We start from the raw sequence: 144,179 nt of genomic DNA, 5'->3' as shown, positions 1-144,179 counted from the left end.
AGACCCTGTCCGAATTCTTGTATTGGATAAATGCTGCTGATACCAACTTAAAATTCACAGCGCATATCAGTGTAGATAGGGTGGAATTCCTGGATATTGTTATCTTAAACGATCAAAATCGATTGAGAGTTGATCTGTTTGTAAAGCCTACGGCAAGAAATACCCTTCTACATTATAATAGTTTTCACCCTCGCAACCAAAAGGACAGCATCCCCTTTTCCCAATTCTTGCGTGTTAGACGCAACTGCTCTACTCTTGCAGATTTTGACAAACAAGCGAATGTGATGCGATCAAAATTTATAGAAAGAGGATACCCTCACCAAAATTTATAGAAAGAGGATACCCTCATCAAAATTTATAGAAAGAGGATACCCTCACCGGCTGGTGAGAGATTCCTTTAAAAGAGCTCGATACTATGATCGAGACTGCCTACTGAAAGTAAATCCACCAAAGGAGAACAAACAGATAGTTTGCGTCACTAAACACTCGACAGTTAATGCCAAAATAAAACAGATAATTAACTCAAGTTGGCATATTCTCAACAGCAACTGTTCTAATGACCAAAAACTGCCCAAACCCCTGTTTGCGCACCGTCGCAATAGGAATATCAAAGACTGTATTGTACACGCAAGGTTTTGTAATCCAGTAAACCAACAGAGATTCGTAAAGAAATCTATTCTTACAAGCCAACCTATCAAAGGTACAATACCGTGTTCCACCTGTAAATCTTGCAATAATATAATTGCTGGAGAACAGTTTAGCCACAATGGACACACCACTAAAGCCAAAGAACTGTGGAATTGTAAAACTACTAACGTAGTATATTTCATTCAATGTCCCTGCTCTCTTGGGTACATAGGAGAAACGTCTAGATCGATCCAAGTGCGCCTAACAGAGCATCGGTCAGCAATAAACACGAAGAAAATGATGGCCCCAATGGTAAAACACTTTGTGGAACATAATCATAGTCCAGAAGAATTCAAATGGCGAATACTGGAAAAAATTCACATATCAGACACTAAAGGTGGCCAGCAAAAAAGAAAAAACGTGAAGTTTTTTGGATATTTGTGTTTGATACTTTTAAAAATGATTTGAATAGTGATATACCTTGGGAGAACGCTATTTATTAATACATCTAAGCCTCCTTTGTTGGACAATTCAGACCATATCTGTATATTGAGGTTCTTGAGAATAGAAAGATATATTGAAACTGATTAGTCTGTTTTTATTTTTATCGCCTCTAGTTCTAAATTCGTGAAGTTAATTTTGATTTGAGAAATAAAATTCACACTCATACATTGACCTTAACTAAATCTCTGGAGTACTAGTAGTACTATTAATTATGAGAAGCCCTTTTTAAATAGTATAAATTACGATTTTAACGGTGAGTCTATAATCCATAGCCCGAATATCCGGGTCTGATAGAGCTATTCACATCGTTGTGTATACAATCGGGTGTATTTCTCTTACGCTGACCTGCGTAAATAGTCTGTAGTAGTCGAGCTCTTGTTGGCTTCACAGAATCATCACCACGAGAACGTTGGCGTGTGTGCTACTCCTGGTCTGCGCGGATTTTATCCATACAATCGGTAAGCGCCCGTATACACTAATTAATTGGACGTTTAACTTACCATAAGCTACAAATGCCTTAAAATTACAAATGTCTCTTATTAAAACGTTGCTTCTGTCATTTACCCCTAGCGTGAATGCAGACTGCTAACCTCATATTCAGAGGATTGTCTACATCACGACGTTTTTAGAAAATCCTTTTTTTAAACAGGTACGTAGCGATATAATTTTGGCTGCACCCCTGTCCTTTTAAAGAAGTACCTCACAAACTAAACAAGGTGGATTATGTCTTTTTCTTTCATAGAACACAGTTTTTTTTTCATTCCTTCGCGACCAGGAGGTTTAATACTTTAAAATTGTACTAGGGTAAATTTTCAATATTATGCATCTGCCTATATATTCTGTTTAAACTCTTCAGCTGAAAGATGTTTATTGGACTCTGTTAGACTTTGTCCCTCTATAATCTATACCTTGTAGACCCATGCAAGTTTCGTTTTTTCCATCCTGCCATAATCTACATCGTGATTACCGGCTGCAAATCTTCTACATTACAGGAAGGTAATGATGCATCCCTTAGTAGATATTTATAAGAATTTACCATCAGTTACCATATGTTTTATGGAATTATTAGCTTTTTCCAAACGTATATGATAACCAACTATACCTAAAATCGAAGTTGTTTTATAAGTCGAATGACCGCCTATACTCCCTTTGAAAAACGTATTAGATAAGAGAACTATCAAAAAGCGATCGAATGTTGTGACCTAAGATTGGATTATAAAGAGTAAAAGAATAAGATCTTAGGGACGTTTCCAGAATACAACGCCGTTAAGCACAGATTCTTGCAATATACCGTCATAGCATAGAGTTTCTGTCCTAACATACTAAATAATGAACAGTATTCGATCTGTTTTAATTTGTAACAAATATGATCTTTATTCTTAGAAACGACTTTGAAGGTAGTACTTCCCACTAAAAAAAAGCTATATCACTGCACTTCCAAATCGAAATATATTCTGTATATCTGGAATTGTAAGTTCTTGAACTACCCTATTTATATAATTAATCTAGTTTTCGTGATTTATGTGAAAAATTTCCCTAAAGAATGAAATTAACTGTGCTAATTTTTCCCCCCCTTTTTCTAGTGAAAAATCGTCTTTATTTTACAGACAACAACCTCATCTTTCATCTATAATTAACTGCTATTGCAGTAAGTAGATCAAACAACAACCAGTATATAGAAATTGGTTAAAATGTGTCTTTATAAATAATATACAGACATAAAAGCTAGTCTATTAATATGAAAGCTCGATAGGTGACTTCATTATATCCCATATTTTATTCCGTGTCCAAATTAGTCTGTTCCTCACCCATATCAATATACATGAGCATTCTTTAAAAATGTTATGAAACACAATGAGCAATGTAATAAGTATGTTGAATGTGAAAACAATCTTCATGTAAGAATTACATGCTACATGTTTAACTAAGTGACATAAGGAGATGCTTGTTGAAACCTAGCTGACCTCAATTAGTGACTGATTCTTTATAAAATAGTAATATGTTATAAATTATTTAATGAATTGTCAAAATAGTTTGCTTATGTTGTTTTTCAACATTTTTTGTTATTAGACATTTCGTGGCTACTCCAGAAGAAGGCGCTGGTCGCCGAAACGCGCGTCGAGAAACACTTTATGCCACTTTATCTTAAAAAACTTTTTTATTTGTACTTTTTAACTCTATTGTGATATTATGTAATGTTGATTAATTGATCTCTGTAGTTGATTTATTATATTTGAGAATCAATTTTTTAAGTGTGTTTTATCTTTCATGTTAATAAAATCTAAGTCACTATTTTTATGCTTCATAGTAATTTTCTCCCCTTTGTCTCTTTTTTTATGAGCACAACAATTTTTGAATTGCCTAGGTTGTTACATTTAATGAGTTGTTTATCCCTGACCAAGGAATTACTATATTCATGTTTTCAGGGGGTCCTTGCTAACTACAAATCATATGGCGAAGAAATCATATCAATGCTTTTACAGTATTATTTCATAATACTCCTTTTACTGTACGCACTTTACTTTATGATAAGTATTGCAATTATGGCAATTCATTTCTCTTGCATGAGAAAGAAGACTGCTCAATAAATAACACCTTTTATTGAAAACGCTTGTCTCTCTATTTCCCTGCACTCTGGTGAAACTAAGTATGCACGATTGACTGAGTGAAATAGCTGTCTATTGTTTTCACACGACTCTAGAGATACACTCTTTATTCTGAGGGAGCAAAGTTGTCATGTTTGTGCGATTGTCAGAAGCTAATCCCTTCTTGTCTAAATCAGGAGAGTTAACTCTTTCCTGAACATTCGAGAAAGTTTCTAGTGACCTCTGAGCTAGCTGGCAAAACTAATTAAGTCTAATATAGTCAGTAGAGACCTAGTCGACCTCAGTCCTACGTCTACTCTGCTGTTTATATTATTCCAATGCACAGAGCCTATTGGGAATATAGGAACTACACTACATGGCGCCCAACGTTTGATAAGGCGATAATCTAACGCAAGACATTAGAGTAACTCAGTCGTGCTTTTTCACACAGAACCCTTTTTCCGTGAAAACTCCAAAAGACGTCTGGAGTGGGTAAAAGGTTAAAATCCGCCGGAACTTAGTAGGAAGAGATTCCTATGTATTAGTTTTTGGTTTAGTCAACGTTGAAGGATACAGTGTTCCAAAATATTGTGCACCTAATCTTTGTTTCCTTGAAACTTGATCTGCAACAAAAACCTTTCTGTCAGTAAAATGGTGGAAAGTGACGATGAGGTGGAGAGAGCTAGAATAGCAGCTCAACTCCTAGCGGATGACACAAGTCTCCAACAGAATGACCCGGATGCTATTATCATTCCGGTAAATGTAAGAAGAACTATAACTCCTAAACTTATAAAAAACGGACTGACATCACAAGGTGGTACAGTCATATTCGTGGTAGAGGCCCATGAATATCGGCAGACAGAGGTATTCTATTCATGGATATACTTTCCAGAAGCAAACGCTGAATTCCACTATTACAAAATAGAGGAACCTCCGGATGAATACATTCCTTTCGAGGATGTTGAAATCCCACTAAATTATCAAGAGCACCTGCTCTGGTTTAAAGGCGCCCTAAAACATCAAAATCACATCACCAGGCACGATCCACTAGGTAGACCAGGAGCCACGTGGCCGGTTCTAGCCAGCTACACACCACATCCCGACATTGATAAAATGTCAGACCGGAAACTTTTAGTTCAGCTAAAATTACTAATTAAAATACATAGACAATTGGTCCAATATGTCATGCGGACTTCAACAGTCCAACCAACAATTAACATTCCACAGCTGACCCCTCATCAGGGGAACACAAACAAAATTACACCACAGAACATACAATCATGTCTTGGTAAAATACCCGCAAAACGGGAACAAATTCCATTCTGGTTAGCACAAACAGTCACCCACATAGAGGCAGTATTTCCAAAATACTACTCCTACTGAGAAACACAGAATTCTGACTATCTGTCTTCCAATGGGGATCGCACCACATGTGGAAGACTGTGACACTTGGGGCACGGTCTTTGCTTCCATCTACACAAAAGCACATGGTGTTCCGTCCATGGCGGTTATACCAGACGTACTAAGACAGATTCAAAATGAATACGGTCCAGAACCTGCTTTAACTCTGGGTATGAAATTACTGAAAGACTTCAAGCAGGTCTCGGCTATATTATTAGCCAACATAAAAGGAGAAGCAGCATCTGTGGCGATCCGCCAGAAATTGAAAGAATTAGATATAGCAGAACAACCTTTTGAACTTGCCAGAATCATAGAAAAATCCTATGAAGAACTAGGAAGAGATAGTTTGGGTGGGAAACCAGTAAAACCCCAACTAACTGAAAATACTGAAAAAACGTTTATTAAAAATAATCTGAATACTCCAAAAAGAAGTTGGGATGGTAATAAACAATCCACTCCCAGAGAAAAACGATTCCAGTCCAGAGGAAGGTCTCCTCAATGGAGAGAAAGATCTCCAGACTGAGGAGGCAAGTCTCCCCAAAGGGAGCCCTCTGAGAAAAGATACAACCTTAGAAATAGGGATAATTTGAAGAAACCTGATAGATATCAAGATATTGATACACGTCCCTCTCGATCTTTTCAGACTTCCTCACAGAAATCGGAAAGAAGAGGACGGTCAGAACACAAGGAAGAGCACGTCAAGTCCAAAGACAAAGAACCTGCTCATCAAAGTAAAAAATTACAATTTCCAAGAAAGAAGGTAGCCAGTATTAAAATAATTAAACATGCCGAGGATACTGAGGACACAACTGAAAAACGGAGAGTGGGCTCAGACAATGCTAGACAGCGCAGCAGAAGTGACAATAGCTCGCAAGATCCTTATGAATCTTCTGGAGACAGTGGACACGAATGAATACATTCAAGTGGAAACTGCAGACACCAGAGTTAGCAAACCCCATAAATTATATGAAATGACATTACGTATGAGGGGGACAAGACTAGGAAAGTAAGGGGTCTCTTTTGGGATAACCTTTCGAAAGGCTATGACATTCTGTTAGCTGAGAAAGACTGGCCACCAGAGTTTGTCAGGGAGTGCCCTCATGGCGAAGAAATGATTATGCCTGCCTTCTCAAATCATATTCCGATTCATAAAAAATATACACTTGCAAGAAAATGGGCAGTGGCCCAAGCTCCTGCATTATACAAAAATCATGTAGGATGGGATGAGGACTCTCCTCACAAAATCCAGTTAAAAAATCAGCCCACTGCACAAAGGCAGTACCCAGTTAAACAAGAAGCTAAAAAACAAGTCAGGGAGATTTTAGATCAACTTGAATACCAGGGGGTGATTGAAACATGCACCTCACAAATGAACAATCCTTTGTTTCCTGTCTCCAAGCCAGACGATTCATATCGTCTAGTTTTGGACTACAGACACTTAAACTCCTGTTGCAAAACATTTGCAGTACAAAACTCACACAGTGCAGCACTAATGAATAGCATAGTGCGCAAAAAATACAAAACAACATTAGACATCTCTAATGGATTCTTTTGTCAAAACATAGCACCTGAAAGCAGGTATTTGACTGCTTTCTCAATAATGGGGTCGCAAAAACACTTCTGTTGACTCCCACAGGGATTCAAGATTAGCCCAGGATTATTCTCAGCAAGAGTAACAGAGTTACTACAAATATATGATGATGAGGCATTATCTTATGTTGATGACATCTATCTAACAGATGATGACCTGGAGACACACTTGAAAAGAGTGAACACCATAATACTTGGGTTTGCAGCTGAGGGTTACAAATTCAACTTTAAAAAGTCACGAATTGCCCATCTAACTGCCCTATTTTTAGGATATGAATTATCAAGTGAAGGCAAAAGCATAGCAGACAACTTCTTAGAGAAGTGTGCTGTACTCCAAGCACCTAAAACGCTGAAGAACTTACAATCAATACTAGGTTTCCTGAATTTCGGAAGAACATACATTCTAAATTATGCAGAGAGGGTTAAACCTCTCTATGAATTAATAAAACCTGATTTCAAACCAATAAATTGGACTCAGAAACACACAGAAATTTTAAGATCATTGCAAACAGACATGTTAGCTAAAACAAAATTGCAAACACGCGAAAACGTACGCAACCTTGTAATCCGAGTCATCCCAGGAAGATGCGGATTCACGTACCTAACCTCTAATGAGGGAGAAACGGTACCAATAGCTTACAAATCACACTTGTACACACAAGCTGAAATGAAATTCAGTTCTACTGAAAAAATTCTAATAGCGGTTCACACTGCTGTAGCAAAAGAAAGAGCCCAAGCCCAAGGCAGAAGAATAACTGTTTTAACAGCAGAATCAGCCCTTGAGGCATTAACAAGCCCACGCAATTTGACTGCTGGGGCATTAGATCCAAAATGGATACAATGGGAAAATTCTCTTGCTGCAGAAGATGTGAAATACTATTTTAAACCGAAAATGAAAAAACTAGAAGATCTAGAATATGAAGAAGAATATCCTCTGCCAATTGAAATTCTGCCTCTCGAACAGTACACATGTGTAATCTACATGGACAGATTTGCACAACTCTACGATGTAGAGAAAAAATCCTACAACGCAGCGTGCGCGATTGTTAAAGGTCGCTGGCGCTTTGGTAAATTTAGACCAATAATAACCAAAACTGAATCACTCAGAAACTGTTCAGCTCAGCGAGCTGAAATAAGATCTTTAAAGATGGCGCTTGAAAATGCCGATCGTGAATTCCCGACACTAATAGTGTGCGATTCGCATTTCTACGTCAGGTCTTACAACAATGACTTGCAGAACTGGGTTCAAAACGATTATAAAGATGACACAGGTGCCACAATAAAGCATAAAAAGCTTTGGGAACAAGTAGTTCTTTTGCAGAAAGAACTACGAAAGACTCACGTGATACATACACTGAGTCATCAACGTGATGGCGTTCACGTTGCAGGGAATTCATTGGCTAACAGAGCCACAGCGGAAGCGGTTCAATCGGCTTCCGTAGCCACAAAAAAGCATACTAAAAAATACATAGACGGAGAAACAATGCTCGCGGTAAAAACCTCATTAAAAGGCGACTATGCAGCATTACCTCTCGGCTATCCACTCAATTATACATACATAATAGATGCAAACTCCGTTCCTTTTGCTCAAATCCCTGGAGTGGGGGATAGAGTTATTCCAAACACGAACAGGAGAGTCTTCTTGATTGAAGCGGCACACATGGGATTGGGTCTAATGCACCAAGAGATCAATGAATCTCTAAAAGAATTACAATCAGAATACTGGTGGCCGGGGATGTGCTTGCAACATTACAAATATGCAAAGGATTGTCCAAACTGAAGCAGAGATCGCAGTCGTGAACCGGACCAGACTAGTGCCAGGACCCCTTTATTAGAAAGCATTAGGCTATCTATACGCAGAAATGCGTCCCCATAATATTTAAGACTAGATTCACTTAAAATGTAAACACCAGCGCTCGGCTGACGCCAGAACTGTTATAAAAGATTTGCGAGTCTTTATCAGCACATACGCAATTGGAATGCTACATTCTGACCAGGGTCCTGCGTTTAGCTCTCGGGCTTACAAGGAGGCCATGGCCAGCATGGGCATTGCATTGCGGTACTCTTCTCCATTCCATCCTGAGGGTAATGCGGTAGTGGAATGAAAAAAGCGGGACATAAAGCAATCTATAACGGCGAGGGTATTAGGTTCGGGTGATGGGTGGGTCAAACATTTAACAAGTGTCCAACGTAGTCTTAATAATCTGCCAAGAAATTCTCTAAAAGGTCTCACTCCGTACGAACTATTGTTCGGTACTAGAATGCACATTCAGGATCTAGATAGTCACAATTCAGTGGTAGAAGAAAAATCCTTTGATATCAAAGACCGTTTGGCTGTTTTACAGGACTTAAATGAAACAAGAAGAAGTCTGAGTAATAAAAAGTTAAAGCAACAGCCAACAGCCACTGAAGAAAAACCACCTGTCCCAGCAAGACCTGTCTGGATTCCAAAGATTGGGGATCTGGTCAGAGAGAAGATCGCGGTGAAGAAGGAATTTAGGCCTTCTTACAGAAAAGCAGTACCTGTCTTAGCTGTCAGCGGAACAAGATCAGTTTTACTACCGCCCCTTGCTGGTAAAAAGGAGAACTGAGTTGTATCCATCGACCTGGTAAAACCACAATCGTGTGGCCAATAATAAGTAGTAGGCCCAGTGGACTCCCAAGAAATAGCAGAATACCAAAATTTGCTACAATCCAAGAGGTTCAAACTGAGAGACTAATCACATTTGATAAACCTGCAGTGAATAAAAAAGAACTATGCAACGAAGCCATGGTACTTGTGCCTCTTGAAACCCAAATTGCAACAGTTCGTCAAGAAACACCTGTCTACAATGATGTAGCATCGGACTATACTAAGGTCTCCAAGAAAGATCCAAAGACTAAAGAAAATCCGGAAGCAATTCCAACAATTGACAGAACTGCATCTGGCTACTTCATCAATTTCGATGACTTTTCTGATGATCCAAGTGAACATGAAGAAACGCCAGCAACAAAAACTTTCAAAGACAAAGTAACTGAACTCTTTCATCAACTAAAAGAAACCTATCTGATCTCACCATGGATTGAATTTTGGATTGTGTTAGGTGTACTTTTCCTCCTACGTTGGCTCATCATGGTTCTTTGTTTGGGAAAATTCATTGAAGGAAAATACAGTACAATGGACACAGCAAGTCAGAACATCAACTTGGTCCTTAAGCCTCACAAGTCATCTCACATCGAGAAAAGAGAACTGTCATCAGTGAACATCACAGCCAATCCAATACCTGGTGGGGTAGCATGGGACAAAACGGATTATGAAATTTATGGCCCGATTGAGCTCTTGAAATATCCACACCAGTTCAAGGTTTCATTAAGTGACTTTGTAAAAACAAGTACTTTCTCTGATGATTGGGACTTTGAAAACATTAATAATATGATGTCAGATTTAGTAATGTCAGCTAAATTCACAGAACATGATTATTTGCAGGGTTCAGCAAAATATGAAGAAATGTACGACTATAATCATTTTGGTCATCACTATTTGCATAAATCTGCACAGCCTAGAAATGTTTTTAATTATAACCAATGGGAACCTTGTGCAACACCGCCTAAAGGCAGCTCAAAAACATTTTATGAGAAATTCCCATACTTCTCAGGGTTTAACACAAGTGATGCAGAAACGTTTTATTTTAAAATGTTAAATAAGACAGGAATGAAAACAATGTTGACAAATACTAAAATGATTTATTCTGAAACATTTTATGAAAAAATGACTACATTTGGTTTTGAATTCTGGAAAAACAACATTGAAACAAAAACCATCTGGGGTACAAAAGAATGGCAGGTCCAAGGTTTAGAAGCATTATTTAGAGCCTGCATGATCCCAGAACAATTAATATTCCTGAATGACACCATTCAGCAAACAACCTGTCGTGGTCTAGCCAAGATAAAAGACTTAAATAAACCGTCTATTCCGAAGCCAATACCTGATAGTAATAGCACTACAGAAGTGGAGATAGACGTATCCCATATTTTACACCAAAACAGAACACATCCTGATTGGAAAAAATGGTTGATCTGGCCCACAGACACAAATAACTGTCAAGATAGATTCCTGAACAAAATACAGGGGTTAAAATTGAACAGGCCAGACCCAAGATACTCCCAGAGACAACATCCAGGGATAGTTACAACATACAGTGTAGGGAAACTATGCCTTGAGTGGCTACAGAAATCCACACTGGCTGAAATTAAGCAACACTTGACTTTACTTAAAGACGGTGCTGACTTGCGTTATTTCATACTGGGACCACGCAAACAGCGTCAAAAACGTTTCATAGCAGCCGGTATATACGCTGCATACAACGAGGCTTGGAAAGTAACACAAATTGAAACAGCAGAAAAATACGAGAAATTGATCGTATTAATTTGGAAAAATCACTTTCTGTTGTGGACAATGGGTTAACGACTCTGTCCTCCAGAATATATTCACTGAACAGTATTGTATCATCTGCTATTGATATAATAGAGCAGGACTTACTAATGTTACAACATGGTCAGTCCCAATTACGTTCTATTGTACAGCTTGGCTGGATGTTGCAAAATCTGCGTTCAGGCTACGTGCCATGGCGTTTAATCAACACAACGTCATTATTCTCTATCTTTAACCTTACTGATAAACAAATCAGTTTGGCAAAAAAAGGAGCAGACTATACGATTCTGAGCATTGAAAAACTTGAGAGATTACCATTGACAATGTCAGAAAGACCTGTCATTGAATGGATAATACACAGAATAATTACAATTCCGATAACAACTTTCCAGTTTAAATATTGCCAAGAGTATATACCAGCGGGCCAGTATGAAAGGTTGGGTAAAGGATACATCAAGTCAACATGGAAATTACCTTATACACACAAATGTTATAGTGAAAGGAAAAAGGAGGTATTTCTTAGTGGTAACAATTGTAAAAAATCACTAAGCGGTACACTTCTGTGTCAAGGTATTAACTTGCATGGGGCTTGTGAAGGGTCTTTAAATAACCTTTCATGTCACCTGCACGGCACTCCTGCAACACAGATAGTGCCATTCTTTAGACAGCTTTCCAACGGCAGCTACGTTCTAATAAGTGACGACAGCTGTTGTGGCATGGTGCCAGGAAAAGCCTATCTCGTGAGCGTTAGTTCCATGGTCACTTGCTGTAGGCAAGTATTGTATCCAAACAGCAATTCAGACATGGAGGCGGCAATATGGCCTTATTTGAATATCTCTTTTATTCGAATTGATACTTTAAGCAGAATGAAGTCTATTATTCTACAGACAACTGTGCCTTTGACCTCGTCCAAAGAAACGTAGGATCTGCAAGTTGCAAGGACAGCGGCAGAGATACATTCCCTATTATCAACAAATTGCCCCGTGCATTTCGTAGAAATGTTAAGTCAAATCTTAAACATGTCTGATACCAGTGGCATCGCACATGTATTTAAGACAATTTTTTCGGGACTGTTAGCACCCTTTGAAACAGTTCTGGGCATTATCCCGAATTTTGTGCATCCCATTTTTGGCGGTCTGCCTCTTCTATTGGGACTTGTAGCAGGAATTTTATTTTTGATTCTTCTGCTCCGATATGGCAAGCCAAGCCACAGACAAGACTCCAGCAACGATGGGAGAAATGATCCTAGCTATACGCTACCGGGACCGCATCACTGAAGTCCTCGGATTTGCCCGGCTAAGAGATCTAAGTACAACTTGTTTTCTTTCATTCAGACCAATCTGGCAGAATTGCATCTTACCTGTGCTTCGATGTCTGCTATGCGGAGAAGAATGCGTGTTGGACATCTGTCTTACACTACCATCAGCAGTACCAATGGATATCGATACTTTGCTAGGTCCTGTAACGACTCATGCATCGTGTTGTCCCCAGCGGCTACCTATTCTGATGACGGCATTCGTTGAGACTTCACCACTACGAGTAGGTGGCGGTGAAGTACGAGAGGAAAGCAGCACCAAACAGGTACAACCTTCTGTGAGCATTGCTGATCCAGACATCGATGATAGCAATCATTCTCACATGTGCACAATTTCAACCTTTTCAAACTTGGTCGAACTTTCACCTGATGTCATAGACCAGTTTTTTGCAAGTCTGTCTGAAATGATGTTCTCCCCTGAACAACGAGAATAACTTTTAAAACAACAAGCACACAGCGTTCCCTGAACTCTGAATTTGGCCTTCAGTTTTTGATAAACACAGCTACTGAAAACATTTGGAACTATTTTTTTCCCCTGAAAGCGAAATTATTTTTTTTTCACTTCCAAAATATTTACCCTTTTTCTGGCACATGGTAATCTGCTTAAAGTAGAACTATTTTAGAGAACAGAGCTTCTAATTTAGGAACTCTAGAGACAATATTTTACCTCAGCCTCTAGCACATGTACAGCATTTGTATAAATATGTGATGAAATGGTTTCGACCTTCTTTTCTGTACTTAGAGCCATTTCATGTGTAATTTTCGCAATTCATTCAGCTGATATAAATGTGCATTTAACTGAATGATACCACTGCTTGAAAAGCTTACAGTACCAATACTAATTTTCGTGTATTTGCCATATACCATTTCAAATGCGAATTATGTATTTTGGGGTGGGTTGGAAAAACACACATGCATTGTTATATGTTTAATATTGCTTAGTTTTAGTAATGATGGACATTAATTCGTGGAGTGGGTGTTGTGTTTCTATCTAGGACCCTAATTCGATATTCCCGATCTATGCCCTTATGTGGTTATAATAAATAATATCCTTATGAATTTGAATTTAAAAAGCTTGTATAGCGCAACGTACACCATACGGTTTCTTGGCGCTTTTGGAGGCATGAAGAACAGAGGAAAAAAGGGACAGTTAGTGTGGGAAGGCCTGAACAAACAGGAAAGTTTTCAGGCCCTTGCGGAAGAGGGAGTATTGTTTAGTCGCTCGTAGATGGTCAGGGAGGGAATTCCAAAAGATGGGGGCCAAAACTGAAAAATTGGAACCTCCCCATTTTTTTCTGTTATAGCGAGGAACCTGTAGAAGGGATTGAGAGGATGATCGGAGCTGTCTAGTGGGGACATCATCTTTTAGCAGGGAAGAAATGAAGGCAGGGGCCGTTCCCTGCCGTGCCTGGAAAGCCATGCAGCCAGTCTTGAAGAGAGACCGTTGCAGAACAGGCAACCAGTGCAGCGCCTTCAGCAATGGTGTAGAATGATGGAAACGGGGGAGGCCATACACCAGCCGAGCTGCCTGGTTCTGCACAAGCTGGAGTTTACGTAGGCTATATGCCGGGATGCCGTTGTATAGGGCATTGGCATAATCTAGCCGGGAGATCACCAGGGCAGACATGATGAGTTTGAGTGCCAGAGGGGAGAAAAACCGGGAAACAGTGCGAATAGTGCGGAGCATCAGAAAGCAAGAAGAAACAACAGAACTGATTTGTGATTGGAGGGTAAGCTGATTGTTAATTTTAATACCAAGGGTCTTGACCGTGGAAGAAGGGACAGGAGGGGAACCAAGAGTGGAGGGCCAGAAAGAAGAGTTCCAGGGACTGGAAGAGCCACCAGTGAGCACCAACTCGGTTTTATCTGGGTTCAGCTTCAGATGGTTGTGGCTCATCCAGTCCCTGATGAAGATCATAATAGCTTGAAAATTGGAAATAGCGTGAGGGGAAGAGGAGAGGTTGAAGACAAGCTGGAGGTCATCCGCATAATTATATACAGTGACCTCCAGCTGCTGAAGTGCAAAGATAAGAGGATAGATATAGAGATTGAACAATAAAGGGGAAAGAGAGGAACCCTGGGGGACACCACAAGTGATCTTAAGTGGAGCTGCCGTGAACTCCCCCAGCCGGACCGCCTGGGTGCGATCCCGCAGGAAGGACGAGAGCCAAACTAGTGCTGAGCCCCCGATTCCCGCCGCTCTGATACGTGAAAGCAAGATGGAATGATCCACCGTATCAAAAGCGGCGGAGAGATCGAGGAGCACCAGGGCTTGATGTTTGTTTTGGTCCAAGCCCTCCCTGAGGTTGTTCAGGACCGACACCACGACGGACTCAGTAGAGTGCTTGGGACGGAAACCCGCTTGGCAGGGCGCCAAGCCTCCCGTAACCTCTACATGGGCACTGAGAACCGAGGCAACATGGCGCTCAAGCACCTTGCCCAAGTATGGCAACAAGGAGATGGGCCGATAGTTGATTAAGATAGCTGGATCGGCACCTGGTTTCTTCAAGATGGGCACAATGGTGGCCGCTTTAAGGGCTGGAGTCACAACCCCTTGTGAGAGGGAACTGTTAAGGAAGGTGATCGGGGGCTGTATGCAAACGGAGTAAATTTGTTGGAGGATACGGGCCGGACAGATATCAACTGGGGAACCTGACTTGACTTTAAGGAGTGTTTCCCGGAACACTTCTTCCGTGAAGGGAGGGATTGAGGTTAGACAAGGCGGAAGGATCGGCGGGAGAGGGTCAACGTAAGTGGCAGAAGGAGGAGGGATGTTGTTCTTGATATTAGAAATTTTATCAAGGAAATAAAAATTCAAAGAATCACAGAGGGATTGAGTGGGAGGGGGTTTAGACATGCTCCTTTCTGAAAAAGCGAACTCGTGAACAATAGAAAAAATTTCTCGCGATTGATTTTCTGCTGTTAGAATTTTAGCTGAGAAATAGGCGGTTTAAGCTCCTAAAATAGCTTTTTTGTACTCCTGCCGTAGTGTGAGGTAACAGGTTTTCAGTAGGGGGCAATATTCCCTTCTTCATAATCTCTCAGCGCGCCGGAGAGACAATTTTTTTTTCCTTTAAGTCTTTGTCAAACCACCGATTCGCCTCCTTAGATCTTTTGATTGATATCCGGCGTAGGGGGGCTGATAGATTGCAGCCTCCCGCAAGCCAGGTGTCAATCCCAGTAGCTTGTGATGACGATGGTAAGCCAGCTAAATCGGGTGCAGAGACTAGGAGGGAGGATGATAATGAGGTCAGATCGACACGGTTCCAATTCCGTGCCCAGATGTTTTTTTCCAGCGGGATCTTGACTGATAGGTTAAGGTGAAGAGAGAAAAAAATAAAGGCATGGTCAGACCATGGACAAGGGGACACTGATATGGAAGAAATGGAATAGTTAAGAGACCAGACTTGGTCTAACACGTGTCCACCAATATGTGTGGGGACTTGGATGCGGGGGATAAAGTTTAATGAATGAAGCAATTCAGTAAATTGCTTTGAAGCAGGGCATTCTGACGGATCGTTGGGCCAGTAGTTGAAGTCACCCAATATAAGGACAGAAGCATGATTGACCGCTAGCGTGGCCAATAGATCCTGAAATGCTGATGTAAACTGGAGAGTATTCCGGGGTGGTCGATAAGTAAGTAAACAGATAAGTGGGGGGAAAAGGTGACAGAGCGAGCCACGAGGTACTCAACAGAGTCGATAGGAGTGGAAGGGAGGAGTTGAAAGTTGTACTCTGATCTGGCAATGAGTGCCACGCCGCCTCCTTTTTTCCCTGCAGGACGATCGACCCGAAGGGCCGCGTAGGCAGGGGGGAGAGCCGCTAAGAGAGATGGCAAAGAGGACTCGCAAAACCACGTCTCAGTTAGACACAGTATATCTGGCTTCTGGGAGTCGAGCAAGATAAACAGATCTTGGTGGTGTTTCACAGCCTGTTGAAAATGGCAATGTATATGCACATAAGCGGCGTTCATTTGTGTTCACTGTACCCCTTGTTGTAAGCAGAACGGATATCGCGAATCACTGACTGTGTTATCCCGCCAGCATAGACCCATGCACACACGTACACAACAGCCATTTTAGGCACCATGGCCTCTCTGCCCGTTTGTTAAACCCCCGGCACCCCTCCCCGCGCGCACTGTTCATGCATCGGCCATAAAACCCTCTCCCTCTGCGTGACCCTGCTCTAGAAGTAACACTCCTGCTTGACCCACACCCCCCCATTTCCTCCCAAGAATACCCTTCCCCTCTGCTGACGAGCCCCCCCCCCCCCAGCTGCACTTGGCCTTTCGACCCGGTCCCAAGTCCTAAGACCAAGCCTCGTGGATGTACACCCCCCCCCCTTTTCCTGCCCAGCATAACAAAACCGTGATACACCAGCCGAAGTGCCCGATCTTATCGCCTGCCCAACCTTTGATCTGATCATCCCCTCCTGCCCTCGTGTCCTGTAGGAATGTCCGGCTGAGAGATCACAATCTCTTGTTACATTCAGGAGGGGAGGATGACATCTGAGCGACTGGTATGGGAATAGGCCTGAAGCTGGGATTCCAAGCATGTTTTTTCCTACTTCAAAGCGTCTTTACTGCAATAAGGAATGTTTGTGCATCATAAACATGTGTATAAAAGACGAAGCCTCAGAGAAACTTGTTAGAGCACCTCCTGAAGACACTATGCGAGTGTCCGAAACGACAGGCTCTCCTCATGAGAAATAAAACTCTGTTCTTGTTTTCCTGCTTCCAGCGCCCGCCTCTTTATTTGGTAATTGTTCAAGATGGGAACTAAGAGGCGTCTTGCGCCAGCAGCCTGGGCATCAGGTGCGTTATGGGCTGACTTTTCCACAAGCCGACCTAGTGTTCAATAAAATGAAGGACAGGGAAGAAGGGGAAGTAGGAGGGGATGGACGGGACACCAAAGTAGGAGGGCTGAGACCGAGGGCAGAGATGTTACTGCTAATGGAAAGCGGAAGCGGGCAATTACCTTGCAGATGTTTCAGACTCTCCGAGGAGTAGGCGATAAGAGGGGCAGAGTGACGAGCCCCTAGCCCCGGTCGGCCGCGGACGGGCGCAGACGGGCTTAACTCAGGCGCAACTCCGGCGCGCCTACGACGCGCCCGCTGCGCTCGTCCGCTGCGCTGACACATGTGGGCCGTTGAAATAGGATGGTGGCGAGGGGGGTGTGGCGAGGCTCTAGCTCGCTAACCAACCCGTTCTAAGATGGCGCCCGCGGCCGCTGGGGAGCCCGTTAGGCGATGAGCCCACAGCAGGCGGCTTGGCCTCTACACGAGTGGCGATCCACTCAGAAGGTGAGGGTCCCCGCTAGTAATCAGCGGAATGGAAGTGGGGTATTTAAAAGAATGAGGTCACTGCTCGTAGTCAGCAGGGCTTATGTCAGGTTATAAAGACATAAGAATCATATCCATATTTAATCATAGCCCATGCAGTCCAAATTAGGCAAGGCTACTTCCCTAGACTCCTAGAAAGTACAACGCGTTCTTTAAACAAACCAAACCTCCAGCAACCTGGGAATTTCCCATGCCGTTGTTTTGATTTGTCCTAGAACTCCTGCGAGCACTGAAAGAACGGCCAGTTCTTAGTGACATCTTTTATTGACGTCTTATGTCCAACCTTACGTCAAACCCGGCACCTTTCAGGTATAAATATACCAATGTTGCCTTAAGCAAACACACGGCGGTTTGGAGCAGAGCGGCTATCTACTTGCCCGAGAGCCCAGCTGATGTGAGAGCCCACGGAAGCCGCTCCTCCCCTTTGATGCACTGAGAGACGCTGTCTTTTCTCCTGCCGAGAAAATCCAGCTCCGGTGTTTCCAGATACCCTTGCGGGTTGCTGGGATATCGAGTCCTGAGAGAGAGATACAAGACCTCCTGCATTCTATTACCCAGGTACGGAGCTGACTAAACTCTTGAGAGAATTCTTGATTCAGATTCTTTGGCAAAAACCAACTTAACTTAAAACTTCTACTTACTTACTCCTTCCCACGTATTAGGCTTAGGTCAGGTACACCGGGGTAGGCGTAGATTAGAAGCACCAGTTGAGTACGTTAGTTAATGTTTTTATGTGTGTATATATTTTATCCATTTTAAAGTATCATATGGCTAAGAAACCATATCAATGCTTTTACAGTATTATTTCATAATACTCCTTTTACTGTACGCACTTTACTTTATGATAAGTATTGCAATTGTGGCAATTCATTTCTCTTGCATGAGAAAGAAGACTGCTCAATAAATAACACCTTTTATTGAAAACGCCCGTCTCTCTATTTCTCTGCACTCTAGTGAAACTAAGTATGCACGATTGACTGAGTGAAATAGCTGTCTATTGTTTTCACACAACTCTAGAGATACACTCTTTATTCTGAGGGAGCAAAGTTGTCATGTTTATGCGGTTGTCAGAAGCTAATCCCTTCTTGTCTAAATCAGGAGAGTTAACTTTTTCCTGAACATTTGAGAAAGTTTCTAGTGACCTCTGAGCTAGCTGGCAAAACTAAATTAAGTCTAATATAGTCAGTAGAGACCTAGTCGACCTCAGTCCTACGTCTACACTGCTGTTTATATTATTCCAATGCGCAGAGCCTATTGGGAATATAGGAACTACACTACACCACTCAGCATCTCCTTGATCTTTGAAGCCAGCTGGAGCTTATTACTGGAGAAAGCCATGAGAGCCCCACTAAAGAAAGCCCAGGCTGCCAAAAATTATGGGGGGGAGGGGCACAACCGCTAAATGTCAGCACTTACTCAATGACATTCTACCACATGGTGGCACAGTCCGTTAAATTTTGAGATCAGTACAACAACAGTGTTTAATACATCAGCATACATTAAAAATTAATAACATGTGCCCCTGACTCCATAAGTATAGCTTTGAGGGGTCTGGAATAGTCTGAATTATCACACTGGTAGGGGTGCGATGGTTAGTAGTTGTGTTGGTACTATCATTTCAATAGGTGGTGCAGGCTGCAGTAGCCTACAGAGAAGAGCTCTGGGGCTTAACTTTTTATAAATTAGCACCTAAGGTTGCCTTCTGCTCTCTGAAACACTAGGAAAGTTACAAAGGTGGACACCGCTGCAGTTATTTTAAGGATATTGCCAGACAATTACATTTCACAAAATAAGCAATAACAAGTTTATGTGGGAAACTAATTTGCACTCCTCGCAATAAAATGTCACTGAAAGAGTCAAACGTAATGGGTTAGGATGTCATGGAAACGTCACACATATGTACATTTGAAATATGGCAGCTATTGCCAAAGCTAGCGCTTTAACTGGAAGTGTGAGTACTCCATACAGGGCCTGATTATGATCGATATATTTTGAGCCATGGTAAACCCCAGCTTGCGGACAGGTTGGAATTACAAGCTTAAAGGTATTTAGCGCATTTAATAATTATTGGATGCATTAAACACCTCAAGCTTTGTGAAATTTCGGCAGGTTAATTTAACAGGGGAAATGTGTATGATATTTACCGTACCAGGCGGATTTTGTTGCGTTAAACACCAAAATCTGCATTTTATTGCCCCATAACTTGTAATAGGTGCTATTTATCGCACCCAAAAAATCACATAGCCTGTGGTATCATCATTTATCAGGTGCGCTAAATGGTAGCTATACTTGAAATCAGGTGCATAGGGCCTAATTACGAACATAGGTTCAATTTATCACACCTGGTAAATAACGATACTACGGTGTTTGTTATTTATCGCGTGCAATAAATAGCACCTATTATAGGTTTCTGGGGAATAACATGTGGATTTTGGAGTTTTACCGCACTAAAATCCACATGCTAAGGTAATTACCATATGGGTTTACCTTGTTAAATTTCTTCATGTTTGACCAGACGAACTTTAAGGTAGGTTGAGGTATTTAGCACATCCGATACGTCCGAGATGCATTCATTGACACTTAATTTGGAATTCTGTGCACAAACAGGTTGGAAAAGACGGCTGACTTGGAATCAGGCCCTTAGGGCCAGATGTACATAGATGTCTGTTTGCGATTTCCTAATAGTGAATTTTTGCGATTCGCTTTTAGGAAATCTCAAACAGCTATGTACAACAGCGTGTATAATACTGTTTGCGATTCCCAGTGAGTCACAATTGACCTACCTTATTAATATTCATGAGGCAGGTCGCATTTTGCGACCCACAGGGAATCGGTAAAAACACAGGGATGGTGGCGTGCTGGGGACAGCAGACCACCATGTCTGTGTTTGCTTTTAAATAAAGAAACGTATTTTTTTAATGCAGTCTGTTCTCCTTAAAGAAAAAATGGATGTGTTTCAAAAAGAAAAAATTTAAGTTTTCTTTTCATTTTTAGGTCTCGGCTCTAGACGGCGAGCGTGTGCTGGCTCAAAAAGAGACCTGTTGCATGTCCTTTGTGGGCTTCAGCCCGCCTACAGCTTGCCATTTGCTGGCTCCCATGTTGCTCTATTATTTGTTCTCCCCATTTGCTCATGGCTTACATGCCTCATGCCTTTTTCCATCTTGAGCCCTTCCCTAGAGCAGTGACCTATCAATGCTAAATATACGCAGGGGCTATTTTAAGGTATTGTTTGGGGCTACATTTTTAATACTTTAAAAGTGCTTCTACTGTTTTATTTGCCGTTCTTTGTTTCCTGCTTGTGCCCCCTCATTATTTATTTCTCTTTTCCTCTCGTAATTCCTCTACGTTGCACTCACACCCCCCCTTCTTTCACTCTCAGAAAGAATGGTGATGGATTAAACCCAGATCAGTTGACTGGGGGTGAGTGTTTGATTTGCTCAAATGCTCCGTCCATCATCCCCTTTGATATCGCTTTGTTCGCCCTAAGTTGGCAGGGTATGCCCAGACGTGGGTCCCTTGCTCACTCTACCACTGGATTCAAGAAAGCCTGGCTGATGAGGATTATGAATCCGAAACCGGTCCCAGGATGCTTGTTTCCGGTCCAGGGAAGACATGGCTTGGCAGTTCGGGCTGGACTGTTCCCATGAGGCACAGGGTCAGACTGATTTGCATATGGCCATGTCTGAACTGGGGTGGCTGAGTGAGCTAAAGAATGGTGATGGATTAAGCCCAGATCAGTTGACTGGGGGCGAGTGTTTGATTTACTCAAATGCTCCGTCCATGATCCCCTTTGGTATCGAAGATGTCTACCAGGGCACTGCATGTTTAAAGGGCAGGAAGCAAAGGATTTCTGTGGACACTGTGTCCCATATGGCACACTCTGCCCACCTTTGCAGAAGTTGTCATGAGCGCTTAAACAACAAAATGCGATGTAAAGGGTAGCACCTATTTACCACTGTAAAGGTTGTGCACCCAATACTAAAGTGCCGCACAAACTGGAGTAAATGTGACCCCCTTGAACTGTTGGGTCCCAAACTTTGCCTTCGTACAGCAGGCTTTTCAGTGTTATCTGCACTGAGCTCATAAGCCTCCCCAACATGCCCTGCAGGGAGCTCCTAAGAATGCACTGTAATGTGTTTGTAAATGTAGTGCCCTGGTGCGCGCTGGTGAATGTGTTCTACAGAGTGATCGTAAGTGTACTCTGCAGCATACTCTGTAGTAAGCCTGCAGTGTGCTTGTGAGTGTGCTCTGCAATGAGCCTGCAGTGTGCTTAAAAGTGTGATTTTGATTGTGCTGTGCATTGTGCTCTGCAGTGAGCCTGCAGTGTGGGTGTACGTGTGCTCTGCAGTGAGCTTGTAAGTGTGCTCTGCATTGTGCTCTGCAGTGAGCCTGTAGTGTGCTTTTCATTGTGCTCTGCAGTGAGCCTGTAGTGTGCTTTTCATTGTGCCTTGCAGTGAGCCTGCAGCCTGCTTCCCATTATTTCACTGTCTGTTGTTGCATCTTGTCAGTTGTTGTTGAGCTTACTGTTTTCAATGCCTCCAGACAACACCTGGCCATTGCTTTACCTTGATTGACATTGATAATGTCTAAGGCTACATGTGCACTTCACAGATCCATGATCAATAATCTAATGCTGGCCAAAGGACAGCAAGTCCAAGGAACAAGAAAATTCACAAATGTTTACTTTTTGGGTTAATTAAAGCACTGCTCAAAGGAGTCCACGTCAGCCAAATAAAAGGAAAAAAACCTGCACCGGCAGACAGGTATAAACTGGAAGCTAATCAAAGATTGTGTCTGTCTTTTCGTCTTGTCGTTAACGGTCTGACGTTATAGGACTTGTGTGTATACTCTAGTTTTACAGACTGATTTCCTCTGGGCAAAGAAGAGACTTGTCATGCTTGGGGTATGATGTTAAGCTGTTGTGCAACCTATTACAGGCTTCTCCAACAAGTAGCTTGTGAGCTACTGGTAGCTCTCCAGCTACCTACAAGTACCTTTTCTGTGTGCAGCCCAGAGTACAAAATTAGAAGATTTTTCTAGGTTGAATTAATATAGGTATATCAAAATCTAATGCATATAGCAGGTACTGGGCACACGTGTAAGATAAACAGTACAGTTACTGAAGAATTCATACAAGATTGTAAGGTCGACACCGGTCGTGTAAAAATCACGTTGTTTTTATGTAGGTTTCTTTCTTTTTCATAAACATACAACGCCAGCCGACACGTGTTTCGTCAACAGGAGGGAACCTGTGACTCTTCAGGGCTGTAAATTATACATCAAGACATTTAGAATACAGCAAACAAAAGTAATACTGGACGTTTACTAAACAAAAAAAGAAGGAAGGAAAGATAAATACAAATGGACACAAACCAGTTCACATATCACTGGTAAGTTGACGATCCCTAGCAGCCATTCCATATTGTCAATGGCAATCGAGGTGTGTAACGTGACTATTAGTGAAACAAGCGATGGGACTGACCGACCGAAATTGAGGTGGAGGGGAAATGTTATGAGTCGCAACACATTGTTCGAGAACACAAAATGTTGGTCATACTTGGTCGAGTAGGAGAGTCTGTGACCGTGGTGTGTGATAGTGATCATATGCCAAATAAAAATTGAATGCATTTGAGATCAAAATGTGCATATTTTCCAAACTCATAAGTTGATGATTTGAGAAAACTTATAGACTTTATGAAATGTATTTAAAGATGATATTTGACTGCTATATCATGCAGCATGAAGGAGACTTATGACGCATATTATTACTTTAGCACAGCGTGTATTACTACAGCTATGGCTTTTATGAATCACCCATGTAGATGCATTGCAAATGTATTAAGCCTTTACATTGCAGCAGCAACTCTGTCTGTGGCACTGAGGTGATCACTGCTGGTAATCTTGCATAGGTTGGACACTAATGTAAACTTGCCTGATAAGCTATATGCTCACTGTTACAATAGTAACAAGAGTAGCTAGGGATGATATTTATTGAACATGAGTAGGTCTTGTTACAGAAAAGGTTGGAGACCCCTGATCTATCATTTTAAGCGTATTATGTGACAGTCAATGCTCGGCCAAAGCCTTGCTGTCAGACAACAAACAGCTCACAGAGCAGAGACAGGCGGCAAGTACCCATGAAAATGAAACGTTGGCAAAGCCAATTGGCCTCCCCTATGGCTGCTGTACAACACGGCTCAAACATTGAAAATGCCAATACCTCCCATAGGCGAAACCTATTCGCTCTTTGTCCTTTAAGTCACCCTGAGTCACGTAATTTTCACCTCTATGTTTCTCATATTTCAATGTTTGTTTCATTAACATCGTTTTTCATTTCAAACTTTAAAAAAGACAAATCACTTCTTTCAGTGTAATTCAGCAAAATTGTTTCAATTGACCAATCTCTTACTCCTAAGAGATGCCTCCCTGTTACTTTCTTTTTGCAGTTCAATGTTTTACCCCATGCATGTTTCTTTTTAACATTTATTCTTATTTAAGACACAGCACTGCCACAGGTAACATCACTTAAGGGCCCAAATACGGCTTTGCCAATGCTTGTTTAAGCGTAGGTCCTGCTCTTAAAAAACGTTTTTGCATACATTCAGAAGGGGGGAGGGGTCTCTTGGGGACACCTTCCTGTTTGCAAATGGGTTACCACCTACTTGAAGTAGGAGGTAAAATTGGAATGTTTTGCAACCACATTTTGGTTGCAAAACATTCATAAATAGAACGGTGAGTCGCTATTAGGAAGGTACACCCTTAACACGCCCCTTCCTAATAATGAATTGCTAAACGATTATGTGATTATATAATAGGTTACCGAATCACAAAAAAGGGTTTAGTACATGAGAAAATGCTTTTTTGGGGTCACACACGTTTGCTAAGTACATCTGGCACTAAGGGCCAGACGTAGGTAAATCGTATTTACCGATTCTTAAATACCGAATTTTACCGATTCGGTATTTATGAATCAGTAAATATGAAGGGATGAGATGTAGGTAATTTTTGAACTTGAAATACCGAATCGGAAACATTCGGTATTTACCGATTCGGTAAATACCAAATCGGTATTCCCTATTGATTCCTATGGGCTGTGAAGCCCATAGGAATCAATGGGAAATACCGAATCGGTATTTACCGAATCGGTAAATACCGAATGTTGCAAGAGTGCAGAGGGTGTCACTTTGACACCCTCTAGCACCCCGAATTCAGGCACGTGTGACATGTGGCACACAGACATGCCCTAGGGGCAGGTCTGTGTGTCACATGGCATAGGTGTGCATGCACACATGTGCATGCACAAGTGGATTCGGTATTTTACCACCCAATTGGATTGGGTGGTAAAATACCGAATCTGTAAGGCCTTTGGGACTCAGAAGAGTCCCACCTACATTTGGATTTACCGAATCGGTAAAATTACCGATTCGGTATTTTACAGAATCTAAATTTACCGAATCGGTAAATTTACCGATTCTGTAAAATAAAGCCCCCCTACATACCGAAAACCCATTTACCGGTCGGTCGGTAGTGGTTTTCCAGATCATTTGTCGGTTCTTTGAAATTGCCAGTCCATTAAGAGGTGTGAAAACACCCCTCAGCAGGCATTTTTTCGGGAGGGGGGCTTGGGGGCAGGGTGATGTTCAAAAGTACTCCGTTGGTACTTTGGGCATGAGGCCCCACCCCCTTCAAGGCCCCGCCCCCTCACACAGTAAGCTACTTCTTCAAGTGGGCAGATATGCCATTAGGAGTCCAAAACATAGGCCTTGACATTCTGTGCAATTCTGCTATGCAATCACTTCCAACGATCTTACCTCCCAATGCCTATCCAGTCTTGCAGTCAAAAATGAAAATGTTGCTCCACTTCAAGGAAAAAAGAAAAGGCCTATTCCTTCCGCACCATGGTTCAATAAATCCATTTATGAATAAAGGAAGAACTTGAGGTACCTGGAGAAACAATGAAGACAATCTTTATCCACCAAGATTAGACTGTCCTGGAAAAAACTTAGAGATTAGACTGTCCTGGAAAAAACGTAGGCGCAAACTAACACAGGGTGGCATGAGTTTACCTGACTTCCAGCTTTACTGTTGGGCCTATCAACTAAAAAATGCTTTGATGTTATTACACACCCCGGATAATTCTCTGATTGGTATTATGTTCAAAGCCATGCTGGAGGGGTAGGAGACTTCGGTTTTATGTATAAATTTGGCTTTCCCAAATTCTACAAAAAGGTTAGTCTGAAAACGCTGGGGATGGCGGACAAGCTGTGGTCGGATTGTCGAGTCTGTTTGGGGCTTTCTTACTACAGCGAATGGGCTCCGGTGTGGGACTCTCCTGGAATGCCGGAGTGCCTTTTAGCCGCCCTAGCTTACCCACTAAAAGCTGCAGGAGCCCTAGTATGGGGGAATCTGGTAGTGGACAGCAAATGTCTCCCCTGGGAGTTCTGGAATCGGATGTATGACGTTACAACGCAGGCTATTACAACGCCTGCCTTTACAACGCGGTTTTTACATCGCAAACCTTTACAACGCATAGCGCTTAGAGGTGCTGGATAGTGGTAAGTATAATTTTCTATTCCAACTCCAGTCCCCGTGGACACTAGGGAAGGTGTTGGATAGAAAATTAAACTTATTTCCTATCCTAGAGCGCCCCCCAGCGCAATGCGTTGTAATGGTTTGCGTTGTAATGACCGCGTTGTAATGGTAGTGCGTTGTAATAGTTTCGTTGTAAAGGTTGTTCACCCTGGAATCAAACCACAGCTGGATCTCTGTCCAGATTTAATTACTACCAGCATACGTCATGGTGTAAATCTCAAAGATGGTCGTGTTGCTTGGATGATGACATGGAGAATGATTTGCAAAATCAACTCCCAAGGAAATAAGAAGTTGCCCTATGGTATACCTATCTTCTGGCTGCAGCAGAAAGAAGAATGGATAAGCCGTACCGGGTCTGGGAGAACTACTTGCCGGGCGAAGAATGGAAGGAGTTATGGCAAGTATCTATTGACATGCTTTATTCAGTGATTAAATCTGCTGCACTCAGAAGAAATCATTTATTCACACTTTATAGGATATACTGGACTCCTCTTAAGTCTCTAAACTGAAGGGGGGAGGTGCAGCAAACTGCTGGAGGTGAGGTTTTCAGTATACGAATGATGTCCATATATTCAAGTCCTGCCCCAGAATACACTAATTTTGGTTGGATGTCGGTAAGACCATCTCCAGGGTTCTGGGTGTAGAAATGGAGGTAAGCCCAACTCTTATTTTTTTGTGTGGTGGCTATGCCGGGTGGGATACGACCTCAGTCTGGGCCTCAATGCAAATTGTTGTTTTACTTGATGTTTTTGGCAAGGAGGGAGATTTGCCTGTTGTGGCGACAGGAAACGCCTCCTAGTTGGAATGCTTGGTGGAATTCTGTTAAATATTATCGAGTCATAGACCAGAGGGTTAATGTTTCTAGGGACTGGACTGATGTTGGCCTGTTCTGCAATTGGTTGGATGACCCTCCCTCCCTGAGTAGAGTGTAGATTTTAGATTACCATCTGTTAGATCTGGATCTAGGACATCTTCCAATGATTAATACCTCTGGGTCAGCTCAAGTGGAGTATAATCGGGCATTCCCCGTTTAGAACATATCAGCTCAGACTAAGTATCCATCAAAAGTTATCTGCGCCAGTGGCGGGACAGGTCGAGAGGGGGAAGTCGCTACGGAGGTCATATGAGGAAAAAATAAATAAATAAATCTCTATCCACCACTAATCTCCATAATCTACGTTCAGCAAGATGGAACAACCACAAACATATCTTCTGTGAAAAAGCGTCGCACTTCAGAAACCCTCCTCGACTCAGGCAAAAACAGACCCAAAAAACTATTAGACCTCATCAAAAATACAAATATCTCTCCCTCAACCATAGAGTTTGACGATCCTCCAAAGAAAGCAGCAGAATTTGCTATATACTTTGATGAAAAAGTGAAATCGCTGGTGGGTCAGGTCATTCACCCTACCCCCCTAGAGGAGCACAAATCCTTAGTCACATGGCAGAACTTTGACCTCATCACAGAAGATGCCCTCCTCAAATGCATTCTTGAAACAAAACCCTCTAACCGTTCTTTCGACCCCATCCCTGGTGACATCACCATTGACTTTTACACGCACACTCTTTCCTATTGGACCAGTCTGGTTAACCTCTTCCTCAACCAAGGCTTCTTTCCTGTTGCCTTAAAAACAGGACAGCTCACTCTATTTCTTAAAAAACCCTCCACTGATGCAAATGACCTCAACAACTTCCGCCCTATCACCAACCTCCCTTTTCTTGCGAAAATCACAGAAAGAGGTGTAGCAAAACAACTTTCCCTACATATCAAGGATAACAATCTTCTAGGCAAATTCCAATCTGGCTTCATGCAAGACTACAGCACTGAAACAGCCCTGCTGCAAGTGATCGACGATGCCGTGCGTGCACTTGACTCTGGGGAGTCTTGTTTCTTGATTCTCCTTGACCTTTCTGCAGCCTTTGACACTGTTAATCACAACACTCTTCTGAACACTTTAAAACAAAGAACGGGCTTGGAAGGCACAGTGCTCAAATGGTTTGCTTCATTCCTCTTGGGTAGATTTCAATTGATCAAAATAGCTAACAGCCTTTCAACTTCATCGGCGGTAGGTCAAGGCTTCCCTCAAGGATCTATCCTCACACCCACTTTATTCAATCTTTACTTGAAACTGTTGGGAAATCTCCTAGGTAAATCTGGGATCTATTACCACCTCTATGCTGATGACACCCAAATCTACCTTAAGGTGTCTTCCGCACACGACATCTCAATCCTCAACAGTACTCTCAACTCTATCCAAAATTGGGTGTCAACTCATCAGCACATTCTGAATCCTTCCAAAACTAAATTCCTCCTTCTCTCTACCTCACTCTCTTCTCCTCCTATTCAATCTTGGATGGACAAGCTGAATTTACTTGATAACAAACCTATCATTGTTGACAGCGTTAAATTCCTTAGTGTCATAGTAGACAAAAGGTTCAATCCACACTCCCACATCAATTCCATCACCAAGAATGCACATTACCAACTTTGCCTTCCCAGGGGATTCAGCGTTTCTTTCCGGAGCAAGACCTAAAAGCCTTGGTCCAATCTCTGGTTCTCTCTAGATTGGACTATTGCAATTCTCTCCTTGCTGGTCTCCCCAAATCATTTCCAATCTTTATTTCGACCATTAGGTCATAAAAGATATACATACAATAAAATCACATGGATTCTGTCAATTTTAGTAAAACATCAATACATGATTTTAAGATCAACACCCACAATAAAAACAGTTATTTTTAAAAATTGAAGCGGTTCTAGAGTCTACCCAGCATTTTTTAAAAGACAGTTACGCGTATGCCAAACATTCGTAAAGAATTTGGAAAGTGCAAAGACGGTAGGGCCAGAAACATCGGATTTTAAAATCCTGTACATAGGTGAGTATTCCCTGCCACCCAGATTCTTAATCAAGGGAAGCAGCCAATACTTTCTGGCTGCCTTGTAGGCTGGGCAGAAGAAGACCACATGCAGATCATTTTCCTCTTTATCAACGCAAAGAGGACAGTACTTGGTGGAAGGAACTTGTGACCAAGTGCTTGAAAAGGACCGGAAAGGCAATGTGCCGTATCTCCACTGGAGAAATAACTTTCTGGTAAGTATCGGATATATGGGATCGAAAGCCTTCTCAAATCTGTAGAGATCCTTGGTTTGCAGGAATATGGAAGAAAGAGACCCCTCTATCTGGGTAGCTAAGGCCCTTGTCCTTTTATGTTCGTGGTACAGAATCGCCAGGGATCTTTTAGAGATTCCTGGTGCTGCATTTGCTGGTTCAGTCCACAATTCAGGGAGCCCCAGATCAGTGCAAGTTGACTGGATGTTTTGGACCCAGGGGATACTGAGCGCCTTGGGGTGCTTTAATAGTTCGGCCAATTCCGCCCTATAGTCGGCGAGATCATCGCCACTCCATAGCCTACGCCAGAAGGCAATGGGTCTTAAACTTATCTCGTCGGCAAGTGGCCGTATCCCTAGATCGAGCCTCAGAGGAAGGAGTGGGGTGCTAGGGGGAAGTGCGGTTATTTGTCTTATAAACCTATTTTCCGTAGAAGACAGGTTCCGACATGGGATGTGACCCCACAGTTCAGCCCCGTACAAAATCGCCCCCCTGGCCTGGGCCTTATATATCTGGATTAAGGCCCCCAGTGGGCGGTAAGTCGAACTGGTCATCATCCGGGATATACCCCCGGTAATTTGAACTAATTTAAGGTTAGCCCTGCTCTGATGGGTCACCCAGGTCATATTTTCGTTGAGCGTCACGCCGAGATATTCAAACGTGGATACTCTTTCCAGCCGCACTGCTCCCAATTGGGGATTCGGGCGCTGTTTGGGGCTCGGATTCAATACCATATATTTGGTTTTTGTGGCGTTGATTTCCAGCCCTCTATCCTGACAGAAGGCCACAAAGGCATTGAGTATCCTTTGGATGCCCATGGGTGTTTTAGAAATCAACAGTGTGTCGTCCGCAAACATTATTGCGGGCACACTGTTGCCATTTAATTTGGGGGCATCTGTATTATCGATAGTATTAAGATGGGCGATTACCCCGTTGACGAAGAGGCAAAACAGGGTCGGCGCCAGCACACAGCCCTGTCTTACCCCTCTGCCAACGGGGAATCTATCAGTCAGTTCCCCCAACCTTCCACACCTCACCTGGGCATAATTATTATGGTGCAGCCTCTGCAAGGTCAATAAAATATCTGGTGGTACGCCCATCCCTGCCAAGATGATCCAAAGTTTTCCCCTGGGCACGAGGTCGAAGGCGGCCCGTAGGTCCACGAAAATCGTGTACAGACTACCGCCCTCGAACCTCACTGTCCTCCAATAGATCAGATTCAATCTGAAGACCTGATCCACAGTCGATACCCCTTTCCTAAATCCTGCCTGATAGGGACTCAGGGCGCCCACCTCTTCTATCCATTCCTGAAGCCTATTCAGGAGAACCCTGCCGAACAACTTCTGTGCTACATCTATCAGGCTAATGGGTCTGTAGTTGGCTGGGAGGAGGGGGGATCCCTTTTTAAAGATCGGGACCACCTCCGCCCCCAGCCAAGTACTAGGGATTTCCATCCCACCGAGAATACCGTTGAAAAGAGCGACGAGGTAAGGCGCCCAAACGGTGGGCTCCTGCTTGAACAGATCTCCAGGTAGCCCATCCAGTCCAGGCGCCTTCCCCGAAGCCAGGCCTGAAATAGCAGCAGTGACCTCACTCAATGTTATTAGGTCCGCCTGAGGGCCCAGCCTCTCAGGTTCAATTAACGCAGGAAGTTCTCCGGACTCAGCACTATATAGGGACTGGAAATGGTCCTGCCACACTCCAGGAGCTATGTTAGGCTCCACTGCCGAACGTAGACTCCCTGATCCCCCATTCACAATCCTCCAAAACAGGCGTTGATCTTGTATTGCTAAGGCCTTTGTGAGCTCTTCCCACTGGTCTTCCTCCCATTCTATTTTGGCCTGAGCGAGAAGCTTCTTGTACGCTTGCCTGCATTGCTTAAGGCGTTCCCCTCCTGTACCCTCCTTAATTACTCCAAGGAGTTCTGTTTTGGCCCGTCTACAGGCTGCATTGTACCATTGTGTTTTACCTTGGCACCTCGCCCTTGGCTTTCGTAAGTTACGAGTGAAGTGGGGTGCCGCAACTTTTATGAGCTCCTCGTGGGCATCAAACAGTTTGCTCCTTATATCTATTTTATTTGCCACACTGTCAAGATCCCCAACAGTTTCCAGGATAGGAGTAATCTCTGCATAAAACAGTGGGAGTTTGTCCTTGTTTGTGACCATTTGCTCCCACCTGATTCTTTTCCTACTGTTATCTAGGAGGAGCGTGGGGCGATTCTCTTCCTCATAGGACACTGGGGCCTGAGGTGCTGGGTGGACAAGGTCTAGCTCGAGGGCATTATGATCACTATCCATCCTGTCTATTACCCTGAAATCCTGTATTGTTGGCCACCTCGCTAATTGGACCAAGACATAGTCCAAATGAGACTCTCTTCCCCGGCGGTTGTAAGTGATTTTGCCTGGTCTGTCGGACTTGATTCGCCCATTACATGCTCTGAGTCCGAACCTTAACGTCAGGGCAGTAATTTGCAGTGCCAGTGGGGTCCAAGCTTTCGGAGATGGCACGTCAACCCATGGTACTGCCCACCTGTCTTCTTCCTCTGATAAGAACCCTTCCTGGATGCCGGGGAGTGGCTCATAGTGAGAGTTAAAGTCCCCAGCCACCACATAATATGAATCATCCGACAGGCCAGATAAAAAGTTCGAGAGTTCATTAAAAGTCGGTGATTCTTTTGCCCTTCCCATCGGCCTGGAATAGATGTTAACCAGCAGGAGGTTAGCTTTGTTTGGCCATGTTAATAAGACCCCAAGGATATCATCAGAATTAGATGGGAGCCGTGTAGCCACACAGCCCAGGTGAGCAGCAACCCACGTCGTGAGGCCCCCTGATGGGCGGCCTTTGCCTTCCCACCTAGCAGAGATGTAAAATGATGAGTAACCTTGGTGTCCATAGTCCTCTCTGGCCCAGGTTTCCTGGAACATACATATGTCACCAGTCTCTATGTACTTTGCCCAGGCCGGGTCTTCCAATTTGTTAGATAATCCCGCGATGTTCCAGGAGATTATCTTCAAATGTTCTGAGGTGGCAGATGCCATACCATGAGGGTTGGAAGAGATGAGTCCAGGCTCCACTTCAGTATCGGGGCCTGTAGCGAGGGCAGCAAAAGCTGCATGTGGCACCGGGGATTTCGGCGCACCGTTGCCCACAGGAAAAGGAACCATAGTTGTCCCCTCAACAACAGCTACCCCATCAGTGGCTAGGTGAGAAGATTCGGTTCTGCCGTGGTCTGAAGCAGCCGGGTAATTCAGTGGGCCAGAATTTGGACAGGGGGACAAAATGGGTAGTTCCAGGAGGCCACGGGGGCCCGAGACCCGAGGCACTGTCTTACAGACAGTAAGTCAATCGACCCCATCCAAATCGTTCAGACAGTTAAAGCGATTAAAATCGCAAAAAGGTGTGTCCGGCGGTTGGAAGTACGGGCGTTGTACAAAGCCTTTGTGTTTGCGTCTGTATTCCACCCTTGTCCAGTCATCGTGTATTGGAACCTGGTGGCTGGGAATAGGTGGAAAGAAAAAAGATACTGGGAGGGTCTGTATGGTGGAATCGAGGGAACGATTCATGCCTCCACAGATGTGTCGGACCGTACCCGGATCCTTAAAGGTTACCATGATGCAGTCCCCCACTATGGTTTTCCTGGTCTTCCCTAGCCATGGCACCCTTCTCACGATAATGATTTCGTTATTAAAGTGGGATGGCAGGGGTCGATTCCAGTTAAGCCATTTGATTACCTTTTTCTTAAGAGACTGATAGTCCTCATTTTCCCCAGATCTTAAATGGGGGGCACCAGCTAAGACCACCATTAATCTATTAGCTTCGGGCGGGAGGTCTGGCCTCCGTGGTCTTGGAATTGGGCCAACGGGCGTGGGTGGAGGGGCATTAACCTGATCTTGATGTGTTCCAGAGGACTCTGTTTGAGAGCTATGGGGGGCTAGATCCAGTGGGTGGATAGGTCTATTGCTTTGGTTATTATGTCGTGCCTGAAGTTGGATGGCCATAAGAGGTTGCAGAGGGGGGGCAGGTTGCGGGTTTCTGGGGGGGGGCTTTATTGGCATTAGTTGCAGCTTCTGCTTTGGATGGATCCCCAACAGAGGAGTGGGTTCCCACTAGCTGTGTCTGCTTACTTACTAGAGTGTTCAGAGTGGTAAGAGAAGTTTCTAGCAGGGTGAGCCTAATCTCGACTTTTTTTAAGCTGTCGGTAATAGGCTGCAAAAGGGAGCGGAGTAGGAATTCGATGCTCCCCTTGGCAGAGAGTGGAAGGTTTAGGTTTGACGCAATAACCTCTGGTTCTTTAGTATTGGCAGTTATACTGGGGTTTGGGGGCTTAGGAGGAGGAATGGTAGGCACTATCTCCGTAGGTTTCCCCGGTAGGACGGAATTAGTGCGTTTCTTGCCAAAGTCAAGATGTGATATTTTAGATTTCCCCCACCCCCCCATTGATTTCCGAGCACGTTTACTAGGTGGGGGCCTATGTAACTCCACCACTACATTTAATTTGGACTTGCTCTTATTAGCCAATTGCATAGGTGGGGTTTGGGTTAACTGATTAACAATAGTGTGGGAAAACTCTTGAGGGGCTGACTCTGTGTTTTTTCCACCCGCTAGCCCTGGGGTCGAAGGAACTTCCCTTAATAAGACGGGAAAGTCCTCGAGTGTCGAATTAATTAAACTGCTAGGTGGCGTACCTTCCTCTTGAGTGATGGGGTAAGGGAAGATATCGGTCGAGAGCCTGGTTTTCATAGATTCTATGGAGCGCCTGCGCTCCACCCTACGTTTCTCAAGCGAGCTTTCCTTGTCCACCTCTCCTTTAGTAGCTTTAAAATAGTTATCCAAAGTCCCAGAGCAGGAAGCGCCATCCCTTGAGGGAGTTTCCCGTGATGGGGGCGAAGGCATTACCTGAAAAGTCCAGTAAGTGGGATCAAGAGAGTGGGCCCGGCCCAGCCTCCTTCGGCCTCTGACGGCCAAAGACGGTCCCGCCCTTGTCCCGGGCTTCTCCCGGCGTCCTCCCGCGTGCTCCCGCGACGCGTGAGTCGTGTTCTATCTTATTCACTATCAGTGTCTGTCATTGGTTGGTGGACAGGGGGGTGTGGCCAGCGGGGAGAGCAGCCCAGGTGTATGGAATGGGCGCGCAGGGGCTCCTGGAGACTGGAGTCCCTGCCTATGCTCGCAGCCCCGCCGGCTCTCTTCCTGCCCGCTCCTCCGCCGACAGTCTCACTGCAGCAAACAGCAGCCTGGGTTTCTAGGCGCTGCGGGACCCGCGAAGCGGGTCCGGCGAGGTCAGAGAGTCCTTCAGGGGTTAGGAGTAGAAGCAGAATCCCTCAGTGCGGTCGCACGCCCAGCCAGCAGCACGGGAATCCAATTAGGCAGTTCAGGTGATCCACGGGTCTGATGGAGCAAGGAGGTTTTCAAAGGACAGAGCGGGGGGTGTGGCCAGCGGGGAGAGCAGCCCAGGTGTATGGAATGGGCGCGCAGGGGCTCCTGGAGACTGGAGTCCCTGCCTATGCTCGCAGCCCCGCCGGCTCTCTTCCTGCCCGCTCCTCCGCCGACAGTCTCACTGCAGCAAACAGCAGCCTGGGTTTCTAGGCGCTGCGGGACCCGCGAAGCGGGTCCGGCGAGGTCAGAGAGTCCTTCAGGGGTTAGGAGTAGAAGCAGAATCCCTCAGTGCGGTCGCACGCCCAGCCAGCAGCACGGGAATCCAATTAGGCAGTTCAGGTGATCCACGGGTCTGATGGAGCAAGGAGGTTTTCAAAGGACAGAGCGGGGGGTGTGGCCAGCGGGGAGAGCAGCCCAGGTGTATGGAATGGGCGCGCAGGGGCTCCTGGAGACTGGAGTCCCTGCCTATGCTCGCAGCCCCGCCGGCTCTCTTCCTGCCCGCTCCTCCGCCGACAGTCTCACTGCAGCAAACAGCAGCCTGGGTTTCTAGGCGCGGTCCGGCGAGGTCAGAGAGTCCTTCAGGGGTTAGGAGTAGAAGCAGAATCCCTCAGTGCGGTCGCACGCCCAGCCAGCAGCACGGGAATCCAATTAGGCAGTTCAGGTGATCCACGGGTCTGATGGAGCAAGGAGGTTTTCAAAGGACAGAGCGGGGGGTGTGGCCAGCGGGGAGAGCAGCCCAGGTGTATGGAATGGGCGCGCAGGGGCTCCTGGAGACTGGAGTCCCTGCCTATGCTCGCAGCCCCGCCGGCTCTCTTCCTGCCCGCTCCTCCGCCGACAGTCTCACTGCAGCAAACAGCAGCCTGGGTTTCTAGGCGCTGCGGGACCCGCGAAGCGGGTCCGGCGAGGTCAGAGAGTCCTTCAGGGGTTAGGAGTAGAAGCAGAATCCCTCAGTGCGGTCGCACGCCCAGCCAGCAGCACGGGAATCCAATTAGGCAGTTCAGGTGATCCCTAGGTAAATCTGGGATCTATTACCACCTCTATGCTGATGACACCCAAATCTACCTTAAGGTGTCTTCCGCACACGACATCTCAATCCTCAACAGTACTCTCAACTCTATCCAAAATTGGGTGTCAACTCATCAGCACATTCTGAATCCTTCCAAAACTAAATTCCTCCTTCTCTCTACCTCACTCTCTTCTCCTCCTATTCAATCTTGGATGGACAAGCTGAATTTACTTGATAACAAACCTATCATTGTTGACAGCGTTAAATTCCTTAGTGTCATAGTAGACAAAAGGTTCAATCCACACTCCCACATCAATTCCATCACCAAGAATGCACATTACCAACTTTGCCTTCCCAGGGGATTCAGCGTTTCTTTCCGGAGCAAGACCTAAAAGCCTTGGTCCAATCTCTGGTTCTCTCTAGATTGGACTATTGCAATTCTCTCCTTGCTGGTCTCCCCAAATCCCGCCTTTCCCCTCTTAAATCCATACTCCATTCAGCGGCTCGTTTCGTTTAGGGAGCCAAAAAAATGATCACATCACACCCATACTGTTTTCTCTTCGATGGCTTCCCATCAAAACAAGGTCAATCTACAAGACTGCCTGTATCACCCACAAGCCATGCACACTTCCTCCCCTCGATAGCGAATAATCTTAAAATTTCAGGCGGCTCTTGACCTTCACGCAATGCTGAAAACTTACTGCTCAAGCCCCCTACTTTCAAAAAGGAAAGATCTATGGTTCAATCCTTCTCAGGCAATGCGGCTACAATCTGGAACTCGCTTCCTCCATTACTCTGAACCTCCACATCTACCCGGACTTTCAAAACAGATCTCAAATCTCTTATCTTCCAAAGACACCTCCAGGATTAATTCATCCATTTTCATATCCCTCAAGGCCGCTTGGCATTCAACTGTGCCCAATGTTGTAAATATGTATTCTTTAACTATACTAACCTAATCTTTTGCCACCTCTTATTTTATTTTACTTTTTTACCTATCCTGATTGTATTTGTAACGTGTAATTTTGTAAATCTCCTAATGTAATGCACTTGGTTCTATTGTAAAGCGCTCTAACACCTTTGGGTAAAGTCATATGCATTAAATAAAATAAAAAACTACAACTCCCTGCAAACATGGGCATACCCGGATAAGGAAATGCATTTACCGGAAGTACCAGCTGTTACTGAAGGGAAAGAAAACACATGAATGAACGAGCAAGGGAAAAGTGACAGCTGAGCGGGACGGCACGCGCCGGTGGCGTGCCAAGCCGGTGATTGGCCCCGGGGCTCGCGGGAGCGGGGGTCAGCTGGCCCCAGAGCCTCGCGGCAGCATGGGGAGTCCAGCGATTGGCCGCAGGGCACGCGGCGGCTGGCCGTGCGTGACCCGCGCCGCTCTGGGCGCGTGCGATGGAGGCTGCCGCGGTCTGGAGGGGGCGGCGCAGCCGTAGGTGGAGGAGGACCGGGCAGGGGCACTGAGCAGGAGGCCGCCGCCGGGCTCCCAGCGGGCCTCGGGGCTCAGACAGCGGGCTGGAGCCCGACAGGATGCCCCGCAGGAAGCAGCTGAACCCGCAGCCCGTCAAACGTGAGTGGGAGGAGGGCCGGGCCCTGAGAGTGGGAATCACCCCCGGGGAGGGCATGGAGGTGGGGCTTGGAGGAGTCTCCTCACGTGGAAGGGTCACCAGGGAGCATGTCTGCCAAATTTAGAACTTTATTTTACACATAGGTTGTTGCATTGTATTATATTTGCATTTTATAGCGCTTACTACTGCCGAGGAGGCGCTTTGAAGTGGGTAGAGGGTTGAATCCAAGCAAGTTTCTTATGTATGAAACCTTGCTCCATCAGCACACTCCTCCCTAACCCAGGGTTGGTTATTATTGCTGCAACATGAGAGCATGTGCTATAGTTTTTAGATGGATCGGAATAGATTTTTTTAGCATAGTGGTGAGTTTGTTTATGAAGGGCTATTATCGGTGTTTTCCAGGGTGCAGCCAGCAAACTGCTTCAAGGGTTATGAGGGCGAATTGTTCCACGTTTAGCTCATTCATTAAAACCAATTCGCATGGAATAGAGTGTACAATTCTCACGTGCTAATACAACTTTTGCTGTGTTCATTGATGGCCCACTAGGGGTGGTAGAAGCATTGTGTTACTGCATAATAGAGGACCCCCTCTAAAGGTTACACTTTCAGGCCAGGGAGAAGAGGGGAAATAACCAAAAAACACTAAACATGCTCCCTCGTGGCCTATCTATCCATTGTATTAGAGATTCATCTCTCCTGGGCTATGTAATACATGGAATCACAAGTGACACTTGACATTTTAATTCAAATTTCTTTTATTATTTAATTTCTTTATATACTTTATAAAATTTCATTTTTACTTTCTTTTTTCATTCTGTATATTTTTTATATAGAAAAAGACCAATTATTCAAGTTTGTACAAAATAATTTCCATAATTACATCAAATACACATAATACAAATTAACATATATAAATATAGCATGTTTAGTGTTTTTTGGTAGAAACATTGTGTACCTTGCACAGAGGGCACTTTCAGGCAGGCGTTTATTGCTATACACAACGTCTGCTGACTGAGGTTAGCCAAGTCTTCGTTGTCAAATCAAGGGCCCGAATGTGACACTTGTTCTAGCATTACAATGATTTGTTAACGTATCGGCAAATAAATGAACAGATGTTGAGGATTTTTGTTATGGCTGACTGGTCATGCTTCGTTCAGGTCTGCAGAGACTTCTGAGGGCTTGGAATCGTCCCTGGAATGGACAGGGAATGTTATTTAAGATGTTTTAACCTGGCCCCTTCTGATTGTTGTCTGGTTCGTCTTTGCCTTGTGCAGTGGAATCGGAGGACGCCCTGGAAGTGAGCACTGGGAGCCTTGTCCTAGAAAGTGACCTACTTCTAGGACAGGACCTGGAATTCGAAGACAGCAGTGACCGAATCCTGGCATTTGAGAAAGACTCTGAAGGTCAGTAAATTGCATTCTTTGTGCTCTGTTGCCCATCGTGCTTGCGTTGTGCTCTTTTGTATCCACGTTTTTTGATGCCGGCATTTGTTTAAGTATAATTGATATTGGCAGTGATGAGGTTGTTCAGAAATTCATCATGTATGTTCCATCTTTGCTGTGTTTTCAAGAGAAAAAGTTGACATTTGTTGACTGTCTGTTACCATAACATTGCACAGCAAAATCCCACTTTCATTCATAAGAGGTTTGTTTTTTCTTTTACGTTTTATTTTAGTGACAACTCTACAATCTCTAACATTTTGTTTGTGTGATTGCTAGGTTAGGATGTTCTTTTTAATGTTTATTACGTGTGCTGTCTACCAGCCAACTTGATTAAGCTACCTTCTCTCTGTCTGGCAGTTTTGGAAATTTCTAGTTCTAGAATGTTGTGAATGTTTACTTGGCCTTTACATTGTATTGTATTGTATTGTATTGTAATTGCATTTATATAGCGCTTACTACCCCTGACGAGGCGTCAAAGCGCTTTTTCGGCGAGTAGCACGCTACTCCGGGACCCATAGAGGATTAGTGTTGAATTAGTATAGTGAAACATGCGAGTACATTTTAAGTGGTGGATAGGTTAGTCAGTTATTTGGATAAAAGGAGTTGGCAGCGTGTGAGAATCTTTTATTTATATATATATATATATATATCCATATCCCTCTTGGGCTCTCATTATGAATACCAGAAAATAGTTTGCGATCATTTGGGCATCCAGTAAAATCTGATACACTGTGGTTCAGAATTTATAGGGCGTACTAAATTGCACCTAATACGATGCGACATTGCTTTTTGCAGTGTGGGTGTAGGGGTTCATGCTTGTGGTAAACATGGCATAATGTTTAATTGCAATCCCTGCACAAACAGGGTTTGCACAGCAACCAGAACTATCTGGGGTGGTCTTAATTAGCCGCTTATTGAGGATACTCTATGGAAGAAAGGGAAAACCTCAACTTGGTGTCATAAGAGACTGAATCTTACCCCCCAACCCATCCATTAAATGGTTTAGCAATGGATAAACGGATTGTGATGTCCTCAGAATGTGTCTAAAGCCGAAACATGTTTATCTAGCTATTTTGACGCTATGGGGGAGGGGGGGCAAGGTTCTCCATAGAAGATATACATTTTAGATGCTGACCACCTGTATGGACTTTATTTATACCTGTTTCTTTTGAAGGACCGCTGTAGATTACACCTAAAATATATAGCTCCTTTGTTTGATATCTCCAAAGCAGTTTATGGAGAAAATTCTGTAGCTGAAAAGAAATATTACGTAGTGATTTTTAGATAAAGAAAAACCTTTGAGAGGCGAGACATTATACTGTATCATCAGTCACTTGTCTTCTGAACCGTAGTGGCCCCATACTGGTGCAGTTGCCTAGAAGGCAGTTTTTTTTAATTTTTTGTAACACTCCTTTCTAATGTATTTTCACCAGCAAGGAGCGACGGTTTTAATTAAAATAACTGGTGATCAGGTACTACATGCTTGCAAGGTGTCTAAAATAACTGAAGTCTCAGGCACCCAAAATTACTGACATGTCTTATTTAATTTCATAAAGAGAAGGTGAATGCTTTGTTACCCTGTCTACAGAGAATGCTAGAGTAGAAGCATGGAGTAGAATAGAAGATCCTCAAAGGCCCATCTTATCTGTCCCAGGCTCCCTAAGGAGAGAGCCTAATTACAACGATGGCCGCAGACCATTGATACCTTATTCTAGCTGACCGTGGCAGTCCATGAGTCCGCTATAGGCTTGAGTACTGTCCCCAAACCTGGGAGAATGACTATCATTTAAAATGCAGAATTTGGAGGAATGTTGATATGTGTTTTTAGTGCAGTCTTAAAGAGGATAGTTATGAGAGAATCTGTCTCAGCAGTCGCCGTGGATATTGCAGCTAACTCTAACATGTTCTGGAGCATGCTTCATTGTACCAGTTTGAAAATGATGTTACTTCAAAGTTAAGATTTGAAGGGCAAAACCGCTTGCCAAAAATACCAGTCCGTTTTTCTGAATAATGCATTGTGATGTACTGTTGAAACATTATTAGTGTTGTTTAATATTTTTGTCAGTCTTATAAAGTTTTAGTTAAATAATATACAAAAGGCCTCTTGACTATTGTCTTAAGTTAATCAGATTCTTGCGTAGGATAATGGCATGACCACGTTAAGTCACCTTTATTTTCGAAACAACAAACTTGTTTACATGAGAACGAATCTGGAATTCTGTTTTATATCTTTACATTATGCACTGCATCCTAAACATACTTAGAGCAACCTTGTAATATTTTTTAAGATGATCTGGAGATAAGTGTTCGAGATGGTTAATTTTGTGCTTGGAAGCAGTGGAAAAAGTGTTATGCATTGTTGTTGCTGCAGCACTGCAGTCGGAGACATGATTATGCTGTGATGTGTCATACACATGCAATCTGCAACATTGTAGATCATTTGTAATCTTCACGTAACCTGTTAGGATGCCCCAGGAGAAAGGTATTGAAATATTAGATCCTCTATAAGAGAGGTCTTCTCAACTGCACGCACCTCAATATGCTCTCTGTTGGCTTGTTAATCTACTTATTCGGTTTAGCATGCTCATTTAGAGGCTCTGACTGCCAAGGCACCCCTGCAAATCTGTCCTCACTATGCTGTCCAAGTCATAAAGGATGATCCTTCTTGCACCGCTGTGTGATGAATCTTATCTGTTCTAATGAACAACATTTGCATTCAAACTTCATTAACGTTTTTTAGGTCTCGCCTGTCAATGCGCTTGCGAGAATATAGGGGCTTATCCAGAGCTTAACTATCGGGCGATTCCATGCAGTGCCCGTGAAAAGCAAGCTCAATGCGCAAGCGATTAACCTAAAATGCGTGTGCACATGAAAGCCAGCCATCTGCCGCCAGCAGCTTCACTTGAAAGGCATCGCTCCGCCCCCTGCTGCATCAAAGGCTTTTGTTTTCTCTTTTCGAGAGCCTGCGCTGTGCCTCGGGCATTTCTCCTTCCCGTCACCATTTGTCTCTTCAAAGGCTCCGCTCCCCGCCCCCCGCCTGCACCACTCTCCTACTCTCCTACTCTCACCTCCCACGGCCGTCCTTTCCGCCCTCTTATCACCGCAGCGCATGGCACTGCTTACATTTTACTTCGCGTTTCTTTTTCTACGGCCGTCCTTTCCGCCCTCTTATCACCGCAGCGCATGGCACTGCTTACATTTTACTTTGACGGACATGTAGGCACCACAAACACAATTTTATTTGGTTTCCTTCCCGCTTCATGGTCGGCCGCAGCACTTTACACACAAGCAACGCTCACCCACGACCACTGTTTGCTTTACTGTGAAAACAAAGCCTCTCCCTCCCACCCCCACCCTCCCGCAGGAACAGTTCCACTTCGATAATGCTCTCTCTGTGTCAGAGTGCGGGCTGCATGAGAAGGGCACGAGATATACCTTGCATGGTGAGAAACGTGAAATCGGAGACTGGACAGGATGCCTTGTTAGAGAGAGGCGGGAGGGCTGACTTTAGAAAGCGCATTTCTATAAAGGTGCACAAACTCACAGCCGCTGCACGGAAGCTGCTTCTCGCCTCTCCTTGGCTTATCGCACCTCACTCAAAAATTGCTACAACGCGTCATCGGAGGCCCACGCATTGCACTGCGCACATAACGTTTATGTACACTGGAACCGCGCTTCATGTTTGAGCGCGGCGCACCAGCAGCGATTGATTTCCAGTGCACTAGGTACTATATACAATAGATTTTAAACTTTTTATGTTCCTCTCCTCCACCCCTGGAGAGCGGGGAAGGCCACGGAACCCTTCTAAACAGCACTCTTCTTTTTCCCTTTTTGCTTTCTTTGCCTCTCCTCTGTTCCTGCTTGCCCCCGATTCCTTGCCCAGCCTCTAATTGTTAGCCCTGTCACCGTTTGCTTTCTCTGACCCTCCGCCGCCCTTGCTTGATTTCTGTAAACCTAATATGTCCCTTTTTTGGGTGACTTTCCCTGCCCCTGCTTGCCCCAGATTCGTTGCCCTGCTCTTGCTTGCTCCCTCCAACACTCTTCTGCCCCTTCTTGCCCTCTCTGACGATCCTTTATCCCTGCTTGCTTTCCGTGCTTTCCCCAGATGCCTTGCCCTGTCCCTGATTCTCTGTCTTGTCGTTGTTTGCTTTCTCTGGCCCTCCTCTGTCGTTCCTTGCTTTCGATGACCCTCCTCTGTCTCTTCCTGGTTTCTCTGTCCTGCTTGCTTCACTGTCGCCGTGTGCACGTCCCCACTTTCCACCCACCCCCACCTGTCCCTTTTGCACTCCCTGTCCCTACTTGGAATCTCTGCCCTTATAGTTCACTGGTTTGTGTTCTTCAATGCCTCGACTTGCTCTCCCGCCTCTGTATGCCTTCCCGTCTTTGCTTGCTCTTTCTTGTCCTTACTTGCTCTCCCTGCCCCCGGACAACCCCGTCCCTTTCTAATCCCCCTTTCTAGCTCTCCCCTGTCCCTGCTTGCTCATCCCTGCTCTGCCTTCCCTCCCCTGTGCAGCTCTCCTGCTCTTTCCCTCTCTGTCCCCCCTGCTCCTTCTCTCCCTGCTGCACCTGTTTCCCTACTCCCTCCTGCCTGCGGCTGCCTGCTGTAAGTAATCCGGCCTCGGAGTATTACTCGACTTCAATTACAATAACTTTCATTTAAGTAATAATTATTCAGCAAAAAATTAAAAGCCATTGTTATTTGTAAAATCAATTAATATTTCACCTCTGTTCTTGCATTTTTGTCACAATAAAATACACTGAACATATTCTTCACAAAAGTTATTTACAATAGTTTAAGCTATTGCTATTATAAATTACAAGAACTTTTATTTAAGTATTAATTATTTAAAAAAATTAAAAGCCGTTTGTATTTGTTATATGAATACATGTAAGTCCCGTACATACAAAACATGTTGCATTACAAATGCTATAGGTGTCACATTTGAAAAAGTTAAAAGTATTGTCATTGTAAATGACAAAGCTATTAATTTTGCTATTTTCAAGACCAACACATAAAAAAATTGTCATTTACAAAACCAATAGCTCCAACTTTTCTAATGCGAGACCTATTGCATTTCCAATGCTTGTTTATTCTCCTAACAATTCATAATTTCACTTCATTCATATGCTATTGCAAATTTATTTTAGACATCGGTATATCTGTACCACTTGTCATGTTGCAGAAGACTCTTATCAATGGCCAAAAAAGCATTTTGAACCAGATTGGTCCTTTAGGAAGTGAGTCAGTCATTCATGGAGCTCTTTTGTCATTTGAGATTACACTGAAGGAAGCAGTAACAGATACCACATGATCGATTAGCTTGATGTGTAATAATCCCATTTGCATGTACATAGCCACCTTTTCATCTTTGATCAAAAAGTTTCAACTTCTTTGGTGAGAACAACACTTGTGTTTCTAATCTAGACACATTCATTACTGAATGAATGCTTCTTGCGCCGCTCCTTCTAAATTGGACTTTTTCCTCTGTAGGACAACTTATTATGTTACTTTTTCAGCTATAGACCTTGTTGTCTGACTTAATATTTTGTAGAGACAGCAAAAGGATGGCTGTTAGCAAACTGCAACGGCTGATCGAGAAGGGAGGACTGTGAGCCCCCAAAATACGAGCTGTAATATCTTGTATTTCAGTTACAGTGGCCAGTAAGATTGTTTCAAAAGGGTAGAGGAGCAAAGCGACCTTTAGATCGCTCATGTGCCATATTGGAAGATGTGCCTCAAACCTATGCATCAGGGGATGCGGTGAAGTAGGCTCTTTCTTCCACATACTATAGGCCTGCCCCAAAATCCAACTATACTGGAGGGGGGTAGTGCAGGCAATGCCTAGAGTCACGGTTCTTGTCGTGCCGTTGGAGGCGCATTGGCATGTCCTGTGTATAACAGGGGAAAAATGTGGCCCAAATATCAAAAGACACAGCTTATGTTGGCAGCCGTGGTGGAAAAAAGAAATATAGCAAGAGCCTAGGGAGCAGATAGTCCTCCGTAGGTGGCTGATTGGGAGGCAGACTTGTACTGCAGTGTTTTTATCTAGGAACCTGAATCTATATTCCTATTTTATGCCCTTGTCCGGTTATAATCAATAATATCCATACAACGGCATAGTAATCATATCCATAATTCAGTCGTAGCACATGCTGTCACATTAAGCAAGGCTACTTCTCCGGCCCCCTAGAAAGCACACCGAGTTCTCTAAACAAAACCAAGCCTCCAGCAACCTGGGAAATCCCCCTTGCTTTTGTTTTGATTTCGTCCTAGAACTCCTGTAAAGCACTGTAAGAACGGCCAGTTCTTAGTGACATCTTTATTGACGTCTTATGTCCAACCTTACGTCAAACCCAGGCACCTTTCAGGTATAAATATACCAACGTTGCCTTAAGCGATACACGGTGGTGGTTTTGGAGCAGAGCAGCTATCTACTTGCCCGAGAGCCCACGGACGCTGCCCCTCCTCTTTGACGCACTGAGAGAGACGCTGTCTTTTCTCCTGCCGAGAAATCCAGCTCCGGTGTTTCCAGATACCTTCGCGGGTTACTGGGATATCGAGTCCTGAGAGAGAGATACAAGACCTCCTGCTTTCTATTTACCCAGGTACGGAACTGACTAAACCCTTACATAGAATTCTTGAGTCAGATTCTTGGCAAAACAAACTTAACTTAAACTGCTACTTATTTACTCCTTCCCACGTATTAGGCTTAGGTCCGGTACACCGGGGTAGGCGTATTTAGAAGCACCAGTTGAATATGATTAGTCAATGTATATATGTATGTATGTATATATTTTATCTATTTTAAAGTATCATATGGCTAAGAAACCATATCAATGCTTTTACAGTATTTTATACTCCTCCTTTTACTGTACGCACTTTACTTTACCATGAGTATTGCAATCGTGGCAATTCATTTCTCTTGTATGAGAAAGAAGACTGCTCAATAAATCACACCTTTTATTGAAAACGCCCGTCTCTCTTTTCTCTGCATTCTGGTGAAACTAAGTACGCACATTTGACTGAGTGAAATAGCTGTCTTTTATATTCACACGACTCTAGAGATACACTCTTATTCAGGGAGAGCAAAGTTGTCATGTTTTATGGTTGTCAGAAGCTAATCCCTTCTTGTCTATCCAGGGAGGTTAAACTCCTCCTCGTTTATTCGAGAGTTTCTAGTGACCTCTGAGCTAGCTGGCAAACCTTAAGTCTAATATAGTCAGTAGAGACCTAGATAACCTCAGTCCTACGTCTACACTGCTGAATATATTATTCTAATGCGCAGAGCCTATTGGGAATATAGGAACTTCACTACATGGCGCCCAACGTTTGGTAAGGCGATAAATCTAACGCAAGACGTTAGAGTAACTCAGTCGTGCTTTTTCACACAGACCCATTTTCCCGTAAATACTCCAAAAGACGTCTGGAGTGGGTAAAAGGTTAAAATCCGCCGGAACTTAGTAGGACGAGATTTCTATGTATAGTTTTTGGTTTAGTCAACGTTGAAGGATACAGTGGTCCAAAATATTGTGCACCTAATCTTTGTTTCCTTGGAAACCTGCTCTGCAAACATTGATTAAAACAATGTCAACTAACGGCGACAGCAACGAAACCGGTGAAACTGCAGTAGATGCAAATCAACAGGATTTCGATGTTACAGGGTTTAATGAAAATGAACCGGGTGCAATTATCATCCCGGAAAACATAAGGAAAACTATAACTCTTAAACTTATAGAAAATGGACTAACATCGAGAGGTGGAACAGTCATATTCGTAATTGAGGCCCATGAATATCGTCAGACAGAGGTATTCTATTCATGGATAAACTTTCCAGCAGCAAACGCTGTCACACACGAATTCCACTATTACAAAATAGAGGAACCTCCGGAAGAGTACACCCCTTTCGAGGAGGTGGAAATCCCATTAAAATACCAAGAGCACCTGCTCTGGTTTAAAGGCGCCCTAAAACATAATAACCACATCCAGAGATCGAAAAAATGTCAGTACCAGAACTATTAGTCCAGCTAAAAATACTAATTAAAATACATAGACAATTAGTCCAATATGTAATGCGGACTTCAACAGTCCAACCAGCTATTAACATTCCACAGCTGGCCCCTCATCAGGGGAACACAAACAAAATTACACCACAGAACATACAATCATGTCTGGGTAAAGTACCCATAAAACAGGAACAAATTCCATTCTGGTTAGCACAAAAAATCACTCAAATAGAGGCAGTATTTCCGGATACTACCCCTACTGAGAAACACAGAATTCTGACTATCTGTCTTCCAATGGGGATCGCACCACATGTAGAGGGCACAGTCTTTGCTTCCATTTACACAAAAACACATGGTGTTCCGTCCATGGCGGTAATACCCGATGTGCTAAGACAGATTCAAAATGAATACGGTCCAGAACCTGCTTTAACTCTGGGTATGAAATTACTAAAAGACTTCAAGCAGGTCTCGGCTATATTATTAGCCAACATAAAAGGAGAAGCAGCATCTGTGGCGATCCGCCAGAAATTGAAAGAAACAGATCTAGCAGAACAACCATTTGAACTTCCCAGAATCATAGAAAAATCCTATGAAGAACTAGGAAGAGATAGTTGGGGTTTTACTGGTTTTCCACCCAAACTAACTGAAAATCCTGCAAAGATATTTATTAAAAATAATCTAAATACTCCAAAAAAGAGCTGGGATGGAAATAAACAATCCACTCCCAAAGAAAAAAGATTCCAGTCCAGAGGAAGGTCTCCTCGGCGGAGAGAAAGATCTCCAGACCAAGGACACAAGTCTCCCCAGAGGGAGCCCTCTGAGAAAAGATACAACCTTAGAAATAGGGATAACTTGAAGAAACCTGATAGATATCAAGATATTGATACACGTCCCTCTCGATCTTTTCAGACTTCCTCGCAGAAATCGGAAAGAAGAGGACGGTCAGAACACAGGGAAGAGCACGTCAAGTCCAAAGACAAGGAACCTGCTCATCAAAGTAAAAAATTACAATTTCCAAAAAAGAAGGTAGCCAGTATTAAAATAATCAAACATGCCGAGGATACTGAGGACACAACTGAAAAACGGAGAGGGGGCCCAGACAATGCTAGACAGCGCAGCAGAAGTGACCATAGCTCGCAGGATCCTGATGAATCATCTGGAGACAGTGGACACGAATGAATACATTCAGGTGGAAACTGCAGATACCAGAGTTAGCAAACCTCATAAAATATACGAGATAACATTACGTATAGAGGGAGATAAGACTAGGAAAGTAAGGGGTCTATTTTGGGATAACCTTTCCAAAGGCTATGACATCCTTTTAGCTGAAAAGGACTGGCCACCAGAGTTTGTCAGGGAGTGCCCTCATGGCGAAGAAATGATTATGCCTGCCTTCTCAAATCATATTCCAATTCATAAAAAATATACACTTGCAAGAAAGTGGGCAGTAGCCCAAGCTCCTGCATTATATAAAAATCATGTTGGATAGGATGAGGACTCTCCTCCTCACAAAATCCAGTTAAAATGTCAACCAACTGCACAGAGGCAGTACCCGATTAAGCAAGAAGCTAAAAAACAAGTCAGGGAGATCTTAGATCAACTTGAATACCAAGGGGTGATTGAAACAAGCACCTCACAAATGAACAATCCTTTGTTTCCTGTCTCCAAGCCAGACGATTCATATTGTCTAGTTTTGGACTACAGACACCTTAACTCATGTTGCAAGACATTTGCAGTACAAAACTCACACAGTGCAGCACTAATGAATAACATCGTGCGTAAAAAATACAAAACAACATTAGACATCTCTAATGGATTCTTTTGTCAAAACATAGCACCTGAAAGCAGGTATTTGACCGCTTTCTCAATAATGGGGTCGCAGAAAAATTTCTGTCGACTCCCACAGGGAGTCAAGAATAGCCCAGGTTTATTCTCAGCAAGGGTAACGGAGTTACTACAAATGTATGATGATGAGGCATTATCATATGTCGATGACATCTAACAGATGATGACTTGGATACTCACTTGAAAAGAGTGAACACCATAATACTTGGGTTCGCAGCAGAGGGTTACAAATTCAACTTTAAAAAATCAAGAATTGCCCATCTAACAGTCCTGTTTTTAGGATACGAATTATCAAGTGAAGGCAAAAGCCTAGCAGACAATTTCTTAGAAAAATGCGCTGTACTCCAAGCACCTAAAACGCTGAAGAACTTACAATCAATACTAGGTTTCCTGAATTTCGGAAGAACTTACATTCTAAATTATGCGGAGAGGGTTAAACCTCTCTATGAATTAATAAAACCTGATTTTAAACCAATCAATTGGACTCAAACACACACAGAAATTTTGAGATCCTTGCAAACAGACATGTTAGCTAAAACAAAATTGCAAACTCGCGATAATACACGCAACCTTGTAATCCGAGTCATCCCAGGAAGATACGGATTCACGTACCTGACCTCTAATGAGGGAGAAAAGGTACTAATAGCATACAAATCACATTTGTACACAGAAGCTGAAAAAACATTCAGTCTTGCAGAAAACATTGTAAATGCGGTTCAAACAGCTGTAGCAAGCGAAAGAGACCAAGCCCAAGGCAAAAGGATAACTGTTTTAACAGCAGAATCAGCCTTCGAGGCATTAACAAGCCCACGCAATTTAACGAGCGTGGCTTTAGATCCAAAATGGATACAATGGGAAAATTCACTTGCTACAGAAAAAGTGGAATACTATTTTGACCCGGAAATGAAAACACTGAAATATCTAACATATGAAAGAGAATATCCTCTGCCAGTTGAAATTCTGCCCCTACAACAGTACGCCTGTGTAATATATACAGACGGATATGCACAACCCTCAGTTTGGGGAAAACAAGCTTATAACGCTACGTGCGAGGTTGTCAAATGCCGGTGGCGCGGAGGTAAATTGAGACCACCGGTAATAATGTCACAATCTGTAAAAGACAATTCAGGTCAACAAACTGAATTAATAGCTTTAAAAATCGCGCTCGATATTGCCGATCGCGAATTCCCGACACTAATAGTGTGCGATTCGCATTCCTGCGTCAAATCCTACAATAATGACTTGCAGAAATGGGTTCAAAACGGTTACAAAGATGACACAGGTGCCACAATCAAGCAAAAATCGCTTTGGGAACAAGTAGTTCTCTTAAAGAAAGAACTACAAAAGACTCACGTGATACATACACTGAGTCATCAGCGTGATGGCGTTCACGTTGCAGGGAATTCATTGGCTGACACAGCCACAGCGGAAGCAACTAATCCGGCTTCCGTAGCCACAAAAAAGCGTTCAGAAAAATACATAGACTGGGAAACCATGCTGGCGTTAAAACGTCTTCAAAAGGCGACTGTGCAGCACTACCCGTAAACTATCCACTCAATTATACATACATAATCGATGCAAACTCCGTTCCTTTTGCTCGAATCCCTGGAGTGGGGGATAGAGTAATTCCAAACACGAACAGGAGAATCTTCTTGATACAAGAAGCACACATGGGTGAGGGTCTAAGACACCAGAGGATCAAGGAATCTCTGAAAGAATTGCAATCAGAATACTGGTGGCCGGGGATGAACCTGCAAAATTACAAATTTGCAAAGGATTGTCCAAACTGCAATCGAGATCGCAGTAGTGAACCGGCCACAGTAGTGCCAGGACCCCTGTAAGAAAGCATAAGGCGCTCTATACGCATAATCAAACAGGAGAAATGCGTCCCAATGTATATTATTTAAGACTAGATTCACTTAAAATGTAGACCCCAGCGCTCGGCTGACGCCAGAACTGTTATAAAAGATTTGCGAGTCTATATCGGCACATACGCAATTGGCATGCTACATTCCGACCAGGGTCCTGCTTTTAGCTCTCGAGCTTATAAGGAGGCTATGACCAGCATGGGCATTGCATTGCGGTACTCTTGTCCCTTCCATCCTGAGGGAAACGGGATTGTGGAAAGAAAAAAGCGAGACATAAAGCAATCTATAACGGCGAGGGTATTAGGTTTGGGTGATGGGTGGGTCCAACATTTAACAAGTGTCCAACGTAGTCTTAACAATCTGCCAAGAAATTCTCTAAAAGGTTTCAGTCCGTACGAACTATTGTTCGGTACTAGAATGCATATTCAGGACTTAGATAGTCAGACTTCAGTGGTAGAAGAAAAATGCTTTGATATCAAAGATCGTTTGGCTATTTTACAGGACTTAAATGAAACAAGAAAAGACCTGAGCAACATAAAGCTAAAACAGCAGCCAACAGCCACTGAAGAGAAAGCACCTGTCCCAGCAAGGCCTGTCTGGATTCCAAAGATTGGGGATCTGGTCAGAGAGAAAATCGCGGTGAAGAAGGAATTTGGGCCTTCTTACAGAAAAGCAGTACCTGTCTTAGCTGTCAGCGGAACAAGATCAGTTGTACTACCGCCCCTTGCTGGTAAAAAGGAGAACCGAGTTGTATCCATCGACCTGGTAAAACCACAATCATGTGGCCAATAATAAGTAGTAGGCCAAGTGGACTCCCAAGAAATAGCAGAACACCAAAGTTTGCTACTATACAAGAGGTTCAAACTGAGAGACTAATCACATTGATAAGCCTAGAGTGAATCAAAAAGGACTATGCAACAAAGCCATGGAACTTATGCCTCTTAAAACCCAAATTGCAACAGTTCATCAAGAAACACCTGTCTACAACGATGTAGCCACAGACTATGCTAATGAAACGAAGAAAATTCCAAAGCAAATGATAATCCGGAAGCGATTCCAACAATTGACAGAACTGCATCTGGCTACTTCATCAATTTCGATAACTTTTCTGAAGATCCAAGCGAACCGGAAGAAACGCCAGCAATAAAAACTTTTAAAGACAAAGTAATTGAACTCTTTCATCAACTGAAAAAAACCTATCCGATTTATCCATGGATTGAATTTTGGATTGTGTTAGGTGTACTTTTCCTCCTGCTTTGGCTCATCATGGTTCTTTGTTTGGGAAAATTCATTGAGGGAAAATATAGTACAATGGACACAGCAAGTCCGAACATCAACTTGGTCCTAAAGCCACACAAGTCATCTCACATCGAGAAAATAGAACTATCATCAGTGAATGTCACAGCCAATCAAATACCCGGTGGGGTAGCTTGGGACAAAACTGATTACGAAATGTATGGCCCGGTCGAGCTCTTGAAGTTTCCACACCAATTTAAGGTTTCATTAAGTGACTTTGTAAAACCAAGCACATTCTCTGATGATTGGGACTTTGAAAGTATTAATGATATGATGTCTGATTTAGTAATGTCAGCAAAATTTACAGAACATGATTATTTGCAGGGTTCATCTAATTATGAAGTAATGTACTGCTACAACCACTTTGCACATCACTATTTGCATAAATCTGCTCAACCTGGAAATGTTTTTAATTATAATCAATGGGAACATTGTGCAACTCCACCAAAAGGCAGTTCAAAAACATTTTATGAGAAATTCCCATACTTCTCAAGGTTTAACACAAGTGATGCAGAAACTTTTTATTTCAAAATGTTAAATAGAACAGGATTGAAAACAATGCTGACCAATACTAAATTGATTTTATTCAGAAACATTTTATGAAAAAATGAATACATTTGGTTTCGATTTTTGGAAAAACAACATTGAAACAAAAACCATCTGGGGTACCAAAGATTGGCAGGTCCAAGGTATAGAATCATTATTTAGAGCCTGCATGATCCCAGAACAAATTATATTCTTGAATGACACCATTCAACAGACAACCTGTCTTGGCCTAGCCAAAATTAAAGACTTAAACAAACCGTCTATTCCAAAGCCAACACCTGACAGTAATAGCACTACAGATGTTGAGATAGACGTATCCCATATTTTTAACCAAAACAGAACACATCCTGATTGGAAAAAATGGTTGATCTGGCCCACAGACACAAATAACTGTCAAGATAGATTCCTGAACAAAATACAGGGGTTGAAATTGACCAGGCCAGACACTAGATACTCCCAGAGACAACATCCAGGGATAGTTACTACATACAGTGTAGGGAAACTCTGCCTCGAATGGCTACAGAAATCCACACTGGCAGAAATTAAGCAACACTTGACTTTACTTAAAGACGGTGCTGACTTCAGGGGTGGGGAATTCCTATCTCCCGACGCCCGAGACATCTAGATTTCTTAGGAGGGCAAGAGGTTTTAATTAGCATTTTGTCCAAAGGACAAGTAGACAGTTTTATAGTAATAAGATACACAGCTGTTCAACCCTGTAGGTCACAGCCAGTAAATAAGTTGCTCTGAGCAGTTTATTGGCAGTGAAAGGGTCAATGCAAAGCTGGGGCCTGCATTTTTATTTCCCCAGAGCAGAACAACAAAATGATAAAGCAGAGCTCAAAGTTGGAGCCAGCTCAATAAGCTTGTGTGGCTTCCAGGCCCTCCCCGGGTCCTTTAATTTTCTTCAAGCATGAGACACACATCGGGCTTCTGCAGCTCCAGTACACGCAGCAATGGCATGTAAGAGGCTGCTTTTTGTGCCTCTTGGCCTCTTGCTCTGACTTGAACTGTATGACCCCTGCCTTGTATTCTCTGCTCCACTCCTGGGCCTCATAGGGCTCCAATATCCCTGCTCATCTTCAACTCAATTTGATTTCCCTTCTCATGCACCCCCTCCTTGGCAATTTGTGTTTCCTGTACACCTTATGTTACACCCGGTGCCTGAACCACTCCACCCTCCGCTGCACTCTCTGACATCCCTGTTCTGCTCCCCTGGGCCTCTCATATCTTACTTCATCGAGGGCTTACATTAAAGCTCATTAGTTTCCCCATGGGCTTTCATGCAGGCCAAAGGCCACCCCTAATTCTGTCCTTGCACTAGGCCTCTCATCTCACTTCGTGCCTGCACCAGGGGCATTGTTAACACACCGATGTACCAACTACAGCAGCTGTAGAGTTTTTGATGGGCCTCTTCAGTCTGCAGGTCCACAGACAAAGGCCCATAATTGACTTGAAAGGGTGGGTGGGAGAGTGAGTGAAAGGGTGGATGAATAGATGCATGGATGAATAGTGAAATGGTGGATGGATAGATGCATGTATGAATAAGTGAACGGGTGGATGTACAGATGCATGGATGAATACATGCAAGAGTGGATGATAGATGCATACAGTAATGAGTGAAAGGGTGAATGGATAGATGCATGTATGAATCAGTAAAAGGGTGGATATATAAATGCATGGATGAATACGTGCAAGAGTGGATGATAGATGCATAAATTAATGAGTGAAAGGGTGAATGGATAGATGCATGGATGAATAAGTGAAAGGCTGGATGGATAGTTGGATGAATGAGTGGAGTGAAAGGGTGGATGTTTAGATGCATAAATGAATGAATGAGTGAAAGGGTGGATGGATAGGTGCATGTATGAAAGAGTGGATGGATAGATGCATGTATGAACAAGTGAAAGGGTGGATGTATAGATGCATGGACGAATGTGTGCAAGAGTGGATGATAGATGCATACATTAATGAGTGAAAGGGTGAATGGATAGATGCATGTATGAATAAGTAAACAGGTGGATATATAAATGCATGGATGAATACCTGCAAGAGTGGATGATAGATGCATAAATTAATGAGTGAAAGGGTGAATGGATAGATGGATGGATGAATAAGTGAAAGGCTGGATGGATAGTTGGATGAATGAGTGGAGTGAAAGGGTGGATGTTTAGATGTATAAATGAATGAGTGAGTGAAAGGGTGGATGGATAGGTACATGGATGAAAGAGTGGATAGATAGATGCATGTATGAATAAGTGAAAGGGTGGATGTATAGATGCATGGATGAATACGTGCAAGAGTGGATGATAGATGCATACATTAATGAGTGAAAGGGTGAATGGATAGATGTATGGATGAATGAGTGAAAGGCTGGATGGATAGATGGATGAATGAATGAGTGTAGTGAAAGGGAAGATATATGGATGAATGAGTGAATGGATGTAAGGATTGATGTTTGAAAGAATGGTAGGATAAGTGCAAGGGTGAATGAAGGGATGGGTGAGTGGATGGATAGGTCGAAAGTGGATTGATGAGTGAAAGGATGGACAGCTTATTGAAAGGGTGGATTACGTGGTGAGAGTAGATGAATAGATGGCTGAGTGGGCGGGGATGGATGGGTGGGTGGCTGGGTGGAAGGGTTGATGGATGGGTGGACAGTTGAGTGTAAAGGTGGATGGAGGGATTAGTGAAAGGGTGGATCGATATATGAGCGAAACGGAAGATGTGCCGGTGAAAGGGTGGATGGGCGAGCGAAAGCATAAATGGAGGAAGTGAAAGGATAGGTGGATAGATGAGTGAAAAGGAGGATGGATGAACGAAAGGATGGATGAATAGGAGCTAAGAGGAGGATGTGTGGAGTGAAAGGATGGATGGATGAGCAAAAGGATGGATGAGTGAAAGGAAGGCTGGATTGATCAGTTGGATCGATAGGTTTGGAGATGGCAGGATAGCTTTGAACAGGGGCTTCATGAACACCACACTTTTCAGCTACAGTAGAGGTGGAGCTCTTGATGCGCCTCTTCTGTCTGCAGCTCGGCAGACAAAGATTCGTAATTAATGTGAAAGGATGAATGGATGTGTGGATGAAAGGATGAGTGAGTGAAAGTGTGGCTGGCTAAATGGATGGATGGATGGATGAATGAGTGACCGGGGTGGTGGATGGGTTACAGGGTTTAAGGATTAGAGAGCGAAAGGATGGATGAGTGTAAAGAATAAATGGATGGATGAGTGTAAAGAATAAATGGATGGATGAGTGGAAGGATGGATTGATGGATGGGTTGAAGAGTGGGTGGATAGATGATTGAAAGGGAGGGTGTATGGATGAGCAAAAGGATGGATGGATGGTTGAAATGGATAGGTTTGGAGATGGATGGGTAGGTTTGGAAATGGATGAGCGGATGGACTGACGGACAAACAGATTGGTGAAAGGCTAATGGATAAAAGAAAGAATGGGTGCCAATGTAAAGGTGAAATGCTAGATATCAGTGTGTGAAAGGATGAATGGATAGATGCTCCGATGGAAGAGACAAGAGAGCTATTCTGGCGAGGATTCCAATGGATTTTTTGCTTGATTGGTGTCATAAGAACTTTGGATCAACGTGCTGGGTATTTTAATTTTCTGGTTACTCACTTGGCCTACACTATGCTCCTTTCTCTACCTTGGGATTATCAGGTAGGCGTGGTGCTATATGCCAGCGCGTTCTTACTAGACCGCTGGTATTTGGTCTCATAAAGGCCATATTGCCATAGAAATTCCTGGCACTGAACAAAACTACTTTGTAAAAGAGCACACAATGAAGCCAGCTCACAGATAGGAAGAGACAGCATTTTAATCAAAACACATGGTCTTGGTTAACTCAGATTTAATTAGGGGCTCAATTGTTAAAGTCACAAAGGGCACCCATGATATATGGCTTTGTATTCATGCGGATTTACGTTTTTCATGAACTCGCATGAATTTCCTTAAGTAGGCCAGGAAACTTTAGTCCTAGAAAATATTTGTGAATTGCATCTTAGCAAGAGCAAATATGAATATGCCCCAGCGGAAATCTGTTGACTGTTTACAAGTTCACTTTTTCTCCAACCACATTTTTCCCAGCCATGGAAGAAACTTTACTTCTGCCATTGTCACGGGTAAATTGCCGACCTTTCTCAGTATGGGAAAAGATTAAAGAAGAGCTGGTGAAAAACTCCAAAATTCAAATCCTTCTATAGTAATAGCCTGACGTAACCAGAGAGGCTATTATCAGAGCTCTTCTATAAAGATATTGCAGCCATTATTTGACGGCGCACTACATGGCACCAAAGGGACAAGTGGATTTTGTTACAGGACATGTAGATTTATGAAGCTACTTGGCCCATGGACAAGTACATATTTCATAAAATTCCACACCCCTGTGACTTGCGTGATTTCATAATGGGACCACGTAAACAGCGTCAAAAACGTTTCATAGCGGCCGGTATACACGCAGCTTACAACGAAGCTTGGAAATAAACGCAAATTGAAACTGCAGAAAAAATACGGGAAATTGACTGTATTCATTTGGAAAAATCACTTTCTGTTGTGGACAATGGGTTAATGACTCTATCTTCCAGAATATATTCACTGGACAGTATTGTATCATCTGCTATAGATATAATAGAGCAGGACTTACTAATGTTACAACGCGGTCAGTCCCAATTACGTTCTATTGTACAGCTTGGCTGGACGTTACAAAATCTGCGTTCAGGCTACGTGCCCTGGCGTTTAATCAACACAACGTCATTATTCTCTTTCTTTAACCTTACTGATACACAAATCAGCTTGGCACAAAAAGGAGCGGAATATACAATTCTGAGCATTGAAAAACTTGAGAAATTGCCATTGACAATGTCAGAACTACCTATCATTGAATGGATAATACACGGAATAATAACTATTCCGATAACGACTTTCAAATTTAAATACTGTCAAGAGTATATACCAGCTGGCCAGTATGAAAGGTTGGGTAAAGGGTACATTAAGTCATCATGTAAATTACCTTACACACATACATGTTATAGTGAAAAGGAACAGAATGTATTTCTTAGTGGTAACAATTGTAAAAGATCACTAAGCGGTATACTTCCGTGTCAAGGTATTAACTTGCATGGGGCCTGTGAGGGGACTTCAAATAACCTTTCATGTCACCAGCATGGCACACCTGCAACACAAATAGAGCCATTCTTTATACGGCTTTCTAACGGGAGCTATATTCTAATAGTGGACCACAGATGTTGTGGCATGGTGCCAGGAAAAGCTTATCTTGTGAGCGTTAGTTCCATGGTCACTTGCTGTATGCAAGTATTGTATCCAAACAGCACTCCAGACAGGGAGGCAAACATTTGGCCCTTTTTGAATATCTCTTCTATTCGAATTGATACTTTAAGCAGAATGAAGTCTGTTCTTTTACAGGCAACTGTGCCCTTGACGTCATCAAAAGAAACGTATGATCTGCAAATTGCAAGGACAACGGCAGAGATACATACACTTTTATCAACAAATTGCCCCCTGCATTTCGCGGAAATGTTAAACCAAATCCTAAATATGTCTGATACCAGTGGTATCCCACATGTATTTAAGACAATTTTTTCGGTACTGTTAACACCCTTCACAACAGTTCTGGGCATTTTTCCTAATTTTGTCCATTCTGTCTTTGGCGGCCTACCACTCCTGTTGGGACTCGTAGCAGGCATTTTTATTTTTGATTCTCCTGCTTCGTTATGGCAAGCCAAATCGCAGACAAGACTCCAGCAATGATGGAAGAAACGATCCTAGCTATACGCTATCGGGACCGCATAACTAAAGTCCTTGGATTAGCCCGGCTAAGAGATCTGAATATGACCTGGTTTCTTTCATTCAGACCCATCTGGCAGAATTGTATCTTACCTGTGCTTCGATGTATGCTATGCGGAGAAGAATGCGTGTTGGACGTCTGTCTTACACTACCATCAGCAGTACCATTGGATACAGATACTTTGCTAAGTCCTGTAACGGCTCATACATCGTGTTGTCTCCAGCGGTTACCCATCCTGATGACTGCATTAGTTGAAACTTCTTAACTACGATTAGGTGGTAGTGAAGTACGAGATAAGAGCAACATCACCCAGGTACGACCTTCTGTGAGCATTGCTGATCCTGTCATCGATGATAGCAATCATGCTCAAGACTGCACAGTTGCGGTATTTTCAAACTTGGTTGAACTTTCACCTGAAGCCGTAGACCACTTTTTTGTGAGTCTGTCTGAAATGATGTTCTCCCCTGAACAGAAAGAATAACTTTTAAGCAAACAAGCACACAGCGTTCCATGAACTCTGAATTCGGCCTTCGGCTTTAATAAACAAAAAGCTACTGAAAATATTTGGAACTATTTTTGCTCTGAAAGCGAACATTTTTTTTCTTCATCTCCCCTTCCAGAATATTTACTTTTTTTGGCACTTGTACTCTGCTTAAAGTAGAACTATTCTTAGAGAGCAGAGCTTCTATTTTTAGGAACTCTAGAGACAATATATTACCTCAGCCTCTAGCATATTTACAAATAACTGTATTTATATGTGATGGAATGGTCTCGCACTTCTTTCTGTATTAAGAGCCATTTCATGTGTAATTTTCGCATTATCATTCAGCTGATAAATATATGCAATCCTTTTTTGATGAAGGATTACACTTCTTGAAAAGCGTACAGTACCTATAATCATTTTCATGTATTTCGCATACACCATTTCAAATGCAAAACTGTATTTTGGGGTGGGTTGGTATACACGTGCACCTTTTTAAATGTTTACTATTGCTTAAGTTTTAGTAATGATGGACATTAATTCGTGGAGTGGGTGTAGTGTTTTTATCTAGGAACCTGAATCGATATTCCTATTTTATGCCCTTGTCCGGTTATAATCCATAATATCCATACAATGGCATAGTAATCATATCCATAATTCAGTTGTAGCACATGCTGTCACATTAAGAAAGGCTACTTCTCTGGCCCCCTAGAAAGCACACCGAGTTCTCAAAACAAAACCAAGCCTCCAGCAACCTGGGAAATCCCCCTTGCTTTTGTTTTGATTTCGTCCTAGAACTCCTGTAAAGCACTGTAAGAACGGCCAGTTCTTAGTGACATCTTTATTGACGTCTTATGTCCAACCTTACGTCAAACCCAGGCACCTTTCAGGTATAAATATACCAACGTTGCCTTAAGCGATACACAGTGGTGGTTTTGGAGCAGAGCAGCTATCTACTTGCCTAAGAGCCCACGGAGGCTGCCCCTCCTCTTTGACGCACTGAGAGAGACGCTGTCTTTTCTCCTGCCGAGAAATCCAGCTCCGGTGTTTCCAGATACCTTTGCGGGTTACTGGGATATCGAGTCCTGAGAGAGAGATACAAGACCTCCTGCTTTCTATTTACCCAGGTACGGAACTGACTAAACCCTTACAGAGAATTCTTGAGTCAGATTCTTGGCAAAATAAACGTAACTTAAACTGCTACTTATTCACTCCTTCCCACGTATTAGGCTTGGGTCAGGTACACCGGGGTAGGCGTATTTAGAAGCACCAGTTGAGTACGATTAGTCCATGTATATATGTATGTATATATTTTATCTATTTTAAAGTATCATATGGCTAAGAAACCATATCAATGCTTTTACAGTATTATTTTATACTCCTCCTTTTACTGTACGCACTTTACTTTACCATGAGTATTGCAATCGTGGCAATTCATTTTTCTTGTATGAGAAAGAAGACTGCTCAATAAATCACACCTTTTATTGAAAACGCCCGTCTCTCTTTTCTCTGCATTCTGGTGAAACTAAGTACGCACATTTGACTGAGTGAAATAGCTGTCTTTTGTTTTCACACGACTCTAGAGATACACTCTTATTCAGGGAGAGCAAAGTTGTCATGTTTTATGGTTGTCAGAAGCTAATCCCTTCTTGTCTATCCAGGGAGGTTAAACTCCTCCTCGTTTATTCGAGAAAGTTTCTAGTGACCTCTGAGCTAGCTGGCAAACCTTAAGTCTAATATAGTCAGTAGAGACCTAGATAACCTCAGTCCTACGTCTACACTGCTGAATATATTATTCCAATGCGCAGAGCCTATTGGGAATATAGGAACTACACTACAGTACTGGTGCCAGCAGGCTGAGAAGGTGATGTATCGGAGTCTGAATGGCTAAGCAACCTACAGGGATGAGCAGCAGCCAGAAACAACATCCTCACTAAAATGTAGCGACAAAGTGGGCAGGGTGGAATGTAACGCATAAGACTATATTCTGTTGGTATTGGCCAACAACATGGACGAAAGGTGGCCATGACAACTTGCTGACATCCCACAGCGATACATACATGATTGCAACAAACATCTATGAGGAGAGAATTACAACAAAGTCCTTTGATTCCATCAACAACTGTGCATGGAAGGCGCAATAGATACCATGTTGACAGTTGTCAGACCCTGTCCGCGGGAAGGGGCCGCAGGTTAGATAGGGGCTACCGGGCCTCAGTGCTTGAGGTGGTTTATTACTAGTGGCATGTGAACAAAACAACCTGAGGGAGGGTCCACAGATGGCCCTGCTCTCTGAGAGGGAAGAGAGGTCCTGGACTAGCTAACCCTAGCAGCCTCTGCAGGCCTCCAGCTGCCTCCTGTTAGATGATTGTTTGTCGCCTGGCTGACCTTCACCTCCCCTGCTCATTGCCGCTCTCCTTCCTCATTCCTCTCTGCAGTAATGTTTGTCTGATCTATACACTATATTACTGTGCATGTGTAATTGCTGTATTACTTGTTTTGTATTGGATTTGCGCCAGTCAGTTCTTTTTCTGTTCAAGTTAGCCATTCCTTTTACTTTGCCCCGCACTCTTATTTATTAATTATTTATTTTAAACCAGACCCGTGAGGGTATTGGAGTGTTTACAGGATTGAAGGTGGAATACAAAATAATTAGGAGGGGTAATTAGGTAGATACATTATACAAGGAAAAGCAAGAAGTCTAAAATCTCCGTATGCATTTGAGATAGAAAAAACATGTAGATACAATATAAAAAAAGGCACGCAGTCTCAATTCTTGGGTGAGATGCCCAGGAGTGCAGGGTAGGTATCATCCTTAAAAGCCATGGATAATGCCAAAGTGGTGGGTGGAACATGTTGCTGAAGTGTTTGTAACATGATCGTTATGCGAGAAATTTGCCCATTAGGAAAGTTTTGGTCTCCTTTTTAAAGGATGCCAAAGATGGAAGTCTTCTGATGGCGGGCGGGAGAGAGTTCCAAATTCTTGGAGCGGCCCCCGAGAAGGACCGATTGTAGTTTTTTTTTCTTTTTCTTTCGGAAGCTTGCTGATTGGAGCCAAAGGTTTCTGGCTCCTCCGGATATCACAATCTTCTGGGCGCGAAATGCAGGGGAATTGGAGTAAAGAGCTTTGTGAGTAATGTAGGCCAGTTTAAGTTGGATTCTGGCCTCAAGGGGGAAGCCAGTTCAGAGCTGTAAGGTGGGGAGAGATGTGGTCGAATTTCTTTGAGACAGTTAAGAGTCTGGCGGCGGCGGTGAGGCAGGCTTTCAATGGGGCCAGAGAGTTCTTGGGTAGCCCTGGGAGAGTAGAGCATCCATATTCTAGTCTGGAAATGACTAGTGCCTGGATTGTCTTATTTAGGTCGGAAGCGTCGAGGAAGGGTTTCAGGTTTCTTAGGTAACTCAGGTGAAATCTGGCAGTTTTGGCCATCGAGTTGATATGGCCCGCATGTTCAAGCTGCTGTCAAGGGTTATTACAAGGGATTTTGCAGAGTCCACAATGGTAGGAGGGCAGTTTAGCTCTGTGATAGCCTTGATCCATTCCTGGATGTCTGGATTGGTATTGAGTGGTGAGATTAGAAGAAATTCAGTTTTATTTGCGTTAAGTTTAAGCTGGTTGGCGGTGAGCCAGTGGACGCTCTTCCTGACGTTCTCTCAGTTCCCACCACCCAGCTCCCCTCCCTATCTCAGGACCTACTTGTTGGAAGCCGCAGGGGGCATGCCGCCGGTGTGCCAAAGGCAAGCCTGTCTGGACCGCACCCAGCGCAATGAACTCTAGCACTCACGCCACCCACTACTACACTGTCGAGGAGCTCCTGGCTTCGGACCCTGGATGCCGCAACAGAAACTGTTACACCTCCTCCCTGTGATCAACCAAAGGGCCCTTCACCTGCCACCTGTGCCATTTCTGCTATAACACAGGACTGCCAGCCCACACTGGATCTTGCGTCCCATCCGCCCAGAAGACCTCCAATATCCAAGTACCTCTCAATGCAGCTTGCTCAACGCCAGGTCTCTCTGCAAGCATGCCACGTAAATCTGGGATACTATCGTGACCCTCTCCCTGACGTCACCTTCAACACCAAAACATGCCTTGGCCCCTCCTCAAATCCCGATATCGCTATCGCAACCCCAAACGGCTACAAGATGATACATTGAGACTGTGCCAACAAGCAAGACGGGGCCATCACTATCATCTTCAAGGAAACCATCTGATGAATTGCCATCAACGATGATCCCACACCTCTTATGGAACACCCCAACTTTCAAATACAGACTGATGCCAAGACCACAATAAGAGGCACCTCGTATACAGACCTCTGGGACACCGACCGTCTTTCTGCAATGCAATCTCCAATCTCATCGCCCCAGCCATCGACTCCTACCACTATGTCCTACTCGGCAACCTCAATTTCCATGTTGATCCCAACGACGCCAACTCCATCACCCTCCTGGAGAACCTGAACAGCATCGGCCTCACCCAACTGGTCACCAAACCCACAGACAAAGTTGGACACTCAACTCCATTTTCACCTCCAGCAACAGATTCATTTGCAGCCACATCACAGAACTCACCTGGACCAACCATGCTATCATTCATTTACCATCTCCAACTCCGAACCCACCACCACCAAGCATCACCGCTCCTCCCACCACAGCGGGACAAAGACTGAGACACAGGCCCTCAGTACCACCCAGCCGAAGCTTCATCGGACCTGGATCAGGCTGTCCAGAACTTCTCCACATGGTTCACCAAATGTGCCGGCAGACTCGCCCCGATGAAACCAACAAAACCTCAAAACAAGTCAGCAGGTACACTGCATAGCTCAGAACCACCAAGTGCAACTGCTACAGACTCAAGAAACGATGGCACCCCACAAAGAACCCCTCAGACAGAGCCGCTCACAAAGCAGCCCTCAGCAACTACTACCTGCACATCAAAAAAGCCAAGAGAGCAACCATCGCAGCCCACATTGACACAGCGACTAACCACATGAATGAACTCTTCAAAATAGTCAAGGAACCCCCCCAACCCAGCAGCCACAGAGGACGCTATCCACCCCTCCCAAGAACTCTCGGACTACTTCCACGGCAAGGTTACCACCATGTACAGCAACTTCGACCCCCAGCTCTCTACCCTCAACCCCAGCTGCCTCGACCAACCAGCGCACTCCAGATGAATGATCACCACATGGTGTCCGCTTGCCACTCAGATCATCTCGCCCATCATGTCATCATCTATCCACTCTGGGGCAATCACCGACCACTGCCTTCTTTAACCTCGGATCCAACCGAATCAGCACGGAACTCATTAACACCTCCATCACCACAGCAGCCTTCCAGGACAGATGGAAACACGCAGAGGTCAGACCTCTCCTAAAGAAACCCTCCGCCGACCCCAGCGAACTCAAAAATTATCGACCCACCTTCTTGCTCCCTTACCCTGCTAAAGTACTTGAGAAAGCTATCAACCAACCGTTCACTGAATACCTGGGACAAAACCATCTACTGTATGCCTCCTAATCTGGATTCCTTGCCAACCACAGCACTGAGACCACGCTGATCGCAGCCACAATCGACATCAGAACCCTCCTCAACCACGTAGATGCTGTGGCCCTGATACTCCTTGACCTTTCTGCTGCGTTTGACACCGTATCCCACCAAACCCTCATCAACAGACTCTACAACATCAGCATTCAGCAACAAACCCTCAAGTGGATCACCTCCTTCCTTCCAAGACACACACACAGAGCATCCGGCTGCCTCCCTTCACCTCAGAACCCACAGACCTCATATGCGGTGTACCCCAAGGATCATCTCAACCCCACCATATTAAACACCTACATGACCTCTCTCACAGCCATCATCAAATCCCATGGCCTCAATGTAATTACCTATGCAGAGGACACTCAACTTATCCGCTCGCTCACTGAGCACCCCTACACCACCAGAACTAACTTCTGCGACATGACCAATGTAGCCAACTGGATGAGAGACAACTGCCTTAAACTTCCCTCCAACAAGACAGAAGTACTAATCTTTGGGAAGAACAGTTCCATCATGGAGGAGGTGTGGCGCCGCGGCCAGGGCGACTGACGCTGGAATCTGGGGATCAGGGTTCGATCCCCGACACCGGCGGCAGGTCAGCCCAGCACCATGTGACTCTGGGCAATAGCTCGCTTAATCTTCCCGACGGCCCCCAGCGCCTAGAGACCCTAACGGGTGATTGTGCGCTTTACAAATGTGGATTATTATCTGGGACCACAGCTGATGGCCAGCAGAACTTGGATCAACACCCACACTAACAGACATTGTGCTCATCCTAGTTATCATCCTCAACAGCAAACTGACCATCAGACGACAAGTCAACACAGTCACCGTCTTCTGCATGCTCCGCAGGATCTTCAGAGGATTCCAGTCAACACCAGAAAGACCCTCCTAATCAGCCACCTCGACAATGGCAATGCTCTCTACGCTGGCATCTTCACCCAGCTCCGCAGAAGATGCCAGACCTTACAGAATGCTGCAGTCAAACTCCTCCTGGGCCTCCCAAGACGGACTCCCATCACCCCTCCCCTCTCCCCTCCCCCCCCCACCACAGAAACCTCCACTGCCTCCCCATCCAGAAGAGATGACAATTCAAGATCCTCACACATCCTACAAAGCTCTAGGACCAGCCTACACCAACCCCGGACTCAACTTTCATCTACCAGCAACACACCTACGCTGCTCCTCACTTGCCTGTGCGCACACCTCCTCATCTGTCAAAGCCGCAGCGGAGCCTGCTCCATCTCCTACATCGCTACTAGGACCTGAAACGACCTTCCCCACCAGCTTCGAATGGTACCCTCCATGACAGACCGCAGAAAGAGACTCGAGTCCTGGCTTTTTGACAGACATCATACCCACAGCACCCAGATACCCCTAGGGGTTACAGTGCTGCACTATACAAATGCTGACTGATTATTTGATTGATGGAGAACTTGAATGTATAGGAAGGGGAATACGCTCTCCCATCTCAGACCAAAAGAAGACTAAGTATCCCCTGTTTGCAGAGATTTATCTCACTAAAGACACCCTGCCAATACAGAATGATACCAATGGCCAAGTACAACCCTTTCTACAATTGACTCGCAGGGTAGTGAGTTGCGAGCAGCCGCGCAAGCTTCTCGGGGAGGTAGTGGTTGGGGAGCGGGATCATGAGCCAGCAGACACAATTATTTCAATGTCCAGCTCAATTTCTGTCTTTTAAACAAATATGGTATGTTTAGTTGTGCTTTAATAGTACACAATCCAACTTGGTATGTAAGCCAGTGATCCTGGTTGTGATTGTCCCTTGTTGTGCTACACCAGCTGTGTTCCCTTGTGCTTGTCCCACATGTGTGACCCCCCCCCTTGATGGCTGGTCGCCCAAGTAGTTAGGACAAAAACATGCATCAGACTCCGGTTCTCACAAACCAAACACTTTTGTTTTCTTAAGACTCTTACCCTTGGTGGTGTACTGGGTAATGTAATAGTCCTTTTACACTCCCATCAGAGCTTATTGTCCTCCTAATCCTTCCCGCAAGTGGGTACCCAGAATGAGCAAAGATTGTCACAGGGTCCACCTAGTAGGCCAGGCACGACACATGTCTGTGTGTGCACGTCCTCGCAGCTTAACTCCACATTGGAGCAGGCCTAACTGTTGTGGCTGTGGGTGGCCGCAGGATGGGGTAAGCCCAACTGGGCTAACCAGCTGAGCGAATCCAGGTCAAACCTGGTTCATACAATTCACTTTAGCAGATGTAGCCCTGGGTATGCTGATACAGGTAGTTAAAGCCCCAATGGGGCCAGTGTCAACAAAGCAGGTGCAGCTCTGAACAGGCAAGTACAGAAATTGTAGCCACAATTGTGCAAATGCCTTCCACACTTGCGATACGTCCCTGACCAGTAGTGCATCCCCGATGATCACGCATGTGTCGTCCACACGGCAAGGGCATCCAAAGTTGGGCTGATGAAGGTACAATTTGTGAAGCTGTTCCCACCAGTAACTAAAATGGTTCCCACTGGCCTCACTACTCGGGCCCACTCAGACACGGAGCCCAACTATTTCATACATGCTTCACATATTACACATGCACAGGAAATGCATACAGGATGCCAGCGTTGGGTTCTGGGCATACACATAATAGTGTAACTTTATGTAACAAGAGCCTGTAGGCCACACTCTGTGACACAGTTAAAAAGCTATGGCCCCATAATTTATCTCCAAAAACATGATATGGTGTCACTATAACTTTCTTTTTGTGATCTACCCAGGACAGGGACAGTAGGCCTCCGTCCAGTATGAAGGCACACTTGGTGTGCCCCTCGAGGCCACTGGACAGGCCCAGGACTTTGAATAGACAGGGACGGGCCTAAGCCTCTGTGCACACACATAGAGTAGTGTAATACCAGGGCCAAAATAAAGGTCAGAATAACATATATACAGGCTGTCAGGGATTCTGGGCAGGTGAACCTGCCTGTATGCACTGCAGGGGACATCACTGTTCCAACAACAAATGACTCATGCAGGTACATAACTCTCATACAAAAATCAAGAAATAGACTTGCATCTTTGAGACACTCCCGGTGGACATATTGTTTCAGAATGGAAAATGGGCCTGTCCTTGATTGCTAAATTTATAAGCTATGGAAGGGGCACTGGACTCTCACCAACCAGCGAGAACCGAGTTCTAGGACCTGGTCGCTCAGTTTTGTTTGTTGCTTGAGGGTTAATTCATTCCACTAAGTTTGTGTGATGTGACAATTGCTTAACTATCATTCAGCATGTCAAATAGTCACTGAATACTATAATGTGAAAAACAAACACAAAGTGATTTAAGTAAATTGTGAACAAAAACCAAGTGGTTGTAGATAAGGTCCTCTTCTGCTGAAAATCAGCAAAAGGGCTCATGCATGTGCTTTCTAACTACAGATTTCCTTCATTACTTCCATTCAGTAGCTGATGAACAGTTGGTGGCACACCACTAATAGTGATAAGAAATAAATGATAAAGACCCCTGAGTAAAGTAACCATAACCCAACATGTAGAAAAGAGGTGACAATAGCGTGACTTTGTATTTAATAAAAGGTTATTGGTTTATACATGGATGTCTGAATGATCACTTCACAATAGAAGAGGAGCGACCAGATTGTTATCTGGTGCTTCTGTCTAGAGACTGTTCTTTAGTTGGTGGACACTTGAAATCTTCTGGTCATCAGCATCTAACAAGATGAAATTAGAGATGTTAACTCGCTAAAACATTGCTGATGCTTCAGTGAACACAAAACTTCTAATTATTGCAAGTGGAATGATTGTCAATGAGCATTTGGTTCCTGCAGAGACCTATTCAAAAGGTACGAGCCATATTGTTCAAGAACTTAACAGCAAATTGCAGGAAGCAAACTTTCATGTTTTGCTACAAGTTGAGTGGGCTGTTCGAAATAGTTCCAATCGAGTCATTGTACTGTCAAATGACACGGATGTTACTATTGCGCTAATTAGAATTGTTGCAATGTTCAAAATCATAAGTCAAGGATTGTCAGAGTTATGGATAAGTTATGGAACAGGAGAGAAAAGACATTTAATCCCGCTTCATATTCTCTACAAGAAACTTGTCCCAGAGATGCCCAGTGTTCTTATCAAGGCACATACACTTACAGGTGACGACCCATTGAGCAAAATTGTAACAAAGATTGGAGCATTAACTGCTGAACTTGTGTAGTTTCTAAAATGATTTGCTGCAACAAAAGAAGAATGTGACTTTAAAGTAATAGAAAAATACCTTGTGGGTGTAGAAAACGAGTTCTGACTGTCAAACATTTGACGATCTTCGGTACAGTGATTTTAAGAGGTCAGTCCCGCTAAGTGACCTTCCACCGACGTAATATTCTGTTCGTGGACACATTAAAAGAGCGCTTTGCTTGATTAGAAGATGTGTAAATGTTTTGGATCATGCATATGTAGAGAAAGACCTCTGTGGCTATGGTTGGGAAGATATTGATGGGGTGCTAAAACCTATGAAATTTCTAAAGCCTCTACCCACAAAACGTACACGCACTTGCAAAAACTATGTTACAAAAAGATGTCCCTGTCGATATGCTCTTCTCAAATATTCAACATTCTGCAAATGTACCACGAGCGATAGCTGTAACAAATAAAGTGAACTATGAAAATGTGTCTAAAACTGGAGTTATCAACATTTTATTTATATTCACTTCATAAACAACGTTTGGTGTATACATAAAAGGATTAAAAACCAGTATTATGTCTTTCATTTCTATATATGTCTCTTCTTCCTCCATTAATAGCCGCCATATTGGAAAATGGCGTAAGTGTTGCTCTGAGGAGTTATTTTCTGTCTCTATAAGACTACTTGACCCCCAACACCTATGTTTTCACACCAAAGTATATAGGTCTCATGGTTCCTGAACTATTACATCATCACTTCAACACATACGTCATTTTTAAAAATGCCGTCCAGAAAAATTCGAACTGGATTAACAATGTCTACCCAAGCTAAATGACTTCTCTAATGATACAAAAAAACAAATCAAAAATGAAAATCTCTAGAGAACAATTTTTTAAAGAGGTTTATCAAGGGGCCATGACTACTCCAAACTAATCCATTCTTTACATTTTCGGGGTCATGCAAGAGCATCCATATGTGCCATGCAAGAGCATCCATATGTGCCACATTATCGTTTCTAGTGTCTCTATAAGGAACCATGTAAGCTCTTCGGTGTTTCGTGTAAGCTGGTTATACACATCAACAGGGCTCCAGATAAGGTTTTGAAGTGAAAATATTCTGTGTCCTACATTTGGAAGATGACTATAAAATGACTGCAAATAGTATCGAATTCTCATTCCTGACAGCAGAGAAAAATATATATTGTTGGGATATTTAAATCCTGGACATTCACTTTATGTAATTCATAATCTTTAGATTGAGGCTGAAAATACATTGCTACATTCACATAAGTTTCAATCTGCTCTTGATGTCAGAATGCAACATTAGTGTCCCTTTCGTCATGTCACCATTGATGACCTTGATCTCGACAAATTACATGGGCAGTGTGGGTTGATTGAAGATTTGGTGGAGACATGTGAATCAGCTACTCCAATCTTTTCATTGTTGGGATTCTTTTTAGGTCAGTAAGCTTCGACACATCCTATGGGAACTGATAGTAAATTACTCCATACAGCCTGCTACTTGAACAACAGAGGAAAGAGAAGCAGGCCTAACAAAGGTGGACTCTGCCACCTCTGTGTAGCATATTCCCCTCCCATGCATACCTTGTGCACCGGTTCAGTTCATGGCTTTATTCTGACTGTTGAGGTTGGACTCCCATTTGCAGTTACAAACTTGTTTGTTTGTCTCTTGGCTTTGCACAAGATGTTGTTTACACTAAGCCTTTACTTTTTTTTTCATATTGGGGATTGTGTTGGGATAGCAAAACAAAAAGCTTAATCAATTTACTCACTGCACTTAGTGCACGTTTAGCAGAGCTGTTCCTTTAGCTTTCCACCACATACCCTGCATTACGTGTCTTGATAACAACATTATCTCTTTAGGAATTCTAAAATCCACCTTAAGGAGTTCTAAAATGCACTACGGCTAACTTTAGGAAAGCATGACCAGGACTGGGGCAAGAAATTCCACTGAATGGACCTCAATCTGATGATAAAGTGCAATCGAGTATCGGCAAAAGCTTCTTATAATCCTAGAGGCTTGCTCAATTACGTTTCTTCAAAGTCTTTTGCCACTTGACACTGAACCAACCACATTTTGACTGAAGAGACGCTACATCTCTCATAAGAACAGTTTTTGTTCAAAGATGGTTTACGAACAGGAAAGTGCTATCTAGACTCTGGTGTATTAGGTAATTTTGTTTTGCTAGACCCAAAAGAGTATCTGCTAGTTTCTAAGATTGATCCTAAAACAAAAAAATAACAACCAGGCAGAGATCTTGTTACTGTACAGTTCAGATGTGCCATATATATTTGGTAGCACCAAGCGTCCAACAATACCAGCTATAATTGCAGTCACAAACCCAACAGAACCCAAAAGTCAGAACAATTAAAAAAAAAAATCCACTTCAGTTCAAATCCACCAAATAGTAAGCCCTCACCTAACTCATAATGGCACTATACTCTTCTGTGTGGGGGAGCTTTTCATGTTTGATGCGCTTCTGGAAAAGAATCTAGTTGGAAATGTTGCACAGAAAAACTGGAAGGCTTTGAAAACCTACCTCTTCTGCCAGCTAATTTTATTTTATTGAAGTTTTCCTTTCTCGTGTTTTTAACTGCTCCTCTTGATCTTTCTCGGTTTTTCCAAAATCAAGATGCCCTGTGGCAATAGTTCATACTTTTCCAAATAGATAAGTAAATAAAACAATATATCTTTCCTAGACAATACATGAAACTCTAAACAAACACCACACTGCTAAGCTGATTCAAAAGGACACTGCAGACCCTAACGAAACAGAATATAATCTGAGTTCACTCCTACACCTACCTCACGCCCAGAAATGCAAATACCAAGTGTTGTGACCACACCTAAAACTGCTGTTATCACTATTGTTGTTTGTTCTACCTTGTCACCCCCATGCCCTGTAAAACCAATGGTATAATCCATCTCTAGTGATAGTTTAGATTAGAATGTTGGCACAAGGTTCCTCAGGGCTGGGTTGAGGCGCGCTCAAAGACTGTTAGAATAAACATTTCTCTTCACTTTTATTGTTGCTTGATTTCTATCACCAGTCCTTCAGTTGGTACGTACTTGAACTGGTAAAGCTCTCCAACTACACACACCAAACAACATTTACCAATACAACAACCCACCAAACTAATAAATAACATAAAATGCTCCCACAACTATTGATATTTGAATTATTAAATCAAAAACAAGCTCCTACCTGTGATTGCATCCTGGAGACCTAGGAGTGAAGGTACCTGTGTTTAACAGCACTGTGAAAATATGCTCAAATCAATACAGTGCTATGCAAATCTCCATTAATGTAACATAACAAAGGTCACGTTTGTTAAAGTCCTATCAAAGTTGAGTCATTCAAAAATGCCCATAGGAATGTTCATAAAATCACAACATTTATACACAAGTTGAGTAATGCATCTTTACATAAGGTAACCACGTTTTATAACGCCTTTAATACTGCCTTTAAAATTGTGCAATATTTAGAACTTGGTGACAAACTATCATCGGTGAGTGCTTTGAACAATGCAGGTGCGGTTTCTGCTTATTGTCTTTCTAGAAAATGAAGACCAGAATCTCCTATATGTACACATGCTTCAAACAATGAACATTACATGTTTTCCATAAAGTTTCAAGTTTATTTTACAAGATTTGGCTCTTAACTGAGGTCCATGTATCTTTTAACAAGTCAAATACACTGCAATACAAGTTTTAAAAACATTTTAAATCACCTAAATATTATCAAACAAGATACTTCATTTTCTGATAAGAATTGTAATTGACACACTTTAGGAACAGAACGTGCACTGTATTTTAAATACCAATGATTCAAGAAGTCACAATGAGGAAAGTGCAGTGCCGAACAAATAAAAATTATGCGATCACGATCTTGTATATCATTATTACATAGCTCACAGATTCTTTCTCTAACCAGCAAGTTATGTCAACTGTCAGTCACACATTTCAAGGGTAGTATATTCATTCTTAATAGCACAAAAAAGCTACAAATACCATGATGAACATGCCAGGGCGAATACATTTGTTGTCTTATCAGGGTGCATCAAGCTACAATTGGGTCATAGTGCCACTTTTTTAAACAATAATCACGGTCCATCCTGAGACTAACATGTTCTGGATGCTGTTTTATCTGTCATTTTAGCTGTAACTTAGACAAACCAACAAAATCATCTGCTAGATCGCAAACTGTTTGAATGTATAATTAAAACTTCTGATTTACACAATTTTCCTTCTTTAAATTAAAAATGGCTAAACACATTAAACTCCTTAATGAATCATCATTGCTGTTGAATAGGTGATGACCCACAATAAACTTTTGCCAAAGCCTACACTAAGGTACTGATTAGATCAAATTCTAATCCGCCTGAATAGCAGTATGTGTATTCAGATTGGATAGCTTTCTCAGGATTTGACTCTCAATCTTATTAATAAAACCCCATTTAGTTCCATCCATTATTTCTGGAGCGTATAATAGACTCAAAGGAACTTTTAAGTGATAAACTGATACCAAATGTACAAAATGCTACAGTTTGTAGATGTTCTTCGAATTGTTCAGAATCTTGTCTCCACAAATTCCATGCTGATGTCAGAGAGAGCGTGAGAGGCTGCATGGATCCCGATGCGGTCTCCTTTTACTCCAGGTCACAAGGCAAACTAGTCTGCTGCATGTCCTTTGAGAAACTGTTCTTAATCTCTACACTGTAGCTCACCATGCACAGCGGTGGAATGGGGTTCTCATCTGCTCCTGGGACAGAACTCTTTGTACTCTAGAGTTGATTGCTTTACCATGCTTCCTGTTTTTCGGACAGCCTGATCGGTTGGTCTTTCAGCTAGATAGGCTGCTCTAAATCAGCTCTGCCAGATGGGTGCAGAATTCCGAAAACTCGCTGCACTGCACAACAAAGGGGGGTGAGCAGAGCAGATTTCCCAGGACTCCATGCACCCTCGGTCATGAAGAATCTGCCTGTACTGCAAGGTTGGTCAGGGGAGTCTTAGCCCATTCATGTGTCTCTTCCTTAGTCCTCATGCTCATGAGCTAGGCACTTGAATTAACACTACGCAATGTTAGGATGGTCAGTTGTGATTGACCGAAACAAATTGGTATTGAATTCCAGTGATGGAGTCTGCATCGGCAGGGGATACACTGGTTGAGTGGCTTGTCTTACAGTGACTGCTTTTATCCATCACCCACGTGCACAGCCTCTAATGCAGGTAATATTGAGGCTTTGCTTTACTGTACTGTAGACACTTAGGTTGTCTTGGATGTTCACTGCATCTCTAGATACCCTGTTGATTTTTTGCATACAGTTTGTTAAAAAAGTTATACATTAGCACTTCAGGAGTGTTTATGATAGTTGATTGCTCAGCACTAGCCATTCAGCTACATGACATTGCTCTAAAATCGAATAAAGCTATCTTTTGACTTTGACTTTTTGACATTGCTCTATCATTAGCTGTGTACTGGTTTTTCTAAAGCTTCTATATGCGAAGGAAAAGTACCTTTGATTACAAGGTGAGAAATTGTAATCCTTCCGACTGATGTTATAAGATTTCACCTAATTCTGAGAATCCGTGAATTTACAAGTCATAAAGGGGAGGAGAGATATCAATGTCTAGACATAGAGACTGCAGAAGATGTTAATTATAATATTGTGAGTACATTTGCTATTTAAACAATAAGGACTCTGGTTACCTGGGCACCTCATTTAAGCCTGCATCAATTATTGCTACAGAGATTAAGTAGGGAATGCGGACCCCTGTACACAAGAGTATCATTCATTGTATTTTGTTAGCCATACTTAAGTAACAGCTCCCAGGTCACAACAAATTTAGTTTGTCAAAACGTGGAAAAAGTTATCCATAATTCTTAAGCCAATATTTAATTCCTCCGAATCGAGCACATTTTATTCCACACAGATATCCAGCAACATGCTGTAGTGAGCTTCACCATGACCAAGAGATAAGGTGAAAGATTCCCAGTGTTAGTTCATAAGGAGTTTATCTTACATTTGTTTGTTACCATCAAATCCAAGGATGATTTGAAATGGCTAGACCCCCAAACCAGTTCATATTCTTTTATTTGTGAATACAGTGGTTAAAGTGATATTTTGTCAGTGATGTGTAGCAAACACAAACAACCAGTATGGATTGGTTTTTCTTTCATCATTTCACGATAATTTCTCGGTAAGAAATGGATATTTTTATTTGCTAACCACCAATGGAACAGATAACATTTGAAAGTAAGCAGAATGTATCAATTCTGAAGGAGAATCGGCACACCGTATGATCTGTGAGCAAACATAGCTGCTGTTGCTTTTATCAGTGTACTTCCCACTGATAGGAGTGGTTTGCGTTATAACCACTTAATGATTGCAGATGTACAGTGGATGTGGTGGAGGAACTTATTCTGATGTATCCGTTGACATAGTACATGCATATGTCAAGTCTACAGAATTGGAATGTAACCCTAGTAGTTTGACACTATCTTGTTGTTTGGATCCTGCTGGACTGACTGTGAGGATCATATGCTTATCCCCTGTACAGCTGTCTTGAAAGTCAGACTGCATTGCTGGATAAATTAAAAAGTCAAGACTCTGGAATGTATCAAATATGTTGGAGATCTGATTGTTCTCTTATCGTGAGAATGCAGGCACCCATAATTGTAGTTTAGTTAGTTGGACCGACTGCTAAAAGTTGAACGGCTGCAAACTGATTTCCATAGTGCCTTTATTTTTGCCTAAGCATGAATATGGTTAGGAGAGTGCATCTACTTTTCTCTATTTAAGTGAGTTACTTTTAATACATTAATGAATCACTGATCTTTCTGAAAGGTTTTAGAAGTCTTCCTGTTTTAGACTGTTATGTGTTTGACAATTCCTGCAGCCTCTCTGCTTTCCCTCTTGCTAATCTTTTTAGAATCCTTTTTTCCCCCCTTTAATGAGCTCGACTAATCAATTGTTTCTGCACTTCCCTCCATATACTTTCTTTCTCTACAATAGTTTCCTACTTTGCCTTTACCTCCAGGATCCGACCTTCCTTCTGCCTCCTTGACGGCTATGATTCTCCTCTTATTAATCCATCTTTTCATCGTTCGAGAATCTTCTAATGCCACACCTTCTCTTGCAGGATCCAGTTCTTCTTTCCATGTTACTGCAGTGAATTTCTCGCTATGGTGCCCAGGAGGAAAGGACTTCATCGGCAGGGATCCTCCTATGGTACTTTTGGAATTTATTTGTGCTTTATTTTTCGCGTTATTTGTTTTGACTCAGTAAGTATTAACATAGTGTGGCCATGTAAGTTCTTTGTCTTCATGCAAAGTTTGTAGAACATGTTCCCTTGATCCACTAAGTGTATAAGCACAGCGGGACCACCTTGTTTGTATCTCTGGGTGATTTCCTCTCATTATTCCCTGCTTTCTCTCTTTTATCTTTGTTGCCATTCTGTATCTAATTCAATTGGGAATGCCCAGGCTTCTATCTATAATCATTTAAAATATTCTTTAGAAATATTTCCATTATGACTCTTCTTTCCAAAAACACCTATCGGTGTTTTGGTTGCTCCTTGCTTTCTTATTTTTCTACTATCTAATCCCGTTTCTGTGGCTCTGTCTTCTCCATTTACTATCTAAAAAAACTTTTTAAAATGTCTGGTTTCTTCTCTTCGAATTAATATTGCTTTCCTCTGGATTACACTGAATCTTAGAAACCCATCTTGTCCAGCACAGATTATAGATTGCTATCCCTATCATTTTCTTCTACACAATGTCTGCTATTTCCTACACCTCGCATCACCCTTTAGTGAGTTCAACTCTTCTTTGATTGTCTCATTGGAACTTTTCTTGCTTGCCGTGACCGCTTTCCTTTTTTTTTTTTTTTTTGAAGACCTTTATTTGCATCATTAGGGTAAACATGTGCGGGCCTACAACCAATCCGGCCGGCCACAAGTCAAAGACGATCAAGAATCAAAATAAGCGACACAAGGCCAGTTGGCAGGCAAGCAAACATAATTAAACAATGCTAGAAATGGGATAAGCGGCAATAACGGCCCAATATCAGGATCAATGAGGTCCATTTTATGATAAGGGGACAAGGCTCATGGCTGACTCACAAATACGGGATAACCCAGAAACAGGAATACACCCATGCCAAAACGAGAGGAGGGGGGGGGGGGGGAGGAGGATGTAAGGGCACGAGTCGACCGTAGCACAAAACAAACGCAAAATATAGTGGAGAAGCATACAAGTGCTACCAAGATCTCATGTCCCCCACCCAATAATACGCTAACAGAGGCAAGGGAGCGGATAAACTGTACGAACCGAACCCACTTCTCTCAATACGAGCCTGGGAAAAAGGGGGGGGGAGGAAAGGGGAAAGGGAAAGGGGGAAAAATAGGGGGGAAACAAAGGGGAGGAAACCAAAAAGGGACAGAAAAGGGGGGAAAGGAAGGAGAAAGAACAAAATAAGAAATATAAAAGAAGAAACACAATCGTGCAAGATGGGCGCCACCCCGGGCCAGGCAACCCGCGGCTAATAGTACAGAAGAAAGTGGAGAGCTGGCGAAAAGAAGGGTATGGCAGTCGCGACGAAGCATCGAAACCAATAAAAGTGGCATAGCAACAGACCCCAACCCACTCATGCCTGAGAAGCGAGGACAGAAGCGGCACCGCTATAAAGGGATAGAAAAGGGCCATAGAACCAAAAGAAAACATCTGAAAGACCCCGCCCACCCGTCCCACCCCGCACCCCTGCAGAAGGCTACGGCCTACCTTCCAAACAGCGTGCCTGTCGCCCTAATCCGAAACCCGAAATATAGTGAAAAAAAGAAAGTAGAGAAAGAAGACAAAAAGAGGAGGAGAGGAAATACGAAACAAAAATAAAATGTGAGGGAGGAGCCAGAGGATATGAGCAAACACATTCGGCCACGACCCTCCCCCGACCAACGAATGAATAAGTATCAAGTCAATACTACACCTTCACATACAGCAAAAACCACAGGGAGGAGGAAGAGATTGTAACGTTTCACCGTGTCGGGAGTACAAACATCAGTGCAACGGGCAGGTAAACCAGCAAACTATCATGTCGTGCAACTCACCCCCAACCCTTCCTAACCACGAAACCAACCCAATAAAGGATAATGTGGAGCGGACCACCCAGCACAAAATAATCGTAATGTTGTCCAGAGTCACGGCAGTGATAGAAATCAGGGAGAGCCTTCGTACGGAGGGAATACAAAAAGTCAATAAAGCTAGTCAATTGTAGCCGCAACGACAGGACAAGCAAAGGCAAGCCGGAGTCCAGGTGCGCAATTCGACAATACAAAGGTACCCCTCCAGGACAAAAGTTCGAATCCAACGAAGCGGGAGCAAACAGCGGCCCACCATAAGTCCCAGGTACCCGGGAAGGAGCAGATCTCCGCGTCGTGTGGAAGTCCTCGAAATCCAGGCGGTGAGGAAGCAGAGGGTCAAAAGTCACCGGCCCATCAATCGGCCGAAGAACAACAACAGCAACTCCTGGCGCAGCCGAAGGCGGCGAAGCAATGGCGGCATCAGGACGATAGGGGTGCATGAAAGAGCGGCGGCCCAAAATGGCGGCGAGCCGCATGGGGTCGGTAGAGGCACCGGGGGCCAAGACAGCGTACAATGACACCAAGGCGTCCAGGACATCTCCGGGCGTGGGCGCTCGAATACACATCCAGGCCTCCGCACAATCCGGCCGGCAAGGAGCGTCGGTGCAGAGCGGAGCACCCCCCGCGTTGTCGGTAGCCATCTTGTGAGTTTCGCCGCCCCACACTCTACCGTGGGCCCCCAAACAGTTCCCAAATGTAGGACTTTACAGACCTCCGGAGGCTCCCAACAACGGCCTCACCGGCACAGGATGGGCGAGCGCCCGATTGGGGGGGGGGGTCCCCTCCGAACAGTGGCAGGCCCCACAGGCGAGAGCCAGGCGCGGGGTTCAGGGCCGCCGGACAGGACAAAGGCGAAGGGGCCCCTTCACACGGTCAGCCCCCAACACATCACGTCCCCCTCCAGCCGCACGGCCCAGTCATCGGGGCCGGTTCAGGATCTCCGGGGCACACGCATAACGGTTCCCACCAGTGGCTCACTCTCGCGGCCGGGGCCGGCAATCTCTTCTCCGCGTGTCGGGTCCCGCAGGCGAGGTCCCGGTCCCGAGTGCCCGGAGGCCCCAATCTCACCGAGGGCACAGCTGCGGACCCACAGCACACAGGAACCTCCGGACCAGACGGTGAGTAAGAGTGGGTCTTTAAATTTCAAATTCTGTATTGAAGTATCGTCGCAGTGCAAGATATATTGCAGGATAGTCGAGGTTAGCCGGAGGGCCGACGGAGCCGAGCTAAAAGGCGGCCATTCCGTCCTCGAGCTAGGCTCCTCCCCCGTGACCGCTTTCCTGATAAAATAGTCACCTCCCTGGTGCTTTTGATTTATTTTTGGACATCAGCATTACTGCTGTGGTGGTGAAGTGATTTACGGGTGCATATAGAACACTAATAATCTTTAATAGTCAAGTGCTGTGGTATGAGACATAGATTGAGTGATCGCATGTTCAGCACTCATTATCCTCTTGTTGCTATTCACTGTACTTCTTTGGAATCACGTTTGTTAGCGACTGAATAGACATGTTTGAGCTGTTCATAAACCCATTTGATAGTTGGGGATTGAATGCAAAAGCAAGTGGAAGATGTCCCACATGTGCTTTAATATTTCAGCATATATTAAAGGCTGTCCGTGATGAGCCAAACTTTTTAGTTTTTTGTTTACTTTCTTTGTGGCAGAAAATGGGGGTTTGAAATGAAAGCCACATTTGAGACCTGAGCAAGAAAACAAAATGCGACCTGCATCATCAGAATGATGAAAGGCCTTCATTAAATACACAATTTAATATGGATCCACCTTTATTCCGTTGGAAGCGGTCTGTCCTCATACAACACCCCAAAATAAACATGTATTATTGACTATGTGTCTTTCCTTGGGTGTGGTACCACCTGGGAGGATTGTACCACAAAGGGAAGTATATTTCCTAGGGTATATACCACTATGCATTGTGCACCCTCTTTGGGGATATTACAGGAAGTTATGAATCAAATACAACATTAACATGGAGCTGCTGAATTGGGGATCAAGTTAATAGGCACCTTTGGCACTGTTTTTTCTATAGTTATTAGTTCTGTTGGAGGAGATGCAGCTCTGTTGACCAAATGTCAGTGTTTGGTTACGGTCCCTTTAAATGAGCGTGAACTTGAACTTCCACAAATTATTTGAGAAGTATGTACATACCATGAGTATTCCTTCTGTAAAACTGCAACTCAAGTCTAAAACTGAAGTATAGGAGACAGTAAAGGACAAAGCTGCATGCACGAAGACTGATTCTCCTCCACATCAGGAGTCCAGAGTGAGTGGTTATAAGTGAGGACCATGGAAAAAAGTAGAAAGCTTGATCAGTATGAATATACAAATAAACGTTCTTCACGTTCTTGACTCTTATTTTGGGGAGAATAGAATGATGAAAGGAGCAGCCGGTCAGCGTATCATAGTAAAGATGAGTATTCAAGTCATAAGACTGAGAAAAGACACTCCCATGATAGTAAGTGTAGTATAAGGAAGCAAGAGAAGTTCAGATTCAAAAGCTCCTTTTAAGAAGTAAAAAGTGGTCGGTTTGACAAAAAAAGAAGCATGGCTCAGAAAATGAGTACTTTTGTGGAATGGGACATAGTCGGTAGCGTTCCTGGACACCGTAGTGAAAGTAACCATAGGTTACCAGGCTTTCAAGCAGCATCAGGCTATGACTTCTACTGATGAATGCACTCAGATAGAAAAACAGGATAGCCATGCAAACTCCCCTGACAGAGTTTATAATGTAGAAATACAGCCAGAGGGTGAAATTGTCAGGGGTCGAAGAGGGAACTAGCAGATTGATTGGTCAGAGGACTAGCTGGGAGAGACTGTGACAGGACTTGATACTAGGTTTGTGTGTGATCTCCAAAAGGAATACTTTGCTATTTGTTTCCCTCTGAGGCGGAAGCCGGAGGTCTTACTGTGCTCCCTTGCACCTCTTGTATATTTTACAATGCTGAAAAACGATTGAGACAATAATTTGTTTTAAGCTCTGTATATATTTTAAACTGTTCCGTTTTTAGCACATTGTCCCCTGAGGTGAGATTACTTCACCTAGATTCGATCTGCCCTCCCTCAGCGCCGCTGTAGTCAGGTGCAGGGAAGCTTGGAACAGAACTTGGCCGCCATCTTAGTTTGGGAAGGCTGGCCGAGAGCTCTGCGCCCCTCCCGCCCTCCCAGGGTATTTAAATCGCGTTCTTCAGCTAACGCGTTTAATTGCTATTTGTTTCCCTCTGAGGTGGAAGCCGGAGGTCTTACTGTGCTCCCTTGCACCTCTTGTATATTTTACACTGCTGAAAAACGATTGAGACAATAATTTGTTTTAAGCTCTGTATATATTTTAAACTGTTCCGTTTTTAGCACATTGTCCCCTGAGGTGAGATTACTTCACCTAGATTCGATCTGCCCTCCCTCAGCGCCGCTGTAGTCAGGTGCAGGGAAGCTTGGAACAGAACTTGGCCGCCATCTTAGTTTGGGAAGGCTGGCCGAGAGCTCTGCGCCCCTCCCAGGGTATTTAAATCGCGTTCTTCAGCTAACGCATTTAATTGCTATTTGTTTCCCTCTGAGGCGGAAGCCGGAGGTCTCACTGTGCTCCCTTGCACCTCTTGTATATTTTACACTGCTGAAAAACGATTGAGACAATAATTTGTTTTAAGCTCTGTATATATTTTAAACTGTTCCGTTTTTAGCACATTGTCCCCTGAGGTGAGATTACTTCAGCTAGATTCGATCTGCCCTCCCTCAGCGCCGCTGTAGTCAGGTGCAGGGAAGCTTGGAACAGAACTTGGCCGCCATCTTAGTTTGGGAAGGCTGGCCGAGAGCTCTGCGCCCCTCCCACCCTCCTCACACCCCGCCCAAATCATGCATAAAAACAACAACACCGCCCGTCCGCGCCGGCGGCGCGCCAAAGGCGGGCCCGTCTGCGCCCGTCCGCACCGGGCCCAGGGCCACAACCCCTGCTTCTCGCACCATTTACTCTCGTAATGAACTCATGGAGCTGTGCCCTTCTTATGCTCCGCTATGTACTAAAGCTGATGTATCGCTTACTCCATTGGCTTCAGGTACACGGTGCTCACATTGTAACTCTCTATCTATGCTTGTTAACCCCACGCTGCATATCAAAACACGAGCTATGGAGGATGACATACATATTTCCATGGCACTTGTTAATGCGCGTTCCTTGAGTAAACACTGCCAGGACATAGCCGACCTAATAAATGATCATAACTTAGACATCCTTTTTATCACCGAGACTTGGTCCGATGAAGCATCTGCCCCTGACTATGTTATAGCAGTTCCCCCTGGCTATGGTGCCTATCGGCAGGATAGGCCCAAAGGTAAAGGAGGTGGAATAGCCATCATAGCAAGAGACTTATATAAAACGCGCTGCTCACCTATCCCTATCAATGCATGCGAAGCCATGCACTTTGATATTAATCTGGCTCCCACGTATAATTTTAAGGGGATATTGATATACAGACCCCCTGGTACTAGATCCGCGTTTCTCACAAATCTTACCAACATCACCGAATCTATAGCGGCAGAAAAATTCACAACGATATTGGGTGATTTCAACTTTCATCTAGAGCTTCACAGTGACAGGGATACCATATCCCTCGTATCAGACCTTGATACGATGGGCCTTAGACAGTTGGTTACAACTTCTACTCACCAGGCAGGCCATACGCTGGACGGTATCTTCACTAATGTGGAAGGACTGTCCATCACCTCTGTTCTTCCAATGACCTGGACAGACCATTCAGTTATCATTAGTAAACTTACCATCAAAGGTCCGCAGAGTAAAAAAAGGTCTCCTGCTATAAAGGGCACGTTCAAAGCGTGGAAGGACATTAACCCCAATGATTTAATGCTGCTTCTCCACACCACAACCCCAGAATTATCCAATGACCCAACGACTGCCACTATTCAATTTCAAAAATGGTTGGGTGAAGCTTCAACTCAGTTGGCACCCACCAAATCAATTTCTAAGAATAGAAATAGGCCAAAAGCTCAGTGGTATACGAAACAACTAAAAGACCAAAAACAACTTACTAGGAATAAGGAACGACAATGGCGTAGAACGTATGATACTGAAACCAAGGACAACTATAAGAAAACCCTGGCTACTTATAAATCAATGATAATAACAGCAAAAAAGGATTACTACACTCGCCATATAGAATCTGCCAAAAATTCCAGCAAAGAGCTTTATTACGTTGCTAAAACCCTTGCGGGTAATGCCCCGGATCTTAATCCACCCCCATCACAAACCTTATGCGATGCCTTGTCAGACTTTTTCTTCACTAAAGTCAATGATATTTATCAAGCTTTTAATCTTGACCAGGTCCACAGTAGTGTCACTATTCCTCCGGTCACTTTAGTGACTCCGGCTAGCACCACTATGACATCCTTCAATGCCCTCACCACCGATCAAGTCAAAAGCATCTTTAACACGATTAAAGCTGGATCAGCTTTGGATCCCTGCCCTACCTCTGTACTTGCCACAGTACCAGATATAGTCATCCCCATTATAACCACCCTCTGTAACACTATTCTGGCATCCGGATCCTACCCCGACTCGCTGAAAAATACACTAATCAAACCTCTGCTGAAAAAACCGGGGTTAGACAAAAGCGAACTAAAAAATTACCGCCCGATTGCAAGTCTCCCTTTCCTAGCGAAGGTTATAGAAAAGGCCATGAACCAGCAGTTGTCAGCTTATATAGAGAACAATCATCTGCTGGACGATACACAGTTCGGCTTCCGCAAACATCATGGCACGGAAACCGCACTCATTAAAGCAGCCGACGACATAAGAGTCATCCGTGACCAAGGAGGTACTGCTGTATTAGTCCTCCTTGATTTGTCTGCTGCCTTCGACACGGTCGACCACAAGATCTTGGTCGACCGTGTCGAGAGGATGGGCATTCAGCTTACTGCTAGAGATCTTCTGGCCTCTTTTTTGGCCAATAGAACCCAGGCGGTTACCCTGGGCCCCTTTCAATCTGCCGACTTGTCGTTGCCATGTGGGGTCCCACAAGGCTCATCCCTGAGTCCGACACTATTTAACATATACGTGTCGGACCTTGCTAGTGTCATCAAAGCCTACGGGATGGGCCTGACCTCATACGCTGACGACACCCAGTTGGTTCTGGCCATAAAGGGTGATGGACAGAAGATGGCGGAGAGTTTCCAAGATGGGATGACTGCAATTAGTGAGTGGATGGCAAGAAATTGCCTGAAGCTCAACTCTGATAAAACAGAGGTGGTTATCTTCGGTAAGCTCTCCCCAGCCTGGTCGGCAACCTGGTGGCCAGCGGCCATGGGTACACCTCCTTGCCCCTCGGTCAAAGTTAGAAACTTGGGTGTCACCTTTGACAACCAGCTCAACTTCATGGCCCATGCGAATAAAGTGGCTGCTAATGCTCACTTTAAGTTACGTATTGTAAGGAAAATCATACCATACCTACCTGAATCAGCAGCAAAAACACTAGTCTCCTCGCTAGTGTTGTCTTCACTAGATTACTGTAACGGTCTGTTGCTTAATGCCCAGAACAGAGTCATCAAAAAATTACAGACCGTTCAAAATGCTGCTGCCCGCGTACTTGCAAAAAAAACCAGATTTGCACCCATCTCGGACACGCTTAAAAAATACCACTGGCTGTCCATTCACAATAGGGTCAAATTCAAATCTTTGTGCACTGTTTTTAAATCACTTCAGGATTTAGGACCTCGATTCTTTAAGAAACAACTGATTCCGTACAATCCTATGAGAAAGCTCAGATCCACATCTTCTAACCAGCTAGTGGTTCAACGTAGCCGTACAGTTTCCTGGGGTGATCGCCGCTTTTTAATCGCGGCCCCCAGACTTTGGAACACCCTACCCATCTATATAAGAACTAGTTCTACTCTTCTTCAGTTTAGAAAAACACTGAAGACATGGCTTTTTAATCAGTAATTCACTTTCCTGCTTTTTCTGTCTAGGGTGAGACTTTAATGCAATTTCAGCGCCGAGACGCCTAAGGGTAATTGCACGCGCTTTATAAATGGCATTAAATAAATACAAACAAGAGAGTTTAAGAAGGCTGGAAGGAAAGCAGGGCAAAAGCAGAGGACTGAAGCAGGTTGGAAACAGCTGTTACTAGGGCACTGGAAGTCTGTATGGCAAACACAAGAACACACAACAGGAATATAAGCAGGGAAACGATAGACAAACTATCATAACTGATAGTTTGTCTGCTCCTCTGAAATGACCTCTTTGTGAGGGGAAAAGAACTTGTACGAAGCCAGGTTGGAGATTATTCTCACAGAGTTCTAGGAGACACCCAGCAGCTCCTATGGCTTAGGTGCGCTGGATGGTTCTCTATGCCAAAGGCACAAGCCTTGGACCTAACTGGCACCCTTTAAAGCTATGAAAATCAAAGGAAAAATATGAGACAGAACAACAGGAAACCGAACAAAGAGCACCAAAACAGAAAGTGGGTTCAGTCAAAGCAGGACTGGAAATCCGGGCCAGGAATAGGAAGGGAATCCTTAGAATAAGGCTAGGAAAAATCTGCACTTAAGGCCAGACAGAAATATGCAGACAAACAGCAACACCGAATACAAGGTGAGGAGTCTGCATATAACCGGGCAGACCAAGAAGAGTGAAGACAGGAGGTTATCAACTATGACTAACGGGAACCGAGATGCCGGAAAATTAGGGACAGAAACCGATACTACATATAGCCAAAAGGCAGAAAAATTGGTACAGTGATAAAGGAAACCGAATCCAAGGACAAGCCTGTAGTAACACAGAGAACAAGGAGCCTCAACAGGAGTCGGTGGCAAAGCTGGCACACTCTGCCCTCAAAGGGCTGGAATAGCTGGAGGCTCTGGGAAGGAGCACAGGTGCAGGGTAATAGAGCCAGATACAAGGAATTAACCAGGTGCAAGGTTTCTGGGAACAACCAATGAAGGGAAGACTGGATTGAGGCTTGTGAGAAGGAAGACCGAGGTAACCAGGAGACACAATACGGGGAATAGGAAAACCTGGAACGGAGTATGGATTGGTACAAACATAGAGACCGGTCCAAAATACAGAGTTAAATGGTTGAAAATAGCTGTAGGATCCAGGAACAAATCTAGCAAACCAACCACCTTAGGACAAGATCTAGGAAGGGTCTGAAATAGAGAGAAATACATGACAATGATGTATCAGGACAATAGAATGGAAGCCTGGACTGAATACAAAGTGTATCTGACAAGGAAAGGTGCAGAGGTGTATAACGTCCTATTTAGAAATGAAGGCAGGAGTCCGGAGGGCCTTCTTTGGGAGCGCCACCTATTTGCAGGATGGCAGAATCCTGACATGTCTATTTTGTACACTACAAGTCATTTTTTTGGTCACATTTGTTGGATTCCTGTACCATCCTAGCTTACGATGATTGGCCTCCACCCTTTTAAAGTTGCACACCTCGTGGTGGGGAGGTTATACATGTAGCATTTTCCTCTATAGTGCCTGAAGAGCTCAGAAACAAGTATGCACATGAGTGGGCTTTGATTCACACACTTACAGTCTTTAGAATACTGGGTGGGATCAAGATTCTGTATATTGTATCTTTCCCCTTTGGAGTGAACCACAGGTACAGGTTGAATATCTATTGAAGTCAGAGGTGAAGCAAGGTATATAAGCGATCCTGACACAGTTGCAGTATCAGGGAGTGATAGTGCCTTTTCACTCGTCCTTTTCCAGGGCTTAGCTAGACAGCGTCTATAAAATTGTGCTGTAATATATAAATTTGAACTCTCGTACAAGCACACATGCAGTGTAAAATACTCACAGTACTGACCTGATGTTGAATTTAATTACAGAAAGGTGTATAACTATTTTGGACATTGCAAATGTTTCTTTAGTCAAAACATAGCGCCTGAATCACAGTGCTTATCTGCTTTTACATTTGGTGGTGTTCAGTGTGCGTTTACAAGATTGTCATGGGGTATAAATATTACAAGTTATTTGCAGCATGAATCAGGACGATCCTGACGCATTGTTGTATATCGATGACCTATACAATACAGTGACTTAACTAAACACCTAGATAGGGTTGACAGAAAAGTGATAATTTTAGCCCAACATGGTTTTAAAGTAAACTTTTGCAACTCAGACAGTTTCCTAATGTGAGCTTTTAAGGACATAAGTTTGCCAGTGAGGGCAAATAGGTGGCCGTATATTTCTTAAACGGGAATGGGGCAAATTTCAGCCTCCAAATACTTTGGGAAAATAACAAGTCCTTATAGGGTTCTTAAATTTTAGAAGAGGTTCCTTGCCAGACTTCCCTTATGTAATTTAATGATGCCCACCTTTTTGAGAAAAATTAGATGTGTGCACTTACAGCTATTCTTTGAAGATGGCAACCAGACCTGTTGGAAAGAAAGTATGTCAAGACTCTGGACAATAAGAAAGACCCAGTAATTAGGGTTGATCCTAGTGCTTCAAGCTCAACATTTTTAAAAGACCATAAGGGACCGCCTCCTCCCATAGCCAACAAATCACATTTACCAGTCAAGGAACACTTTTCTCAGATTGAGAGAATTCTCACAGCTGTGCATAGAGCTGCTTTGAAGTGTCCTCTGGCACAGGGCAAGCACATTATTACAGTTTCCCATATACCTGCACTTGCGGCAGCTACTAAAATAAACATCCTCAATACAGATACATTACACCTGTGCTGGGTACAGTGGGCCTCTACGCAATACTCGAGTGATATAAAGTTGGCATATTATCGCACACTGGGAACACAAGAATTTTTACAGTACCAATAGGTGATAGAACAGACTCTTACACGAAACCAGCAGACAAATCTAGACCCAAAATAGAGGGTCCCGTGAAAAAGCAGAAGAGAAATACTTTCATTAGGTAAAATGATCCCCAAACATAATTGGTGGCATGCTTCATCATTGGGTCTTAGCTCACTGTAGTAATATCCATCCAGGATGGGCTCAACTCGGAAAAAGCAGCTTTTGATGTTATACGTTGAGAAATCAAAATGAAAGGTAAACTTTTCTAGAGGATTGACCCAATGTCCTCCTTTGACAAAGTTAAAAATAATGGTGGATGTCATGGGGCCTCAATCTCCCCAACAACCTTTAGCTGTTGACATGTTTCAGTTGATCTGTTAAGCCTAGTTAGGTCAGCGGTTTTCATTAGTTCCTTCCCTACTAATAGCTTTCTACCTAGCCATTTTTAAAAATATATATTTTTATATATATCTCCAGCGAAAAGTACACATATTTTGTCAATCACCCTGGTCAAGCATTCAACAGGCATATTGAACATCTCAACAATCCATGTTTATGGGGGCTATCGCCCGTATGCTTCTAGTTATTCATACTATTTGTGTAGTGCGGATGCATGGAGGCCAAAAACCCTGTCTCCAGCCTATATACTCCCTCCTTTCCCATCTGTTGGATCTCTTAACTGAATGACCATATCACACCCAATAACCGGTGCATTCATGGTTGTGTGGTATAATCTTTTTTTATTCAGTTTGAGCAAATACATATGCTATTTACTGTACTTCTGTCAGACACTTCCATCTCTAACCAATATAGCTAAGTGCAATTACCCAGTTGCACTATTGTGTGTGCCATTTAGTAAGTGGTGGGGGAGATATCGCCGCTCTCCTAGCCCATAACTATTTTCTGTTGGCTAGTATTAGTTTTAGATCTGCAAATCTACACACTGTTCAGTGGCGTTTCAGTCTGGGTAGAAGTCCCAGAAGAGGCAGTCCCGGGTTCTTGTCCAGCACAAGGCTGTTAACCTCTTGTATACAACCAAATACTGCAGTGCAATACATCGTGAGTATAGAACAGGACCTTCATAAATACTTGCTTGCTTTAAGTGTACTGCAGTCCTGTATCAAACTATAGAGCAGAATTTATCAATTGGTAAGATAATGAATTAAAAACTCTGAATTGGAATGAAAGCATGCAGAAAAAACAGCACCCAGTGATACACTTCAAATAGTGCCAATTATTTTGCCATCATATTGTTGTCCCAAAGAGTGGTTATCTACTTACCCATAGTAATATCCTTACCGTTGTGTTTTTGGATCCGCAGCAAATACTACTTCCTCCCACCCGCTTATTAAGAATATGAGGATAAACATATCCTATCGTTCTTGATCCTGTCTTATCCTTGTACTGAGATTTCAATACAGGAGACCCATTTGTTTTAATTGAATGTATGATATCGGGCCCAGCCACTCTTAAGGAAACTCTTCTTCTTTGGGAAACAATGTACCTCATTCTTTCTGGCATTGATTTTCCCGTCTGGACTTACTTTGTCAAGGGATGAGCACCTCTTTGGAACCTCATCCTGCTCCACCAGTAAAGTAGGAGGAGGCGGCGGCAGAGATTGGATTCTTTATATATTCTCATTGAAGAATTGCGTATGTGATGTTGATGCATAATTGCACTGCATTGTCAAAACCAGAACATGGACACGTCCTCGCATGATCTTGGATCCATGTGTACCCAGCCTTATCTTCATGTATTTCCACGGTTAAAAGTGGAAATAAAGTAGGAAAAAAAACACTTGCTCCTATTTGTAATCCTGTGTCAATGTCCATTAAACGAAAATATCTATTTGAGAATTGCTTCATCACCTAAGCTACTATGTATGTGTATGATGCTATATTTTCTTTATTGAATGGGCATCAATGATTACAAAATATACAATGTAGGGCAAAGCATTAAAAAAAAATAGCTTGGAGGAGCTTGGCGGGCATCCGTGATGGCCGCTTGAGCACAGCGCTCTCCGGACCCTCGCCGCTCCCGGCGATTTATCCTGACTAGATCCTGATTTCTTGTAAGAATTCAAGTAGAGGACGTTTGGCTGATTACCCTGGCACTTTTCGGAATTTGCTTTGGATCTCGTACTCCTGAGCTACGGTGGTCTGAACTTTTGGGCTCCGCCCTTGAGGTGCGCCCGGGTCGGGGTGCAGATCTGTGGCCGTCCTGGAATTGAACAACAACGGCAGAAGATCTGGCCTTGTGAGACCCCCTTCCTGAGTTTCGGTTTCGATTCTGTCTCGACCTGTGCCACGAGCGTGCGTATCGCGCTTGGCTGAGACTTGGAGACAGTTCGGACACGGGGCTTTCCTCTTGTCTATTTGCTGGTTTGGTGGCCTCCTCCCGAGTTGAGCCCTTCTTTTTGGTGTACTTTTGATCCTGAGTTTTGGGTGTTTGGCCCGTCGACCCTGGTGGCTTGTCTCGTGCCGCATCTTCAAAATGGCGGGCAGAGGGGACAGAGAAACGCGCAAGACGAAAACACCTCTGCGCGGAGCGCCGGTTCAGACGAACGTCATGGATCGTTATACTCAATCTAAGGGGTCCCCCGGAGCTGCCCTACCTGGCCACAGTACGGCGTCTGAACGAATTTTGGAAGAGTCGGCGGAGCCTTCCCTACAGGATATCATGGGCGCCATCTCGGGAGTGAGGGAATCCACCGGCCTTCAGTACGAGGCCTTGGCCCACAAACTTGACACCGTGGCCATTGAGGTGAATCTGATTCGTGCTGATCTCGGCAAGACGAATGAGAGGGTGCAGTCATTGGATATTAAATCATCTAGCCTCACGAAAGATGTCTCGGAGCTCCAGACAGAGGTTGGGAATCTTCGTCGGATGAACGACTTCATGACCCGACGCCTGGAGGATTTTGAAAACAGGGCACGTCGCTGCAATGTTCGCCTGGTTGGTGTACCGGAAAACCCTGAACCCCACTCTGTTGATCTCCTGGTTGAGGGTCTGATTTTAAACCATCTTGCCCCCTCCGGGCTTACCAAATTTTTCACGGTTGAACGCGCACATCGTGTCCCGGGGGGCAAAGTTAAACCGGGTGCTCCGCCAAGGCCTATTGTGGCTAAACTGTTTCATTATAGGGATCGGGACGCTATCCTGCAGGCCTCACGGGTGAAGGGCCCGGTGGCCTTTGAGAATGCCACAGTGAACTTCTACCCGGACTTCTCCCAACAGGTTCAAAGACAACGGATGGAGTTTCGTGGTGCTAAGAAACGTCTTCGAGATCGGGGTCTCCGCTATGCTATGCTTTTCCCTACCAGACTTCGTGTTGAGTATAATGAGCGTACTCTGTTCTTTGATAGACCGGATGCTGTTAATGACTGGCTGGACTCCTTGCCTGACCGTCCTCCTGAGACTGAGTCTGCCGCTCACCCTGGTGGTGCCGAAGGTGGTGTGGAGATTTGATTGTTTGACCCTGATGTCTTGTTTTGAATACGTTCCCAGGAGTGGTGGCCGGCGTACCTCTGCAATGTGATTATTTATTTTTTGTGTGTTGCTTCTTGCTCTTACTGTAGTCTGGGGGCGGGTGGAACGGAGACCTTTCCTCCTCCGGGGTCTTTGTGTAGACTAGGGTTATGGGGCGACAGGCACACTGCAGGTTGGGGTGGCTCTTTAGCTTTTTGCAGGGGTGCAGGGTGGGGGGTGTTTCCTTTCAGCTTGGGGGAGGGGGGATGGGAAGTTCTTATTTTTTTGTGTGTTGTTTTCAAGGCGAACTGCTTCTGTCTTTACTGATGTTTCTGATGTCTAGCTCTTGGAGGGGGGGTCCTGGCTCGGGTGGGTGGGATGGGGGGTAGGGGGTTGAAATTTGTTTCCTGGAACGTTAATGGCCTGGGAGATCGCATCAAGCGCAGTGTGGTGTTGAAATATATAAGACGTTTATCACCGGACATTGTTTTCCTGCAAGAGACCCATTTGATCGGGAATGTATGTAATGCAATGAATAGATGGGGCTACAGCCTTGTGGCACACTCGGGGTTTACTTCAGGATCCAGGGGTGTGGGTATCCTTGTTCGTAACTCCCTCCCTTTGGCGATAGATGAGGTGATTCGGGATGATCGTGGGAGATATATTGTTCTGGTGGGTAGATATGAGGGCCGCACCCTGTCCCTCTTTAATGTTTATGTCCCCCCAGGCTTGCAAAAATATTTAAAAAAAAAAAAAAAAAAAAAAAATTGCTTGTACATTACCTGGATACTCCACTCGGTGACCAAAATAAATCTCATAGCCTCCTCCTGCACTAACCCATTGGAACAGTGACTCCTTTGTAACTGCTCCTCAGCCTTGGCTTACTTGCAGTGCAAGCATCTTTCATTGCTTCTTACCACCATCTTCTAAACACTGGGAGCTACCTTTTTAATGCTGTGGCCCTACCCAAGGACCTGTTCATATGTGAACATAAAATGTTGTGGAGTTATGTTACATCCTCCTGCAGTGAGTACTTCTGATGCTCCTCAGAGGCCAAGAATTAATCTCAGAAGTATGTTCTTTGATAAAGGGAATTACCTTCTGCCAATCATAACACAAAAAGAGGTTCTGAAAACCTCTGCAGCAGAAACTTGTAACCTTCAGAAATACAGTGCCTTTTTAACATGCAGTTTCCAACTCACTGCTGATTTGCTTGGTGCAATACTTCATGTTTCTAATGCAACCGGCATTGCACATGTTTTTAAGAAAGGATCTGTACTGTTGACGTGCTTTAACACTGTGTTTGGTACCATTCCTGAATTTTTGGCTATGCTGTTTTCAAATCTATTCATTGATATTTCAACCACTTTAATTATTGTAGGTGTTGTGATCTTGCTCATAATCCTTAAGAGGTGAGTATGAATCTGTATTCATCGGAGCAACAATGTCACCAAGCTACCACTTTCTACTAAGGAGTTGATTTGCTTTCAAGCCAAAGTGAGCATTAGACTTTGAGGTTTCTCAAGCTCCAACCATCTAGAGTAAGACCTTCCATCAATGCCTAAACTGCCATCAAAGTGTTGTTTTGATCATTTCTTTGGAACAACAAGCTATGTTTCATTTGGACTGTTGGGAGCCGATTCAACTAATGATTCTCCATCATTCCGGCTGTGTTTCTGTGCAGTTGCCCATTGTTAAGTTTGCTTAATATTCGTCTCCAATGGTACTGTCAATGGTGCCACAACAATTGTATGCTGGAGCTACACCATCGCATGTCTCGGAAAATTATTAAAATGTTATTAGAACTATAGGTCGAGTAACTTAAATAATCTACTCGACCCAGCTTTATTGTACTTGACCCGTAAACTGTTCTCAGTTGTGTGATCAATGGCAAATATTTCATTTTACAGTCACCTTTTTCTTCATTCTCACATGAGTGCACCTTCAAATGTGTGAGTTTGGCATTTCTGCTGAACAAAACAAAACTCTTTTGATTAATTAAATAGACTTAACGTTTGCTCCATGTGTAATAAGAATCTAGCCCACATATAGGGTACACATGGTCACTGACTTGCCCCTCAGTTTACTTATAGCATTGCTATCCGAGCAGAGGCAGGAGTGTTTCTCAGTACATGTTTAAACACTCACTTTTGTAAATATATTACTAAAACATGATGTGGTAGCGCACTGTCATTTACAGACAGTACATTTCCAAGAAATGGCCAAAAACCTTCCCACTACCATCCAGCTCTACTGATAAAAATATACAGTGTATTAACGATAACCTGTGAAAAATGAGTTTCAGAAAACATATTTATAATTTGCACATCACCAAGTAAAGTGTTCTGATTTGTTTTTCATCCTATTAGAAAAAAAAATCAGTACACAAGTACAAAGCAATGGGCTTTCACAACTACTGAAATATATTTTGACATGTTTGTGCAGTTGACTTATTAACTATTTACACGTGTTTTAGAAAAAACCTGATACCCTACAACCTTTCATTTCACATTTCGTATTGAGGGTCACTGTTCCCTTTACAAAATCCTGGAACTCTGCAGTCAGAGAAGAAAAAGTAATTGTAAACGGACTTCTGACCACTGGCTCTGAACAAAGAGCAAAAATGACCAGATTAAAACAAGATCTAAAGTCAAATTTTTTTTAATATATTTTTTTTTTTTATAAAGAACCTTTACTGTTACTGCAAATAAATACAAGCATGGGCCTACAACCACCCTGGCCGGCCGCTAGTCAAGTCGTAAGTACAGCAAGTCAATATAGAAAAATACAGCAGCCCGAAAATCGGGGTCTAATAAGTGTCCAGGATAGAATTTGCATTCAAGCGTACTGTGCAAGAATCAGGATTCGAGAAGGTTCATTTTACAATAAAGAAAACTCAAAGTCGATGCCATACGCTCATACATGGCCCCACAGTAGCAAGCATGAAGCAAGAAATCCGCAAATACGTTTGAAGTATTGGGGGTAAGGCATTCGAGTCAGGATAAATGTAAAAACAAACACGTTTCGTAGCGAACTGTACCCCACCCCTCAAAACGAAACATACTGTAGGAAACATGAAAAATGACGACACCAAAAAGAAGAAAGACAAAGGGCCATAGAAACAAAGAAAGGACAAATGAACAAACCCCATCCCCCTACCCCCACCCTGCATCCCTGCAGAAGGCTACGGCCTATCCCCCCCCCCCCCCCCCAGCAGCGTGCCTGTCACCCTAAATAAGAGACCCGAAATATAGAGAAAGAAAGAAAAAAGAGGAAAAATGTGGGGAGGGGCCATCGATCTAGCCACCCGGCCCCCTCTCCACCACCGCGTACAGTAAACGTCCTAAAAGCAAGATCAGGATAGCCACGGAAAATAGCAATCACCGACAGCACAATCAATTACATCCCCGCTGAGTGTCCCCCAAATCACCATCAGCCAACAAAGAAGGTCCACCATGTCCTATACGGTCTCACCCCTGGCCTTTTCTATCAGTAGCACCAACATATGTCCACCTATCAAGCGGCATAAAGAGCAGCGTGGAGGGTCCGAGTGATCCGGGCGGACCGGGCAGAATTGTTACTCCATGAGACCTCAGCCACCAAAACCCAGCCGAACATGTAGGGCGGAAATCCGTCTGTGCCAATATCGACCCCGAAGTCATCCTCCAGTCCGAACACAATCTCATCAGCCAGGGAGAGAGAGGCACATCTTCCGGCAAGCGCCGAAACGCTGCCGGGGCAGTCCAAACCATAGATCGACGTTGTTCCCCCAACCGCCGAACAAAGAAGGGTGCCGACAAGTCACTCACATGCACAACAGATCTGTCCAAAGCGATCTCATAAACCGGGTCTTCCAGCGTCTCCACGAACACAGGCGTTGCTGGAGCACTCATCACTGACGCAGAGGCGGGCACATCGGCGCTTATTTGAGACCGAGCCATGCCCGTGTGGAACGGCGGGACAACAATGGCGGCCATCCTCCGTCCCAGATCCAGGGCGTCCCGGAGTAGGGTCGTGTGCAGGGTTGTTAGTGCAGCCAGGATATCTCTGGTCGTGGGTTCTTTCTCGTGTCGCCAGACCCCAGGATTCTCTCGCACAGCGGCTACTCTACCCGGGTGTGGTGTGCGTAAGAGGGCGCCATCTTAGCTGATCCGGCCTCGTCCGTTCTCCACCTCACCTCGGGACCGGGTCCCACACCAGGGGGCAACAGGATTCACCACGGGGACCCCGAAATTCAAGGCAGGCTTCACAGCGGAGGGTCACCAAAAGGCTAAAGAAAATCTCCGCCGCTCCCTGGGAGCCGCCCGCCGATTCCAGGAGAGGCCGACAATCATGCCCGGACACAACACTGGAAAGGGGGCCAAGTACCGTGCACTCCCCCTCGACACTGCCCCACCGCATGACCCACAAGGCACTCCGCTAGATGAACTGTGTCGGCACTCTCGCCATCGGCCCATCAGATCCCGGTCCTCTCCGGCCGACTCCGCACCTCCACCAGAGGCCGCTGTTGGCGCAGTCACGGCCGGCCACACTCCTCACTCGACACCCCGGTCCCAGCTCCTCGAAGGCCGCAAAACAGTTGGGGACATTTCCACGGGACTGCCGCACGTAGGAGCCTCAGGAGCAAACGGTAAGTGAAAGCTGTCCTTCGCCTACGTAAATATGCCGTTACGGCTCAGGATAATTGCCAGGATGTAGGTGCGGGGTGAGAAGGCTCACGGAGCAGAGCGTCTATACAGCCATCTCGGTCGCCATCTCTGCTCCTCCCCCCTAAAGTCAACTTTAATGCTCCTTCGCTGTCTGACTGATAAAACACCTGATCTTTGTCAACTCATCGACTTGATTAAAATCTGACTCGCCATAGCAAGTGGGCTAGTACGTTTTTCGATGCCTGCATCGCCCCATTCAAATGTATCTAGCTGTCTGGTGCAAGCAGTCCCCATTATATCTTTTGCACCACCAACTTTGATGCCAAATTGAGGTCTTATTCACCTACACCACCTTCAACTTCACTCTTCAGCTATTGGTTTGCATATTCATTGTCTTCAGTGGCAATGTCAGAACAAAGCGTACCTCTTGTATCTGCAGTTCCTTCCAATATAAGCATGAATTTTCTCTCATAGTCACCTCCAAAGTTGGATTCTGTATTTGATTCATTGGATTTGGGAGTCTTGGCCATGTTTGTACCATCAAGCTCAGATTAAAATGAACTCCGTTAAACAAGAGAAGAGCAATCCGTTGCTGCTACTGGTCCCTTTGTAAGCGTATTTCACAAATTTTTACTATTAGATTACACTTTGTATTTTTGCAACCTATTGTATGGTAATATTAGGCTTGAGGCTATTGGCTTGCTTGATATTTTATCTGGGCATATTAATAGCTATTTATATATGATCAGTTGTTAAAATTAATATAATACAAGGAATCCTGCAGCCCCTGCATAAAAGCCCATCTTTAATGTTTTTACTACAGGCATGTTGTGCCATCTCTGGTCACCTATAATAACAACATTACGTAGATGCTCATTTGTTGTTATTACAGTTGAGTGGCAATGACATAATGCCTTCTGCCAGAGCCAGCAGCCACGGTGAAATGCAGGTCACAGAGCATAATTTCAGCTACAGGTTAAACGATCAGGGGAACTGGCTTTTCTTTAGGACTCTCCTATGCAGCGTGCAAGCGCTGCTTTTGAGTGACCTCTTGGAATCACTCCGGGCTTTTGTGGAAACTCGTGCATGTTCTGCACTGTTTCCAGTGGGCCCTCGTGCATGTACGACGTTTAACTTGCGGGAGCGAGCAGCAGCGCCATCTGTTTGCAATTATCTGCACATCGCTTTACTTTTCGGGGCCGGGCTTGTCTTTCAGCGCTTGTTTATCTCGTCTCCTGGACTTTGTGCATCTTTATGTCACCTTTGTCTCCTTTTTCTTTAGCATCTGCTTGTTCTTAGTCCAAATACACTGTCTTTTATAGCTTTCTCTTTCAACCGTATTAATGCTCGAGTAAAGAAATCTCCAGGCCCCTTCTAGGCCAATGTGTGCAGTTAGGTAATTGTTGCACGCGTAGTCCCGCGTACTGTGGTTGCCGACAGAGAAAGAAACGTAACGTTGTAATATCAAAAAGCTCTTTCCACGTGGACAGAAGACACATACCGTATGCTCCTGTGATCAATAACCCCCATCCCGCAGATCGGAATGAGGGGGGGCGTTCGGTCTGGCAGTAGAAGCTGCAGGTAGATGCTGGGCAGAATTAGCAAGTCAAAGGCTGCTGGCGCCACCGGGACAGCGCAGACAGTGGCTGACACTCAATTATCACCGTCCCCACATCTCCCCTCACCCAGCTCGGCCTGATCTTTATCGGCCCCCGGGCGATCCTCTCACTGATTTGCTAATACTGGCCTTGGAGCACCACTCCGGCGCATCCCAAAGGATGCCGGGCTCCAGGCCGCAGCCCGGCACATTTCAAAGCACTCTGCTCCAATCGAATGAGTGTCCGACATTGGGCATCAACCAAGAAATGCTCAGATGGGCATCCCCCTAAGTCTTGTCCATTGCCTCGTGCAAGGCTTCCTCTACATGTATATGTTTTCAAAATAAAATTGCCCCAGACTGGCTTCACAGACTTCTGAAAAGGGGACAAGGTCACAAGAATGCAGCTTCTTTCAGCCTTTCCGTCACAGGCGCACTGAGGCACCCAAACCGCGCTACAACAATTTGTGCAGTCCTCCTAGGAATAAAACAGTTTCTAAGTCGCCAAATGGCACGATTGAGCTCCATCAGCTTTTTGCATGTTGGGATTCTGAGCTCGTCCTTGCATTAAAAAAACTACAAGTCCCAAAATCCCTTTTCTTGAGTGCGAAAGAGTCAGGGCTGGCTGAAGATGTCACTTGACAAGAACAAATTGGTAGCTACATATGTATTGCGTTTGGATATCATTGCGGAACTTTCGCCTGTTAGCGATTGTAAGTGCATTTCTTATCATTAATAATTACCTGAGATTTCGTTGAAATATATTTTATTGAACAACACCATAATTGGTTCTCATTCGTATTTTGGTCAAAAACCCCACCCACTTATCTTAAATGCATTCAACAATATCAATCTTCAGAGCAGCTTCTACGGGAGAGCAAGGCCCGCCTAAATGTAGAAGTTAATAACATTCAAAATGGTGCCATACAGAGCATTTGAATTACGTAATCGCTGTATTGCCCTATCACCTTTAACTGACCACTGGTTTTATAGCCCTGTAAGGATGTCTCTGAGAGAAGGAGCTGGGGACTGGGCCAAATATATTATGTATAAGATAACCCTGATTCAAATTCTATTTGACCAGATGCAACTGGTTTATTGCACAAGCAGCCAGTGATCAGATTCAAACGAGTGGAGGGTTAAGTACCTGGCTGGTATTTTCTTGAGTATTAGTCAGGGCTCCATCAGCCACACCCCTCGCCCACAACGTACCAGAAAGGGGCGGGGGGGGGTACATTGTGCCACACAGCTTTCCAAAGACATCTGTTGAAAAGCCATGTTTCAGACCCCTTCTAATTGGAACTCATAAAAATTCAGTAATTTTGAGTATGAACCACATCGTCACTGAAATTTGTGAGACATTAGACACATTTTTTAGACCATTTTTTTTAAATTGATGAATTATTATTTTTTATTTTTTTATTTTATTTTATGGGATTTTTAATGCGCAGCTAATACCCTAGGGTGTCTAGGCGCAGTGAGATACTCTGGGATACACAGGATTCAGGGCACGAACTTATTGGTTAAACAGCCAAGTCTTCAAGGCCCTACGAAAGGCAATAAGTGTTGGTGCAGTTTTAATATGCAAGGGGAGTGAGTTCCATAGTATGGGGGTTGCTACCAGGAAGCGTCTGTCTCCCCATGTAGCCGTTCTTGTACGGGGAACGTGCAGTAGACAACTTGCTGCTGATCTTAGATTCTTTCCAGGTATGTACACCTGAAAGGCTTCCTTTAAGAACTTCGGCCCGGTCTAATGGATGGCCTTATAGGCGATGCAGAGAGCCTTAAATTTGATTCTGCTCTCCACCCTTAGCCAGTGTAGATGGCGAATGGCTACTGAAGTGGAGTGTCGCCAGGGAATATTAAGCAGGATCCGCGCTGCCATATTTTGCACAGACTGGAGTTTATTCAGGATGTATTTGTGTGTACCAAGGAAAAGAGCGTTTCCATAGTCCAGTTTTGAAAACACTAAGGTGGTAATCAGTGTTTTTCCTGCCGAAGCAGGTAGGTATGGCATGAGTTTTTTTATTTTCTTCAGCACAAAGAATGCAGCTGAGACCACCTTATTGACGTGATAACCAAACGATAACCTGTTATCAAAAATCACTCCCAAATTCCTGACCTTAGCAGCTGGAACCGGGGGGGGGGGTGCCCATCTGATAGGGCCACCAAGTTGAAGACTATTCTGGAGAGATTTTTCCGAAGGTCATGACTTCGGTTTTCTCTGCATTAAGTTTCAGGCAGTTACTGTGCATCCATGATTGTACATCCAGTAACCCCTCCTGAAACTTCGCTGCTATCACTGGACCATTTTTGTGTACCGCCAACACAAGCTGGGTGTCATCCGCATAGGTGGTTAATCGCATCCCATGAGATTTAATGACCCTCGCCAAGTCCGCAACGTAGATATTAAAGAGCGTGGGACTTAACGAGGATCCTTGAGGGACCCCACAGAGCAGTTCAGAGGTGGGTGAGTAGTAATTGCCCAATTTGACTGCCTGTTTACGACTAACTAGGAAAGAGGCTATGAGATCTTTAGCCAGATGGTTAATTCCAAGGGGTGCGACACGGTCGACCAAGATGACCTGGTCGACCGTGTCAAAAGCAGCCGACAGGTCCAACAAGATGAGCACTGCCGCTCCTCCCGAATCCATGATCTCTCGAATTTCATCCGAGGCCTTTACCAATGCTGTCTCAGTTCCGTGTCCCTTCCGGAACCCGAACTGAGTATCGTCTAAGAGTTTGTGTTGTTCAATAAACTCTGAGAGCTGTTTATTCATTATTGCCTCTACGATTTTGGCGGGGAAAGGAAGGCAGGCAATAGGCCTGTAGTTTGACGTGATGGTGGGGTCTAAAGAAGGCTTCTTGATCAAAGGTTTAACAATGGCCTTCTTCCAAGTCTGTGGATAGACACCGGTTTTAAAGATGGAGTTACATATATTGGTCAGCGGCTGAGTGATAACCTTATGTAGTTGATTCATTATGGCCGGGGGGCATGGGTCCAGTGGAGAGCCTGATTTAATCTTGCCAACAAGTGCGTTGACCTGGTCTTCAGTAACTGGCTGAAACTGAGTGAAGGAGGAATGCTTCGATGCTGGTTGACTGGTTAGGTCAACAGCTCTTCCCACCAGCTCTTTAGAAAAAGTGGAATAAATATCCATTACCTTAGTGGTAAAAAATGTGGCCAGTGAGGTACAAAATTCCTGCGAGTTCTCTATAGTGGATCCCACTGGAGGACTGGACAGAGAGTTCACCACTTGAAACAGCATCCTAGCTGAGTTCTGTGCGTGCTCAATACGACCAGTGAAGAAAAGATTCTTTTGTGTGCTAATAGCTTTTTTGTATATCGCTAGAGCACTTATATATTCTTGCTTAGCCGAGGGACTATAGTGCTTTCTCCAGCGCCTTTCTAGATTTCTACAGAACTGACGCTGGAGCCGCAACTCCTCTGTGTACCACTGGGCAGATGGAGTTGCTCTATTAGGACGATAGATTTTTTCAGGTGCAACTTCGTTAGCTGCTTTTAGAATCCATTCCTGAAATTTAATAGACATGGTTTCGGTATCACCTCCGCTTTCCGGGGCTGATGACAACAAAAGATTTGAAAGATGTGGTATATCCACATTTTTCCACATCCGTGCCCCCACTGCTGCCCTGACTTTGGTCTGAGGGGGTTTGGAGGGTAGCATCCGAATTCTGAAAATAATGGCTTGGTGGTCAGACCATATCAGAGGTAACACTGCTACTAACTCAATGCTGTGGTCATTAGTAAACAGGCCATCCAGCGTGTGCCCGGCCTCATGCGTGGGGCCCTTCACCAACTGCTGCAGTCCTATTGCCTGCATATCAGTAATGAGTTGGGCTGTATCTTTGTTTTCCATGTTTTCCAGAGGAAAATTAAGATCCCCAAGGATCGTATAGGTCGGGGATCCTATTACTGATTCCGTAATTTCAGTAAGTGCAGCTAAGAATTTGGTCCGAGGCCCTGGTGGCCTGTACACCAGGGTTCCTTTGAAGGCTAGTTTATGCGTGAGATTAATAGTAAATGCGAAAGCTGCGCAGTTGGTACTTTGAATAGACTCAAATTTGGCCTGATAAGTGTTCCTATAAATAATGGCTAGGCCTCTGCCTCGCCCCGAAGCTCTATCTTGTCTGGCTACACTGTAACCTTCAGGGGTGGCTTGAACAAAATCAGGGCCTGATGCTTCATCTCCCCATGATTCGGTGATGAACAGGATGTCCAGTTCATGGTTAAGAATGCTCTCCCTGATGTCCAGACTGTGTTGGGGGAGGGAGCGTGAATTAATCAGTGCTGCTCTAGTATACTGTGCCGCTGGGGAAAGGGCACTGGCGATTACAGATGAATAAGCTGTAGTGTTTATTGCAGGCAGGGGAGGTGGCAGAGTGAACGAACAGCCTACACATGATATAGGTGTGGTTATTAAGTGTTTAAAAGACGATAGTGCTTGACAAGACGTACCCAATCCTGTATTCCACTCTTTCAGCTGTGCGGAGGTATAGCGTAAGGTAGATGCGGTATTTGGGATGTCAGCAGGAGCAGGGGGGGTGGCCCTGGGCCCGGATCTGGCTCGGACGGGCGCAGACGGGCTTGTCTTAGGCGCGTCTTCGGCGCGCGCCCGCTGCGCTCGTCCGCTGCGCATCCTAGACGAGCGAGGACTAAATAGCTCTCTCCCGGAAGTGGAGAAGAGCTAGACCGCGTCCCGACCCAGCCCCAAGATGGCGGCTGGTGCTCGTGGACGAGTGCCCTATTCCCTCCGCTCTGGCGGGTCGGGTAGGTGCCAAAGAGTGTGCAAATTTCGCTAGGGTTCAGTGCAGCAGTTATGTCGTCGCGATCAACAATTAAAAATACAATTTTTAAAATTCATATATTTCTTCTAAAATTCATTTCTAAAATTCATTCAGTGTGTCTCTAAATCATCTATTAGCAGCCTACAATATGAAAGTGCAAATTCTGTCTGAGGTGATCAGCGCTAGTGCAAGTATTAGCAATTCAAGCTCCGAGGTGTATGCAAAAGAGTATTAAATGTTTAGAAAACTGTAGGATTTTTAAAGAACATATTTCCAAATATTTTTTAAGAACTTAGTTTAAGATTCCAATAATCAGCTGCAGATTGCTTGACAATACTGTAATCCTTTTTAATAATAATAATTTTTCTTGATATGCCCGCTTTTCTGGATGTGTATCAGACTCAAAGAAAGGGTCCTTTCCCCAAGAAAGTCTGGAAACAATTGGGCCGTAGGTTCATTTTGTAGGGCACTTAAAGGAAGTAGGATTTACAGAAGCTCCGAACAATTTACTCCACTGCTTTAGGGTCTTCTACAGAAAAGGGGAGCATTATTTCTCCCTAATGCTAATGCTTTATCACATAAAAACAGGCCAGGAAAAAGTCCGATTTTGATAGCAGAAATGACAGCAGTTTTAAATAATGCGGCATAAGATATGATGTGGACCTTAGAAATTTGAAAAAAAATCACCATCATGTAATCTTTTACCAGAAATGGCAGTAAAAATCGAAAGAACATTACTAAATACTTATAAGGTCCCAAAAGTGAGACCTATTGGCTATGCCAATGCTTGTTTTTCTTATGTTTTCTCCCAGATCAGAAGAAAGGAGATATTTATGGCACCATGTCGAATTTTTTTCTTCCTAAAGGTCATTGCAGGAAAGACCGAACATATTTGCATGTTTCTACCTATTCTGAGCTGCAGCAATGTTTTAATCTAATTTACATTAAATTGATTGCAATACCTTTTTGCAACAAATTACTAACTGCTTTTTGGTCTAATTTCACACTACAGATTCTACTAATATTCATGTCTGCAAGCACACTGTTTCCTATGAAAAGGTAAAATGCAAAGGATTTGAGGTTTGTGAGTAGAATGTTTAGTAAGGAATAAAGTACCACCTCTGTACGTTAAAAGTATATTGCAAGTTATCTTGGAGTTCCATGGAGTTATAACTTTAACTTTGTTCCTTTATATGATCATGGAACTCTTAAGTGCCATGCAATATCCTTATAATGTAAGGCGGGGTATTTAATCTCATTTAGATAATGTATGTACATATTCACTAGGGTGGCTGCACTACCAATCCAGGGGTATGATATGCCTTGCGTTGCCCATAAGAGCCTCATTACTCCCCATGCTGTAGTATTATGAAGGGAAACTGGCTTAGTGGGTGGGGTGCGCAGGGCCTATTCTGTTGGCCCCAAAAGAGGTGATAGAGGTAAATATTGGCCTTGCCTGTGGGCAGGCAACAGGCTGGTAAAATACAAATATGATGAGCAGGTATACATGTGTGCCATTTTAGAAGAACCTATTTTTGATAAGATTTAGTGCTAATGTAGGCAATAACTGGGACTGAGGTGAAAAGGATTGATAAACTGACTCCTTCGAAGATTGGATCCAAGAGGTCATCAATCATGTTGCCAGTTTTCTTAATATTTACATGTATTGCTTTCAGGTATCTCGCTATAATGCTCATTTAAATGAAACTTTTTCATACATTCTACACTAACATCGGGCCTAAATATATTAATAAAGCCTTTTAAAGTGTTGTGTGTGTGTGTGTCTGTCTGTATGTGTGTCTGTGTGTGTGTGTGTGTGTGTGTTTGTTTGTTTTCGCTCTCTGTCTCTTTCAGGGGAAAGGTGTACAGACACCCGTACAAAAATAACATGTATTCCTGCCCGTGTTTCACAAGATCAGATAGGTGTCCAACACACAGTATCTCCAGGTAAGTTGTGGGAGATGTGTCGGTCACAGCCTGTTAGTTTCTCAGACTGAAGCCGATACATTGGTACCAACTTGTGCTTGCCCTATATGGTCCATAGAGTTTACTTGGCTGTAATTAGAAGATTTGTAAAAGGTTTACTTTATACTTGTACATCTCTCTAGCGTTTCGCCATTTTACACTAGCATAAAGTACACTTTTCCTACCACCTTGATAGTCTAATCTAGTAACTTGTTGCTGATGTACCTGAACTTTTTGTTCATGACTAAACCATACCTTGACATTCTCGCATTGCGTATCCTTTAAAGGAGGAACAAGTTCGCTAGGAGCATGGAATGTAGTTCGGTTATCAAGAGCCTTTCAACCAGGTCATCATGTGCCGTTCAATATCCTCAAGGACCAACTGCATGTCCAATCAATGTACCACTATTGTACAGTCATTATGTGACACAATTTCCTGCATCCTTCCAAACCCTAAGGTTTTCCACAGCCCTTGTCCAGTATTATGGAGGGAACAAGCTGAACAACTGGGTGCGCAGAGGGCCTGGGTGATTAGGGAAGGGCAGAGCAGGCAGGAGAACTGGTTGTTCTTGCTGAAGACCGTTTTGAGGATCACTACGCACATTTGAATTTAGATGTGTAGCCGTATCCATTTTGGCATTTGGACGAAACATGGAGGATTTTACAAGTCCTTTTTAAGACTTGGAAAACAGTCATAGACCAAAGATGGTATATGGTTTCATGCTTATAGCATCAGAGCAAAAGCCACGGATACATTATTGGTTGCAGATTAATTTATGTTGCTTTCTATTCGCATCAAATTGCTATAGACTACATTCTCATCACTATCAATTGTACTGTTATTGCACTGGTGTGAACCTTGCCTTTCTTTTAACTGTGCCATATTTCTCTCTTGACACAGATTCTATTGTCACCAAAATTGAGATCCCTACATACTCATTAAGTGATGATGAATATTCCAGCTACCAGCAGCTGAGTGTGGAGAGTGATGTGGGTGACTCAGGAGATGTGAAGGACTCACCCATTGCCGGTTCCCTCCCAAACCCCTTCCACTGCCGACAGTGTGGCCTGGTGATGGACAGCTCCTCACGCTGCCTAGACTTTGCTTTCAGTCAACACTGTCTCAGTTGCCTGACCGAGGGGCCCCTGGAACGTGAGAGTGAGGATGATGAGGGTAGTGGCTGCCTAAAGACCGAGCGGATGGTATATTCATGCAGATTATGCTCTTTCGTCACTCATTACTCCAGTCATTTGAAACGCCATATGAAGACACACAACGGTGAGAAGCCCTTTAAGTGCATGCAGTGCAATTACGCCTCAGCCCAACTGGTTAACCTAAAGCGCCACACCCGTACCCACACGGGCGAAAAACCCTTCCGCTGTGAATGCTGCATCTTTTCATGCAGTAGCCTGGGCAACCTGAAGAGGCACATGCGCATACACACCCAGGAAAAACCATACAAATGTGACATATGTGAGTATCGCTGCAACCAGAGCCGCAACCTGAAGCGCCACATGCTTGGTCATCGGAAGAAGCGAGAGCTGAGGCCACATCACAAGAGGGGCCAGAAGAAGATCACTGACGAGATAAAAGACGAGGAAGAAGAGGTAGATTCCTGCAGAGATGACACAGAAGGTAATGGTCTTGTGGATATGTGTTCGTAACACCTTTAGGAGATGCTTGATGGCTTTGAGTGCTCATATTTTTAGAGAGGCTTCATAACCTATTTCGTTCCAGACTTTTGTTATCAAATCCCAGTATTCAGCACTGAATAGGGTTTGTTTCACTTAGTTTGCTTTCCATCCTAACATTCATGGCAACTAGCATCAGTGAATATTTATGTACATATTTGTTTAGTTGAGTTGTATAGGTCCAGAATACATTAGCTTAAAAGTGCCCCGAGATGCTCTAAATTTACAAAATATTTAAAAGAGTTTTGAAAAATGCAGTAAGTGGTAACAAGGTGTGAGACACTTAAATCCTGGAGTACTTTGATTCACTTGCTAAGATGTACATCAGCTATAACCATTTGCGGCCCGGATGGCCACAGGCAGCCCCCCTGATATTTTCATGCGGACCCAGGACGCGACCGCGGGGGGGAGCCCCCAAGAGCTCTTGGTTCTTGACTGCCACTGCTCGGCTGATGTGAGGTGTGTGTCTGCCCTGGACACCACCTGCTCGGCCTCTCCCGGACTACAGGCGCGTGTTCATGGGGCGTTGTGGTGTTGCCAGGCCATGGCAACGGTTGCTGGGGGCCCGGGCTGAGGGTGGCAGATATACGGAGCATTTTCATGATGGCACAAAGTGCAGCGAGTGGTGTGTGTGGTGGGGTATAGCGAAAGTCAAATTGCCGGCATTGTGAAAAAGAAATAAAAGTGAGTGCGCAGAAAATAAACATGAGATTGCTGCAAGTGGTGTGAGTATGGCGCCCACCGCTGCTATTGCACTGACGTGGGAGGGCGAGAGTCAAATGGCTGCTATTGTGACAATTAAAAGTGAAAGCGCGTGTGGGGTGCAGAAAATAAACATGAGAAACGCCCACTATTGCTGTGAGTGGTGTGTGTGGCGCGGGACAATGAAAGTCACATTGCCGCCATTGTGACAAAGAAATCAATGCAATCCACGTTGAAGGATCGCCCTGACGAGGGACGGCGTAAGTCAACATTTGTAAACAAGCGAAAGCACGGCGCGTTGCTTTTCACCTGACTCACCAGGAATGCAGCTGCCACCCTGCGCGACTCTGCTACCGCCAGCAAAACGCGCGGGAGTGACACATTGGAAAGGAGGTGGGACATGCACCTGCCTTTGGCCAATCCAATGTGTGGAAGGAGTCAGACCCACACAGAGAAGTTTTGAGTGCTCACAAGAAGCCTCTCCGAGGGCAGCGCATGCGTGCTGTGCTGGGCTCCACCTAAAAAGGAAGTTACAAGGGTGTCCTGCACCATAATTTTAGGAATACCTTAATTCATTTAAATCGTCTTGCAGCAAACGTGTCAAAATATTAGTCTCTCCAAAATTCAAACAAGTATTTCATTAACATTCAAAACCATTTCACCTTAGTAAATCAGATTATATCAGTTAATTGAGAGGTATTTTTTCTTTTTAAGTGGTCGTCTTCAAACATGAATTTCGAAACATTCATGCTCTTCCTCCTCCCCTCCCACAACCCTAACAACAAGGCCAATATCGTCACTGACCATTTCGTAGTGAGCCTAAAAAAGCAAAAGTGTTTTAACTAAGCATTTTTATGAGTATTTAAAATTATTCTAAATTTTGTATTTGTTGATCTCAGTTGAGGTCTGGATCAAATAAAGTTTACTGTTTACAAGGCCAATAGTGACTTAAGAGTCCGTTTTGTGCACCGCTTGGGCGGTCGGGGTTGCTCCTTGCATATGTAGCAGTTGTGGATGTAATGGCTTCTGATAGTTGTAATATCGACTTATCATGTATTATGTTTAAAGCACTGGCAAATATAAATATACAGCCATGCGCCTTGGCCACCTATGTGCATCTTTTCAGTCTGTGAGTCTAGCACTTCAAAAGCTAAACCCAGAGAGTAAAAGCTGTGCTCCCTCATGACTTGCTCCCTTAACCTAATCAATATTTACTTTTACTAGTTGTTTCACTTCGACTCACAACGTTTACCAATTGTGATTCATAGCCCTTAATCATCCATAGAGGATGCTGTGGTCCATTAGGGGCTTAGATGAGCATTGCACCTTTTGTGAATAGTTTTCTAAGTCACAAATCATGGATAGTAACTTCCCGTTTAAGTTATTAATACAAACACATTGGAAAGGCGCACCCACCTTTGCCTTACTCCCCTTAAGAACTTAAAGGATGACGTGACATTCCTGGTGTTTGATTAAAGAAGATTGATATTCACAAAATGCTCTTTTGGCCCTGGCAGACCATATCAAAACAGCTTAGCACCCTTCGTATAAGGAGCCCCCAAAGTCTGGTGTAGCCATGTACAGAACACAAAGTCCTCTTTTGCCAGTGTATTTAACGGCTCTGGTATCTTGGTATTAAAATCTCCACCCATTACAACTCAAGGTTAAAATGACACAATTTATCTTGTCCACAAGGGTTTCCCTGCTTCTGAGGCGGGACAAATGCAGCCCATCATCCTTACTCAAGGAGTGACTGTTGTAGCTATTCACCAGGCGTGAGTCCCCAGCGGCATCACTCCACTTGATTAACTGGACTATCCTTTAACATTGCAAGCTATGTCCCTGGAAACCCTGATTGTTCACACCACCCCCTTAGTTCCTCTTTCTTATTATCAAACTCCTATCATTTACATGATAGCTCATGTTCCTGGTTTAAAATGTGGTCAGCCAAGTTTAGTGCAAGATAACAATTCTGTGACGTTGACACCAGTTTAAATCCTAGATCGGTGATGGTCCAGTGCATAGCATGTTCAACCACGTATGAGGGCCCTGTGGACAGAGGTGTCCCTATGAGTAGTTCAGCAACATTAGCATTAAAAGTGCTCGGATAGTTGGCCACATTCTGTCCAGTCAGTCAATGTCCTCCATTGTCACCAAGGTTCAAAAGGCTTTCCAATACAACGTATAGTGGGGGAGGTACTCGTTGATGCGAGTTATCGTATTGCACTCGCCCAGAGAACACTTCGTAAAGTGAGTGACTGAACCTGCCTGCAAGGGGATGCCGGGGGGGCGGTTAATGGAACCGCCTTTACCCCCGCCAAAGGACTCCAATCAGGCAGTGCACTGAGAGTTCTCCACTATTTTAGGTTGCACGACTCTCGGTGCGCCTCCTTAGAGCTGCTTTAGCTCTGTGCCTGTCCGTGTATGCAATACGGCACGGATGCCGAGCAAAGGGATTCCCTCATTTGCATGGGACCACACCCCCATGCAAATGAGGGAACACCCTCTTGAGGATGCGCTGGCGCTGTATGTGTGCCAGCACTTTCAGTATTACAGAAGGGAAGGCACAATAGTCAGCGTCCCCTTTTGCAATGCCAAAGTGCCCCCAGTGGTGCGCAAAGCGTGCACAAACGCCTGTTGCGCCCCAGGGCACTTGTATAATACAGCCCCTAGAAGTTACCAGACGTGTCTCGATTGTACTGTTCTGATCTTTACAAATTCAACAATCTCAATAGGTTTCTCTGTCAAAGTTTGCCCACCTGGCCCATGAGAATATCAGATTTATGGATAGCCTCCAATCTCTCTTTTCTTTAATGAAAGCGTACACGTATTAATAAAGATGCACTTATCTTCCTTCCATTCAAAGTCTTCAGCACTCATGGTGACTAATAAAGATTTTCCAGTAAAGTGAGTTTTATTATGCACTGCATTTACCACAGTACACCTTGGCGAATTGTCTGCTGGCATGCCAATCAGTGTGCTCTCTTCAACCTCTTTAGGGATTGGCTCCTTTGAGGTATTAGGCTGACATGCTTATTAGTATGCACTTTCTCTCTCAGCTTGATAGAGAAACCTGAAGACTGAGCGCATCAGAAGTACACATATCCTGAAACACATATCTAGAGACAGTCTGCAATGGCTGCGCCCACAATGGTAACTACTAAAAACTTTCCACTAAAGTGAGTGGTGCTATTTTCTCCATTTACAGCAATACATCTGGGTGAATTGTGTGGTAGTGTCCCAGGCAGTGTGCTCTCCCTTACTTTTGTGAGTGACGGCTCCTAAATGCTTTGCCCTTCACATTTTTCCCTGAGCTGGCAGCAACCACTGCTCTGACATTTGTTTTTGGTAAAGACTGTTCTTTCCTACTAGACTATTGCTTGTAATTGTTTGAAGGTTTGTCAGACTCTTGTCGCACATTTTTTTAATGAAGTTATATGGCATCGCCGCACAAACTCATGCCAGTTTTAATGGTGCAGTCACGCAGATCTTTATTTACTTAGAGACATGGACCTACCTTCGACTCATCATTTTTGCCTGGCAGTCTTTAGAACAAGATTTAAGTGATCTACTAATATCTCAAATTTATTTTTAGGCTAGCAAGACTGTTATTTAAAATCCATGCCTAGCGCTTTCCTCTTCAATTTGCTTGTTTGAAAACCCCATCTTCAAATTAAGGACTAAGCTGACTTTTCTGCTTACGGTTGGTTCTGATTTTCATCTCTGTCGGTTTATTTCTAAGAAAGATGGCCTAGTACTAACTCTCGCTACTGAAAAAAGGTAAACCATTCCTCCAAGAAAGCCGCTTCAGAACTACTGTTCAAACTGCATACCTTTGCATTTGGGTGGTGGCAAAACCCTGATCTGCAGATTTCCAGACTCCACTTTGACCACCTCTATCCCGAAAGGCCTCTGCATCAACAGTGTGCCTAATAAAGTGCCTGAAGAAATATGACCACATCCCTTTGACCCTGCCTGAACTTCACTTTTTCCCCTTGCCAGTCCGCAGCCAGTTGCCATGGCCCTAGAAAGTCATCATGATCTGCACCTCCCCTTCCTGGATGACAAGTTCACCAATTCCTGTGACTTTTAGTTCACCATCAGATGGGGGACAAAATGTGCAAACAAGAACAAAGCAAGGCAACAGGCCTACTCCATGTTTTTGCACCTGGTATCTGCAACAGCATCCCTGTATCAATCAGGACCACTTCAACCCTGCTCTAGTTAGGAATGCGTTATTAACAAGGGGTAACCCAATAGGAGTCGAAAGGACCTGGGTATCAATTTGTTATAGAAAAAGTGGTCCTAGACATTAATTCAGCTTACGCACTAGTCAACAAGACTCTTGTTGACTAGTGCGTAAGCTGAATTAATGTCTAGGACCACTAGTTAGGAATGAGCTGATAACTCTGTAAAGAACACTAAACCAGGATGCAGTAACAATCCAAACCCAGCTTGCCCTCCTACCACTAACTTTTTCTTTGACCTTGAACAGCACTCCACTTCTTTTTGGATAAGTTCTTGCTACACAAATACTGCATGGACACATACATGCTCTTATCCTGCTAAAGTGGCTTTTGCAGCAAGTTTCCTTTAATAACTTCCAAGCTTGAAATAACCAGAAATGTGTTTAAAAATAGTTTCTTTACAATAGTTAAATATATATTGTCAATCTTGCTTGAAAATGGAATTATGAAACTTTGAATGAATGAATTAATACGCATTTGTATAGCGCATGGCTACCCAAGGGCATCCCAGCGCATTCATGACACCTAATCATTCTTCACTGATCAAGGAAAGAGAAAGGTTTTCAGCAGTTTCCTGAACGGAGGTAGTTCGGTTCCAAACGAATTGAGTCTGGAAGTTGGTTCCAAACTTATGCGGCATGAAGTGGAAAATGTCGGCTACCCATCCGTGCCCGTTTAATCCTAGGGACTGTAAGAAGTTTTTTGTGGTTAGATCTAAGAGTCCGGGAGATCTGATTTAATTGCAGCATAGGCTGGATCAAAGCGGGTCCGTTGTCAGTAATGGACTTATGAACAGTGCACATAGCCTTAAACCAGATCCTTTGCTGCACTGGCAGCCAGTACAACTGACATAGTGCTGACTTAGCAGAATTCCGCTTTGAAACATTCATTAGAAGTCGGGCGGCGCATTTCTGAACAATCTGTAGGATTTTAATGGTTCCCTGCGGTGCGCCCAAGTAGACCGCATTAGCGTAATCTAGCCGTGATAAAATAAGGGCTTGAACCAACAGACGTCTAGCTTCAAAAGGAAGAAGAGGCAGCATCTTCCTTATCAACCTAATCAGGCCATAACAGGTAGCAGGAACCTTACATGAGTGTATTAAGCAGCTAAGTTTAGGGTCCAGCCATACGCCTAGACTCTTAATTTGTTTCTTAGGTGAGGGGGGGGGGGCAAGGCAGCTAGGCCACCAGGGTTCTAAATTAATGGGGGCCATATGTCCTAGCATCATAAATTCCATCTTAGAGCCATTAAATGTAAGAAAATACGAATCCATCCACTCAGATAATTTGCTCAGACAGGAAGTAAGGTTCTTGTCGCAGGTATCATGTCGGCTGAGGCACACCACCAGCTGAGTGTCATCAGCATAGGTCACTTTAGAATCCCATTTAAAAGGCTCCATTTTTTAAAACTTTTTTGCTGAGATTAGTTGACCCCTCCAGATTCACTGAAGCTGGATTGTTTTGGAATGGTGCACCACTGAGCTTTCTTTTCCAAAAGATATAATATACAGACAAACGTTCCTTTATATCTATTTCTCCTTTATTCAAATAGTATCAATGTACAAACTCCAGCCAACGTGTTTTGTTCAATGTACTTGAACTTCATCAGGGCTTAAATGTGAAACGAATCAATTGTCCAATTATGGGGTGGTGAGAATAAAAGTGTCATAGCACAAATAATTTGAATTATCACTCCAAGGTTCCATATATAAGAACCAACTCTGTTACATGCAAATATGGAGCAGTTCCATGGTAGGGCTCAAGTGAATGGTTCTGAACGGGCTTCATACGAGATGCATCTTATACGTGGCTAAGGCATTGATGCCAGGCCTATACACCTGAGCCATACCATAGAACTGCTCCATATTTGAATGTACAGCGTTGGGTCTTCTATATGGAACCTTGGGGTAATAATGCATATTATTTGTGCTATGACTCACTTTCATTCTCGCTACCCATAATTGGACTTTTGATTTGTTTCACATCTAAGCCCTGATGAAGTTCAATGTAAATTGAACGAAACGCGTTGGCCGGAGTTTGTGCATTGATACCACTTGAATAAAGGAGAAATAAATATGAAGGAACATTTGTCCGAATATGATATCTTTTGTAAAAGAAAACTCATTGGTGCACCATTCCAAAACAATCAATTTTCTGATCTGCGCTGCAGTTTGCACCCAATGACTGCAGGTGCAGGATTTGTTGTGCACACTCCCATTGACTATTGTAAGACATTTTTACACAACGTAGCAGTGGGGTGCGGCTATCACAGTCCGCCATCGTTCTGTTCTTTTGACATTCACTGAAGCTTCCTCTACAGTTATTTGTTTCTCCTGCTCTGAAAAAGGAGGAGGACTTCATTTTAAAGCTTTTTCTTTCCTGCATCAACACCCATTTTTATATTTTTCAGTTTTCCCAAAATTCTTTCCTTTATTTTTCTAATGTTATGTAGGAATAGTTGGTCTATTTTATGAAACTCTCCTCTCCCGTAGAAGACTTGTAGGCAGTTTTCTAAGTTCCCAAGCATTCACTGTTTCACTGTCATTTGACCACTATGTCTGGCATGTTTTCTGTTTTGTTTGGAAATTTACATCTATCTGAAATTAGCTGTGGATCCTTCTTATACTTCTAAAGCCTCTCATTAGCTCTTGGAGTTCAGTCCTTCTTTGGAAATTGCTTTTCTGGTTGATGGTCTTATCCTTATCAGAGACTCTCTGCGACAGCGATCAACTCTTGGGACCCTATTCTTCCTTTCGACTGTCCAGGCTACCAAGGTTCTGGAGGTGCCGTTGGTGGGGAGGAGTCATCTGAGGGTTATGCATATTCTTCAAAAGTGGTGTCTGCCAGGGTTCACTGGACTACTGGGCATCTCTGCTCCTCTCTATGGCGGATTGAATAGCAATCGCTAAAAAGCTGTTGCTGCCTCTGTTTGTACCTGTTCCAGTGCAGTCTATATACCATTCCAAGCCAATATGTAAAACCACTAACAACCATAATAAAGGAATTAGTATGGGACAAGAAGAGAAGTAGGGTAAACATGTCCATATTAATCTGCACATATGAAAATGGTGGCCTTGGGATACCAGACATAGAAACTTACTGTTTAGCTTCACAGTTAGTTTGTTGCATGCTGGCTCAATAAGAATCCAACTATAGACAAGAGCTTAACGACTGGAACTGAAATGGTGGAGTACCTCTTCTTGGGGCCAGGAGTGCTCGTTGATGTACCCACACTGATCAGAGACATGAGATTTATGTGGAAGAGATTTCATACCAGATTGGACACCCAATGCCCTATGCTTCAGGCTTACCAATATGGCATTTAGCTGAATTTATATAGTTAGAACGTAAAATGGATTTTTTTAAATGGAAACGAGGAGGCTGGCTGACTGTGGCATACTTGTGGGAAACGAGAGCCCTGTCTGCACTAGATGCCACTGTGGCGGCTTTTGCAGTGCATACGGGCAAATTCCAACAATACTACGCTGTATGTAATGCTTACAATATATAGTATGGCGAATGCACTAGACCTACCTAGCCTCTCTTCAGTACTGGGGCTCCTCCTGACGGTGAACCGGAGCGGGCATTATCCCTAGCTGGTATACAGCAATACGCAACGACTCGGATAAGCACCGACTGAGGTTACAGATGCCATGGGAGCTGGATAACAGATAGCGTACTTGACACCAAGGGGAAAAGCACACTCATTAGGGAAGCACACAGTAATGCAAGTTCTCTCTCAGGGGATCTGCATTGATAATCGAAAGTACTGCATAGACCTGCCCACTTGTGGGGTCCCTGGAGCACTTCTTAACAGTATATCTTCTTAAGTGTATGTGTTTGCCTTTCTTCAGTAAGGCCTGGATAAGCACTTACGTCATTAAATGTTTTGCAGCCTGCAAATGAGGATATATTGGTCAATTGCTTTAATTTGCATAAAAAGGGTTAACCTATATTTTTAAAAAAACTGAAAAAATTTGCTGGAATTCCGTTAATTGTCCTTACAAATCTCATTCAAGAACCTTTTTTAAGAAAATGATGATTAAGAAGGAACATGAAAATATGGACTTATAGACAGCAACTCTGCAGCTGTGAAAAGAGTCTGTGCCTTTAAAGACTCTTAGCCCGGCAGCATTCTATTATGCCCAGTAGGTGGTAGTTACCTCAGTTAATTTTTACCGGATCGTGGTGACAGAATCTTCGTGCACCGAGCTTGGCCTTTTTTTGGCTTTTTTCATCAAAAAAATCTCACAGATCTTTGTCAACACCTTTATTTGACGGATTTCTAGTGTTTTTCTGTCAGGAAAATTATTTTCTAGTGAAATAAAATGCCATCTTTATTTGACAAATGCCCTGCCTGTGGCAGCAATGCCAAATCCCATCCTCGTGATGGATATATCATCTGCCTTACTGACGGTCACATCCCTGACAGATGTCAACATTGCAAGACCTTTTCAAAGCGTACACAAAGGGACCGGAGACGATTCGCCTTAAAGGAACAGAAGAGCAACACAGACAGCAAGAGGCAGAGTCTGAAGGTGGGACGTCACGTGAGCGAGGAGAGGGTCAGTCCTCTACCAGGGCTCTTCCACCTTCCTCTGCATACTCTAGGCCAGAACATCTTCAAAAACAACGTCGTTTCAGGCTGAGGTCGAGAAAAGGTACGTGCCTACATGCTCGCTGTTGAGAAAGGGTCGACATTTGACTTTGAGACATAGGATGTCGACGTCCAAGGATTCCACGACATTGAGACAGGAGACCTTTGTCGTTTAAAGTTTGTTGATGTAAAGACATAGAGGAAAATAGACGTTGAGAAGTCTGTCAATATCCAGGTATTCCAGACCTTTAAAAAGAGTCAGTCTAGACCAGAGTTCTTCAAACTTTTTTGCTCTGAGCCCCCCCTAAGCAAAATGTTTTGAGGTCTGGCCCCCTACAAAACTTTAAGGCAACGATTGGTGAAGCGGGAGGGACATGGCTGTGTGCAAGGGATGGGGCTTATGAGATGATTTTAGGAGTACTTTTTCTATAGCTCATAAACCACATTAAGGGGCAGATTTACAATAACTGGCGCATCCCTGCATATCAGCAGGGATGCTACAGTTGTTGTGCGTCACAGCTCCGCCACCATGGATGCGCTGCATTTACAATGCGGCGCACATTGGGGCAAAAATAGACAGATGTGTGACGCATCTGTGCCGTAAAGGTGGCGCATTGCTGGAGTTAGGTCGCAAGGCGACGCAGCTCCAGCAAGGCTATGGGGTGCCCCATCTTCACAATGCTGCGTCAATCCGTACCCCTGCTTCAAGCAGGCGCACGGTTTTGACGCAGCATGGGCTCAAAAGTGACTGAGTGAAATCTTCTGATTTCACTCAGCCACTTTTAGGAGGCGTTCTTGCGCCGGAACGCCCCCCACCCCCTGCGCAGGAATGCCTACTTCTGACGCAGTGCTTTACAACGTGAAGCATCTCCCAGATGCGTCGCATTGTAAATACCTCGCAGCATGAGGCTGGTTTTGCGCCGCCGTGTCACAAAAGTGACGCAACGGCGGTGTGACCGAGGCGCAAGGGGCATGTAAATCTGCCCCTAAGTATGATGCATATAAAACAGCAATTGCATCAAACATGTATGGTCCCAAAATACTGCTCCCCATTATTGGGGTGTTGTAAGCCCCTCAAGCTCTTGGACCCCAATGCAACTACACCTGCTGCATTATTGATAACAGCAGTCCTGAGTAGCAGGCTATCACCTCTGCATCTTTCACATCTTCCTGACCATGCCTGACTATCACTCCGATTTTGAAAAAGGTTCTCTGTCCCTTTCAGAAAAAATAAAGCTCCCACACGTGGTCTCCCTTTTTTCTGCAAAGGTATGCTAAAAAGGAAAATAAGCTCCCATGCCCCTTTTTTAAAGGTAGACGGTGATAACTGTGATGCAATGGGCCCCTCAAACCAATGGGCCCCAGTCCTGCTGCATCTGCTTAATTATTGATAACCAGCAGTGGCCACTTACACATCTGGCAGCAGAACCTGCTTCACTAATGAATGGCCTTTTTTAAAGAAAAAAAGGGTAGAAAAGGCCACTTATATTACCGCATTTATTACGTAATCCATCATCTGCTGCATAGTGCTGCATATCCAATTCTTCAGTGCTGTAAACTAGTACTTTCAAACAATCTATTCTGAAGGACAGATTTATGTATTTTCGATAGTTCTGCTTTATTGTGCAGTACAGGAAGACAAATGCGTCTTGTTGCACACTTATGTTTTTAAGTGAACCTAGTTCTATGTATGTTGCGGTTTATTTTGCTGCACAATTCAATTCTTTTGTGGTCTCCTGCCATGTTTTTTAAATATATTGAGCGTGGATTCAGCAGCCATTTAGTCTCCCAAACCTACTTTGGGATGGGATCACCACAGACACATTATTGCTGTTGTCATAAGGCAATTTGAGCTAATGTACATAAAACCAACCATCTGCTTATTGCCGCGCAGATTAATATGTCCTCGCAGCACTCAAACAAACATGAACTATTCCCTTTGCCGCTAAACAATTGCCACCCCCTTGAACAATTTCTTCTTTACCTTCATTTCGACAACTTCCGTTAGTGACAAACCCTTTTGCCCTTTCTCCTGATACCAATATTTCTTTGCACCAAACCAGCCTATGTGCCCCTGAACCAACCCTGCCTTCCTTTCATTCCACCATTCTCCTCTTACTTTCCGTTGCTCTTTTCCCTGTTACCTCTAAATTCGTCCTTAGTGCGTTTTGAGGAGCTTAACCTCTATAACTAATACCTCTTTCTCTGACTGCATCTCTTTCCCAGTGCTTAACCTGCTGCTGAAGCCTATTGTCCCTGTACCAGAGTGGGCTGGTAGGCTCAGTACTTCCCTAGAGTGACTGCTCGGTTGTGAATTCAGTGCTGTGAAGCAATTGCCACTCCCATGTCTCCCAGGGTGAAGAGGGCAGTTATTACCAATCCACCGTGTGTCCTGCAAGTCCCTCCATGTGTGGTGTGCATGTAAACTTCACAGGAAATAACAATTTAATTTACCAACACTGTGTTGTTCTGTAATTACCACATATTCTATAATCACGAGTCAAGCAGAAAAGAACAGCTACCACAAGATTCGGGACTATGGAAATTTCTGTAATAAAGGCTTAACTATTAATGTTTATGCATTACAATAAATACAGCCAGTTGTTAACTCAGTGATTTCAATGGGAATGAAGCACTTATTTTGGTACTCTTGCTGTTGACAGTATGTTAGTTAAATACATTCTTGAGCAATCCTCACATACTGAAGCTGTCTTCCTGGATGTGACAATCACCGTCACTGGCACAAGCCTGTCAACAAAAACATACTACAAGCCAACCGCCAAAAATAATCTGCTTGAGTTTACGAGCTTTCACCCTCGCCCATTGAAAGAAAATTTACCGTACGGTCAGTACTTAAGAATCAGGCGAAATTGCACCAATGTACAAGACTTCAAGGCACAAGCACTTGGTCCAAAGGTTCTCCAGTATTAGGGGTGTCTTTCATAGATTCACATGCCTGAATCATTCCCCGTCGTCGGAGTGGGAGTCCCACGGTACATAAAAAAGCAATAATATGCCATAAATATGTAGTAACACCAATAGAAATGAACCAGGAAGTAAAGCAGCCAATGCTACAGTAGGCAAAAAACTTCCACATCTATGACTCTCCTAGTCATTATGTATAGTCCAAACTACAGCCAATCAGGCGCCAGCACCCACCAGAATGTTCTCCCCAGAGGCTCAGGCTCTCAGATTTTCTACCGCACGTCGTGTGAAAGGGAGTCTCCCTGAGCTCTGCTCAGTTTTCTTACTTCTAACTCCATTTGTTTCTACTTTTAAGAAATCTCTCTTTAGAGCCTGTGACTGCTGTGGTAAGCTTCGGCTTTTTGAAAAAGATCCACATAAAAAGTGTATCTATTGTCTCTACCCAGATCACCAGGCCTCTGACTGTAAGATCTGCAGAACCATGCCTCAAAAGACTCTCCGGGATAGAGAGGGTCGTTTGCTTCTGTGGTTGAAAAGGCTAAAGGATTCTTCTAATCCTGCTTCTGAGGTAGGCAGCATTGCCTCTGGTTCTACTTCAGCCTCTAGGAAGAGGCCTGCGCCCGAAGGAATGTCATCTCCTAAGGTTAAGCTGACTAAAAAACAACCACCTTCTAAGGGACTGGATAAGCCTTCAACATCTAAGGCTGTCCCCACAACCAAGGGCACTGAAAGTGCTTCTGTTTCCAAAGAAGGGACAAACCTCAAGTTTCCGCAGTCTTCTGAGAGGATTTTACCACAGACATCGTCTCCACCTACTACGATGTCCTCTTCAGCTTCCTCGTCGACGAGAACGACGACTACAGTGACATCGACGGTAACATTTTCCTCTCCTAAACCTGGTATGGTTATGTCATCGTCGACGACGTCTCCAACTATGGTATTTGTGTCTGTAAGACCTGTATCGTCGACGTCCGTCGTCGACGCCTCGTCGTCGACACCTCTAAAGGCTTTACCGTCGACAAAGAAGACTCCGTCGACGAGCTCGTCGTCGGGCTCCACGCCGTCGACGAAGAGTGTCCCGTCGACGAAGAGTGTCCCGTCGACGAAGAGTGTCCCGTCGACGAAGAGTGTCCCGTCGACGAAGAGTGTCCCGTCGACGAAGAGTGTCCCGTCGACGAAGAGTGTCCCGTCGACGAAGGGTGTCCCGTCGACGAAGGGTGTCCCGTCGACGAAGGGTGTCCCGTCGACGGCGGGTGTCCCGTCGACGGCGGGTGTCCCGTCGACGGCGGGTGTCCCGTCGACGGCGGGTGTCCCGTCGACGGCGAGTGTCCCGTCGACGGCGAGTGTCCCGTCGACGGCGAGTGTCCCGTCGACGGCGAGTGTCCCGTCGACGGCGAGTGTCCCGTCGACGGCGGGTGTCCCGTCGACGGCGAGTGTCCCGTCGACGAAGGGTGTCCCGTCGACGAAGGGTGTCCCGTCGACGAAGGGTGTCCCGTCGACGGCGGGTGTTCCTTTGGCGACAAATGTCCCGTTGACGAGAGGTGTTCCGTCGACGACAAGACAATCGGGAGGGGATCCTCCGACGACGCCGCAGTTGTCATCATGCACGGCACTACAAGTGTGGTCTCCGTCGACGGTGTTTTTAACGCCGCGACAAGCATCAGGGCAAATGCGCGAAACAGCAATGCAGCTTTCACCCCTTTGTATTTCACCTCAAAAGGTGTCTTCTAAAGTGCCAGACCAACATTTGGACTCTGAAAGTGAGGAGGAGTTGGTCCAGAATACTTTTGGACAAGCTACTAGTCCATCGGAGTTGCATATTAAACTTCAAGAGGAGGAATGTGATGATTCTCAATCTCCTGTTCATGTATCAATACCAGTGAGTAATCCTGTTGCTCAAGTGCCTTTGGATTTAATATCCAACTTACAATATATGCTGGACGATTACTATCGGAGGTTCCCACCGTCAGAATCAACAGGTTCTGGGCCGGCAACTCCTACTTTGGAAACACCTCAACCCGTGATCCCACCGGTGTGTCCGCCTTCACACCCACAACCTACTCACGAAATAGATCCGCAATCTTCGGAAGATGAAGACCAACGGGAAGAGGGAGAAGTGGATGATTTATCGGAGTGGGAGGACTATCAGGTACAATCTCCTTCAACATCTCCTCAGACTGCGTCGGCCTCCCCTCCGGTGGATGTGGCTAATTTTCACTTATTGATGGAGCGTGCGACTGAACGCTTTCATATAAAGATGGAACATACGCAACAAGAATGTTTCTTATACGATTTCAAAGATCAGCCTAGACGACAGATAAGAACAATACCCATCGTGGAGTTCATCTGGAAGGAAGGTGTTAAGGTGATGTCAACCCCGGCTTCCATTCCTCCAGTCTTGCCACGAATTGATAAAAAGTATAAAGCTCCTGAAAAGACGCCTGCATGTCTAATTGGACAGGCAAAACTTGACTCAGTAATTGTCCAGGCTGCTCAGAAAAGAGCCAGAAATCCGTCCTCTGCAGCTACGGCGCCGCCGGATAGGGATGGCAGACGCCTTGACTCAATTGGAAAACGCGTCTCCACCATGGCTGCAACAACTGTTCGTGCTGCCAATGCATTGGCCATCTTAGGTCGGTACGACCGCCAAATGTGGTCGGACATTGCACCATTTATCGATCTCCTCCCTGAGCAATCCAAGTCTGAAGCACTCCAAATTCTCCAAGAGGGTCAAAGGATCTCTGAAGAGATGATCGATTCAGCTGTTGATGTTGCTTCTACGGGATTTCGTCAATTAGCAGGAGCTGCTGTTCTCCGTAGACAGGGATGGTTACGTTCCACTGCTTTCAGGCAAGAGGTTCAGAACAGAGTTTTAGACATGCCATTTGATGGCGAATATTTATTCGGCCCCAAGGTGGAGGAAGCTTTACAACTGATAAAAAAGGATACTGAAACAGCCAGATCCTTGGGCACTCTACAATTCCACAAGCCGCCCTTTCGAGGAGCGAGAGGACGAGGAACGTCCTTCAATAGAGGTGGATACCAACAACAACAACAATCCACATACCGACAAGGTAATCAGCGTTATCAGACACAGCGCTACCAGTCTTATGGGCAGAAAAGATCTCAATACACCCCAAACAGGGGTAAGACTAATTACCGCGGCAAAGACAAGCGACAATGAAACTTTTCACCTGCCACCACCATCTTTCCACCCTCACAATCGACTTGGCGGAAGAATATCAAAATTTTACTCCAACTGGCAGTCTATAACAACAGACAAATGGGTCCTGGATATTGTGGCCAGGGGCCATGCCCTCGAATTCGAAAAATTCCCTCCAAATGTACCGCCAAGAGGACCGCCTCCAGCTCACCTGAAGGAGCTGCTTACCCAAATCAAAATGATGATACAAAAAGGAGCGATCGAGAGCGTTCCTCAGAGGATGAGAGGAATAGGATTTTACTCCAGGTTCTTCCTGATAAGGAAGAAGAACGGGGAGTGGCGCCCGATCCTCGATCTTCGCGCTTTAAACAAATATCTAAGGAAATTGACATCCCGGATGCTGTCCCTTCAGGAAATATTGCATCTTCTAGCAGCAGGAGATTGCATGGTCACTTTAGATCTCCAGGATGCATATTTCCACATCCCCATTTTACCTCGCCACAGGAAATTCCTTCGCTTCAGGGTGGCTGGCAGGGACTACCAGTTCAAGGTTCTTCCTTTTGGACTGCGGTCAGCTCCAAGAGTATTTACAAAGGTGTTAGCTCCAGTGGCTGCACACCTCCGGCTGGAGGGAATACAAATTTTCCCATATCTGGACGACTGCCTTATAAAGGCCAGTTCTCACGAAACTGTTCAACACCACCTTCAACAGTGTCTGCACCTGTTTCAATCCCTAGGCCTGACAATCAATTTCAGCAAATCCCAATTACAATCGTCTCAAAGAAGAGCATTCTTAGGAGCGATTCTGGACACTCAAAAACTCAGAGCTTTCGTCTCCAAGGAGAGACAAATGAAGATAAGTCGGCTAGCACAAGATCTCATGCAAAGAAAGTCAGTTTCTGTCCGACTATACAAATCTTTTCTAGGGATGGCATCGGCTTGTATTCCATTACTTCCAAATTGCCGACTTCGAATGAGGCCGCTTCAGGAGGAACTAACCTTGCAGTGGCAGCAGGTTTCGGGCACTTTCGAGGACCTCATTCAAATCACGCCACTCATGAAGAAGTCTCTTCTTTGGACACAGATGTGTCATCTGAGTCAGGGTTGTGCGTTCCTTCAAGAAGCACCAAGTCTCACCATCACTACAGATGCATCCCTCGAGGGCTGGGGGGCTCATCTACAAGGCCTCACGATCAGCGGCAAATGGACTGCGCAACAGAAACTGTGGCACATCAACCGTTTGGAGCTGAGAGCCATTTTTCTTGCACTCAAGGCGTTTTGTGCCATCATTCAGGACACCAATGTGTTGATACGAACAGACAACACAACAAGCATGCACTACGTCAACAAACAAGGGGGAACTCGATCTCTTCTCCTGTCTCAAGAGGCGCAGGATTTATGGACATGGGCTCTTCACCACAATGTGCATTTGCAAGCAGTGCATGTTCCGGGGACGGAAAACGTCCTAGCGGACGCACTCAGCAGAACAACGATCACCACCCACGAATGGGAGCTTCACCAGGAGACAGTGGAACACATATTTCATCAGTGGGGTTGGCCAGATTTAGATCTATTTGCGACAAGTACCAACAGCAAATGCCAGAGCTTCGCAAGCTGGCACCCCCACAAGAATTCTCTGGGGAATGCGTTCTCCATCAATTCGTCTCTGACGTTTGCGTATGCTTTCCCGCCGATTCCACTAGTCCCCAAGGTTCTGCGGAAGATGAAGAAAGAACCTTGCCGAATCATCCTGATTGTGCCCAGATGGCCACGCCAGTATTGGTTTACAGAACTCCTCCTACTGTCAGAGAGCAAGCCGATCCAGTTACATCCAATCCCGAACCTGCTCAGTATTCAGGAAGGTCAGGTCTTCCATCCGGACCCAGCATCGTTGAGATTAGCGGCCTGGCTCCTGAACACCGTGAGTTCGCACACCTGAACATTCCGGAAGACTGTAAAGAGGTGTTGGCCAAAGCTAGAGCGCCCGCTACCATCAAGACATACAGTCTGAAATGGAAACGCTTCTGTATCTGGTGCCGTTCAGCAGGGGTTCACCCTTTTTTGGCAACACCTGAGGAAATTCTTCCTTTTTTCCTGCAATTAGCACGAACAGGTCTGTCTCATGCTACTTTAAAGGTGTTTCTGGCTGCAATATCCAGATATCGACAGGATGGTTCCAATTCTCTGTACTCAGCACGAATTATCCAACAGTTCTTTAAAGGCCTCTTTCGTATGTTCCCTCCTGTACGCCGTCCGCCTCCTTCATGGCAGCTGAATGTGGTCCTAGGTCAACTAATGCGTCACCCATTCGAGCCCATCCATAGAGCTCACTTGAAGTTTCTTTCGTGGAAAGTATCACTGCTCTTAGCATTAACCCCTTCGACGCTCATGACGAGCTGGGCTCGTCATGAGGTAGCCTCCTGGCACGCTCATGACGAGCCCAGCTCGTCACGTAACATGCGAATCCGCAAAATCCAGCGTACGGGCGGAAATCATGCCGCACGCATGCGGTTAACATCCGCCAGGAGGGTTAGTGATATCCAAGCTTTCACTGCATCATCCTTTCCTGCAATTCACAAGCGATTCTGTGATACTTCGCACAAATCCTAAATACATTCCGAAGGTACCTTCGGATTTCCACCTGAACGAACCTGTTGTTCTTAAATCGTTCTTTCCTGACCCGCAAACTCCTGCGGAAAGAGCTTTGCACTCGCTTGACATTAGAAGATGTCTTAAATTCTATCTGCAAAGAACGTCTACTGTACGCACTTTTGACCAGTTGTTCATTACCTACGGTGCGATTCGTAAGGGGCAGGCAGTATCAAAACAGACTATTGCAAGATGGATATCTGCTGCCATTGCCTTTTGCCATGCACATGCTGGGAGACCTTTACCAGCTGCGCCCCGAGCGCACTCTACAAGAGCTGTCTCCTCATCTACGGCCTTATTTGCTGGAGTCCCTCTTCAGCAGATCTGCAAAGCGGCTACTTGGGCTAGTCGCCATACCTTTACCAGACATTACTGTCTAGAGTCGATCAGCGAGGCTGATACTTCTGTGGGTCGAGCTGTTCTACGGAATCTGTTTCATTAAGGTGAGCCTCTGTTTCCCACCTCCTTCTTTCTGCTGTCAGACGCTTCTTATATATTATGTTTTTCACATATTCCCATGATTGCATTATGTTATGCTTTATACTATATGTTTATTTTCACTTTGCATTGTTATTTGCATTACTAACTGACAAGTTTGATGTCATGGCGTCTGTTCAGCAAAAAATATGTACTGCTAGCTACTCTGATTCAGGCATGTGAATCTATGAAAGACACCCCTAATACTGGAGAAGAACAATAGTTACTTACCTGTAATCTGTGGTTCTCCAGTATTGGTGTCTTTCATAGATTCACATGCAACCCGCCCACCTCCCCTCAGAGGCTTTTGGCTATTATGTTTACCTTCACTCCTTGCGAGAAAATCTGAGAGCCTGAGCCTCTGGGGAGAACATTCTGGTGGGTGCTGGCGCCTGATTGGCTGTAGTTTGGACTATACATAATGACTAGGAGAGTCATAGATGTGGAAGTTTTTTGCCTACTGTAGCATTGGCTGCTTTACTTCCTGGTTCATTTCTATTGGTGTTACTACATATTTATGGCATATTATTGCTTTTTTATGTACCGTGGGACTCCCACTCCGACGACGGGGAATGATTCAGGCATGTGAATCTATGAAAGACACCAATACTGGAGAACCACAGATTACAGGTAAGTAACTATTGTTCTTACCCACTGTCAACTGAACAAAGGCTACAAGAGAGAGCGCAATCAACCTCGTGAGGCCCTCCTGGAGGACAAGATCAACCAGCCCAAGGACATTCCACTCACTTGCGTGACCACATATAGTAGCCTCTCAAACATCATGAAAAAATCTATCCACAAAAACTGGAGGATAATATCTAGCATCAAACAAACCTGGGAAAAACCACTTTTCTCATTTAAGAAGGGATGCAGTCTCAAAGACGCGTTGGTCCACACACGCCCCAGGGAGAAAGCACCATCTGAGGTACGCTCTGTGACAGATTCATGGGGTATACCAAGAGTAACAGGGCACTTTCCATGCTCAAATTGTAGCGTTTGCCACCTGACCACACCATCCAAGTCCTTAACACTTGAACATGGGAAAGTGTGGACGCAAAGGGGACACACTAACTGCAATTCATCTAATGTGATATATCTCATTACTTGCCCATGCGGCCTACGCTATGTAGGTATGACCACCAGGAAGGTCAAGCAGAGAATCTGCGAACATAGGAGCAACATTAGGTGCAAAAAGTCTTCCACAAAAATGAGCAGGCATTTTTTGGACAACAATCACACCACCAACGACATACGGTGGACTATGATAGAACAACTGAACACTGGCAATAATATTACGAACCGACTGTTTGAGAGAGAAAGAGCAGAGGTGGGTTTACAGACTGGGGACCAACCTCACCTGACTCAATGATGAAATCCCTTGGAACTCTGTATTAAAATAACCTGACCGTTGGTGGGATTAGAACACTAGGCCCCCTGCAGTAGACCTCGCATAATACCCTCACCAATCTGTTCATAGGCCCTGCGGGCACCTGGCATGAGACTCCCACTTATCTGTTCATTGACTGCCCCGCAAATCAAATGACCCAACCGCTGGCTAAGACACTGGTATTTCTGGTGTCTAAGTGTACTCTGGTCAATCTATCCCAAACCACTCTTAGTCTGTGATACCTAGTGCAGTCCCAGTGTAATCTTAGATGTATTTACAAACTTGGGAATATAGAAATTGACTATGGGAAGACTTTTCCATCCAGCAGCCTTTAGAAGAGTCAATGCGCCTAAGATAATGAGTTCCTCTGTAAATGTAAATGTATAGGAATTTATATAGCGCAAATCACCGAGCGGTTTCTAAGCGCTTGCTTAGGGAACCCGTCCTGGTATTACCCTGTGAGATAACCCCGGCAGGATATCCGCAAGGTGAAAGCCAGGCATCCCACCGCGAGGGGCCGTTGTGGAGATTAAGCAAGCTATTGCCCAGAGTCGCAGAGTGTGAACCCGTGAATCGAGTAGGCACCGGAGCGAGAATTGTCGAGTCCATGGACATTTTAGGACTCAAGACCCCGCTGAGCCGGGAATTGAACCCTGGTCCCGGGCTGACTTCTGCTTCCAGGTCTGCCTCCTCTAACCAGTGAGCCACACTTCTCCACAAACTTCTCTGCTCAAACTTTAACCAGGCTCACTCGAGTGCCAGAATCCCACATTGTCGCCTTAGGAGAAATATATTCCCCGGGCTCACTATGGATTATTTGGAGCACAGCTACCGCCTACATTGCACTGCGCAGTAAAACCACAGGCGTTAACTGTATATCAGTAGCTGCTAACCTCGACTCATATTTTCACGAGCATAGTCTTGGAATTTATTCCGGATGAAACGCTAGGTGTGCTCTGTGTTTTGTGCGCACTCTAAATAAAGTTACCAAATCTTGAAATCGATATCACGAGTAATCATGACAGCAACGCTCTAGCCTCTGAGCGTGTCATTCTCATGTGACTCATCGTCACTGTCATACTGCTGTTACCATAGGCGTCATGGACTTTTCACCATTACTATTGGTCCATGAGCCCGGAATTCCGCCCACTCACCTCACGGCCACGCCCCCGGAAACGAGCCGCGCAACTTGCAAATTGCTTTTAAACACTCTCCCCGCTCATGATCTTCGGGGTCCGGTCTGAGGGTGCCGCAGGTTTACAGAGGGTGCCTAGCGTCGAGGGCGTAAGTGTTCATACGGCTTCTGGCGGAATCCATACCGACGGCAACATCGCTAAGATAAGTAGTAACCTGATTGCTCTTGACCCCGATTATATGTTTTTTCTCCCATACGAAGGGTGTGCCAATTACGCTACCACCCCCCTCCCGTGACCCATGGTGTACGCTGAATACACCTAACAAGTGAGACATTTTAATCCTTACCATTCTATAAACATGATCACAGACCCTTGGTCCATTGATCCTGACTAGGAACACGCGTTTCCTTTTTAATTCACGGTTACTGCACTTCACTAGTTCACCAGTAGCCCACGACACTCCCTTAAGATAAATCCTTGTTCGCCCAGGGACAGAGGTTGGTGTAAAACATATTGTTAAAGCGCCGCCCACTGTCCACCCACAACGAATGGAGCACCATAGATGTACCTATGAGAATGCGACCAACTACTAATTGTTTATTCTGTCCAATGTGTATGTCTGTCCCCCTTTTTTCCACAGGTGCAGAAACCTAAATTGGTAGCCTCCTAAACCAGGAGTAACTGGGAAGAGAATACCTCTTTCTTTTTGCACTTTTTACACCGTTTTTCACTATTCACGTCCCTAGGTGAGGGTGGGCCTTAGCGCGCTCATACCGCCAGGGTTTAGTCCACCTTATTAGTCCTGACGAATGCCTGGTAAATTCACACCGTTTTAAAGGCAGAAACATGTTGACTGACAGTAAAAACATTTGGAAACAACCACACAATTAATTGTGGACCACTTTCCAACACTAATTTTAAACTTATGTCCTAGTGATCAAATAATAAATATATTTTTTTGATACACTTAAGACATTTTTTAATATCTCACCACCACTTACTTTATTTCACTGCACGCCTGAACTCACAATAACCCGCTCCGCAGTAGACCTGGCGCTGCAGCACACTAAAGAGGCACTCGGCCTCTTTAGTGGAGCCCGATGATGAAGCATGTCACCAAGCAGGTTGGTGAGTGAGGGCTTTCCTAACTGACCTAAGTGAGGCCAGTTATTTCTTTCTTGCTCCCTTTGTGGTCGTATGAATACCATAGGACACTCTTTTCTTGTTTATACATATCTAACCAGGGACTAAGAGTGTTCCCTGACTCTCCCTACCTCTCTTCTTGTTGTTACAATCCTCACATAGGTCAGGAATTGAAATGGGGCAAATATAAAAATACATAAATGTCTTTTGTTTTCTGCAATTCGTTAAGAAACATCATTTACAATGCAATTGCTCTAACTCTCACAAATGCGAGACCTATTGCATTGCAAATGATTGTGTTTTTTTAGCAACCTTTTTGACCCTGCCAGCACACTTCCTGACCCCCGCCCCCACGGCACTCTGATCACAGCTCTCACAAGGGTTCTAAGTAAATGAAGACAGCCTGGAAATGCAGCAAAGAAACATCGATGCACTTCCAGGCCATCTTCATTTACATGCAATTCCAGAGGCATTGGCGCCCCCCCTGGAAACCCATCCATGCCCCCCTAGGGGATGCGGCCCACAGTTTGAAGACCTCTGGTCTAGACCAAGAAGATGCCCATCCCTTCTGACTCCGAATATTCCATGGTGTACTCTTCATCGTAGCCCTTCATTCTTCTGGACTCTCCTCCACCAGTGCTTATTCCACATATATCACCTTCTCTTCTTCCTCAGACAGAAACACCTTTGGAAGCTCCTTCTACGGCGAGGCCTCTTCTTCCCATCGGAGATCAATGTCTCCTCAGTCCAGATCTCGCCTAGATCAAGAGTACGAGCTCCTTCAAGACATCGTCATCGTTCTTGACATTCATCGTCAAGACGCTCCTCTCTGCGCACACATCATAATCGTCCTATGTCGAGATCTAGGTCACAATCAAAATGCAGATCATTTTATTCCACCTCTTCCGCCAGTATTGAAAGATACTGACACTGGCTGATTCTCCCCAGCCAAGGGGCTGTACAGTTGACAACAAACACTTTTCAAGAAGTGCTTGTGTGAGGGACTACAAAACTGAACATGCAATTACCTACCCCGTAAGCGACCATATCAGTGATTTTTGAAACTGTTCACCAATGTGCGGCATCAATGCTCCTTGTACCCCTAGACCCTGCTTCATTCAAACCAGCCATGGACTGTTCCTTACCCTAGCTGCAGTCAAACCAGCTTCATCTGGGCTTTGTGAAAAATGGAAGCCTCTGGAGCAGGACCCATCATTCCTGCGATCAGATCCTCCTCCTGATTCCATTGTTACTTTGACTGCAAAGAAAGTACATTCTTCTACTCTTTTGTCCGCAGTTCCATCAGACAAGAAAAGTAAGAAATTTGATTCAGTGGGACCCAAAGTATGTGACACAGCTGCCACCACCAGGAAAGTGGTAAATATATCTGCCCTGCTAGGCAGGTATGACTTGGCCTTATTGGACTACTTGCAGCAGTTTGTTGAAGACCTCCCAAGAGACCGCAGAGAGGACTTCTTTGAAGTTGTGAATGAGGGCATGATTGTCTCGAACTAGGTGATTAGCGCTGCTGCCGAGTCATCATTACTGGCAACTCAAGGCTATTGTCACGGTTTGGCCCTTAGACGACATTCTTGGCTATGTCTCACAGCCCCAAACAAGATTCTCAACAAAGGATACTTAATCTTCCTTTCCAGAGCAACACTCTGTTCGGGAGTCATATAGTTAACTAAATTGCTCCAATGAAGTACGAGATGGGGACCCTGAAGGCGGTTGGTCTGGAGAAACACAATGAAAACATCCTTACAAACCTTTTAAAAGGCGTTTCTATCCTCAGAGGGTTCATACCCCTCAGTGGTGGCAAGTGCACCGCCAACATTGATAGCAAAGACTTTTCCAGCCGCACCAAAGGTGTCAACCTCAGGGAAGAGCTGACCACCAAGCTTCCCAAGCAGGAAAGCCTCCTGCAGGCTCCAAACAATGAGTCTCTGCTTCCCCTTCTTCCATCACCCACCCCTGTAGGGGGAAGTATTTCACAATATCTAATCAAGTGGAAATCCATCACAAAAGATGCCTGGATACGGAATATTGTATTGAATGGTTATTGTCTCAGATTTACAGGCCCTCCACCAAATATTCAACCTAGATCATCCAGTCAACATCTGCAAATGCTGAGATGAGAAGGGAATATCCTTTTGCAGAAGCTTGCAGTTGAGCTCCTTACTCCCAACCAACTTAATTAGCACAAGGATTTATTCCCTTTATTTTTTGCTGAAAAATGTCCCAAAAACGAATTCAGACCCACTCTAGATCTGAAACTCACAAACAAATGGATACGGAAGGAAAAGTTCAGAATGCTAACATTACATCAAATTTATCCTCCAATACATCAATGAGACTGGCTCTGTTCCATAGATTTTCAGGATGTGTACTTTCACATTCCAGTAGCCAGGAAATATAGCAAATTCCTGAGATTTGTAGTAGGTCACGATGACTATCAGCACAAAGTTCTTACTTTTGGCCTTAAACCAGCCTCCAGTGGTCACTGTACATCTTGGGAAACTCAGAATATTAGTCCATCCATACCTAGATGATTATCAGGGAGTCCATGCATCCACAAGCACAGCTACATTATTTATTTATTTATTTTATTAAAGAAAAAAATTATACACAAGGCAATAAAATTGTACAGTTGGACATGTGCTACAAAGGGGGGAAAAACCGCCGTACAATATAACACAGAAATCATTGATGCAAGGGGGGGGGGGGGGGGGGGGGCAGTGAGGAAACAAGAGCAGTAGTCACATAAGTTACACAAGACATGGAATGTCGGGTCAGGGGGAGACGGGAACCTCTGGAGTCTCAACGAATGGAGGCGTACATATATTACCATGGTAAGAGTTCCACTGGCTCCAAATTTTATTCCACTTCCTAGGTCTGCCCCTAGCCACGTACACAGTCTTCTCTCTAAACGTGCACTAGTCCATGTTCTACTTCCATACCGATACCGTGGGCGGCCGCTGGGAACCCCACAACTGTGCGATGTCTCTTAGCAATCATATTCCCAAGGGTTGCCCACTGCTTCTGTGCCACACCGTAATCATTCGGCTCCCAGACATTCAACAGGCAGCGCCTGGCCTCGGGCAGTAATGCGACGCCCGTGACCCTTTCCATCACAGTGTGGACACGATTCCAATACACCACTGCCTCCGGACACTCCCAAATTATATGGAGGAAGGTTCCGACCAGTCCACATCCACGCTTACATAACCCATCCAAGGAATAACCCATACGAATCAAGCGCGGGCCAGTGACATATACACGATGTAGGATTTTGAGCTGCACGAGTTGGAGACGGGCCGGGATCGCGACCTCCTTAGGCGAGGATAGCGCAGATTGCCAGTCCTCGTCGTCCAACTCTAAGCAGTCACTGGTCCAAACCTCCCTGAGACGCACCAACAAATCCGACCGATCATTAATCAATTTCTTGTATATCAAAGAAATAGTGCTGTCGGGCACGTAACCGTCAAGCACCCGATCTTCGAGTGGGGAAGATTCGGGGATGTTAGTGCCCCCAGGAAAAACCAAAGTCAATGTGTGGTGAATCTGTGCATAACGAAAGAATTCCCTGTCACTCAATTCATACTCTGTCTTCAATGCCCCAAAGGTCTTGATTTTACCCCTGACCCAAAGATCACTCACCCTACTGATACCAATCATATCCCATTTTTCAAATCCTTTCGTCTTCCAAAGGCATCCCAGTCTTTCGGATGCATACAACTGAGTCGCTCGGGTCAGTCGATCCCTCCATCCCATTGCCGCATTCGCATCGTGCCACACTCGTACAGCAATCTTGGTGGGTCCCGATAGTTCCCTTCCCGCTGCTTTGGAATAAAGCGCCCTATTGTAGTTCCCTCCCGGTAACAAATATTTATCCATCTCAAATGCAGGGTTAGAGACCGGCGCGTACGTTCCATGATTAATCGCTCCCAGCTGAGAGGCCCAGTAATATCGCCTGATATTCGGAAGTGCTATACCCCCGTCATACCAGGGGAGTGTAAGCTTAGGAAGGGCAATACGCGGGCGTCCATCCCAGATCAATTGCCTCTGAAGACTCTCCACCTCTCGAAAGTAACTCGCCGGAATAATATCAAATGTATTCTGGAGAGCATATAATAATCGCGGTAGGGACATCATCTTGAAAAGAGCTGCGCGTCCGAGTGGCGAAAGCGGTAGCTTGCGCCAACCCACAACGTCAAGTTGTAACCTCTGAAGAGGAGGGAGCAGATTACGTTCATAGCGAGCCACTGGATCCAAAGATATAAAAATCCCCAAATACTTGAATCCGGTGTGCGAGACCTGGACGGGGCACCCGCGCGGCAGGGAGGGGGCACCACCCGAAAGCACATATACACAGGACTTGGCCCAATTGATCACTAGGCCAGAATTTCTACTAAACGAGGTGAGCACATCAATCAAAACATTCAACGATTTTCGAGGGGACGTAAGGTATAACAATGTCGTCTGCGTAGAGCGATATGCGATCTTCGAATTCCGGGGTCCATTGAATACCCTTCATCGAAGGCTCCCATCGCAACCAGGCGGCCAGAGGTTCCAGGGCCAGAGCGAAAAGAAGTGGGGACAACGGACAGCCCTTCCGCGTGCCCCTCCCGAGGACAAAGGGTCTAGACACTCGACCATTCACTACCACCTGCGCCAATGGCTCCTCATACAAAAGTTTCACCCAGCCAATGAACCCGGGACCAAAGCCGAATTTCGTAAGAGCGGCCCAGAGATATGGCCATTCCAGTGTATCGAAGGCCATCGTAGCGTCCAAGGAAGCCAAAATGGCCGGCTCGCGCAGAAACGCAGCCCTCGTGAGAACACCGTGCAGACGCCTCAGGTTGAGTGCAGTATTGCGGTGTGGGATAAAACCGGACTGATCCGGGTGAATCAAGTCACCGATTACTTTTATCAAGCGGTTTGCCAAAAACTTGGCAAGAATCTTTGGTTCGGCGTTTAAAAGCGAAATGGGTCTGTAGGACGCGCAGCGATCCCTCGGTTTCCCCTCCTTGTGGATTACCACGATGATAGCAAGACGCTGATCACGAGGGAGGGAGTCGATGTCCCGCGCCTCTAAAAACATGTCGCGGAGGTACGGCGCCATTTTATCAGGACGCAACTTGTATAGCTCGATGGGCAGACCGTTAGGACCCATGGCTTTGCCCGAAAGCACGGATCGAATAGCAATGGCCACCTCTTCCACTGAGAGTGCTGTGTCCATCAGGTCCCTGTCCGCTTCAGACAGGCAAGGCAATGCAATGTCACGCAGCAACAGATGAGTCTTCTTCAGGTCTATCAGAAACTGGGGAGTATACAGTTTGGAAATGGTCCGCGAAACACTCGACGATCTCAGTCGGATCAGTCACACACATTCCATCAGCTGTCTCAATCACGGGAACCACACGACTCGCTCTCTCTTTTTTATCTAGCCAGGCAATCAATTTCCCTGCCTTATCTCCCACATCATACAGTCTGCCCTGTTGCTCTCTACTCATGACTTTCGCAGCATCCGTAACCAGGGCTTTGTAATCTAGTTGTTTGAGGCTAAGGGTATGAAGCTCATCACGAGTCACTTCCAGTTCCAATTCCCTTTCAAGCTCGGCTATTTCAGTCTCTAAACTGACCACCTCCTCATTTTTAGGTCGAGCTAGAGTTGCGCATGCATAGCATGCGCTGTCCAGCTAGGCACCTATTGTTTTCACTTTCCTGGGAATCTGAGACCGCTTTCGGCCACGCGCCTCTGCTGTCTCAGATTTGTCCTCATGAGCGCGCCTTTGCACACGCATACATACGCATTCATACACACGCATACACTCACGCTCGCACACATCCCCCTCACACCCCACTCACCAGGTTCTTCTTGCGTGTCCCTCGGCAGCCAGCGGGTCATTCTCGTTAACAGGCGGGGGCCGCGGGGCACTCCACGAGCACGGGAGCCCCGCTAGCTACGACGAAAATGTTCCGGCGGGCACAGGAGCGCCTGCTTCCTGTATTTGTCCGGCCCCGCCCCCGTCCCAACAAAGGTTGCCTGGCTTCCTGTTGAAGCCGGGCTGCGGCGGTGAGTTTGCTTGTTTCTTTCAGCCATGCTCCACAGCAGCCATGCCCAATGTGGCTAAAAAAAATTACAAACACGATAGATCCGCTTGTTTTGTTTTGCTCTCTGCCTGCAGACAAGGCCTAACCATAGATAAATCGGTTTTGGCCCAGCTCCAAGAAAAAATGCTCCGTTCATTCCTAACTGCCAGGCCAAGTTAAAGGGAATGCAAGCAACTCAATGCAGTTTTTAATTTTTATCTATTTTTCTGTAGAATCACACGCCTAAATGAGCTCACGCAGTTAAAAATCGCCTCTGTTCGCGACAGCTCCTCTCGAGTTCCTGCGCAGCCAAGTGCTGTAATAACAGACAGCGGGAGTCTCCACATTGTAATAACACTCAGCAGGCTCTGTTTATATACGCATGACGATCTAATCTGTAAGTATTACCAGAAAACAGAGAGCCCCGCTGCAGCTCTTTTCATGGTTATGGGGTCTTGGTAAGCCAGCGTCGGCAGGGGCTGTCAAGAGGTAACCTTTGACCTTTTTTTATTATTTAAAAAGGTGCAATGGTTTTCGGAGTGCACCTTCCCAATTCAGCTCGAAGGCGCGTATAGTTTGCCAACTCCATTAAATGGTGTGATGCATAATCTGCCTGAATAGTATTCGGTTAATGCGGCTGTTTTCTTGGACAGGTTGAGGGGTAAACCTGTTTGTTCTGCGCTCTTGGCAAAGAGGGAACAATCGCTGCCAGCGGGCATTGTGGGCGCCAAGTAGAGAAGGACAAACATGAGGGCATGTCGGAATTAAAATAACACAGCGTGGGGTGTGTCTGTCTCTATCCTATGCCAAGAAGGTGTGATTGTGTCGCAGGCAGCAGGGCAGGGTGTTGAGTGCTCACAGAGGGCCATGCATAACATAACAGGATTGCTACCTTTGTATCACTTTGGAGACTTTGTCCCAGTAATAAAAAACACGAGTCTTGAAACTGATCGCAACCCCATAGTATAATATCAGCCAGAAGGTAGCCTTACAGAAAATCTAGTGCCTAGAACATAAATGATATAAACTCATGCTGCCATCAGAGGGTGCTGGTTATTTCTGGTTTTATCTGTGCATCACATTTTTAACAGCTCTGTTTGCCTGTAAATAAAAGTCCTTGCCTTCTTAGAACAATAGCAGTGTTGGACATTGAATTGGAGTATTGATTGTGTTCTACTGTGCCAGAGTTTCTAGCCCTACAATCTTCCCTAGTAACCTGTGGCAGTGCAGGGTTGCTACCTTTGAAAAGTGCTTAAAAGGAGTAACTTGGTTCTCCTGTTGGAATGCGGTAGTATTGATGGCCTTGCTCAGATCAGCAGCATGTCTCAAGAAGTGCTCTGTAGTACATTGGAGAGGATGACAGATTGGATGGGTGACCTAAAGATCTAATGGTAGATGAAGTGTTGTGTGCCCTTCAAGGATGCTTACATCTCAAGACAAACAATTGGATGCCATCATACTCACAATAACTAATGTTTTTGAAGGAAGTGGTGATTAAGGAGGCTTTCCAGGTATGGCTTTTGGTCATTCTTGAGAACCGAAGAGTACTTTTAGTTTATATTTAAACACAGAAGGGAAAGGGGCAGTTCTGCCATGACTGGGGGATGGACGTAGGAGAGTGAAGGCAGGGGTTCTTTACAAAGTAGAGGACCAAGAACTTTGAATGATTGGAAAACTGTAGGAGGAGGTGTGTTGACTACAGTAGGAGATTGAGGTTGGCTGGCTTAATGCTGTGGTTTGGGGTCAGTAAATTGCATCCTACCTGTGCTGGCAGCCACCTTGGTAACAGTGTGATATGGTGGGTGTGTGTCTAGATAGTTTGTAGAGCCAATGTTTTTTGAGAAGAAGTATATTGGGGTAGCCCAACCAGTAGGCGTGTGCAGACTAACTGTGCAGCACTACAAAATGATGTCTGTCTCCTGCTGTTTCACACATATGCTTTCTAGGAGCTGTTGGGAGCCTTCCTTTGCCATCCACTCCCTCAGCTTGCCTGCCTTAACCTGCAATGTATGCTAATTCAGCCCCCCTGCATAAATGTTAGCTATGCTACATATATGTCAGCCATTTAACCTGTTAAAAGCATGATTCTTTTTGGGCGTCTATTATAGCAGCAATGTGATTTTTTTTGCTACTTTGATAATGCTAAATGCGGTCTGGGCTGCAGATCTGATCAGCCAATATTAGTGGGTGATGGACATACAGAAGCCTGGGTACGGTTCTTTACTAACTCAATCACTAATTCCTATTTCTGTATGTTTTCCAGATGCCCTCATGACGGACTTCACCCTTCATGTGAACGGCTGTGATGCATTTATCCCCAGTTGTACTCGGCTGCGCAGTGAAGTGGCTCCCACTGACCTGCTGGACTCCCGACGCTGTGCAGAAGAGGTGGACACCCTGCCAGAACTCCTGTTCCCATTCACCTGTAGACTATGTGGGCTTGTGTTGGATGACGGCTTTGCCCATGATGAAGACTTGACTGACCAGATCTGTGGTCATTGCAGCTTAGCAGTGCTTTCCACAGACGGAACTAGCAGTCCCCAAAAAGGAGACAGTGAATTCACCTGCAGTCTATGCTCTTTCGTCACTCACTACCCCAATCACTTGGCCCGGCATATGAAGACCCACAGTGGTGAGAAACCTTACAAGTGTGTGCTTTGTGATTACGCCTCTGCCCACTTTGACAACTTAAAACGGCACCAGCGGATTCACACCGGTGAGAAACCATACAAATGTGACCTGTGCGACTATGCCTGCGGTAACCTTGCAAACTTGAAGAGACATGGACGGATACACTCTGGTGACAAGCCGTTCCAGTGCAAGCTTTGCAACTATACCTGTAATCAAAGCATGAACTTAAAACGCCATATGTTGAGACACACTGGAGAGAAGCCCTTTTGCTGCTCGGACTGCCGTTACACCACTGGCCACTGGGACAACTACAAGAGACATCAGAAGATTCACGGTCTCTGTGCAGAGAGCTGGATCAATCCATACAGTGCCAAAGCTGGACCCAGCAAACCTGACTCCTACCCTTAGAGTGGGGCATTTCCTTGGTTTATATGAGCCAGGACATCCCTCTACCATTGTAACGGTGTCTTATGTGACATAAGCACAAGGCCTCCCTCTTCTCTGTGTTAGCCCAGCAGGTCTGGGTTGTGTCCTACCCCCTACACTGTCCAGTCTCCTTCATCCTCTCCATACAAGGACTAAGAATCGTCGCTTTGAAGATGCCGCATGAACCAGTGAGATCAGACTGGACTAGAGTGTTCCATAGATAAGTTTACACTACTTTGCACTGCCATTTGCAGAGCTAACCTATCGAATACAAATTGAGCCCTAGTTCTCGTCATCACAAATCACTTAGGCTGGCAGGGAACCCTTATAAAACCCAGTGTTTGGGATATTGGGATATCCGCTTCTTCTAGCTGATGCTGCAGGCAAATAGACACTTTTTAATTTAATTTAGTTTACCCTGCAGTGTCCATGTAAGGTATGAAGAGGAGCGTATCCGAATTATTCTGAGCTAACCAAGGGCAGAGCCTTCAGTAAGATGCCATATGTTTTCTGTGTTATCAGTTAAGTGTGGGACTTCACTGAAAAATACATAAAGAAACACTGGTGTTCTGTAATAATACACATTAGATGCCCAGTTTTTTTTTAAGACTGACTTGTGTGCCAAGTGATGCTGTCTGGCCTTTCATTGATCCTCTGTATGGTTGACCGAACGTTACTTTGCCTAACCCACTACTGACGCAGCATCTAAATGCTGACCAAGAGGATTACTGTGATTGATTTGCAAACTTTAGGCTTAGGTTTAAAACACATATTCAGTGTTCATCATTGTAGATGTATTGGAAATGTTTCAGAATGGTTACAGAGAGGTTATAAGGTGTAGTCACTCTGGAAATATTCTCTTTACCGTTTAGGTTTGCTAACTGATAGTCACAGTTTCTCATTAAATGCATTTTCTCAGGAAGTCATCAAAGGGTTTTGTTATGCCTGCTTTGTATTGGAGTTGATAAAAGCTAAATTGACTGTTAGACCATGAGCTAGGTGTCTTGATCCCAACTGGTATAGCTCTTTACTTGAAACCTTATCCTTTTTGTCGTAAAATAAGATCTAATAAGTGTCATCATCAACAAAGATATTATTTCTACTATTGAGGACAATGAATATTTTTCTTCCAAACTACACTCGTGAAAAGGGGGCCCTTCATGACAGTTATGTGCCAATCAAAGTAGGGAAATAAGTCTAGGCCAGAGTGGCAATAGCTCTTAGAATACAAAATATTAAGGGCCTTCTTAAGAGTTTGGCGGTCCTCCTACGGCACCGCCAACTCGCATTCCCCAGGAGGACTGCCAAAGCTGTTGGGAGCCTGCCCGCCAGATTACGATTATAATCCATGGCAGGCGGGCGGTGCTGTGGGGGGTCTAATGGCGGTGCGCTGTTGGGCTCATAGGAGAGCCTAACATGCAGCCCACCTCTTTTTTACATTGCCTGCAGCATGTTCCTGCACGGTATTGCTTGCATGCCACACTGTGCAGGAACAGGAGGGCAATTCCAGAGGGGGCACAACATTTGCCCCCTGCATGCACCCCCAGGCGCAACACGAGTTCTGTTGCCTCTCTGCCACCCTTTCCATGGTGATCTCACCGCCATGAAAATAGGGATGGACAGGCAACTCAGAATTTGCTTGGCAGTGCTGCAGTAGCACCACCAGCATATTCCTGCTCCTGGCTGCTGCAGGATCCTGGATCTCTGGCAGACGCACTGTGGTGGTCTGACCACCACACTTGTAATACAGCAGGTGGGCCAGTAGTGTGGCAGTGGTCGGACCACCACCATCGCGAGTACAGCAGTCCTATTTACAGCCGTACTCATAATAAGGCCCTAAGGCTTGTATGATTCAGACACAACCTATCAGGGAACATTGAGTAATAGCCTTGGCTTTACTTTAAGCTGGGCCAAAGTTTCACAAAACACAGTGTTATGGCAGAAGAGCCTGCCTGTACTCACAGCAGTGTTTTATGTTCTCTGTGGTTAGATTCTGGGCGTTCTTTAAGCCCTCTAGACACAGCCTGATTTACACAGACTTCTTCAGTGGCCCTCATCGGTTTGTGGAGCTCCCTGTTGATTAACAGATATTCGACTCCAGTTCAGGCACTCCAATCAAGCGCTTACTCCAGCAGTGGCTCCTGTCCACTTAGTGGATAGGTTTGCATAAGGAATGTTAAAGTTGAACTCTCCCTTTTAAAAGGCCTTTTATGTATCCTACAAATCTGGTGTTAATTTAATCAGAGATGTTTGTGAGTCTGAATGCCAGTGATAGTGTGGCTTTGAGCCCAAACCAATATAGGTTTCATGTAACTATTGTTCAAGAAGGTCGCATGCAGTTACTTGAGTGCAGATGTGACGAACCATGCATGCGGGTTTTAAAATTATTTTTTTTGCTTCTGCTGCCCTCATGGTTCCATATTACAATACCATCCGTTTTTTCCGTTATAAAATCTGCTTGCTATTGCACTTGGTGGCGCTGCGTATATTCCAATCAATTTCTTAGCAATCTGGATGGGTTCCTTTGGTTTACAAAGATATCACTCTGATGCTACCTGTAGGTTTCCTTGGGATTGTGCTTTCCATAGTATTACTGTACTTTGCAACAGCCCTAATGTTGACCCCACGTTTGCCATGGATCGGCATTCACTGACTATGTTGTTACATTCAGATTAGCAGAATTAGGTGCAGGTGGTTCCATTAAGACTGGATGTTTTGGTTACTATGTGACCTATTAGATTGCGCTGATTCTTGGGCTCAGTCTGTAGTGACTTTGAACTTTTTGTCGGATTACCCCCATGGATTGGCCTACAGTGGCCCTGGTGAACATTCTGTGTTGTGGCTAGCATGGTTTACAGTTATACATGGCTGTTCTGCATCCCCTGTGGTTCCCACTTGCTTGCCCTCTTGGTGTTGAAGACATTGCTCCTGTTTGGTTCCAAGTGGCTTAAACAGTTTTAACCTCCTGTTACGTCTGCAGGGTTGTCATTTTAAGTCCCTTGGTGGCCTTTAGCGTGGCCCGTGGGATCACATGTGGTTTTGGCAGCACTGCTTTCATATGGCCCATCAGTCTCCTGAGTGATGACTGTGATTGTCTGCAGAATAGACCCTGTGGCTCTCCAATCTGGAATGTTCTCATCACCGTTTTTAGGGCATCTTAATTTGGAAAAAGCACAGAACCCCGCAAACGAACAATTTACTTACCTTAGATACTGATGTATCTCTAAGAGACTTATGTAGTTATAAATTCCTTACCTTTAGAATTGCCCCAAGTGTCAGACTGGATCCAGAGATTTTTTTCTTTAGCAGTGCCCCTGCGCATTGGTAGGTGGCGTCGGTCGACTCCACATCCGTGGTTGGCTTCGTGGTAGCTGGAATGACATTGTGGTGTCTACTTAGATGCCGCCCCTGCGCGCTGCCGTCAGTCCTGACACAACTTTCCATGCCAGAGCTCACAGCCAGCAAGACACTGACCACTGGCGCACATAACTAGGGCCCTAGAAGGGAGTCCATATGCCTAGAAGTCAGTTTGCAGAACGGGGAGGATGGGTTGGGTGGTAAGGAATCTATAACTACATATGTCCCTTATAATAATAATAATAATAATATCCACATTTGTAAAGCGCACAATCGCCTGTAAGGGTCTCTAGGCGCTGGGGGCCGTCGGGAAGATTAAGCAAGCTATTGCCCAGAGTCACATGGTGCTGGGCTAATCTGCCGCCGGTGCGGGGATCGAACCGTGATCCCCAGATTCCGGAGTCCGTCGCCCTGGCCGCGGCGCCACACCTCTTCCCCTTATAGATACATTGTTACCAAATGGAGGTAACTTGTTCATCTGAAAGAGATTGTAGTTATAGATTTCTTACCTTTAAAATAGATACCCCAGGAATGCCAACCCCGGAAGAGGGTCTGCAAACCAAGTTCACACCAGAAAATCCTAGAGAACAGAACAGCCAAAGTAACTGTCTCTCCGGGCTTGGCTGCCTGGCCAGTAATGTTAAGTGAACATGTGCAGAGATGCCCACGTGGCTGCCTGACGGATGTCTTTGAGTGGGACCCCACGCCCCAAAGCAGTAGTAGCTTCCTTTCCCCTGGTGGAGTAGGCATGCAGTACCACTGGGGCTTCCTTCTTTACCAAGAAGTAGCAAATTTTAATGATTAGGACAACCCATCGAGAGATGGTGCATTTGTGCACGGCCCGACCTTTCTTGTCCTCTACATATCCAACAAAGAGTTGATCATCCACCCGGAAATCTTTTGTGCAGTCGATATAGAACAACAGTGCACTTTTTGAGTCCAGACGGTGGAGTGGGCAAAGTGATGGTCTGTCTGATATGGAAAGAGGTAACCACTTTGGGAAGAAAAGAGGGCCTTGTGGGAAGGACTACTTTGTCCGGATTAACAGCAAGAAAAGGAGGTTAGGAAGACAAAGCCTGCAGCTCACTCACTCGCGAGCAGAGTTGATGGCAACAAGGAAAGCTGTCTTCAGAGTGAGGAGCCTGAGAGGACAGTTGTGAAGAGGCTCGAAGGGAGCGCACATAAGATGGGTTAAGACCAGGTGCAAGGCCCACTGGGGCATTATGAACTGAGAAGGAGAAAAATGGTGAGTAATGCCCTTTAGAAATCTATATACAATAGGGGACTTGAAAAGAGAAGGCTGATCAGGAAGGCGAAGAAAGGTAAATAAGGCTGAATGGTAACCCTTAAGAGTGCCAAGGGCAGAGCCCTGCTGGGCTAAAGAAAGGATGACCAAGAGGACCTCAGAAAGAGGGGCAGAATGGGGACCCACAGCCTTTGCTGTGAACCATGCCACAAACTTGTTCCAATTGCAGGCGTGGAGGGACGCCTGGCTGCCAAGATGACATTGCAGACTTTAGGAGGAAGGTCAAAAGCTGTTAACTGTCTCCGCTCAATCTCCATGCAAGGAGGTGAAGGCTAGACAGGTTTGGGTGGAGAACCCTCCCCTGCTGCTGTGACAGAAGATCCTCCCATCTGAACGGAGGATCGATGGCCATGCTCAAGAGCTCTGGGTACCAGACTCTTCATGCCCAGTCCCGAGCAACAAGAATGACTTGGGCCCGGTCGCGCTTGATCTTCTTCAGCACTCTGGGTAGAAGTGGTATAGGCGGAAAGGCGTACAGGAGGCCACAGTTCCACTCGCGACGAAAAGCGTTGCTGAATGAGTGCCGCCTTGGAAATTCCAATGCGCAGAATTGCTGACATTGCGCCTGCTCTTTGGTGGCGAACAGATCTAACCAAGGCTCCCCCAACTTCCGAAGTAGACCTTGCACCACCTCTGAGTAAAGATGTCATTCGTGATCCACTAGACACCGGCTGCTGAGTTCGTCCGCCGTGGCATTCAGAGAACCTGCCAGGTGTTGAACCACCAGGAACATGCCCTGATGTTCCGTCCATGCCCAGAGACTGAGAGCCTCTTGACATAGGGTCCATGACCCCACCCCACCCTGTTTGTTGCAGTACCACATGGCAGTGGTGTTGTCTGTGAACACCTGCAACACCTTCCCTTTGAGAAAAGAAAGGAATGCCTTTAGTGCCAGATGAATCGCCCAAAGCTCCAGCAGGTTGATATTGAGCCTATACTCCGCAGAAGACCAGACTCCTCTGATCTCCGCCTCTCCCAGGTGGCCGCCCTATCCCACAAGTGATGCATCGGTCACCATTGTGAGGTCTGGTTGGGGGAAGGGAGAGGGAACAACCTCTGACCCAATCCTGGTTCTTTAACCACCACTGCAGTTGTTGCGCAGTTCCCTCCAAGATCTGGACGTAGCCTGAAAGATTCCCCAGATGCTGCGCCCACTGGAACTTCAGGTCCCACTGCAGAGCGCGCATATGCTACCTGGCATGATCCACCAGCAGGATGCAGGAGGCCATGAGTCACAGCAGCCTCTGGGTTATTCTCACCGAAATCCAGGATAGAGGCTGAAACATCAATATCATTTATTTATTCATTTATTTTAAAAGTTTTATATAGCACTGGCCAGACTTTATCATAGGCTGAATATCCTGACTTGCTGCTCGGAAGGATAAGCCTGAAACTGCGCTGTATCCAGAACTGCTCCGATGAAAAGGAGCTTCTGAGAGGGAGTCCGGTGTAACTTCGGCACGTTGATAGTGAACCCCAGCGAGTGCAGGAGGTCCGCCGTAGTCTGGAGGTAGGAGATGACCGCCTGGGGCGATCCCGCCTTCAGCAGCCAGTCATCGAGATAGGAGAAGACTGGAACCCCTGACCTGCGCAGATGAGCTTCAACCATTCACGTGGCCTAACATGAATCGTAGGTAACGCCTGTGGGCTGGCAGAATTGGGATGTGAAAATAGGCGTCCTGCAAGTCCAGTGCTGGTAGACAGGACCTGAGCCAGGATTAGCATTTTGAACTTCTCCTTCTGGAGCAAGCGGTTGAGGGCCCTGAGGTACAAGATAGGACGCAGGCCTTTGTCCTTCTTGGGTACCAGAAAGTAGTGGGAGTAGCAACCTTTTCGATAGCTCCCTTGACCAAGAGAGCTGCAACTTCCTGGCGGAGAAGGGCCAAGTGATCCTACGATGGCATGGAGGAAGGGGTAGGTTCGAAGGGGAGGGAGTAGCCCCTTTGGACTATATGCAAAACCCACCTGTCCATTGTGATGTTTTTCCAGTGGGGGACATGATGGTGAATCCTGCCAGCCACTGGTGGCCCTGAAAGGTCAGATTAGGAGGGCTTTGAGGCTTCTGCAGGGGGGTTATGGGTGGACTGGCCCGCTTGCTGGCCCTCAGACCTGCGTCGCGGGGTCCCATGTCCGTGGCCACACACGGGTTGGGCAGCCTACATGACCTTGTGGCTAGAATGGGTCGAACATGGTGGGGCACCCCTTCCATAGCCACGAAAAGGGCAAAAAGCTGAATGCATGGGGTGAGAGGTGGGGGCGAGGCCCTAGGATCTGGCCCTAGGCCTAGAATCCTTGAAGCGCTCAAGCACCGAGTCTGCCTTGTCATCGAAAAGGTGACAGCCATCAAAGGGCATGTCCAGGAA

At 44.7% G+C, this 144,179-nt stretch overlaps 1 protein-coding gene across 2 annotated transcripts; it reads left to right on the top strand.

Moving 5' to 3' along the window:
- Positions 1 to 37,014: 37,014 nt before the first annotated feature.
- On the top strand, positions 37,015 to 138,084 carry ZNF513 (zinc finger protein 513). Of its 2 annotated transcripts, XM_078650108.1 has the most exons (5): positions 37,015 to 37,436; positions 38,709 to 38,837; positions 75,610 to 75,698; positions 104,781 to 105,515; positions 136,360 to 138,084. In XM_078650108.1, exons 3-5 carry the CDS (start codon positions 75,653 to 75,655, stop codon positions 137,133 to 137,135), a joined length of 1,557 nt encoding a protein of 518 aa, XP_078506234.1. In that variant the 5' UTR covers positions 37,015 to 37,436; positions 38,709 to 38,837; positions 75,610 to 75,652; the 3' UTR covers positions 137,136 to 138,084. The 2 variants fall into 2 exon arrangements, with proteins under 2 accessions (XP_078506234.1, XP_078506233.1); XM_078650107.1 differs by lacking the exon at positions 75,610 to 75,698 and having other exon boundaries at positions 37,263 to 37,436; positions 136,360 to 137,734.
- Positions 138,085 to 144,179: the final 6,095 nt, after the last annotated feature.

The sequence above is a fragment of the Lissotriton helveticus genome, chromosome 6 (genome assembly GCF_964261635.1).
Source record: "Lissotriton helveticus chromosome 6, aLisHel1.1, whole genome shotgun sequence".
Classification (NCBI taxonomy): Eukaryota; Metazoa; Chordata; class Amphibia; order Caudata; family Salamandridae; genus Lissotriton; species Lissotriton helveticus.
This window is presented reverse-complemented; position numbering and strand designations above follow the sequence as displayed.

What these genes read in the sequence shown, in the direction of transcription:
- ZNF513 (XM_078650107.1), top strand. Translation starts at nt 37,397, where the DNA reads ATGCCCCGCAGGAAGCAGCTGAACCCGCAGCCCGTCAAAC. An exon ending in GAACCCGCAGCCCGTCAAAC is followed by an intron (nt 37,437 to 38,708) that starts GTGAGTGGGAGG and finishes TGCCTTGTGCAG; the next exon opens with TGGAATCGGAGGACGCCCTG. An exon ending in ATTTGAGAAAGACTCTGAAG is followed by an intron (nt 38,838 to 104,780) that starts GTCAGTAAATTG and finishes CTCTTGACACAG; the next exon opens with ATTCTATTGTCACCAAAATT.